The sequence below is a fragment of the Chionomys nivalis genome, chromosome 6 (assembly GCF_950005125.1).
Source record: "Chionomys nivalis chromosome 6, mChiNiv1.1, whole genome shotgun sequence".
NCBI lineage: Eukaryota > Metazoa > Chordata > Mammalia > Rodentia > Cricetidae > Chionomys > Chionomys nivalis.
Window position 1 is genome coordinate 102,669,695 of NC_080091.1, and position 102,736 is coordinate 102,772,430.

Here is a 102,736-nt window from a genome sequence, read left to right on the forward strand (position 1 = left end):
GATCCAAAAAAAAAAAAAAATAGGAACAACCCCCTGTATTTTATGAGATCACCATGATTTAAAGTTATAATTTAACAACAACACTAGTTGCAGAAAGCCTACAAACTCCTAGAAATTGAGCAGTACTTAATTGAACCTCCTCTGAGTTAAGGAAGAAATAAATAAAGAAATTAAAGACTTCCTAGAATTCAGTGAAAATGAAGGCACTACCTACCCAAGCCTATGGAACACTTTGAAAGCAGTGCTAAGAGGAAAGTTCATAACACTGAGTGCCTACATAAAGAAAGCGGAGAAATCTCACACTAGTAACTAAACAGTACACCTGAAAGCTCTAGAACAAAAAAGTAAATCAGACTCACCCTGGAGGAAGAGAAGGCAGGAAATAATCAAATTGAGGACTGAAATCAATAAAATAGAAACAAAGTGTCCTTATGTACAGATAACAGGAACCCACACATAACAGACTCTAAAGACTCCATCAGAAAACTTTTAGATCTAATAAACACCTTCAGTACAGAATTAGGATACAAAATTAACAAACATAAATTGACAGGTTTCTTATAACTGCTGTAGAAATTCCTACTGCCAGTAGCCATTAAGTTACCTGCCCACTTTGGCATAGCCTCTTATACTATTTATGCCAATGTAAAGCAGGCATCTGGCCTTTTTTTTCTGGCTGTGGGATTCGGTTGCTGTTCCCCATTTCAGCAGAGGATTCTAATTTGTGAGTCTACCTCTAAATAAATAACCCTCCATTGTTCTCAGTTCTGAGCCAGTGTGGGATTTCTTTTAAGTGTCCATCTTCATCTGGTGCCCCAAGTGGATTTGGACTCCACACCAACAGGGTGGATGGCCTGAGGGCCTAACTAGTCCACAACCCAGAAAGTCTCCCAACCCTCTCCACTTGGCTTGCTTTTACCTAAGCTGTTTTTGTACAACCCCTGCCACAGCAGTGCTAACTGCATGCAGCAACTTGGAAATTTGCCAAGCACAAGCACACCTGCCCCTGCCTCCACTGCCATGTTCCTTGTTGCGTGGTGTCTCTTGTACACTTCCAGGTTTTTTCCCTGCTCATGAGTTCTGGGCTTCTTGCTTCATATATGGAATTAATTTAATTGCTTTTAATTTGTCGAACAAGGCATATTTCTTAGTATTTAACCAGTACCAAAAGCAGGAAGCTAAAGCAGCTCAAATTATTTGTGATGCCACAGGTTGCATCAATGCTAGTCATGACTCTGTAACCATGACACCTGCTGAACAGTAAACATTATTACACCTAAAACAATTTACAGAATCTCATAACAGGTAATTAATAAAACAATATGGCAGACTACAATAGCATTGAAACTTTTAGTAACTTTTTTGCTAATAATATGGATTGTATTCTGCAAGACTTAAATGGTTATGGTGATACTTCCACTTATTGGATATTGGGACTCAGTTTTGTTCTTCATATTTTTTTCTTAAGAAAAAATGTGGCACTTTTAGAAATGATACAGTCTTTAGAGACTAATAATGAACAGCTAGTTTACAGGATTAATACCATTGAAAATCAAAAGTTACTTGAAAAATTAATACTATTGAAAAGGGAAACATTAATTTGTCAGACAAATTGAATGCATGTCTAAGGGTACTGAGAAATAATCTGAAAGAATTCATACTGTTGAATTTGACAATCAATATTTGTTGAAAAGTTATGGTAGGTTAGCAGACAAAGTATCTTTCCAGGTTGGAAATCTGCATGATATCTAAATAATGTCAAAGAATGAGGTATTATCTTTAAAGGAGAAACTTCAGCCCTTGGAATCACATGTACAGAATGAGAATCAGAGGCTAGGTGCTTCAATGAAATCACTAGAAATATATACAGGCCAGGAGATTCAAGCTTTACAAAAGACAATAGTAAAATGATTTGAAATAATTGGGGAAATTATTAGAGCTGATGAGCAGGGAAAGAAGACACAAGGACAGTACTTAACATCACCAATAGCTGTCAGAGATGACTTTCCCAGAGTTTTAGCTTCCTACCCTATAATCTGCTTTGACAAAACATCAAGTTCTAACAGCCCAAAAGGATCCAAAGAAGGTAGATGGATACCTATATGAATGAATGATCTAAAAGAAATTAAGCAAGCTGTCATAATTTATGACTTGCATACTGCATTTTTTAGGGAGATAAGGGGTTTCTAGCATTAACACAACACCACATGACTGGCTTCTGTTAGTTTCAGCAGGCATGGATTATGGGCACAGTTGATCTTTACATGTTATTTCAAGGAAGAGGCTAAAATTTTAGAACAACAGGGAAAAGTAAAAGGACCTGAGACCTCCCAGGATCAAATTCTTGGTGAGGGCATTTATGCTAACCCACAGGTTCAAGCTCTTTATGATGAACAAATCTTGTCTCTAAGCCACAAAACTGCCTTAAAAGCTTGGGACAGAATTCAAGAACTATGAAAACTAATTAAATCATATACAAGGGTTAAACAGGGTCAGAGAGAACTCTTTAGTGACTTTTTACAAATATTAACTAAGTCTATACAAATAGGAGTAACAGACCCAGATGCTAGACAATTACTTATTGAATCTCTGGCTTTTGAAAATGCCAACTTAGAATGCAAAAAGATACTTGGGGCTTTAATGGCTAGATCTGCACCTATGGATGAATGGATCCTGCATACAATGAACATTGAGACATTTGACTATAATACTAAATCTTGGGTAGGAGAAGCAATTTCCAAAGGAATAAGGAGACATCAAAATTCCATATGTTTTAATTGTCTTAGAATAGGATGTCTGAGAAGGGATTGTAGATAAGGAATTCCTAGGAATAATAGCTCCTCTGGGAATGGCAAGAATAAGAGGACTCAGCCTTCAGGTAGATGCAGAAGGTGTGGCAAAGGCCAATATTGGGCCAATGAATGCAGATTAAAAGAAGACAGACAAGGCAACCCAATACCATCAGGAAACTTCCTGTGGGGCCTCTCGTAGGCCCATAAGCCAAAAATGACCCAGTCATTTCCAGTAACTGTGGACTATATGTCTCAGCAGAAAAATGCAAAAAAAATCCAGAGCCTTCTGTAAAAGACCATACTGTTATAGATGATGGCATAAACATGGAGGATAAATTAAAAATTCCAATAGGAAATACATATTCTGACAGACTTCTGTAAATAATCAAAGAAAGACCAAAGCTAAGAGTGCATATAAATGACATTATAATAATTGTTGGTTTGATAGACACAGGTGCGGATGTGAGTATCATTACTCCAGAATCTTGGCATCCAGATTGACCTATTCAAGAGGCGGATGTTCAATTACTAGGAATTGGAACCATATCTCAAGTTTTAAAAAAAAAAGCACAAAATGGGTTGACTGCATAGGGTCATAAGGCCAGAGAGGGAAGCTGAGACAATATGTTCCTAATATTGCAGTAAATTTATGGGGTCAAGACCTGTTACAGCAATGGAATACCCAGATGAACATTCCTGCAGGAATTTTAAAGCAGAGGGACAATATTATCTTAGAATGGCCCTTTAAAGACATAATCCAAGTAAAAATTTCTAAACTTATGTGAAAAATGTCTCTGAATTAATTATAAAAGGTGTAGTGGGAACGGCAGGCTGTGTTCCGCCTGGCTCCCAGCCGCCTGGCTCGCTTATGCCCCGAAATAACAACACACAAATTGTATTCTTTTAAACACTGCTTGGCCCATTAGCTTTAGCCTCTTATTAGCTAGTTCTTACATATTGATCTAACCCATTTCTAATATTCTGTGTAGCACCATGAGGTGGCTTACCAGGGAAAATCTTAACCTGCGTCTCTGTCGGGTGGGAGAATCATGGCAACTGCCTGACTTGGCTTCTTTCTCCCAGCATTCTGTTCTGTTTACTCCGCCTACCTAATTTTCTGTCCTATCAAAGGCCAAGCAGTTTTCTTTATTAATTAACCAATGAAACAACAGATAGTAAGATGACCCTCCTCTATCATTTCCCCTTTTTCTGTTTAAATAAAAAAGAAGGCTTTCATTTTAACAGTACAATTACATATAGCAAAACAGTTATAAAGCAAGAATTACAGTCACAATATTTATATCTATTTTATCCTTTATCATAACTAAGGAAAACTTTAACTATAACTAACCATTCTTCAACTCCATCAAGACTCCAGAAGGATATAATTTTACATAAGCAAAGAAGAAGTTCAAAGCTCTAGAAATGACAGAGACATCTCGTTGTCTGGGCAGTCACCCACTTGGGTTGGGGCATCCATCTTCAGCTTACAGGCCCATAGTATCCAGCAGACTCTTCCATGAAGCAGGAAATTTCAAAGACAGTTCAGTCATTATCTGCTGTGTCCTGCAGAATGTCTCGCAAATTCTTTTATGAAGCAGGAAACCCAAAAGATCATCTCACCTTTAGGCAAGTTCAGCAGTCCTCTCTCTGAGGGTTCTCTGTGTCCAGTTTATGCATCAGTCCAGGCAAGAGCAGTTTCTTGCCCAAATGGCTAACCAACTCCATAAGGATCCTCTTCGATGCTCATCTTCCTCTCAAAGTAGATTGGTGCTGCCAGGAGCAGACATGTCTCATTGTCATGAAAAGCCCTAAGTTATTAAAACATTAAATGCCATGTTCTGTAGTCTTTGAAAGATATGAAGAATGCCTATCTAATTGAAATATATCTCTATATATCTAGAAAATCTAACTAACATGACTATAAGCTTGACTATTATTTATGATTATCCATCAACAACCTATATACATTACATTTTTAAATGAACTAAACAATTACAATACCTTAATCAATATCAGAAATACATGTACATATAACAAAATTGACCTTAAAATCCATGCCAATGCAAATTATTCATATCTATATCAAATCCCCCTTTAAATGTAAAAGAACATTTATAAACCATATTTGGGAATATGGGCACAGTTTTTTCTCTCCAAATTGCTTCCTGCTGAATGGTGGTGCTGTTATTTAGGTCTTTCATGGTATAACCTGTGTGCCAGGGTCATCTCAGTTGGCAGTTGAGCAAAGCAATTTTTTGAAGGTGTTCACAGTAACCTTTCAGGAGGGTGTGGTCTGTCATACCATATTGGGATAGAAGCAATCCACAGGGTCTCATCTTCTGTGAAAACAAAAGAAGAAACTCCTTTCCAAAGCATCCTATCCTTAGATCGAAATTCTGAAGTCATAATACCCTTATGATATCCATTCTGGTTTAGCTTGGCAGCCCATGTAATGAAATGTCTCTCTGTACTTAGTTCCTTCACAGTCAAAAATTTTAAAGAAAACACAATGTACATAATCCAGATTCTCTGTGAATTTTTCATTTTACGTGGCTTATTTTCCTTTATTTATTTTACTCTGTTGCTTTAAAGACTTTACCCCCTTTTTTAAGGGCATTAATTTATTCTCTATTTTTTTTTCTCTCTCTCAAGCCTATGTACATTCATCCAAAACTGTGATCCATTTAGTGGTCTGAATCTGTTCTATTGTGAATCTGTAATTTCTTTACTATCCAGGAGCACTTCTTAAAATGTTAAGCACTTCTTAAAAACTTTAGCTTCTGCCACATAGGGGTAATAAGTACGGCCTGTCCTGCCCAGTCTAAATCTTAACTGCCCTGTTATTATGATAATTATGATAGTTTCCGCCTGAGGTCAGCACAGTTCAGCATGGCGGAGCAGAGCCGAGCAGCTCTTGCCTCAGCCATTTGGTGCCCATGAGCCGAGCACAGTTCCAGGCACATACCAAGTCCACATTGCCATTGAGCAAGCAAGCATTTTCATCACAAAAACCCCATTCAAAAGCTCTGTCTCCCATAGGAGCCAGACAGAGATCACAACGGCGGTACAACCCAGAAAGCTGGCATTTTAAAACAGCCAGTTTTTTTCCTGCTGCTGAGTCAGGAAATTTTCTTTGCGGCAAGCCACCCACAAACAGCAAAAAGCTGCATTAAACTCTCTCTCCCTTTTTTTAAAAGCCCTCTCAGGTTTTACATGGAGTTCATTACCACGTTGGGTGCCACTCTGTAGTAAGGAGCTGCGGGCCGCTTCCCACCACTCAGCTTGATAACTGTTTTGTTATATGTAATTTTATTATGTTAAAGTTAAAGCCTTTCTTTTTTGTTTAAACAGAAAAGGGGGAAATGATGTGGGAGTCTTCTATTTGTGTTGATTTCATTGGTTAATAAAGAAACTGCCTTGGCCCTTTAATAGGACAGAAAATTAGGTAGGCGGAGTAGACAGAATAGAATGCTGGAAGAAAGAAGCCGAGTAAGGCAGTCGCCATGATTCTCCGACCCCAAACAGATGTAGGCTAGAATCCTTAAGTCAGAGCCTGTAGAGGCCATGAAAGAGTAAAAGACACCTTTGTTGGGGAGGGCAGTAAATGCACATTATATTAAAATAGAGAGGGAACACTGGCAGATAAAGAGTTACTTGGAGGTAAGGGAGGAGGAAAGAGGTGAGAGAGCAGAGGGAAGTTTATCTAAAACTAGATCTGTATGAAAACCCATGTGGAAATCTACAATTTTGTAAGTCAATTAAGCAAAAATAATTTTAAGCTCTATGTGAGTGGATAACCCTGCTCCCAGAGTCATGGGTTCTTAAACAAAAATTATGGCACAGACGTGGGAAACCTTAGGATTCTTTGGTCTAGGAGGCTCAGGTGCCACAGAAGTGTAAGGCAGGTGCTGCAGAGATACTGGGATTCAGAGTGAGGACAGCATAGGGTTAGGGGGTGAAGAGAATTATCTGGAAATCCAGCACATAGTTATCAAATAGAATTCATCACGTAGTTATCAAATCCTCAGATTTGGGGATGTACTCAGTGTCATACGTGGGCCAGGCCTGAAGCCCTGGGTCAGGTCACGAGCTCTACTACATAATAGACGTAAAAATTAAATAGAAGTAGACAGCAAATAACAGAAGTAAGAATGTGGTGACCTCTGGAGAGGATGGCCATCGTGGAGCTTGAGGGAAGCCCTGAGGTCTGTCTTTCCTCTGTGTCTCACTGCTGCTCTCTCCTTTTCCCCTTCTCTCTCACACTTCTGACCTTTCCCATTTTTCTCTTTTTTCTTTCTTTTCTCCTTATTTTTCAAGATAGAGGGCAGAAACAGTTTCACTTTGTAGCCCAGGCTGGCCAGTAACCTCTATGTAGCAAATGTTGTCCTTCAACTTACAAAGCTTGGACCTCAGGCAGAGTGTCTGAGATTATAAGTGTGTGCTCCTACTCCTCATTTTGAAGTACTCTACATGTTCAGAAAAAAAAAATCTGAGTTTTACAAAAACAAGTGTGTCATATTGAAAGTATACCTCAATCTGTCTAGTCAGATATTTTTATACTTTTTGCATGTATGTGCATGTGTGGCTGTATACAGGTGTGCATACCTGTGGAGGTCAATACTAGTATTTTTCTCTCACACTGTTCCTGAGGAATGAACCAGGACTTTGTGATTATCTAGAATGTCTGGTCCTCAAGCCCCAGGGATGCCCTGCCTCCTCCTCCCACACTCAGGCTCTTTTCCTGGTGCTAGGATCCGAACTCAGGTTCTCATGCTTACAGATTTGGGCCACTGCCTAGCCTGTACCTTCTCTGTATGTATTTTGTATTCCAATAAGAGTTATCTTCATAAAAACTTTTACAACTTATATTCTTTGAGAATTTTGAGAACTTCATACATATTATGTATTTTAATCATACCACTGCTGCTTTATTTCAGCATTCCACCGGAAGTCCCCCTCCCAACAACTTTTTTTCCCAACCTCTCTTCCCCTCCCAGCTCCCGCCTTCTCTCCTTCTCTATTCCTCTCCCCCCCCCTCTTCAGTAATGCACAGAGTCCAGTCAGTGCTGCCCATGAACACACGGGAGGAGGATAATCCTCTGAATAGTCAACATACTACGGACCGCATTTCTGAAGAAAAGCGGGTTTTTCTCTCCTGGCAGTGTCTACAATTTATAGCTCCTCGGTTGGAGGGTGGAGGGCATTTGTGGCCCTCCTTAATTCTTGCTAGAATGTTAAAAAGAAAAGACTGACAGAGTATGAAGCTGACTTACTTTTCAACATTAGCTCTCTGGTCTGTGAAGTGTCCTACACTGCACACACCGACTGCAGGTCAACAGTCTGCACTTAGTTCCCCCTCCCATCTCTTGTTCTCCTGACTCAGGCTCTTGGTTATAGGGATTACAGTAGTTAATAGTGAATTATTTCTCAATTGGTCTCTTCAGAAATAAAATGAAGCTATAAATCAATTTATATGAACAACCTGGACATTTAACAAGCCAACCCTTGGCTGTACTGACCCGTTTGTCCCTTTTTGTGTTAACCATATATTCTCCTGGTTATTACCCAGACCGTCAGTCTATTAAGAAAGAGGAAAGACAGACACCTTTGCTTTCCTTTTTATCTCTTCCCGAGGCTGCTTCCCCACAGTCCAACTAATGCTGGACTCATCTAGGGCTCAGTGTGGACCTGAGGCGCCAGGACAACGTTGTACACGAGAATCCCGATTGACCACCAGGTGGCGATAGCTCCACTCTTCTTTTCTGGTGCCGCCCAGGCTCACCTTCCTTCCTTGAAGTTCCTGATTCAAGCTGAGGCTGAGGACAAGCTGAGCAGCAGCCTGAGAGGCTCCTCTTCCCGTGCATCTGACAGCAGTGAGTATGGGCGACAGGAATGGCTTTCTAATAGTATAATTAGCATCATACACCGCACCAATTTACGGTGCACAGTTGTGAGGCTATGGGAATATTCAGAGGTGTGCAAGCATATTCCATAATGTACTCTGCTTATTTAATCCAGAGATGCTTTCCCACAGCTTCTCTGGGTACTTTCAGGGTGTGCACGAGGGGCGGTGAGGATCAGGGTGTGTTATGGGTAGATTCAATGTGTGTGGAGATCACAGGCTAATTTTTGAGAGTCAGTTCTTTTCTTCCAACTTGTTGAGAAGATCTCTCCTGTACTTTGTTCCATGCTGGAAACTCCAGGTTAGCTGGCCCCTCAGCTTCCAGATCTCTGTGTTCAGATCACAAAGGCATGCCACTTTAGTCCCCTTTTCATAGTGTTATTTGTTTGAACTCAGATTGCCTGTCTTGTGTAGCCAACACGCTTACCTGCAGAAACCTCTTGCTGGACCCTGGATAGTTTTCAGAGCCCTTTTCTTGGTATGTAGTTCAGAGAATCAAATCCCGAGCCTTGCATATGTTAGGCAAGTGTTCTGCCGGCCTGTGGAATTTTCAATATATAAGCATTTCATCATACAAATAGGGTAATTCTTCCTTTCTTGTTTGTATCTCTCTTTTTCTTCTCTCATCACATTTCTCTGATGATCCAAGCTCTGTATTAAATAAAACTTAAGGGATGGTCACTCTTGTCTCTATCCTGTATTTAGAGAAATTAATTTAAGTTTTTCCCTATTCAGTATATTGCCGTTGGTAGGATTATCACAGTGCTCTTTCTTGTGTGCAGGTATAAGTTTTCTCTTCCTGGTTTGTAATCAAGAACGAGTTTAGTTTTCAAAGATTTCCTCCATCTATTGAGATTATGATATCATTATTATCCTTGATCATGTTATGTACTGAATTTCTTTTATCAATTTGCATATGCTGAACCATGCTTGCATAAAACACAGTGTTGAGTCTCCGTGTTTTTCTGTACTTTTTCTTGCTGTTGACTTTTTCTACAATTCCATTATGATCTGATAGAATACAAGAAATTACCTATTGATTTGTTAAAAGTTTGTGATGGAGTGTTCAGATTATTAATTTACAATTATCTTTATTCTTCCTAACTTTGACTGGATATCTGCTTTCTCAGGTAGGAGTACACCTTTCCAGTCTGTTTGTTTGAAATGCTGTTTTCCATTCTTTCACTTTCAGTCTTCACATGTGTGACCAGATAGTTGAGTTTCCCGCTGCAATAAACAATTGGTTATTGTTTTCTGCTTTTCACTTCAGCCTGCTTGTTGCATCTTTCACTCCAGAGTTGAGACCATTTATATTTAGAATAGTGTTAAATGTTTGTACTGAATGAGATCCTATAATTTGGCGGGCTTCTCTTCATCTTTCAATTTTTTGTTTGAGTTTCAAATTGTTATATGTTCTTTTCTTTCTCTCTCATCTTAGATGTTTGCTGGCTCACTGCCAGTTTGCTGTGATAAAACATCATGATCACAAGCTACTTGGGGAAGAAAAGGTTTGTCTTACACTTCCACATCACACCCCATCACTGAAAGAAGTCAGGTGGGAACTCAGGCGAGAGCTGAATCAGAGACCTTGAAGAAACATAGCATACTAGTTGCTCAGCCTGCTTTCTTAAATGTCCTAAGGCTCAAGTGGGCTGGGCCTCTCACATCAATCATCAATCAAGTAAATGCCCCACAGACTTGCCAACTCAATGGAGGCAATTCCTCAACTGAGGATTCTTCTTCCCAGATGACTCCAGTGTGTGTCAAGCTGACAAGAGCTAACCAGCACACTTTCTGAGTTACTGCTGTTGACTCCTTAGAACTACAGGAGTTATTTTCTCCTGAGCTCTTGCAATCTTAATTTTCTGTCTTCTCCCTTTGTAATTTTATTTTCCTGTGAGTGTCTTCTTCACTGCTGCCTCTGTGGTCATGCATTGCTTTAGCTGTGTTCATCTTGAAGATCTTTATAAAGGACAAACTTGCATGTAGTCACATTGGCTGTCACTTCTTTTCCTTTACTGCTCAAAACACATAGTTCCATGCTTTGTCCTTCAGCATTTCTGTCAAAAAAATGTGTTGTTCTGATTGGTTTGCCAATCAGGTACTTTGTTATTAACATGGCTCTTAGTAGCTTCCAGCATTCTTTTCTTGTCTGAAGTCTTTGAATTTTATGATGAGTGTGATATGACTATAATAATTCCTGATCATCTATGTAGTGGTCTATATTATCTCTGTACCTGGACATTCTTATCTTTCAATAGATGCAGGGAATTTTAGGATGTTTCTTCAATGAATAGGTTTTCTCTGCCTTTAGTCGCTGTTTCAGCATTCTGTTCTAATAATACCTTCATGTTTGGTCTGTCTGTCCTGTCCTGAAGGACATTATGAGTTTTTCTTTCTTTTTCTTGAATAAAGACAAATGCAATAACTCATTAACCATGTATTTGAAACCCTAGAATTTTGTCTTTCAGCTAATTTATATTGTTGGTGAGGGATGTAAAAATTTATCTGCAAAAAAAAATTATCTGCAAACCTCCCCAAAATTTGCATTTTTAAAATTTCCTTATTTATCATTTATCTCCTATATTGTTTTTGTCTTATTTCTGTCAGTTGTTTATCTTTTGGATGTTCTATACTTTTTAAATTAAATTTTTTAAATTAAAATTTTGAATGATTTTTTTCCCCTTCATTTTATGTAATTAAGTATACTTAGACTAAGTTGCTGACACCATATGATCTTTTGAGGAAGTTGTGTTCCCTTGTTTTCTCAGATTTTTGTGTTTTGTTGTTGTGGTTTGTGCACCTTTGGGAGTGAATATGGTTTCCACACTGATGCGAGGATTTTAACATTGTTTCCTTCTACAGAGAATACTGGTCAGAGTGCAGAATAAACCACAGTAACAATACGGGAGCCAACTTCCCTCAATAATAATAAAGGGAATAATGAAATAATGGACAGGAGTTGGTGGTGTACACCTTTAGTCCCAGCAATTGGGAGGCAGAGGCAGGTGGATCTCTGAGTTCAAGGTCAGTCTGATCTACAGAGTGAGTTCTAATGACAGACAGGCTACCAAGAGAAACTGCGTCTCAAATAAACAACATCATCAACAACAACAATGTACAGAAAGTAAGGGTCAGAAAAAAGAAAAGGAGAATAAGATAGAGAGCAAGGGATTAAAGTCACTATGTACCAGAGCATCATTCACTCTAAAGACCTCCTGCCTTTGTAGATTCTTCTCCACTGTTGGCCACAGAGGTCTCTGTGGGCTGTGGTCCAGGTTGGCACTTCTGTTTGTGGCCTTGTCTAAACAAAGCCATATCTACCAGATGCTTTGGGGGAAGTGGAGGTGGCAAACAGAGCATGGAGTTCTGCAATGGAGAGAAATTTTGAGAGCTGAGTTGTTTGCCTAAGCATTTTCAGATCCTATGCAGCAGCAAACCATCATGCAATAAGGAAGAAGCTGTAGAAATTGAGTAATACTTTCACCCGGGTTATCAGTTCTCAGGCCCTGTCTGCTGCACACAAATTGCACTACAAGTCAGTTTCAGAAACCAAAGAATCTGTCAGGCCCCTGCTCAGAACTCTCGGGCTCAACAGTCATCCAGAGGAGCCATGCCATTCCTGGTTACAGGAGGCAGGACTGCCTGTCCTCATTCCTCCACAGCCTGAGCTAGGAGTGTGTCTCAGTCACTCGCACCTGCACTACTGTCCCTCATGGCTGCCTACCCACCAGGGCATCCCAGGGCACCATGACATGTGCTAGATGATTTTGGATCCTACCACAGCTCAGACTCAGAGAATAGAAACTCCTGGTTCTAGCTCTGTGAGACAAGAGTGTATTGAGCTTGGGCTGCTCCGATCTGAGTTCCTTTGTGTTATACAGGACAGGAGTTTTCAGAGTGTGCCTTGCCCTGAGTGACTCCATTTATACAACAGTGATTTGCTTCATTTCGAAAGTAAATTCTGAGGCAAAATGACTGTTTACCTTCTGTGAGCAAGTGTCCATCACAAACAGTAGGACATATGTTGATAAATAACTCACCAATGCAAACTAATTATTCCTACCTACACACATATCAAGCCAGAAACACCTAGACCCATTGATTTTTGAAGAACTTGTCTAAGAAACAAAGCCTATGTGCTTTTCCTAAACATCAGAGCAATGAGGGCTGCAGACCATACCCATTGGGCCACCATCAGCCCACCTGATGCATGCATCACTAGATACAAGGCAACAAACTCTCAACTCTATCTGTCCCCAGGCCTTCTGCTCACATGACCAGCCCGAAATGAAGTGTCACACTAGAGCTCCCATTTGTTCAGACCCCTTAAACCTGGAGTCAGCTCTGTGCTTCAAAGCAATCTGCCCCATGAACCCTCTCTCTATCTTGAACTGACACTGTGCCTTGAATCATCTGAGTATTTACTGGCCACCCTGTTCCAGGACAGCTCTCTCTGCTGCATGTGTATCAGCTCTGTTTTCCCTTCCACAGCTCTGCCTTAACCCTTTCACCACTGTAAGCCTTTCTGGTGACACTGTGTATTGTGTTCAATGCCGTCTGTGATCTGAGAGACAATATTGGTCATTAGGATGAGAAGGAACCAGTTTACACTTGCCAAAAGTCACAAGCCTCAGAAGAAACAAAAGTACCTGGGAAATGAAAGATTAGAAAGTTGATGCAGCTTATGAATGCCTTGTTCTTCAATAATCTGACATGTGGATGACATACATGTGCCCATCCATGTTTTTCACATGATATCCCCATGCCAGTAATTGATCCAGGGAGTTTATTCCCAGTACTGCCCTGCCATGGAGGAGGAGCCAGTATGAGGTCGAATACCTGTGCTGGATTTAAGTCTCAAAAAAGTGATAGGTTCTTCCTGCCAGCCTGTCATCACCAGGGCAGCCTGTTTTACCTTGGAGTTACTCCCCTGGCCTCACACATGTGGAACATGCACTGACTGGTACTCTCAGGCCCAAATCAGTCTTTCTCTATGTGCTATTGTCTCCTGTCACAGCCGTTCTTGTATAGGAACTTCAGACCCTTTCGTCAAGTCTTGTAGACGCCTTATGCTCTTGTGTAGCTCTCTTTTTTCCCCACCTTGGGGATTCTTTTTTCATATGATTATCCTCATTCACAATGATTTCATTTCAGTATCAATCTTGTTTGTCTAGTTCTCCTTCTTGAGGTATCAGTGTTTAAGTGGTTGCTAAATACATTTATTGAAATATTAATTATGATTGTTTTAAAAATAGACTTTATGTCTTCTGATAAGAAATATGTAATTCCCACCTTTCTGTCTTTAAATATCAATTGTCACATTGTTAATGATTGCTAATCAGTGTCTGGATTAATTGTGAACTTCCCTCTAAGTTCTCACTTTAGGAATCTTTATCCTTGTTACTCCCATCCCTAGAATTCTTAATTGAAATTTGGGATGATATTTTTGAAAGGAGGTATTTAACATTCTTCCAGCAATGTCTGAGTTGAGTACACTGATGTATCAGAGGTTTATGCCCATAGTTTGATTTGTCCTAATTCTCAAAGCCTCAACCTTCTGGATCTCAAGGCATAGGGTTTAGAGCATGTCATTGTTCTGAGGATCCAGGTTTGTCTGGTGACATACTGCTAATACTATTACTAACAAATAACAAGGCTTTTGGTAGATGTGTTTAGCAAGTTTTATTTTCCTACCTTTTCTGGAGTTGGCCCTGTATGGGAGGTTTTACTGTGCTTAAGGCAGGAGGGAAGGCAGTAGGGGGCTGGGTTCGCTTCCATGCTGCTGTTTCTCAACCCTGTCTGCTTTGGTTGTCATCAGAGCTCTTCACATAGCTGCTCCCACCCTGTCTGCTTTAAGGATGCTCCTGGAGGAGGCTTGCCTGAGCAGCTGGTCCCTCACAGGCAGGAGCTCACTACCCAAAATGTCAGCTAATAAAAAAGAAATCTGGCTGTGTTGACAACGGCATTTTAAAATGTTTCATAAACTCAAGGCCTTACTTTAAAGCAGACAATACCTTGTGAAATGGGACATTTGAGTTTAATTTGTATTGTTTTTTAATGGAAGCCTTAAACTGCTTAGCTACTGATTTGGTGTCCCTAATCCCTGTCATTTTGAAATCTAAGTCTTCCTAGATTTGCAACATACCCATTATAGAAATGATGATGTCATCATTATCAGTTCCTCTTCTTGGCTGTTTAAACATACCTAATGACCAAAGGTACTGAAGTTGTAAATATTCAAAAATTTCTCCTGATCGTTATGCAACTTCAACTAATTATGTTAGTTGAAACAAATCTCTCTCTGTGTTTTTCTGTCTCTATGCCCCCCTTCCTCCCTCTCCCCCCACCCACAGAGCAGATGTGGTAATGGTGGTCATGTATTCAGCCTCTGAATATATATCATAATATGTTTTTGAAGTAAGACAAATCTGCCCCATTATCTGCCCCTTCTTTCTTTATGAATTATGAATAGCATTTATACTCTACTCATTAATGCTCATTTGTTTCTTAGGAATTTGGTGTCTAAGAGGAGTCTATATCCTCATGTCTGCTTCTCATTGGGTCCTTAGGTGATCACAGCAATATGAACTAACTGTTCATCAGGGATATACCTATGGCTACACAGTTTAACAATCCTTAAGTGTGCTGGTCTGAGTAATAATGTCTGTGTGGACCATCAACTTACTATTGTTTTTCCTTCTACAGGAAGAAAGAGCCTCTTGAGATATCTTCCAGTAACGACCCTGTTATAATCCCAATGTTAGAAGGAAAGCACAATGACCTTCCAGGCACGGACACCAGTGACCCAAACACACTGACTGGAGAGGCTGTGTTAAGTTTCCATAACATCAGCTATCAAGAAACAGTGCAGCATGGCTTTTCATTTTGTAAAAAAACATGTGTGATAGAAAGACTATCAAATATCAAGTATGTGCATGAATTAAATAGACCAGTATATTTAACTTTTTCAACACACACAGACTTTCTATATTATCTATAAACTGTGTGTTTGTGTTTATGTATGTCTATATATCTATTTATATATATTTATAAGTATGTGTGTGTGTTCACATGTGCAGATATGTGGATGCTATGACACTTCATGGCACAAGGATGTCAGAGGACAACCTTGAGCATTGATTTTCATCTTCTACCATACTGCAGACAAGAGTCCCTCATTGCTCACTCCAGAGTATGCCAGGCCAGCTGCCTGCAGGATTCCTGGGATTCTCCTATCTCTTGTCTCCCATCTTTTCATAGAGCATGGAGCTACAAGTGCCCATCACTGCACCCAACTTTACATAACTTCTAGGGGATTAACTTAGGCCCTCACCCTTGCACAGCAAGCACTTCATTCAGTGAACCATCCCCCCAACCTCACCTTCTCATTCATGATCACAGTGAAATTAATGAGGTGGAGACCAAAAGAAAAGCATGATGAATTAGTGACACAAAACATTGGTTCTTTGAAAATACAAACAAGTTTGATAAACCCATAGGCATATTATAAAAAAAATCACAAGAAATTATTTTAATTCAATAATTTGGGATGAAAATACAGTATCAAAGACACGCTGTTAAATTCAAAGTATGATGAAAGAATATTGAAAATTTAATTCCTAGAAATTCAATATTTAAAAGAATTGTGTACACATCTATACACATATCCCCTCCCTAAACTGAAGTGAGCATTTATAACAGGCTGACTGGGTCAGTTACCAGTGATGAGATGAAAGCAATGAGGAAGTCCCAACAGCAGAAAGTCCGGGTCCTCAAATATTTGCTCAAAATTCATTAAGAGCTAAAAAGAACTAAAAGCAACATTCCACACATTGTTCCATGACATAGAGAAGCCATGCTTCCAACCAACTCTGAGGAGAGAGCACACATCTAAGATTTCCCCACGCAGTCTGCATAGACTCTTCCCCCCCGACCCCAATCATTGCAGCTGTTCTTGGGCACTGGTTGTTTCTGCTCCTCAGCCTACAACTTCCACCATTTTCTTACTAAGAGGGGAATGGGATTGACACATTGTCTGGATATGAAATAACAAATGGGAGCATAGCTATGTTTTCTATAAGAATATAAGACTATGCCTTTTTCAGTCTGGGTATTCACTACTCTGTTTTTGGACACAACTTGTGTTTTTGCTGCACCTATCCATCGATAAATAATATGCTCTATATGATGGATCTCTCCCAAATCTAAATTGAGTGAATGTTAATTTATTTATCATGATGAAGAAAATCATCATTTTTTGTGTGTGTATTAGATTTTCCGTTTTGATTAACTTTATTTTTTGTTTGTTTGTCAGTGGGTTTGTTTATTTTTATTTTTCAATTTGTTTGTTGTCCTTCTGGGGTTGGATTTTGTTTTGTTTTTGAGTGTTAACTTGGCAACACTCTCCTGTCCTCTGAGTGCTTCTTTCTAGTCTTTGGATTTCTACTTGAGATGTATTGATTTTAGTTTGATTCTTTTTTAATAGTAATGGCACTGCTATTTACGTACCGTGAATCATTGGTTTCTTGTGATGAAGTTTAAGAGGCAATAAGCAGGACTATATGAAGATATGGATCATCAAACATTAGCGAGAAGCTGTTATGTACTTGACACATAAAGGCTTTATGTGTAATGGAGTCCTTCTGAGAACCTGCCACTTGCTTCAAGGACACTGAACTTAGATGCACCTGTTTCAATAAAGACAATTCCTTACATAATAAATAAAAGGGGTTTTGTGACTTCTAAGGCAGTTTTCTGATGAGTTTCCACTAGCAATTGACGTCTTTTGTAAATAATAAGCCCCTATTGATATTTTAATTTTATGAGTTTGTATTTATATTCTGTGTACAATTTCACCCAAATTCAACTACATATTCAGTGTAAAATCTAAGCTATTATAACTTCTTTTTAATAGAAAAATTAATAAGTAAGATTTTGTGTTTACAGTGGGATCATGAAACCAGGACTCAATGCAATTATGAGACCTCAAGATGGGAGCAGATCTTTGTGAGTATAATGGGAAGCATACAAAGTCCACAGTATCCAGTTTCTGTGCAGTAAAAATCACTCCTATAGGAGTTATCTGAGTACTGTGTGAGTGTGTACGTGTGAGTCTGGTACCATGTGCTGTGGGTAGTGTGCAGGAGGGTGCATTCTAATTTTATACCAAGAGCAGGAAATCTTACAAGGTCACTTTACTGATGGGAAATGACAGTGATTGACAAGTGGTGTTGGGTCATATTATTATTTAATGTGTCAAGATAGTATTAAAATTAAGAAGATTAAGGAGAAGTTTTGTGGAAACAAGAAATCACCACCAGGCCTAATTCTCAAACTACAGCAGCACATTACCTGTTTGAGTCCCCAAGGTCAGATCACAGGGAGAGGAGGTCAGGTGAATCATGTGCTATATTCATAATTGTGGGATGTATTACAGCACATAATGAACAGAGAGAGAGAGAGAGAGAGAGAGAGAGAGAGGTGTTATTTAATTCTACAAATGTCTTCTGTTGTCCGATTTGCCTTTCCTTAAGCTTTCTCCATGGCTTAGATGTTCTCTGCAAGTATTTGCAGGTACCATCACCAAAATTCCTGTACTCTACTTGGAAGTCAAATGAGAAGGGGATGAAAATCATTTTAAATACATCAGCTTCTGTATTTAAAATTACTAAAACATGAAAGACTATTTTTAAGTAAAACATTAAGTTTGGATTTATTATATGTGACTAGGTTACATATATTAGAGTGATGGGTTTATTGATAACTATCCATAATTAAATTCAAACTTCCTGTTAACCTTAAAGAATGGCACGGTGATGCGCACGGTGACTGTGAGAGAGAACATAGAGTTCTCAGCTGCTCTTCGACTGCCAATGACTATGACAAAAAATGAAAAAAGAAGGCGAATTAACGAGGTCTTGAACTTCTACATCTGGATAAAGTGTCAAATGCCCAGGTAATGTGAAGAAAAGGCTTGAAAGACTCAGAGTCAAAAATGTAAATGAGAGAGAATGAGAGGCAGAGAGACAGGAGGGAGAGAGAGAGGGAGGGAGGGAGAGAGAGAGAGAGAGGAGTTGAGAGAGAGAGACAGAGACAGAGAGAGATAAATCCATGTGTGAATAATATGACATTCTATCAGCGGTTTCCTATAATGTGTGTGGTCAAGGTGGTTGCTTTCTGCATTAATGAGTAAGTAACTGGTTACATGAAGTAAAGTGGAAATTGAACTGGGAAACCTTAATAATGCTTAAGTCTGGTAATAAAGTATAATCGAGCAGGGAAGAGTGTCCCTCACATGGCCATTTCCAAGTGCTCCTCGCATGAGCCTCCTTTTCCCTCATCCTTAAACTCTTGACAGAGAATTTGATAAGTGCTTTATTCTATTTATTGTCTCTTCCCCTAGAGGACTTGTCCCTTGTTGTTCCAGAATGTGTTTCTGCACTGACACAGGACGTGAGATGGAGAACTCTGGCTCTGTATTCACTCTGCATTTATTTCCCTCCAGGGTTGTCCTTGGCCTCTTTAGCTTTTACTTCTCACTTGTGTAGTGGTTGTTATTTTCTGTAGTCTTTCTTTTTGTGTTTTTATCTCATCCTGTCTGTGGTGCCCAGTTTTAACTGTCAGCTTGACACAATCTAAAATTAGAATCATCTAGCAGAGAGTCTCAATGAGGAACTGTAGTCAAGTTGACTTGTGGGCATTTCTGTAGGTGATTGTCTTGATTAAGTTAGGCCATGTGGAAAGACTCAGCCCACTACGGCAGTGCTATTGTTTGGATTTATTGAGTTGAACACTGACAGGCATGCATGCATTCATCCTCTCTGTGCTCCCGACTGGATGTACCTAGCTGCATCAGCTTCCTGCCTTTGTTTCCCTGCAATGTTCTACTGTAGTTTTAAACTGTGTTCTGAAATAAAAAACTTTGTTCTTTGTTTACTTTTTATCTTATCAACTGTACAGAAGCAAGGGTACACTTTGCCCTTGCTCCCTGCTTCCTTATCTTCTGTTAATATTTGTTCTCAGACCCTGTGGAAGGTTTTATAGATACAATCACATGCAAGTTGTGCAAATCAATGGATCAAGGGTCTCTTCCTGCTAAGACTTTTACAGGATGAGGAAAGGTAACAGAAAGTTTTTGAGCTTCATAGCTGACTGTTGTAATAGCTTACTAGTTTTTTACTGACATATTAAAAAGAATATTTATAGTATTTCATCTCTGAATTCCTCATTTTTTATCCATAAAAATAAGGACATTTCTTTATCTTAGCAATTCTATTCTTAACTATAAAAGTGAACAAATTCTTAATATCCTCAGCCCTGTCTGATCTATAATCATTTGTAATTCCCAATTTTTTATTATTTCATTGTTTAAAGAATCTGATCAAGCATTTAATTTATTATATGCATTGAGTTTTCCAACATTAGGGTTGTTTCCCTCTTCTTGTGTCCTCCAAACTGTCCTGCCCCTCACAATGACATCAAGTCACTGAGAAGATTATATATAGATGCCTGCTGAGCAGACATATGGTGATATGGATGAGAATGGGCTCCCCAGAATAGGATTCTCATGAATTAATTCCTGTAGTGTCTCCTCCTTAGAGGCAGTGAGGAATAGGAAGGTATTGGCTATTGATTCCCATGATTCTCTCCATAGTTGTTTATGATGTTTGTGTTATTGAGAATAATAATAGAAAAACTGACATTTACCACACTTTCTTTTTTCCTGAGTGATGGAATTTTGTGTGCTTTGCTCTGTTTATTTACATGGTTTTATGTTTACAATAAGGTCATTTTTTGTTTTATTTTTACCAATAGTTAGTCATTGATCTCAGTTGCTTATTTGTTTTATAAGCAACAACATACAAAGATATTTATTAATTTCTTGAAATTCATGCAATGTAATAGATTGTAAGAATTTTAATATAATTTCTTAATGAGAGCTTTCACAAAGTGGAGTGCACATGTGCATACTTTCATTGTGTGTGTGTGCGCGCACACGTGTGTGTGTGTGTGAGTGTTGCCAGAGACCATTCATTCCTGGCCTCTCTGACCCAAAATAATCAAACAGAAACCATATTATTTTCAATACTGTTTGACCAATAGCTTAAATGTATTTCTAGCTAACTCTTATATTCTAAACTAACTCATCTCCATTAATCTGTGCATCACCATGAGGTCATGGCCTACCATCAGGCTCCTGCAGAAGCTTCTGCCTCCTGCGGTGGCTACATGGCTTCTCCCTGACTCCACCTACTCTTTCTCTACATCTCTGTTCAGATTCCTCCCCTCGACTTTACTCTGTTAAGCCACTGGCTGAAAGCAACTTTATTCAATAAAAGCAACACAAATACAGAAGGGCTTCCCTCACCATTTCCCCTTTCCCATCTAAATAAAAAAGAAACTTTTAACTTTAACATAGCAAGATAACATACAACAAAACAGTTATCAAGCAAGACTTATAGTTATAATATTTATATCTACTTTATCTTTTAACATAACTAAGAAAAACTATAACTATATATTCTTTAACTCCATCAAAGACTCCAGAAGAATATGATATCACCTAAGTTAACAGGAAGTGCAATGTAAGCAACTTACAAAACTCTAGAATTGACAGAGACATCTCACTGCCTGGACAGTCACCCAAAGTTCTTCTGTAACATTGGGCATACAATCTTCAACCTATAGGCCCATAGTATCCAGCAGAATTTTCCATGAAGCAAGAAATACAAAGATCTGTTCTGCCTTGTAATGACAAAGTCTATCAGTTGCTTTCTTCTGTGTCCTGTAGAATGTCTGGCAGATTCTTATGTGAAGCAGGAACCACGAAGGACCATCTCATATTTAGACAAGTTCAGCAATCATTTTTCTGTGAGTACTGAATGTCCAGTTCATACAGCATAACATCAAGCAGTCCAGCCAAGAATAGGTTCTTGCCCCAATGGCTAGCAAACTCTATAAGGAGCCTTTTTGATGCCCATCATCCTCTTGAAGTAGATTGGTGCTGCCAGGAGCAGATGTGTCTCATTGTCATGTAAAGTCCTAAGTTCTTAAAATATTTTAAATGCCATAATCTGTTAGTCTTTGAAAGGTTTGAAGAATACTCCATCTGAAATATATCTCTGTACATCTAGAAAAACTAACTAATATGACTACTGTTGACTATTATAAATGATTTATCTATTAACCTGTACTTCTTAATTACACATTAAATTTTTGATTGAGCTGCACAAACACAATACTTCAATCAAGAGCAAAAATATGTATATATAATAATATTTACCTTAAATTTGTATCAATAGACTAAGATCTATACCAATATAAAGTATTCCTCTCTAAAGCATACCCCCCTTTAAATGTAAACAAACATTTAAAAATAATCATTTAGGGAATTTTGGCATAGTTCTCTCCAAACTGATTCCTGCTTTTTGTTGGACAAAGTAATTTGGGTCATTTACAGAGACAATTGAGGGTGTCTGGGTTCATTAGTCAGAAAGGAATTCACAGATTTTCATCCTCTGTGGAAACAAAAGAAGAACCTCGTGTTCAAAGCAACAAATCCTTAGATCAAATTTTGAAGTCAAGATACCTTTAAAATCTATATGTTGGTTTAGCTTATCAGCCCATACAAAGAAATGTCTCTCTGTACTTAGCTCCTTTACAGTCAAAAAATTCAAAGAAAATATAATAATATACATAATCCATACTGTCTGCTTATATTCCATTTTTATATGGGTTATTTGCTTTTACTCTATTACTTTTTAATATTTACTTTTTTATCTTTACTCCTTTAATCTATCACTGTCTGTACTCTGGCTCTTGAAAGATTTTGTTTCATTTTTTAAAAGCATTTACTTCCTTCTATAACTGTGTACATTCTTTTTCTTCTCTCCCCCAAGCCTATGTAAATTTATTCAACACTGTAATCCACTTAGAGGTACATATCTATCTGAATCTGTCTTTATTGCATATCTGTAATTATTTTCTGACCAGGAGCACTTTTCTTAAATGCCAAGCAGGTATAACTAGGAGCAATTTTGAGGTCCTACCTGTTGGCTCTCCCAGTCCAACATGGCTGAGGCATGTTCACTGCCTCTGAGAGCCATGCACATTTCCCCATTTTTAGGCACACAGCAGGTCTATGTTGCTATTAAACAAGTTGTAACACTCTGCTCACAAATCCCATTTAAATGTTCCATAATCAGACCTCCCGAAAAGAGTCAAAGCTGGTTGTGCTGGCAAATCAGAAAGCCACCATTTTTTTTCTTTTTTTTTTATTCTTTTTTACTTAAAATTTCCAACTGCTCCCCGTTTCCCATTTCCCTCCCCCTCCTCCCACATATTGCCCCCTCCCCCTGCTCCCCTCCCCCTATCCCCACCCCCTAGTCCACTCCCCCTCCCTCTCGATACTGAAGAGCAGTCCAAATTCCCTGCTCTACATGAAGACCAAGGTCCTCCCACTTCTATCTAGGTCCAGGAAGGTGAGCATCCAAACAGGCTACGCTCCCACAAAGCCAGTTCATGTATTAGGATCGAAACCTAGTGCCATTGTCCTTGGCTTCTCATCAGCCTTCACTGTCCGCCTTGTAAGCCACCATTTTTTAAAGTAGTTTCATAGTTTTTACTGCTAAAGCTGAGTCAGGAAACCCCTTATAGGAGCCACATCTCTGCTTTCAGTCAGAAAACACAGCAAGAAGCTGTGTTAAACTCTGGTTTGTGGCCGGGCGGTGGTGGCGCACGCCTTTAATCCCAGCAGTTGGGAGGCAGAGGCAGGCGAATCTCTGTGAGTTTGAGACCAGCCTGGTCTACAAGAGCTAGTTCCAGGACAGGCTCCAAAACCACAGAGAAACCCTATCTCAAAAAACAAAAAAACAAAACAAAACAAACAAACAAAAACTCTGGTTTGTGTGTGTGTGTGTGTGTGTGTATGTGTGTGTGTGTATGTGTGTGTGTGTCTAGAATTTCTTTCCAAGGTTTCTCAGATTTTATATGGGTGTAGTTGACCATGTTGGCATCAAATTGTTTGAATAGCCTCTGGCAACATGTGTGTGTGTGTGTGTGTGTGTGTGTGTGTGTGCATGTGTTTGTGTGTCTGCCTGAATGACATAACACTTACATGAACATCATAAGACACCTTTGTCACAGGTCTGTTCTCACCGCCCACTTTGTTTCTAAGGAGAGTCTATCTTGTTCTTCTGATACCCTACACAGGTGACTGATGCTCCTGATCCACCTCCCATCTTTCTGTGATGGAGGAGTTACTTTCATTTAATAAAGAAACTGCCTTGGCCCATTTGATAGGCCAACCCTTAGGTAGGTGGAGTAAACAGAACGGAATGCTGGGAGAAAGAAGCCGAGTCAGGAGTCGCCATGATTCTCCTACTCCAAACAGACACAGGTTAAGATCTTTCCTGGTAAGCCAGCTTGTGGTGCTACACAGAATATTAGAAATAGGTTAGATCAGTATGTAAGAGCTAGCCAATAAGAAGCTGGAACTAATGGGCCAGGCAGTGTTTAAAAGAATATAGTTTCTGTGTAATTATTTCGGGTAAAGCTAGCCAGGTGCTGGGACGCAGCCCTGCTGCTCATATTACAACAGAGTGGCACCCAACGTAGTAGCTACTAAGCCATAGTCTGTAATCTCTAGGGCTGCAAAGGATCTCCGAAACTAGCAGATCTGGGAGTGGGCAAGGATTCCAAGAGGCAGTTTCTACAGATACAGTTTTTGTAAGGCAGGGCCCCAACATCTGTGTCTCAGCAATGTTCCTCAGGAAAGCCTCTTGCCAAATTCTATACCACTGAGTTAACCTAAAGCTTAAGTGACTTTTCAGATCAAATGTCACAAGAGCCATTTCATATCACAATAACCCTGTCATTTTATAGCATCTCTAGCCAAGACCTCCAGTCAACACTGCTGAGCCATTACATCACAACAGAGAAGTGTCCACCTGTCCTGGCTGGTTTTATGACAAGTTGACACAAGTCAGAGTCATCAGAGAAGAAGGAGCCTCAGTTGTGAAAATGCCTTCATAAGATCCAGTTGTAAGGCATTTTCTTAGTAAGTGATCAATGGGAGATGACCCAGAAACTGTTCATGGGGCTACCCCAGGATAGATATTCCTGGCTTCTATATAAAATCAGGTTGAGAAAGCTATGCTCAGCAAGCCAATAAACAGCAACCCCCTCCATGGCCTCTGTGGTAGCTCCTGCCTCCAGTTTCCTGCCCTGCTTGACTTTCTGTCCTGATTTCCATAGTAACGAACAGTGATGTAGAAGTATAAGCCAAATAAACCCTTTCCTCCCAACTTGCTTTATGGTCATGGTGTTTCTTCAAAGTAATAAAAACTCTAAGACACCATCCATAAATTTTATTTAATGAGCTCATCAAAGATGTTTCCATGGTAACTCATGCATGGTTTGTTTGTTTTTGTTTTGTTTTGAAGTAGCATTTTTTGTATCCCAGGGTAGCTTCAAATGTACTATCTACCTGAGGATGACCTTGAACTCCTGATCTTCTCATTTCTCAAGTAATGACTGTAATTGGAGATATTTGTCCAGCCAGGTCCTGCAACTGTTCAGTCCCAAATTAACACACAGAGGCTTATATTAATTATAAACTGTTTGGCTTATGGTTCAGGTGTATCCCTAGCTAGCTCTTACATCTTAAACGAACACATTTTTGTTATTCAATGTATCGCCACAAGGCTATGGATTTCCATTAATGTTCGGATATCTTTCTCCTTCGACAGCTGCACGTCATATCCTTGACTCCACCTACTTTCTTTATATATCTCTGTTCAGATTTATTGCCTGGCTTTACTCTAGTAAGCCATTGGTCAAAACAGCTTTATTCATCAACCAATTAAAGTAACACATATACAGAAGGACATGGCATATTAAATGACACTATAAGCTTGTACCACCACACCAAGTTCAGCAAGTTCAGTGACTTTTTTAACTTTAGAAACAGAACAGTTTTTATACCATATTTTAGAACCATGCTACTGAAAGAATCTGTAATTTCTCATGAACCAGATTATTGCCCATGATGGATTCATTTGGTGGATATATGCACTGACTGTGAAGATGAAGATATAAAAATGTAAAGAATGTAAGGTTCTCTAGGACAAATTCTCCTTTTCTAGATAAAGAATTTGATTGGTTTCTCTCATGATTGTTATCAGTGAAATAAACTAACATGCAATACTTAAGAACATTACCTTGGTGCTTGGTACCTTTACATTACAATTTAGTTTGTCACTATCTTGTTAAATTGACCGTTGCTTATTTAAAATATAACAAAAACTGAATAGAAAAGTCTTCATTAGAAACTTTACACAAGATGTACTTTTGTATATTTGTAATTTTTATTTCAAAAATTTGACAGTCCCATATATGTACACAATGCATTTCAACCATACTCTCTCATTTCTACCTTTCTTATCTCCCTTTCAACCCCTTCATACAACGCACTGTACAAGTCTCTGTCCCACAGTCCTGTCTTTGTGTTCTCTCTTGTGACCCACAGAGTTTAACCAGGGCTCTCTGTGTTACCTGGGTTTTAGACGATCCACTGGAGCCTAGCTGGCTCTCCTGTGAGGATACACATGTGAAATCAATGACTGTCTATCTATCAGAATCTACCCATATCTATAATTCAGCAGAATGGAGTATGGTCCTCTTGAGTCCCTCCCTGACCCTTACTTTGTGGATGAGGGACCCATTCTAGTGCAGGTAGTTGTAGACATTGTAGACAGATCATGGTTGCAAGGGCTGTGTGTGTCATGCCAATAACATAGCATTCCCAGCCATTCTTCTCATCTTAGGGTTCCTGTAATCTGTATAGTCTTTCATACAGTTCTGAATATTAGAGGAGATGGGTTTTTGTGCCCTGTTTAGGGTTAAACACTCAAGAGTCAGTACCTTGAGCAGTCATGAGTCTATGCACTCACCACAGTTCATTACAAAGGGAGTCTTTCCTGGGTAATGCTGGCTGTAGCCTGTGCCCATAAGTATAGGTAAAAATATTTAGAGGACAATTCACAATCAAATCTCTTTAAACAATTGTAGAAAAGTTATACCAAAGAACCTAAAATGCTAGTTTCTGGTTTTTGGTTGGATTTACAGAACAACAACAGCAAAAAAAAAAAAAAAAAAAAAAAAAAAAAAGAAAGTTTTGCTCCTTTGCTCCTATAGAGAACAGCCTTCAGCAGCTCAGGAACTGAAGGGACTCCAGAGAGTCAGAGGACTAATCACCCCATAGACTTTTCTACCAGAGAAGTAAAATGAATTCTTTGAGGCTAGTGATTGGGACAAAACTTAACTCTTTGTGGACAGCAACCAAGGGAAACACACAACCACCCATATCTCCAACATGTCAGGATCTCAGCGAGGGTGCTGATGAATGGCAGGACAGAGAAACTAAGAGGAAATGCAGAGCGTGCAAGCTACTGAACAGAAGAATGGGTACACAAGGACCAAAATTTACTTCTTCATTTTATTCTTCTTTCTGTTGCTTGTTCTACACTATATTTTTCTTTTCTGTTGTTCTACCCTGATGTTTTTCTTATTTCTCTTTCCTGATGTCTTCCTTCTCTTCTACTTCCTAATGACTTCCTTCTCCTCCACTTCCTGTTGACTTTATTCTCTCTATTTTTCCCTTAAAACTTATACACTCCAGCAGAATATTTCAAACAATATAAAAATCACAATGCGGTTACATTTATTTTTAACTGAATGATTACAACGAATACAAGTAAGAAACAACATGATTCCCATTTTCCTTACATGATTAAACATTCTATATGTTACTGGTGAAAAATAAACTATCCTCAAGCACCCACATACAGTTAAATATTTATCTTTTAGACTTCTCATAGATCAGGAGCCTTTCAGCCATAACTTCTTACCTAGGCAATAGTTTTTATAACTGTCTGAAAAACAGGCTACTAGGTTCACTTTTCATATTTTATGGTCCTGTCCCATTATGATAATTAACCATAACATTCTTTGTTTTCTTGTTACATGAAGTCAATAGTTTACAGCTTTCTTTCAGCTATGGTACACACTGAAAACTGAGAATACATTTTCCAATATCAATAAAAAATTTGAGCAGACTCCTGGGACTCAATTGTTTTCCTTAATTATTAACCTAAGCAATAGTCTATATGGTTCCTAAGAGAAACTCCTAAGTTCTAGTTTTATGACAATTCCTTGTTCCTATTTTCTATCTTCTCCAGTCCCTGCTGTATCAGGGCTTTGGACAATACTATTTCCTATGTTTACCTATATTAATTTTTGCACTAAACTAACCTCTATCATAATCACTTACTACATTTAATAAAAACCCATATTCATCAAAATTCAATTTGAACTACCACTATTATTGTAAAATCATTACTTCAGTTACAAAATACAGCTTATGAGGAAATCATCTTCATTATAATCTATAGGTATAACTGCCTTGTAATTCCTGGTATTTCCATGAGATAATCACAAAACATTAAAGACAGGGGAATCCCTTCACGCCCATTCACACCATGGCAAATACCAGAGAAAAATGACAGTGGCAAAAATGTAAAGGCACAGTAGAAGCAAGAGATATTCTGGAGCCAAAGCCCTTAGGGCCTTGCCTATCCATGATCCACCCATCAGTGCCTGAATTCTGGTGGGCCAAACTCCTAAAATTCAAGAGCTACCTACTGCTCCTCAAACATGTTCACCCATCAGTAAAGTTTTAATTTTTTAAGGCCAGATTAATTCAATGAAAGTGCAATACCGTTTTAAAAAATGTCTCATTTTCATAAAAGCTAATAACTCCACATAGTTACTTGAGAAGAGGATAATTGTTATACAACCTAAGGCCACGTGATTCTTCCAGAAGCCCCATGATGAGAGGTCAATGCCCTGGATTGTCAAGTATTCTTCACCAGTGCATCTGTAATTCAACACACACAAAAATAATCTCAAAGCTTATTCAGTACATTCACTGCTCCTTCCTTTTAAAAACTCAGTTTCTACACATCATTAAAAGCTTCATCTTTATATTTAGTTGATAGTAGTACAGATGTACTGACAATTTTGTAATATATTATGTCAATCTGAACTACTTGAATGAGGTTCCATTGTTAATTTCAAAAACCACCTGAAGAAGCACAGCTATCACATCTATTTAAAAGCATAGAGGAAGTAGGCTTAGTAAATGTGGATGAATTCAGAGAGTTACAATAAGATGCAACTTTGTAGTCTTAACTGTATCATTCATTTCTAATTCTACAATGCTGCTCTCTTCAAAGGACAAAGGCACAGATGAAGAACTTGTTTCTCCCAAAGCAGAAAACCTCAGCTTAAAATTACACCAATGGACACTCTAAGAGACCAAAGCTTTGTGTAATTCTGCTGACTCAGCCCACAGTCAGGCAAAAGAACACAATGTCAATTTCTAGACCAAGGACCAGAGGAGAAGTAGGGTTTCTGAGAGGAGTCAGTCAACTGCTGTCAGCTCCTGTACTAAGAGAGCAGTGATAACCATGGATGCTCAGCTATGGAACATCCCCCAGGAGCCCATAACTACATACAGAGCCTGGGTAGCACAGCAGGAAGAAGGGACCCAGAAACGGGTTAAAAAAGCACATGCTGGTAAAAGTTCTATAGACACTACGATACTGCCTGTGTGCCCCTATAACTGTATGTTTCAATCTCTGTGTGTCTCCATCCCTGTGTTTCTCCACCTCTGTGTGTCTCCATCCCTACATCCCTACATCCTTGTGTTTCTTCACCTTTGTGTGTTTCCAATCCTGTGTGTTTTCATCCCTGTGTTTCTATTCCTGAGTCTCTCCATCCCTGTGTATCTCTACCTCTATATGTTTTCATCTCTGTGTGTCTCCATCCCTGTTTATCTCTGTGTCTCCATTCCTGTGTGTCTCCATTCCCTTGTATCTCATAGCATTTAATATTTCCCAAATCCACTGAAAGGACAGATTTCTCCTTCCTCTTGTGAAGACAATCCTTTTATGGATGTGAGGTCTGTGCATGGCTCTCCTTGTTTTCACTTTACCCGTCCAAGTCCTCCTGACCAAAAACTGGTAAGGAATTTCTATTAGAAAGATACCAGACCACACAGGAGAAAGGAGATGTGGGAAAAAGATATCCTCCACACTTGTTTTCTTATCAGTAATTCAAATAAAAGTTCATTATTATTTTGAACATCTGTGAAATATTTAACATATCACCATATTCCTCTCTCATTTTATATCAATATCAAATTAATGAGAATTGTAGAAAGCAAAGGTATTTTCAAGGTATTAGACAAAAATGATATTTCTTACAACAGAGTGAAATGTATATTTTTTCATTGCAGGACAAGCCTTATGATAGGACATTTTGGACATACACACATACAGTCATACACAGTATCTCTCTCACACACACAGACACAGAGAGACAGAGAGAGGAGAGAGAGAGAGGGAGGTTCACCACCCTTTGGTTTCTTAAGGTCTTCCAGAGTGTTGGGCAGAGGAAATTCCCTGAAATCCGGCAGACAAACTTCACTCACTTTTATCTTTGTCTTACTGATATTCTTGGGCTCTGCTCACAGATGCCATAGTCTACACATGTGGAAACTGTATGCCATTTAAACTATCAGAGCAGCCATGTCAAACTCAAAGGTTCTGAAACAACTCAAATCCACAATCAAGACACCAAAGCCATTTTTAAAAGGTCCTAAAGAACCCTTTTCTGAAAATTATCTACACCATAAACAGTAGGATGGAAATACAGCCACCTGTGCATTGGTTACCATGACTCACTCTGGGAACAGGCAGAGGACAGAGAGTTAATCCTGAAAGCAGGGTTTCCCCTCTAAGTCTAGGAGCATTCTATGTCCCGACTGTGGCACTAAACTCAAGCTTACGTTACAGAGTTCTGACATCTACTGATTTCTGTTGTTTTGTGTTCTGGACAGAAGTTTTGTCCCAGGAGATCATTGTGCAGCAAAGCCTGTAACAAACAGGAACAGGGAAAGGCAAATAGTTTAATATTTTTATAAAGAATAAGCACAGCTATAACTTCCACTTCAATATTGACTGTAATCTTTAAATATATTTATCTTTGGCAGAAATATTTTTAAACAAAAATATTCTCACCAAGATCAGTCTGTCCAGTAAAACATTCCCCTTCTCCCACTTGAAAGTTTAGAAGTGAAATGATGGGATTTCCCAACTACTAAGAGGTCGACTCTCTAACTAGACTACTATAGTCTCCTCCTTCTCTCCAAGTCTACTACCCTGTAAACACTATATTTAAAATAATACTACTGATTTATAGTAACAATTATATCTTTCTTGTTTTCATCAAAACCAGTTTTGATTATTGGAATAAGAAAGTGTATTAAGACACTTTCCTCCAGAAAAAGCTTAGCAAAACCAGTATAGCTCTGGGTATCACATGGTTTTTGTTTCTTTTATTTTCCTGATATAAACTATATATCTTAGTCCCTGATCCCTTACTTATTTCCTTATTGTGCAGGATCACAACTGTTTGTTTTTCATCATATCATCTACCTTCCCCTTTACCCTGGGATTCTTCTCACCCTTTATTTCCTTCAAATAACATGTGATGGGGAAAATCTCAGATGATGCATTGACCTTCTGCTAAAACCAAAAGGAAAGTTCTCATCTTTTGCTCCTGGAAGGAAATTCCTGGGCAGTGGCTAACTAGAGATTACAGCTGAGGAAAGAACTTGGTTTGGAATCATTTCAGTGGCTACAGTTGGAGAACCCAAATACAGTGACAGGACAACTTACTGTAAATCCATAATGCGGAATGCTCAAGTACTGAAGCCATGAGAGGATCTGTATGAAGTTCATGTAATATAGTGACAGACCTGACACAAACTACGAAGAACAAAACCACAAATTAGCACCAGTACGGGAACTAAGGTTTCTAGACAAGATACTTCTTCTTCAAGACCCCTTCGGCCTTTAATCCCAGCACTTGGGAGGCAGAGGCAGGCGGATCTCTGTGAGTTCGAGACCAGCCTGGTCTACAAGAGCTACTTCCAGGACAGGCTCCAAAACCACAGAGAAACCCTGTCTTGAAAGAGAGGAAAAAAAAAAAAGACCCCTTCGACCTTCTGATTGTTACTGCTCAGACCAGTTCTTTAAGACATTCTTTCAGTTAACTCTAACAGAATTTCTCCCTCTTTGCAAAGCTAAGACTCCTTGCGTGTTTTAAAGGATAACTAGTCACCCCACTCTGCAGGAGCCAAACTTACAGATATTACATAATCTTTAAAATGGCACGCAATCTATGAACATTCTTAAACTTTAAATACACCCATCATACATATTTAGAAATCCCCTTTAGATTCTTTATAATGCCCAGTTTATGCAGATACTATGAATGATGAACTGGGATGAACAAGGGATGGCTATGAAGTTCACATAAGACTTGCCCTATGCAGTCTTGGATACAGTAGAATATGCAAACAGTGCTGTGTGGGCATGCATTCAGACTGCACCTGAACAAATGGTTATATAGAAAACACACCGGTTGGGCTCATAACTAGTTCTAAGGTCACATGTAGCAACTTTATACAATAACCAGTTGTCTTAGGTCCTTTCCTAAGGCTGTAATAAAAAAGCATGACAAGCATAAAAAAGTCAGGAGCTTTTCCAAGTACAACTTACAAATATAATAGGAATGAAATGAGAGAAAGAGTCTCATTCACAAAACCTCAAAAAAGTGGAAGGAGAGGAATCTTGGAATAAATCTAACCAAATAAAATACTTGTACAATAAGAAGGTTAAGACACTGAAAAAAAGAAAGAGGAAAAAATATAAGAGAGACAGACCACCCATAATTATATTTCCTAGGATAAAAATTATGAAACTATCCATCCTACCAAAACCAATTAATAGATTCAATGTAATACCCATCAAGATTTTAATACAACTCACAGAATTAGAAAAATATTGAAATTCACATGTAAATAAAAAAAAAAGCAAGTTAGGGAAACAATCCTTAATATCAACAATAAAACTGTCAGAGGAATCAGCACCCATTGGAGAGAGAATCCATCCCCCTGTTGTTTGAGGAAAAATTCATCCTTTCTGTTTTTAGAGGCTTTCAGTGGGCCTGTCTGCATATCTGGGAACAAGAACAACAGACTCTAGCAAACTCGAACACCCCATGTGTCCTCTCATAAAGAGGACAATATGCCATTTGCTTGGGGAGGACGAGGGCCCCACTCAAAGGGAAAGGATCCTTGAGCCTGGGCATGTCCTGCCGCACAGGTGTAGCTGTCACTCCTTGGGCACTTGCGCTGTACAGATTACCCAAGTATTCGGTCTCTACGTCAATTTTACAAGCACATTTAGCAAAGGTAAAAAGAGAATAAACTCTACCAACTCGATGCCCTCTAGGTTATGAGGGATTGTTAGGTTCCTTTTGAGAATTATTTTTAATGACTGTCTGGATGATCCAAAGGGGACAACTTGGGACACATGTACTTGTCCAGGAGAGAAAGTTTTCTGTTTTTTTCTTTGTTTGGTTTTGTTTTATTTTGTTTTTTTTTTTTAGGTAAGGTTAAGACTAGGCTCTAAACAAAACAAACTGTAATTAAAGCTGTTTTACTTACATTAAAAGGTTTTTATTATCATGTTCATAATAATAAGCAAGACTTCTAAATGTTATTGATTTTAAATGTTTTCTTTGTACTAAGACTGTCCATATCCTCTGGACAATGATGTCAGCAGTCTTTCACTTAGATGTACTGTGTCCCACCTCCTTAACCTTCTCAACTGTGCTCTTGGTTAACAACACAGGAAAGGGGCCTCCCAGGTCTGTTTTAACATCTTTCTGTTTTGATTTTCAGATTTTTATCAGTATTTGGTTCCCAAGCAGGAAACCATGAACTGGAAATTTTAGCAGAGGCTTCTGGGTGAAAACTTTGCAACCTAAGAGAAAGCAAAGTGGAGGAGTGACCTGCAACACAGTTGATGTGAAAATGAGTTCATTTCCTGGTGGGAAGGCCTGTGGACTCTCTAAGACAGGAGATATGTAACGTTCATGTGCAGAGAGTCTTGCAGTCCTTCTGAGATTGACTTTAATCTTAAACAAATGTGTATAGTTCTGAGTTACTCTAAGATAGTCTTCATCACACCAGCATCGGCATGGGGAAGGGAGAAGGCTCTACCGATCTCAGGAGCTGGTACACTCCTACCACTGTATATTAAAGTTCTCTTTTAGTTTGCTTATTATTTCTTTGGTATTTGTGGAATTTCCTCTGGGTTCCTAACCCAACAAAGGTCAGTCTACTTCATAGAATTTAGGGAGACTTCCAGGAGACAGTTTAATATTGTAATATCTGATGTATTCCTTTTGAAATTTCCCCTTAAGTCACCCGGAAAAACTTACTCTGTTGTGCACCCATATCCTCCCCCTTAAATATATAATCACACATAAGAAGGGAAAAGGGGAGGGGTCACACAGGATTTTCCATCTTATGCATATGGACACATTCTGTCATCTTTAACCCTCTACCCAACACACTGGAGTCACTGTAGAACTGCATTTCATTTTTAAATCTTCTGTAACAATGCTCAGGCAGTTCTGGGCTCCAAGGTGACTCGGGTTCCCTTCTGATGACCAGAACCAACAATGGACAGAGCTCATGGAAATGGTTCCTGAGGCTTGCTGTTTCCGCTTTGTTTTGGGGTCCATGCTCTGGGATGGCAACAGAACCAATCTCTATAGATCGTCTTATCCACAAGAGCCATGTTTGTCTACTGTCACATGCCCTGTGAGTTCGGGACCCCAACAATGACACAGATGAAAACACTATCATTGTACCCAAAGAAGAGTGCCCCAAAATGGTAGAGGATTTTAGGTCTAAGAACCAGAATGCCAAGGCTTCCTTTAAAGAAACTAATCTACAGTCCAGGCAAGCATGCTTGACAGACTACTCTGAGTCTAATCCTTAACATGATGGGGCATGATTTTCCATCAGTTTCTCTTTATCTCTTATATGTAGTGACTTCCATCTTGACTGGGTGCTATCACTATGGGCAGTGAACTAGAAATGATGAAATATAGGATAGGAATTTCAGGAGGCTCGTGGTGAAGTTGCAAGTATGCTCAAGGACAATGATGATTCCACCTGGGTTTTTTTCTGCGTTTCATTTTCCTGGGATAAAGAAATACATGGGGAACAGCAAACAGACTATTAACCAACCATTCATTTTCTGACTGTCATTAAGGCCCGCTATATGAGATGGAAATACTGTCTGATGCTGTGTCTAGTGGGGTCATAGTGCCAAGGGGAGAATCTACTGTTAATCTTCTAAATGAATATGGTTTTACACCAACTTCTAAAGAGTTGTTGTGACACCCACAGATTAGTACTTCTCAAACCTTCATCAGAGAAGCTTCCTTTTTCAGGAGATAGTGATTAATTTAAGCCAGACCCACCACGGCCAATATACAGAGAATAGAGATGTCAGAGGATGCAGCCCTGAATGGGACATCTGGATATCACACCCTCCTCCCAAGGATCAAGGATCATGATGATAGAGAGACTAGAGAGACTGTAAGAGCCAGAGGCAGTGGACAACTACAACAAGACAGTGTTTTCCTGTCACAACAGGACAGTGACACATATGAATGCAGAGCAGTTGTGACAACATGGGCATCACCTGTACAAAATCAAGACAGACAAAATCCCGGCACAGAGGAGAGGAGGCCATGAACTCCTTCCCTTATCTGAGGAGCTATTGGGAGTGATGACTGATGGGAGGGGGAGAGCCAGTTTTCTTTAAGGATGTGGCCCCTGAGAGCCTGCCCATGCACCAGTAGATGGACATTTTCACAGGCACGTATGGGGACAGCTAAGTATATCCAGTGGTTTACCAAATCTAAACTAAGAATGAGAAGGGGAGGGGAGAATGGCAAGAGTGACAGGAAATGTAGCAGTTACTTCCCTGCTACTGAGACACAGCACCACAATCAAGGCAGCTTGTAGAAGAGAGAGATCCATGGCCTTGGTTTTCCAGAGTGATAAGAGGCCATTTGGCAGGGGGGCATGGCAGCAGGCAAGAGGCAGTAGGCAGCAGGCCGCAGGCAGCAGTCAGCAGGCAAGGAGTTCAAAGAGGAAGCTGAATGCTCACATCTTCACGTGACTGTATAAAGCAGAGAGGAAAGAGGAAGGGGGACAGGACTATAAACACCCAAACACCCTCCCTTGTCCTGCAACAGACTTTCCCCACCAAGTCTCTCCCTCCCAATGGTCCCACAGACTCTCCAATGACACCACCATGTGTAATCCATATTCATAAAAGACTAAGATTGGGTAGCCAGTTTACAGAAATTTGATTAGTAGTATGCTAATACTGGAGAGTGATGAGGAGTCTGGAATCTTCCACTATTCCTAACACTTTTCAGAACGCAATGAGCCTTGAGATAGACTCCTACTGCTGAACAATTACATTGATCATTCTTGTAGAATATTATTTTAAGATGTGTTACACATGTTTATGCTGTGGAATATTTGTTAATGATGCAAAGAAGTAACACGTTCGTTTATATTGCATTTGATTAACTTTGTCAAGTTGAAATACTTTGCTGTCTACACACCTAATTGGTCTAATAAAAAGCTGAAGGGCCAATAATGTGGCAGGATAAGATAGGCAGGGCTGGCAGGAAGAGAGAATAACTGGGAGGAGAAATCTGAGAGGATGGAGGAACAAGAAAAGAAGAGGAGGATGCTAGGGGCCAGACCCAGCTACACAGTCACCGATTCACACCGCCACTCATGGGGTAAGGTGAGAGTAAGATACACAGAAGTAAGAAAAGGTAGGGAAACCCACAGAAACAGCTAACCTGAGCTAGTGGGAGCTCACCGATCCCTAACTGGCAGCTGGGGAACCTGCATAGAACCAAAGTAGGTTCTCAGAATGTGGGTAACAGTTATGTGGCTTGGGCAGTCTGTGGGACCATTGTCAGTGGGACCATGATTTGGACCTAGTGCTTGAACTGACCTTTTGAAGCACATTCTTTTTGGAGTAATACCTTCCTCATCATATATATAGGAGGACAACCTGGTCCTGCCTCTAAGTGATGTACCAGTCTTTGTTGACTCCCCGTGGGAAGGCTTACCCTCTCTAAGGAGTGGATGAGGGGTGGAGTTGGGGGAAGGTAAGAGGAGCTGAAGGAGGGAAGGGAGTGGAAACTGAAATTGGTATGTAAAATAAATTTTTAATAAAAATAAATAAAAAGAGAAAAGGAAAAAGCCCAGAGGCAAAAGGTAGATTTGATAATTTAAGTAAAGAAAAAAATGGCTAGAGATAAGCGATGCTAAAACTAGGCTTTTATAAGTAATAATAAGATTCAATGTGATTTATTTGGAAGCTGGGTGGTGGGTGCCCAAAAGAGCAAAGAGTAAAGAGTAAATTCAACCACGAACTATGCTTTCCCATTAGAGACTACTGAACAAACCAAATCACCTCTGCTATGGTTAAAAGAGCAGGCAAGTCTCTCACACTGGCATTAAGGGAAGGCAGCAATCTGTCTTGTTGTTGGGGAGTCAGCCAATCACACCAGTTTTTTGAAGTTCTATTTTACTACATTTTTGTAATATGATTCTAAGAAATTTCTGGTAAAATCTCATAAGAAACAGCATGCCAACTATGTTGGGGAGGCTGCTTGTTTGTCCCGGCTGCCCAGAACCGAAATAATCACACAAAAACTGTATTAATTAAATCACTGCTTGGCCTATTAGCTCTAACTTCTTATCAGCTAGCTTTTACATTTTAATTTAACCCATCTCTATTAATCTGTCTATTTCTACATGAGGTTACCAGCAAAGTTTCAACAATTCTGTCTTGGCTCCATGGCTTCTCCCTTTATAGGACCGACAGTAGAGCAGTAACCATAAAGCCTAGGAGGAAAGGCAGTTGCTTCTCTCCTATAGACCATAATAAGCTTTAGAATTAGGCCTCTGTCCTAAGTCCTGATGAGTCAAGCAGGTTACATGTGCAAGAAAGAACATAAGGAAATTCTTCCTCTCAGAAAATCACAATACAAAAAAAAAAAAAAAAAGAAAAAAAAAGAAAATCACAATACACACTCACCAGCATGGACACACAGTAGATGGTCGCAGAGAATGTTGTTGGTACACCTGCTGCAATCTGCCCTGCCCCTGTAGACAGCATTAGGGAACTGGTGGAACAAGTCAACATCATGATGGTAAATATCATACTGAAAAAACCCTTCACATTTGTGTTTGCTCCTTTGAAAGAAAAAAAGTATGGTCAGTTCATCTATCTATGTCAAGAAAATTATACATATTTCAAACAATGCTTTAATAATCAACGAGACTGGTAACAGTTTCATGTGCACCCAACTTCTCTGTGTCTCTAACTGTGACCTGATCATGTGGATGCTGGGAACAAAATTTGAGGACTTTGGAGGAGCATCACAAGCTCTTAACCAATGAGCCTCTCTCCAGCCTCATCATATCACTTTAATTTTATTCTTGTCACAAAATATCTTTACATATAACACATGCTCTCCTCTATATAAGATTATGAGCAATGTATGCTATTCTGACATGGAAAACTACAGATTACACAAGTGGCCCAAATTTTATTGCATTTTTTCACTGGAAAATCAGCAACAGGACATGTTCATGTCCATTTTACTCTGTGTTTATTATAATTGCATTAGTAATAAAATTGGGACCAGGACTGTGTCGGTTGGTTTTTTGAAAATTTAACACAACCTAGGGTTCTTTGGGAAGACGGAACCTCACTAAGAAAATGCTTCCATTAGACTGGCCTGTAGGCAAGCCTGTGGGGACATTTTCTTGATGAATGATTTATGTGGGAGGTCTTAGACAACTGTGGATGATGCCATCCCTGGGCAGTGGTCCTGGGTTCTATAAGAAGGCAACCTGGGGAAGCCATTAGGAGCCAGTAAGCAGCACTCCTCCATGGACTCTACTTCACTCCCTGCCCCCAGGTTTCTGCCCTGACTTCCCGCCCTGACTTCCCTTCTTTTTTTGGTGTGTGGGGGGGTTCGAGACAGGGTTTCTCTGTGTCTTTCGAGCCTGTCCTGGAACTGGCTCTTGTAGACCAGGCTGGTCTCGAAGTCACAGAGATTCACCTGCCTCTGCCCCCTAAGTGCTGGGATTAAAGGCATGTGCCACCATCCTGACTTCCCTTCTTAAAGGACATTGAACTGTAAGATGAAATAAACCCTTTCCTCCACAAGTTGATTCTTGTCATGATGTGTGTCACAGCACTAAAAACATAACTAAGTCAAGGATTAAACAATCGTGCAGTGGTTTTAATATCTGGAAGACAGGGGCTTGCCTTCAACTTTAGTTATCCCTAGGAAATCACTATGTAACTGCTCTGGAGGTAGGGGATGGTTTCCACAAGCTGATTTGTAATCTTTATGGAGCTAATGCTGAGTCACACACAATCATGTGTTTTATAATAGTCACAAGGACACAAGTTAGACTTTGGGGAACTGAGTTCCATGCCTAATTATTTACAAAGTTAATGTTTATTACTATCATGATGTGCAAAATGAATATATAGGTATGGTTGCGATGGTGTGCATGTGCCATGGTGTGCATGTGTGTGCTGAATCGAGTATGAGCATATAGCAGGCTGGAGTGGCCAAGTTAGCGCAAAATAGTGACATTTAGAAAAAGGTGCAGTTGGCACCAAAAGAATTAAGAGCTAAGCCAAAAGCGTGACAGCTATGCCAAAAGTGTAACAGTTAGAAAGGGGCACGAAATTCAAAAACAGAAATGTTGCAAAGCCCATAAAGAATACTCCCAGCCAAAGTGGCACTGAAGAGGAGCAAGGGAGAAGGAGATCTGACTTATTTACAAGAAGACGTTTGGAGTTAGAGATGGGGTAAGGTGACGTAAAGTGCCTGATGCCCTCGTGATCCCCATTAGGGGCTATGGGAGCCTCAGCTTATGCAGATATGACTGCTGATGTGATTGGATAATTTCCCTTCCAGTTCTTCTGGGATTTGTGGGGTTTTGCTTTATAAGTTACTTGTTGTAAGATAATAAATGAGTTCCTGCTTGACTCGATTCCTGGTTGCATCTGATTTTCTCCCAGACCCAAGGGGCTGGGTGGCAAGCGGCGCACTTCCACTCCTCAGCCAGAGCCAGTCAATGTGGTTGGCTTAATTCTTCAGCAGGGTCTGTAGAGACACCCTGTATATGTGCCGTGGTGTGCATGTGCCATGGTGTGCATGTGCCGTGGTGTGCATGTGGAGTTGAAGGACATCTTTCTGGAGCGTTTTTCTCTTCCACTGTGAATGTTGAGGATAAAATTCAGGTTGTCTGATTTGCAAGAATAGCACATTTCCCATAAATATCCCACAACCTGAATAACTGGTTCTGAATAATAAATCTCTGATAAAAAATGTCTAATCATTATCAGTGCTTATTTTTGAAAGTCTATGTGTGTGAAAGAGTATATGTGCATATATGTACATGTGTGAATGAGTGTGCATGTCTGTGTGTCTTTATGAGTGTGTGTGGGGGGAGTGAAAGTGTAAATTCTGAACAATCTAGGGTGAAGCCTATCTATGATGCACAAATGAATTTGTGCACATATTTAAAATAAGATTTTACATTACATATTGTCAACAAACCTTAGCGTAAGACATTTTATACATTTAAGTGCTTTTTCACATATACATATGGTGGGGGGTCCTTCTCTCTATGTGTTGCTTTTATTAGTTAATGAATAAAGAAATGTCTTGGACTGTGATAGGGCAAAAGAACAGAGCTAGGTGGAGAAAACTAAAATGAATGCTGGGAGAAAAGAGTCAGAGTCAGAGAGACAACATGGAGCTGCCTGTGGAGACAGACATGCCAAAAATTTGCTGGTAGGCCACGAACTTGTGGTGATATACAGAGTAATAGAAATGAGTTAAATTAACATGTAAGAGAGAGCCAATAATAAGCTAGAGCTAATGGGCCAAACAGTGATTTAATTAACACAGTTTCTGTGTGATTATTTTGGGGTTAAATGGCCGGGAATCAACAAGTAGCACCCTTGTCCAACATACATATGTGTGAGATATTATCCACTTTTCTATATTGTATTTACATATACAGACACATACAAAAAATAGGAAAAATAGACAGCTATGGTAGAGATATGGTGTAGGGATATAGCCCCACCCATTGGGGGCATGTTCGCCTCGGGCTAATGTTTACTGATAAATCTGCCGGGCGTGATCCCAGCAGCCCCTTTTGCTCTGCTTTTCCTGTTCTCCGTGGGAACCTGTGGTCCTGTAAGTCTATTTCCTTATTAAAGCTGTATATATTTTTATAATCTTTCTGCATTCATTTACGCCGCCACATTTGGCGCCCAACGTGGGGCTATTTTGCCCCCACCCTGGCACAGGTGGGTTGCAAGCTCCATCTTTCCCAGCCTTTGCGAGCAAGTTAGTTACCGGAGCTCAGGAAGTGTGATTGGGCGAGCATAGCCTGCTAGCTTTTACAGCGTGCTCCCTGCTTGCTTTCCCTTCCCCCACTCCAGGCCACGATACAGTTGCAGAGCAGCGACCCCCACAGAGCAGTTAATAGCTCCCTGCCCATCTTCCTCTTGTCTTCCAAAGCCTCACTGCCTGATTTAATGGAAGCACCTGCAGTTTTGAAGCAAAAGCCGCCAACCCCTTCCCTTATCAGGCAGTACAATAATTTTTGTTTTGAGTTAATTGTTTCAGACCAGCTCTGGTTTAGACCACGTGGACTCAGGTGCATTTCTTTCACCACCACTGGCAGGAAGACGTCATTACAGGTACATAATTTTCTTTTATAAATAAGAAAAATATCTAAAAACATTACCATTCAAGACTTTAACAGCCTTTTCAATTGTACCATGTGGGAGATTTTACAAGAAGTGTCTGTCAGCCCACAGATATGGATCTTTCTGGGATTCGCATTTTTGACAACACTCTGGTCGGACCTACTCAAAACGCTCTGAGACTAGTTACAATTTTCTTAGGTCAAAGGTTAATTTGGGAATTTTACCATCATTTGCTTTCACAGGACCCCCTAAGAAGAACGTCACCCCCATGTCAGCTAAAACAATCTTAGAGGACGACATCCCCTCTCCCAACAGAGTTTGCCCTCAGGGTTAGGGACATCTTTTAGTGGTTGGTTTAGGGTTGAGGGGATGGGGTGATATTTTTATGGACTTAGGGGTATAAAAAAAAAAGAGGAAGAAGAAGGGGGATTAACTGGTTTTATGGGATGATTGGTATTTGTGAATTACTGTTTATAAAAGAATTGTATTGGTACTGTTTCTTGTATATTGATATATTGAATATTGAATGTGAGTGTTCCTACCTCTATGTTTGTATGAGTATGCTTATAACTTTGTCTATATTGTATTGATACATCTACCATATTACAATGTACATTTCTACCTCTGATACTATGACATTGTTTACAGTTGAAGATCATTGTCTTCATATATTGCACAGTTGTTTATTCTTTTAGTTTTCAAGTTAGATAGGTATTGAGAATTATATGTTTGTCATATTTATTTTTAAGTTAATCATGTCTTTTAGTTACACAGAGATTATATTTAGTATAGATAGTACGATCTTCAGCCTCTTCAAAGAGCTGTAGAAAATGGCCTTTAATCTAACCTAAAATTTCTGTGCCAATGAGACACAATTATTCCTGGCAACGCCACTCTACTCCCGAGAGAACATTGAGCACCAAAGACACTCCACTGGGAGCTGTCTTCTTGGCAAAACTGGCCTTTGGGTTAAGAAAAGCCCATACCTCAACTTCTGACAAAGATACAGAATATCCCTAAGTGGATGAAACAGGATTGTCTTATCTTGCCAAGACAGGGTAGGATAGTTCTAAGAATGGTATGTCAGTTATGTTAGGCCTTAGCCAAAGTTAGTTGACTCAACATTGCAAACGAGACTTTGGGTGATTACCCAGGTAGTCAGTTGTCTCTGTCAATTGTTGCACATTTTGGATATCTCTCGTTTGTTAAGTAATATTTATTCCCTTCTCAGATCTTTGACGGAGTTGAAGATTATATAATTGTAGTTACTCTCTATGTTATTTAGACTCCTTGAGATAGAATGTTTAGCAAAAGTTTTGTTCTCGATATTGTTTGTTATATTTATTATTTGTTATTATTGTATATAGTTGTATTTGGTTTAGTTCTATCATATTTAGACAAAAGGGGGAGATGTAGGGATATAGCCCCACCCATTGGGGGCGTGTTCGCCTCGGGCTAATGTTTACTGATAAATCTGCCGGGCGTGATCCCAGCAGCCCCTTTTGCTTTGCTTTTCCTGTTCTCCGTGGGAACCTGTGGTCCTGTAAGTCTATTTCCTTATTAAAGCTGTATATATTTTTATAATCTTTCTGCATTTATTTATGCCGCCACAATATGGCTTACTGATTAAGAGCATGTGCTATTACTGCAAGGCCCTGGATTCCAATCCTAGCACCTGCATGACAGTTCCCATTCTGTAACTCCAGTTGCAGGGGATCTGATGTTCTTCTCTGGCTTCTCTAGGCATTGAATCAACTTAGTACACACACACTCATCTCTCTCTCTCTCTCTCTCTCTCTCTCACACACACACACACACACACACACACACACAGAGAGAGAGAGAGAGAGAGACAGAGAGAGAGAGAGAGAGACAGAGAGAGAAAGAGATGGCAAACAAACATATGAAGAAAAATAAATTTTTAAAAATATTTTTGCAGAGATATCTAATAATTGACCTTGCTCCATTGTCACTGTCTCAAATGTGTGTGCTATTTCCACACTCATTATAGTGCACAGAATCTCTAGTAAAACACAGTTTCAGAAATGGCTTTTATACTATTTTGTGAACAAGTCTTGAAGAATTTCTTCATGCTGAACTCTTGCTTTGATGGCATACAGTGGAGATGTGCTGTTCTACTTATGATTTTTTACTTTAGACTCACCACAGTTGTACAAAACAAAACATGCTCCCCCAACAGTAAAGACACATTCTCTTGCTTTGTCACTTACCTACTATGATGAATACTATAACAGTAAATATAATACTTGGCAATAACCTCCTGGGTACCAGCTCACCGAGCAATTTCCCAAGGAAATATGATGACACTCTGTAGTATCCACTGGTATACTCATGTCTACAGAGACAAAGATCACATTATACATCCTTAGATTAGTCCAGAAGGCACAGTGGAGATGCTGGTTACACTGATTTTGCTACCACAGGGAGACTAACAGGACAGTGTCCGCTATACTCCATGCTGACTCTCACACATGTCCCCATCTTAGGGACCAGCCACTGTAGGTCAACAGCTTTATGACATTCTCACTATGATTCTCCCCACCAGAGAACTCTCCCCTCTTTTGTCCACTCTGGGCACACAACAGCCCCTCCATGGAAAAAGCTCAATGTGCCCACTCCTTCCAGAGTCTCTTCCCTCTGAAGCTGGTCCCTGGCTCCCTGAAGAGGAGCTCATACCTCACCTCAGACTGTGGTCATGGAGACTTCTCTGAAACCAGTTCTTATGAAGAAGGTGACACTATCACTCTGAGGTCACAGTGCATCTTCAGGACACTACATCCTTCTCTTCTTCTACCTTCACTTTAGGAGAGATGTATTCCTCCAATAATCTATCTTTACAACCATGAATCTCTACCAGATGCCAAATCTAACGCTCTCCCTCTCCCTGCCTTGCCCTCCAAATCCCAAGCTCTTACCCTCTCAGTGTCTTCAGTGCATCTCTGGTTTTTGTTTGTTTTGTTTTGTTTTTGATACAGAATCACCAGTCCAGGCTGGCTTAAGTTCCATACATACCCAAGACTGGGCAACTTCCTGCCTCTAACCTGCTCGCCAAATTCTGGGATTACCGAAACACAGCCCTGCTCAGGGTTTGTGGTACTGTGAATCTAACAAGGGTTTCACACACACAGAGCCAGCACTCTACCAACTAACCGAAGCCCTCAGCTCCTCTCTGAAGACTTCTCTCCTTGGCATGTACTTGGCCATGTTTGAGAGCAGGGAATCCTAAGCACAGGCCACCAGGAAAATATTTTTCCATGTTTGAAAAACACAGGAGATAAACAGTTCTTTTATACTCGACTGCTGTCTTGCTCTTTCCAGCCTTGCATCAAGAGGACCCTGATCCTTCTGCAGCTGTCCCTCTGCAGCTCCAATGTGATACTGAACCCACTATACCTAAGCTCTATGAAACCCCTGACATCTTTCTTTGGGAGGGGGTGGGTGAATTTCCTGTCATGTTTAGCTCCCTATACTGTGTTGTCTGCAGCACTGGGATCTAGTAGTCTGACCACAATTTTGAGACTTTCTCTGAGCAGCAGAAACCTCTGCTCTTGATTTTCCATCCATTTTTCAATTAATATTACATGATACCACATAATAAAAACAAAATTTCATAGTTTATTTTCAACTATAATTAAGAAAAAGGGGAATTGCTGGTAATTCATGACATAACATTTTAGGCCCAACTATGAACGTAAATAGTTTGACCAACCACCCCTGATGCCTGCTTCTGGAGCAGAGGTAACTCACGGAAAATAATCTCTGTCAATCATGAGAATCTCTCCTGCAGTCACACTTATAATACACTGGAAGACTGTAAGCACGAAGAGCAGGCCGGCTCTGCCAGGAGAAAATGGAGGCAAAAGCAACAGTAAATACAACATTACCATGGGTTCTTTCCAATACACCTTGTTCTGTAGGATATATAACATTACACAGATTCATTCTTTGAAAAAGAAAATAGTACTGGAGAGATGGCTCAGCAGTAAAGAGTTCCTGTTGCTTTTGCAAAGAACCTGGATTGGTTGGCAGCACTTACTTGGTGGTTCACAGTCATCTGTCACGAGTTCAAGGGGATTCCGTGCCAGCTAGTTTTATGTCAATGTGACCTAAGCCTGGGTTATCTAAAAGGAGGGAACCTCAATTGAGAAAATGCCTCCAGAAGATCCAGTCATTTTCTTAATTACTGATGGATCGGGGAGGGCCCAAACCATTGTGGAGGCTACATCCTTGAGCTGGTGGTCTTAGGTTGTAAAAGAAAGCAGGTTAAGCAAGCTATGGGGAGCAAGTCAGGAGGCAGGGCCCATCATGGCCTCTGCAGATTCCTGCCTACTTTGAGTTTCTCCTGTCCTGACTTCCTTCAATTTGGAAATACAAGTTCAACAAATCCTTTCCTCCCCAACTTGCCTTTTGGTCATTTGTTTCTTGAGAACAATAATAACCAAAACTACGACAGGAATCAGTGCATATTTCTGATAGCCACAGGGCTCAGGGCACACTAATTTTACATAGACATACATGTAGGCAAACACTCATACACTTAAAAATACAATAAGTATTTAGAACTGTTCTGGTTTAAGAGGACAGGAAATGAGTCCCATGAATTATTTTCGTCTCTGTCTCCACAGCAGTGTCTGTTCATCAAAGTAGGTCCTCTAAAATAGAAGAATTTAATAATGACCTTTAATGTAATCATCCTAGAGTATATAATTTAGGAATTAATTGGTTATAGATAAAATCCTGAGAGTGGAACCCCATAATGCCATTTGTGTCCTCATCATGGGAAAAGACAGCATTGCAGGGTCTGCCACAAGACCACTGAGAGAAGGTGGCCAGACAGAAAGACCCTGGGAGAGAATCCTCCCCTCAGGCTCTTGCACTGCAGTGCGGAGACACATTTGATTTTAAATCCACTGATTCTGTGGTAGTTACTTGGCAGCCCAATCTATCATTAATTTAACTAACAAAATTTTAAGCATCATTCCCAGTGTATAAAGAGAGAAACAAAAAGATGAATAAAGCTCCAAGGAATTTTCATTTTTATTTGAACACTTTGATTTTACAGAAGAGTAAGAATGAAAACATGAAGCAGTGGGGAATCCCCACTCCACAGCTACCTACAGGCATACAGACATTGACTGTAGAACCATCTTTAGAGCCCCGACAATTACCCCTAAAACAGGCCAACCAACTTCCTGCATGGTTTCCAAAGAGCTCAAAAAAGGAATTCAATCATGATTATTTGTGAAGAAATAATTGGTGTTCATGCGGTAGAGGATGGTAAACAGGAGGAGGGGGAATAAAAGGCCCTCTGTAGTTACCTGTTTCCTGGACACACACATCAGGTTCCTCTAAGACAGATGGCATGACTGGGCCTAACAGCCTGCTACACCTTTTCAACTAAAGTCAGAGGTCAGTGACTCTTTATCTAGGTACGCAGGGGTGGTTAGATATCATATCAGATGAGGGTGAACATTATTAGAGACAAGTTTCCTCCTACATCAAAGAAAAATTCCACTTAACAATCTAGGAAAGGCCACATTTCAAAAGAAAAGAAAAGGAGAGAAAAAGACAAGCTAAGAATGGGTAAGACTGTGAGAAGAGCAGGAAGCAAGATCTCCAAACTCCTGGAATTTGGGAGACAGAGGCATGAGGACTGCCGCAGACTGGGGCCAGGCTGGGCTACATGACAAATTCTAGGCCTGTGAGGTCACAATTGTGACCCTGTCTTTAATGACCAAACAAGAGCAAAGGACCTGAGCACCATATGACCAACCATAGCCCAGAGGACCTGTGCACCATATGACCAACCACAGCCTAGAGGACCTGAGCACCACGTGATCAACCACAGCCCAGAGGAGCTGTGCACCATATGAACAACCACAGCCCAGCGGACCTGGGATTCTCCTCCTCTCCTAATGAGCCAGTCTGTCTTCCAAGGCTCCACTCTACTAAATGCACAACTCTCTCTCTCCACTCTTCCATTCCCACACACACATTCCCTGGTGCTCAGCGCATTCTCCATCTCTGTCTCCACTAAACTGTCCTCAATTCCCATCTTGCTTGCTTTCATATGTTATTATCAAAAATACCAAGAGTTTAGGAAGGGAACTGTGTAGCCCTGACTATACTTAACCGTATATGCCACATCTACTTTCTACCTGACATTTTGAATATTATAATTATAGATTGACAATCTATAGCAATACATTTAAGGTATAAAACTAATACGATTCAAGAAAAATATTGTGAAATAATTATATCAAGCTAAATAGGGTGATGTCCATCACTACAATTATACATCATTTTACAGTAACACATTAGAAATGTATTCTAAGAAACTTTGAAATGTATACTAATATCTGCTAGATTGAATTTGCTGTGCAATTTATCTCAAAGAAATAAATTCTACTTATGCTGTTTAACAGATTTTTATACTCTTAGCACATCTGTTTCTCCTCATTTCTTCACTGCCCTGACAACGTGTACTTTGCTGCCAGGAGGTCAGTTTCTTTACAATCTGCATGTCAGTGAAACATATTTGCCTTTCTGGGATTGGACTATTTTTACTTTGCATGATATTCCTCAAATTTTCAATTATTTCTATGTTGCTACAAATTCCCATTTTGAACAGAAGCAGCATTCTGGGTCACATATTCTTTACCGTTTATGTATTAACAGACACTTAGACCCCTTAATTTTGTTATTGTGTATAGTGCTCCAATGAACAACAGTCTTCACATGAATTTTGAGTAAATGATTTTAAACATGCATGTAAGTGTGCGCAGAATAATTGTCTTTATCCAATTATTTCTATTAATGCCTTCTCCTTAATGACCGCCACCTCAGCCCCATAATGCTGTGGAGCCAAAGGAGTTCATATGACACAAAATTCGAACCCAGTTCCTAGTTATACAGTTGGATAAAATATGAAGGCTATGGTGGTTCCAAACATGAGAAGTTTCTCTGCCTCTTGAACACTGGTGATAAAAAAATATTGATATTGAATCTGAAAATAATCTAATAGCGTTATTAAATGATATTGATGAGGTGTTTTTGAGCTGTTCTACTTGGGTTTGTGCTGCTGCAATCATCAACAGCAACCTGTGGAGAATGGTATTGATCTGGCATGCACATCGCAGGTCACAGTCCATCCCCCTAGGAAAGTCAGACATGAATTCAAGGCAGGATCTTGGAAGCTAGGATGGAAATTGGGACCCCATAGGATTTCTCTTTACTGGTTTGCTCCTCATGACTTTCTCAGACTGCTTGCTTATAAAACTGAGAAACACCTGCCCAGAAGTGGCACTGTTCCCAGTGGACTGGCCCCTCCCACATCCAGTATTAATCAAGAAATTGTCCCACAGACTTGCTTACAAGTCAACCTGATTGATATATTTCTTAATCAAGATTCGTTCTTCCCACATGACTCAGGCTAGACCAAGTTGGCAATAAACTAACTGGCACACAAACCAAAAGAATCAATCACTAATCAGGATGACTAAGATAAACCACACACAAAGGCCATTGTCACAGAGTCCAGATCTTATACAATACTGGAAGAGGGGAATAGAAAAATAAAAATTAAGAGCATTTCACAATTTCTAGAAAGAATTTGAAGGAACAGTTAATAAAGTTCTCCTTTATGCCTGCATTTTCCAGGAATATTTCCGCATCAAGTTTTACAGAGTTCATATCTGAATGCTTCCTGTGACAGTGTCTACACTGCCTATCTTGTTGTCTGTGCTGTTCTGGGTTAAGATGTGCCATCTACACAGGCACAAACCAGATACTAACAGGTCTGGAAAGCATTCAGATCTTGTTCTTCAGGGAAGGTGAAGAGGACAGACTGGAAACAGCTGTAGCAATCATCTCACTGCAGACTAACTTCTAGTTCATATAGAAGACAATTCCTAGAACTGATTTTTATGTTTATTCTTTTCTTGAAAATCAATCAGTGTTTTCCACACATCAAAACATTTTGTGAGGCTACAAAGTTGGCCCAGTCAGCAAAGTGTCTGCCATGCAACCATGAGGACCTGAGTTCAAATGCCTAGGACACATGGAAAAGTTTAAAGGACAGCACTTCTCATCTGTAACCCCAGGCATGAAGGATACAGAGGGGGACACTTGGGAAATTTCCTGAGAAAATTGGGAGTGTGGATGTGGGAGGAGAAGGGACATCAGAAAGGGAAGAGGAGGGAATAAGGGTGAGAACTAGACAGTACAAGATGAGGGAGATGGGGAAGAACAGTGACGGAGATACTTCATAATGCATCCAAGGAATGGTGATTTATTTTTTCTTAGATAGCTTATTGTAAACAAGAAAGAACATAAGTTTGGGTGATCATGTGCACATATTGGAGCCCTTGTGTTGTACTGGTGAGGATATAAAATAGTACAGTGGAGTTGGAGACAGGACAGCAGCTTCTCAAACAACACAATGGGCTATGATTTGACAGTTCTAGCTTTCTACCTAAGAGCAAACCTCCAGGACTCAAAGAGATGTTCTCGCATACTCACAGCTTGGCTCCATACACTAAAACAGGCAAAATGTGATGTGTGGTGTGTGGAGTTTCACACCATCCACACAACTAACATGAAACCACTCCACACAGTAAAACAGGCAAAATGTGATCTGTGGTGTGTGGAGTTTCATACTATCTACACACACACACACACACACACACACACACACATGTATGAAAAAGTGAGTTCTTCACTCAGCCTTCAAACACACTCTATCACATGGAAAATGTTTACTCTGTTCTTGTCATGAATTCAAATTTTTCATGGATTTATATAGGTTTGAACAAAGTGACAGCATTTTCTCATTTGCTTACCTGGTGTGGACTTCAGAACAGTCATTTCTTTGGACATGTAAAGTGATACACATATACACAGTCAGTATGAATATGATAAATACCTTTCAAAAAGAAAACAGGGAAAAAATTCAAATAGGAATGGAAAGCATTTTTCACATGATCCATTATTTTGGAATACATACTTTACTAATCAGATCTCTACAGTGATATAAACACTATATTATAGCCAGAGCCCCTGGAAGAACATACAACACGCATGTCAATAGACTGCTCATATGTCAGACTGACAATGAATGTTTCTGCAATCTGAGGCTCGAACAGTGCAGACTCTGGAAAAGCTAAGACTTTTCCGATTGCTCAACCAGGAACAGCCAGTGAAGGACTCAGTTCAGGAACCAAAACCTGGATGACACAGGGTGGGAGAGATTACAGGCACCTGGGGAGCTTTGGGAACAAACCCAAGTGACAGAAAGTGTCCACCTAAACTGGGGTCTCAGCTCTGCTGCCAGTGAACACGTGCAGCTCTTTACTTCAAGTGGCTCAAGGGAATTCAGGCTTTCTTTACTCTTATATCTAGAAACAAGTGCACCCAGGCCAGGGGAACAGCTCAGTGACAGAGCCCTCACAATGTACCATAATGCTAATATCCTCAAGTGTAAACCAAATAACAAAATTAAAAATGACTCACTGTAGTGGGAGCTGTGGGCTGTGTTCCTGCCACCCCAGCTCCTGGTAGCCTGACTAACTTATGCCCCAAAATAACAACACACAAACTGTATTCTTTTAAACACTGCTTGGCCCAATATATCTAGCCTCTTCTCAGCTAACTCTTGCACCTGGACTAGCCCATTTCTAATAATGTATGTATCACCCCAAGGTGCGCTTACTGGGAAGATTCTAGGCTACGTCCATCCTGGGTCGGAGCTTCATGGTGTCTGCCCTGGTGAGCAGCTGTATGGCATCTGAGCTCACTTTCTCTTCCTCTCAGCATTCTGTTCTGTTTACTCCACCCACCTATGTTCTAACCTATGAAGGCCAAGCAGTTTCTTTATTTTTAAACCAATGACCTTCCTCCATCAACTCACAACACAGTTCCTAGCAGTGGGATTTTGTATGCTAAGAAGGGGTGAGCTGGTCCTCACCTGTGTCACCTTGTGGACACCACGTTGGGTGCCAATTGTAGTGATGAGGCAAGTAGGCCTGCTTTTAGTCCCTCCCGGCTCCCACTCGACTAGCTTTAAACTTGAAATAACAACACATAAATTGTATTCATTTAAACACTGCCTGGCCCAATAGTTCTAGCCTCTTATTGGCTATTTCTCACATCTTGATTAACCCATTTATATTAATCTATGTTTACCATGATGTCGTGGCTTACAGAGAAGATTCTAACCTATGTCCATCTTAGGCCGGAGCTTCATGGCGTCTACCTGACTCTTCTCTCTTTCTCCCAGCTTTCTGTTCTGTTTACTCCACCTACCTAAGGACTGGCCTATCAAAAGGCCAAGGCAGCTTCTTTATTTAACCAGTGAAAGTAACATATAGACAGAAGGCCCTCCCACATCAAGAGATGTCTGTGCTGTGTGGGAACTAGCACTCTAGCTGTCGCCAAAGTATTCATACAGTGTCCTCTGGGTCACCCCAATCTCCCATTGCCCATCACCTTTGTCACTGCTGCTCCGTGAACCATAGTCAGAGCAGCTGGGGCTCAAGTCTCACCTACGCCGCCAGCTCCTCCAGATTCCCATCTACCTTCATTTACCAAATCTGTGCTAACCATCACAAGGAGCCTGTACTGCTTTGGTTTTGGATTAAAATGACTTTAAAAAGGTGCTTCCATTAGCAAAGGAGTAAGGCTACATGATACTGTAACTTATTTGAAATATTCTAACTAATATTCCTTGGATACTGTTTTAAAAGTAAAATACTATGATCTAAGGGAAAGCATCCTACCATGTAACTTGAAGTCAGAAGTGAAAATATCAGAACTTGAAGATAATGCTCAGTAGTTAGAGCACTTGCTGTTCTTGTAGAGGACCTGGGATTTAGTTCCCAGCACCCAAATGGCCCCTAAGCATTTTATGTAACTCCAGTTTTAGAGGATCTGATGTTGTCTTTTGGCCTCCATGGACATGCACAATATGAGAATTTATACATACAGGCAAAACATCCATACATAAAAAATAAATAACAAGTATTAAAATTAGTCCTCAGTTCCTAGTACACACACAAACAGAGACACACAGACACACATGCACACACTTCTTACCCCATTACATTGCCTCACTGTTGAATAAGGAGTAACACAATTTGATGAATGTAACTTACTGTTTTCCATTCATATAGAATCTTTTTTTTTTCAAAAAGTCCTCAAAGAAAATGAAAGACCAGTATAAATCAAATGGTCAGAATAGTCACATACACAGGGAAGGAAGAAATATTGAAATATAAAAGGGGCATCACACATGTTAAGAAGTACGTGGTGTTTCATTACAGCCAACAGCATATAACCTTTCAATATTCGAGAGAAACTAAATGCCTGAAATGAAATATATGCACTAGGAGCAGAAATGACTGTAAGTTCTGGTTGGATGCGGACAAGGATGTAGGTTCACAGTAGAGTGTTTGCTCACTAATGGCTAAGGCCCAGGGTCAAACACTAACAGCAGACTCATCATCATCATGAAACAAAAATAACTGAACAAGTGATGGCCCAATGATCTGGAAGAACCACACTTCTGTGTGACATTTATGTTAAATGACAGAAAACCTTAAAGCATGGTGATCTGATGATCCTTGTTACAGAGTCAGTTTAAAGAAAAGTAGAACTTCACCTCCTCCCAGTTCCATTGGCTGACAGGGAAGAGCATTGTTCAGTTACTGTGTGTGTGTGGGCTGCACTCTTGGAGTAGCTACTGCTTTCACACACTGGACTCCTGATGAGGGAACAGCACTCTGCAGCAGGCTCATCTCAGGCAGTGGATGCTCAGGCTCCCTCAGAGCTGTTCTATGGCCCTGTCTCCTCACCACATGATTTCAACCACAGATCAAGCGTCCTTTCCCTCTCCAGTCATCTCCACCCCTTCTCTACTTAAACCTTCTCCAAGTTCATTCTCTCATCTGACAGGCTACAGTTTTATATATTTATTCAATTACCATCCATCCCCTCACAAGGAAAATTACATCAGGAAAAAGGCCTTTTCCTCCTTGTCTCATTCCTAAATTTTGAACTTGTAGGATGTGCTGCTGAAACAAAGCAGACAGGTCTGAGCAGCTCCCAGGTGTGCTTAACCCCTTGCACTCCCTGAATAAAAACCTGCTTTGGTTAGTTATTACAGTTACTCTAAATAAAAACAACCACTTAAAAAGTTTTTCATAAGTAAAAAGTTAAACATCTTTTACTTGCTTTACTAAACATTTCTCTATGCCAGGCAGAGTGGAGATGACAGACACATTCTAGGGAGCAGAAGATGAGTGTGGCCCTGCAGTAGACTGACTCAGAAACAAATTGATCCCACATGAGTTTTTCACAATACAATTAAAATAACTCATCAGATTACCTTAATTATAGTCATCCTTGGAAAGTCTGTGAAGTTTTTAAATGAACGACAGATAATCCACCAGAGTTGATGCCAGAAAGGGGTGACCCACGTGATCTCCTTCAAGGCTGAACTCCTCCCTGCATTCTGTTCCCTCAAGAGTGAATCCAGTTCAGTTCTCATTTCACTGTATATGGAGGACTGGGCATACATATTGGCTAATTCTTCTGTGACTTGGTGCTGTCTCTCAGAAAGCTCTTTATGTTCATCAGCTTTGGGATAAAAATGGATAAAGGTAAGAAACAGACAATAATTTAACTGATTTTACTGAGACAGTACACATGAACAACACATAAATTATGTATCAGTTTTTCTTTGCGACACTATCATGTACCCTAGACTGACCTCAAAGCAGCTATGAAGCCAAGGGTGATCTTTAACTTCTCCAGGTTCTCCTGTCTCTGCCTCAAGTGCTGATTGCAGACATGCACCTTCACACCCAGTTATGTGCTGGAACTAAACTCACGGCTTTGAGCATGCTAGGCAAGCATTCTAGCTGAGCTACATCTTCAGCCCACCAAACTTTGAGCATAATAAAATCACTCCACTGTAATTCCTTTCAGATTAGAAAAATGTCCATAACTGACCTGAGTACTCCCATTACCCCATGGACACAGCAAGCCAAATGATTTTTTCCCATCCCTCAGTATTAACAAATTCCTCCTTCCCTTATGGATATATACTACTTAATACAATTGTCTGGTCCCTGATTTCTGCCTTATGTGAATGTGGTGTGGGAGGTTAGCCTGTCTATGTGTTGCTTTCATTGGTTAATGAATAAACTGCCATGACCTGTTGATAGGGCAGAACTTTGGTAGGCAGGGAAGATGGAACTGAATTCTGGGAGGAAGAAGGCAGAGTCAGAGAGATGCCGTGGATCAATGGCCAGAGGTAGATGCAGAGGTAGATGTGTTGAAACTTTGCTGGAGGGCACGGCCTCTTGGTGATATACATATTAATAGAAATGGGTAATATAAGATGTAAGAATTAGCCAATAAGAAACTAGAGCTAAAGGGCCAAGCAGTGATTTAATTATTACAGTTACTGTGTGGTTATTTTGTTTCTAAGCTAGCCTGATGGCCCAGAAGAACAAGAGGTCCCTCCTTGCAACATGAATGTATATGCAAATGTATAAACTGCCAAGTATCATGTTTTTAAAATAAACAAAATCAGGCATGGTGACAGAGTTTTGTAATATCTACATTTGGGAGGTGAGGTAGAAAGAGCATACATTGAAGGCCAGGCTCGTTACATAAGCAAACCATTCTAAAACAATAACAAGAATAGCATGGCAAACAATGGTTACATTTACTTCTAAGCAGAAATTTCCCTTGTGACAATATCATATAAATGTTCTTTTGTAAACTTAGTTGAAAAAACCCAGCAATAAGAGACAGCAAAGCCTGTTAGTTAATTTTAGACACTGAATTTACATAAGACCTATTTCTAATGAGACATGTTGTTGGGTGCCAGAGGCCATGATGCCAGAGGCCGTATCAGAGGAGTAGCAGGTGTTAATTGAGGTTCCAAAAGTTGGCCCACCAGGAGAAAATCCTTTAATCATCTCAGTTAGGCAAGGACTTCTGAGATCATAGATTCCTGGATGTCTTTTGCTTCTGCTTTCCCTTTGCCTGCTTGCTGTCTTGCTGTTGATGTCTTTCCTGGATATCTGGCATGGTTGAATTGGGTGTGGGGAAATCCCCCACTGCCTGTAAGGCAATGTTTTTCTCTTTGGAAACATCATGTTCTTCTGGGCAATTTTATCTTTGAATTATTACGAAGATGATTTCCTCCCTAAGCTGTACTTTCTAACTGGTAATAATATATAGAACTTTGATAAAATAAAAGTATATATAAAAAATACTTTTCATCCAAGATCTTTGAGTTCCACCTTAGAAACAGCTTTAGATAACAGCTCCAATTAAACATTAAAGAACAATTGAATTCTTTAGGAGCCAGACTGGCCCTAATTCTCTTCATGTTTAACATATACTGTTTAGTTGGTAGCGTAGCCCCCCAGCACCCTGGCATCCATCCCAGCCAACCTGGCCTGGGAGTTGCTTTGGTCTGGACTCCAAATCCCAGCATGCCAGGTCCTGAACCCTCCCTGGGGATGGTCAGGACTACTCCCACGGGGTATTTAAGTGTGCTCCCAGAGGAGGAACACACGGTTTTTGTGTATGTATGGGCTTCCTGTTGTCCTGTTTCCCTGGCATGCACTCGACCACCCGAGAGCATGATTCTTAATAAATAAAAACAATGGGCATTTTGATTTGGTTTGATTTGACCTAATTGGATTTCTTGCATTGGTGGAGCTGCCTCTTTCTTATTATTTTTACTTATCAGATACAGACACAGGTCTTGGTGTCCATGTAGCCATCCCTGCCCTAAATTCTCCTAAACAAGAAACTAGTAATAGGTGAATATACACCCTGAGTATCTAAGTACGGCTGACTGATTGTCTTTATGTACAAAGCTTCCTTTTGGGATTCCTTTAGCATTCCTTGTGAGACTGACTTTACAGATATACAGTAGAATTACTGATTCTGTGTAGGCACAGTATATGCCATGTCAACCAGTGAGGGAGTTGTCTGTGAAGAGATGATTGCTCCCTGCTTAGGCTCTGTTGATCTGCAATACGTTACTTAGACATAAATATAAATGGGATATTGGGATGACTTTACTTTTAATCCTGTAAGGGAGATGAAAAACATGTCACCTGTATGCATAAGAAATTAGAAAAATCAATGTATGTGACTGGCGCCCAGACATGGGACACTGAATCTACAGAAAGCCTGAGAAAGCTTGGGAAAGAATAGAGTACAGCATGACTTCTTGTTAGCAGCAATTTCTCAGTTCTGCTCTGCTTGCCAGAGGCAAGTAAGCACTCTCATCTAAGAGAGGCTTCCTGACTCAGCTTTAGCCGCAAAACCCTGCAGCTCTCTTAAGAGGTCCTGCCACGAAACACTTAAATGGTGTTGATGAAAGCTGAATGCATGCTTTTCGGTTTTCAGCTGTAGCAGGAAAAAAGCTGCGCCATTTAAAAATGCCTGCTTTGTGGGCCATCCTTCCAGGGCAAACACTGACTCTTTGAGGCAGGAGGTCAGCTACAGAGAGAACATTTGAGTGTTGCAGCTTGTTTGCTGGCAAGGACCTTGAAACGCAACAGAGTTGTGGTGATAAACATGGCTACAGCCAGTACCTCAGCCATGAGACTGGAAAGCTAAGGAATGGGCTGGATCCAGCCATCAAAGCCACAGCTTTAAACCTACCCATATTGCTCAGTAATTTAAAGGCTCGTGTGATCACAAAAAGAGAGATATTCAGTAAAAGAAAGATTCAAAGTTGAAGAAAACGTTTAAATGATTTACAGTATGTTAAATATATGCAGGCTAAAAGTTAAAGTTCTTAAGAGTAAAAAAAAAAGGAAGGAAGAAAGTAGTTGGGTGTGGTAGTACACATCTTTAATCCCAACACTTAGGAGACAGAGGGAGATTGACCTCTGTGACTTCAAGGTATGGTAGCACATGCCTTTAATCCCAAGGCCTGGGAGGCAGAGACAGATGGATCTCTGTGAGTTCAAGGAAAGCCTGGTCTACAGAGTTATACCAGGACAACGATATACAGAGAATATAAAATAAAAGTAAAAATAAACAAAATAGAGGTTAAAATAAACTGCACAAAGATGGAAAATACTATGAGAATCTTGATACTATATGCTATTATGCTCTGTTTGAATTGCTTGAATGCTGAGGAAGGAGCAACAGCTGCTAAAAGATATTTGTTTATAAATGCTGCTGAACTAATCCAACATAGATATTTTAAAAATACCTTGACTTTAAAATTTGGATCTAAGGATATGATACTTTGGAAAAGAGATTCTTCTTTTGTTTTCACAGACAATGAGATCCTGTGTATTGCTTCTATCCCAATATGGTATGATGAACCACGCCCTCCTGAAAGGTTGCTGTGAACACCCTCAAAAAATTACTTCACTCAACTGCAGACTGAGAGGAACCTAGCAGACAGGTTATACCATGAAAGACTTGATTAACAGTGCCCCCATTCAGCAGGAAGCAGTTTGAAGAGAAAAAATTGCACCCATGTTACCAAATATTGTTTATAAATGTTCTTTTACATTTAAAGGGGGATATGATATAGGTATGAATAATTTGCATTGATATGGATTTTGCTTTAGTGATTTAAATTTAAGGTCAATTTTGTTATATGTATATGTATTTCTGATATTGATTAAGGTATTGTGATTGTGTAGCTCATGTAAAAATGTTATGTATATAAGTTGTTAATGAATAGTTATCTATAATAGTCAAGTTTGTAGTCATGTTAGATTTTCTAGATGTACATAGATATATTTTAGATAGACATTCTTTATATCTTTCAAAGACTATGGAATATGCTATTTAATGTTTTAGTAATTTAGGTTTTTTTATGGCAATGAGACATGTCTGCTCCTGGCAGCACCAATCTACTTCAAGAGGACGATGGGCATCGAAGAGACTCCTTCTTGCCATTTGGGCAAGAAACTGCTCTTGCCTGGACTGTTGCATAAATTGGACACAAAGAACCCGCAGAGAGAGGACTGCTGAACTTGCCTAAAGGTGAGATGATCTTTCGGGGTTCCTGATTCATAAAGGAGTCTGCGAGACATTCTGCAGGACACAGCAGATAGTGACTGAACTGCCTTCGAAATTTCCTGCTTCATGGAAATGTCTGCTGGAAACTATGGGCCTGTAGGCCAAAGATGGATTCCCCAACAGTACAGAGGAACTTTGGGTGACTGTCCAGGCAGCGAGATGTCTCTGTGATTTCTAGAGTTTTGTAAGTTGCTTACATCTCATTTACTTAGGTAATAATATATCCTTCTGGAGTCTTTGATGGAGTTGAAGAATAGATAGATAGTTATAGCTGTTTTCCTTAGTTATGATAAAGATAAAAAAAGATGTAAATATTGTAATTTTTACTTGATAATTGTTTTGTTATATGTAATTTTGCTATATTAAAGTTAAAGCCTTCCTTTTTTTGTTCAAACAGAAAAAGGGGAAATGATGGAGGAAGGTCATTGGTTAAAAAATAAAGAAACTGCTTGGCCCTCATAGGTTAGAACATAGGTGGGTGGAGTAAACAGAACAGAATGCTGGGAGGAAGAGGAAGTGAGTTCAGACTCGATAGCTCTCCTCTCTGGAGCAGATGCTATGAAGCTCCGACTCAGGATGGACATAGGCTAGAATCTTCCCGGTAAGCGCACTTTGGGGTGCTACAGAGGTTATTAGAAATGGGCTAAATTAATACATGAGAATTAGCCAAGAAAAGGCTAGATATAATGGGCCAGGCAGTGTTTAAAAGAATACAGTTTGTGTGTTGTTATTTCGGGGCATAAGCTAGCTGGCAGCTGGGAGCCGGGTAGAAGGAATGCAGCCCGCAGCTCCCAGGCCAGCCCACAGCTCCTTCTACATGTGACAGAGATTAGGATAAAAGATGTTTCTTGGAAGTACTTTGACCTTGAAGAGTCCATGTGAAGGATAATGATTGTTTGACTGAGGGGGCCTTGTGGGCATCTCATAACCTTGGTCACAGGACACCTCATGCACAGCTGGGGCGCTTGGATTATTTCTGTGTTGCACACAATGCTTAATGAAAGTCTAGAGTCTGAAGGCACGTGATACTCACTTCAAAAAGACATGTAGATTAGTTTGGGGACCTTGGAATGAGGAAATACTTTATGTAACAATTGATAAACACACTTTTGTACAGCTGTGACCACACAGCCAGATCCATCCCAGTCAGTCCATCAGAAGAGACTGATGAATAAAGAAGGATATGATCAACAGAATGTGAGTGTCTTTCTTCCTAACCCCTTAGATAGAAAAGGTCTTATCTTCACCAGCCCCGTGGCTTCCCTCTGAACCCCGACCTACCTAGAAGCTGATCCCTGAGGCAATAATGTATTTTAATTAAATCAATTAGTTAAAAATCTGTGACTCTAGAAGACTCACGTACATTCATGGCCGTCTTCCTCAGTGTCTAATAGAGCAGAGAAATGATGTCCATTAATGATGTTCAGGAAGAAGTCTGCAGGGTTGTTGTGGGAAACGTAATTGTAACCTACAGAGAAGGTGGACCATGAATACAAGTGTCAGGACTCTCTTTCAGAGAGTGGGAAAGTTGGGGGGCAGAATCTAAGAACTTCTTCCTCTTCTTACCCCTCCAATCCACTAGCTTATCCTTTCCTATTATATATACACTCATAGTATTTCAGCAATCTCTGTTTCACAGACCATTGTATACATGTGTATGCTTATATTGGTGCTATACATACATATACACTTACACAGACAGAGTAGACATAGCCTAGACATAGACCAAGACAACTAGACAAACACGTAGACTAGACATATAGACTAGACAAAGATCTGGTCATAGAGGTAGATTAGACATGGGGATAGAATAGACAGAGACTAGACATAGATATATGAACTCTTCCAGTGAAAGGATCACTTGAATTTGGCCTAAATTTTTATTGAACTCCATAGACTCACAAATGCTCAAACATTTTTAAAGGGCAGCAAATATTTAAACCTATATTTGTAGTCAAAGACAATAATTCATAACAATATCCACATTTCTCTAACATTAATTTGATGGCATGACCCATTAAAAGTATGTAATCATCCAACCAGACTGAAAAAAAAAAAAACAGGCAGACATAAACATGAGTCCACAGAAACCAGACTTGAGCCACTACAGCTCTCAATCATTGCCTAAACCTGAAATGCAAAGTTACTGCAGAGTTAAGAAACCTCTTCACAGCAGTGAAGGGAAACCTGAAAATCATCATCTGCTGCATGAGCAAGAACACAATGATGCTGGGCCTTTCCAAAGCTGTTCAAGTAATGGATAACTGGGCCTGATGCCAGCATGTTAATTAAGAGGGTCACCATGACTAGGAAGCAGAACAAGAGGCTCAGTAACATTCCTGAAACACAAGCATGATACAGGACAGGAGAAAGAAAGAGACCTGCATAGCAAGCCTGTGCTGCACAAGTAGCAGAACACTGTTACCAAATTAACCAAAGGTATTTAAAATGGAAAAACCCACACACAGTAATCTGAATGAAGGCCAAGCAGCATTCCTGAGAACCCATGTTCTCTGCCCAGATCCCATGAATGAAGGAGATCTGTTGTAGTAGGAGCGGCAGGGCTGTGTCCCCGGCACCCAGCCGCCCACATGGCTAGCTTATGCCCCGAAATAATTACATGGAAACTGTATTCTTTTAATCACTGCCTGGCCCATTAGTTCCAGTCTCTTATTGGCTAGCTCTTACATATTGATCTAACCCATTTCTAATATTCTGTGTAGCCCCACGAGCTGGCTTACCAGGAAAGATCTTAACCTGCGTCTGTCTGGAGTGGGAGAATCATGGCGACTCCTTACTCGGCTTCTTTCTCCCAACATTCTGTCTGTTTACTCCACCCACCTAAGGGCTGGCCTATAAATGGGCCAAGGCAGTTTCTTTATTAAATGAAAGTAACTCCTCCATCAGAGATCTCACAGCAAAAGCCAGCCATACCTACAGATTTGAAATACTCCAAAGCCTCCTGTGCAGGCCCGTGAAACATGACTTTTCCTGAGGCCACTAAGGTGAGACTGTCAAACAGTCTGAAGATGGAGTACTGGGGCCGATAAATGGAGAAGATGATTGTCCGTCCCCTCATAGACATCCTAAGTTCAAAGAGAGGAAAAGTCATAAGTCACTGAACGGGAACCTTGAGATTCTTGACAAAATATTTGTACTCTCTGTTCCCATTTCAGCTTGAATTCTTCTTAAAAGCAACTCGTCTCACTTGTGTTATGCACCTGATAGAGAAACCAAGCTCCAAGCTTTTATTTAAATGATTAGTACTCCTTGAAGTGTGGAACATCAGAAGTTCAAGGTTCACTCGAGTGTTACTGGAAATGTTGATCCCTGCACAGTCTTCTAGACACCAAATCGGAATATCTGGGAGTCAGTGCAGGGAATCCATATCATGAGCAGGCAGCCCAGGTGATTGACAGGTTCACCCAAGCTTGAGAAGCAATGACAGAGCAAACATTACAGCTGTGACTGTAAGCACAATTCCCGTCAATCGTTCACACTTTCTGTCTCTTCAGGAACTGGTTTTCACTGCTCTGATGATGTCACTCATATTCCTAACCACTTTCTCTCCCACTAAACACTTCAGCAATAACCTCATTTCAACGTCCACAATATCACCATGAGGCAATTCTAGTACAGTTTCCTCTTTTGTGTTGATAAGGTCTTGTATGATTTAAATCCATTTAGCCAATGACTTTTGGGGAAGCATGGCCTAGGGTACGGTCCTATCTGCATAAATGATCTTTTAAGAACTGCTGTCTCTCTCTCCCTCTCCCCCCACCCCTGCCCTCTATCAGAGCAAGCAGCAACTGGTTTACAATCCCCTTTGGCAGAATGGCAGGGGACAGCAACTCGATCTAATTTGTTTTGTATTAGTGAGTTTTATCCCTATTTTACATTAATAAATTCTTTAGATTCTTCAACATAAGTCTTAAAAGATCAAGCAACAATCCAAGAGGTTAGTTAGTGAGGGACAAAGCTGGGATTAGATTGTTGGTTTAATTCCATAATAGGAAAAAATGAACTGAACTACCATTTCAGAAAGTCATATCTTACGTTAAGAGAAGCAATAATCCTAAACAGTACTTAAAACTTCCTTGAAAATATGTTTATAAAATCTGGGAATGGTGGCATATCTGTCCTGGACTGACCAGCTCAGCTACCACCCAGGCACATGTCCAGGGCTTTGAGTTTGCTTAACCCAACATGTACCCCATCTGTGACCTTCTGTAAGACATGTAAGGGGTGCTGAGAGTGAAGTGTGGATATGCAGGGACTGACTGGGAGTTGCACGGTATTGGGATGCATGATGTGAAATCCCAAAGAATCAATAAAGAATTATGTTTTGTTTTGAAGCTGGGTAAAACTGTAATATCCCAGAACTTGGGAGGATCAAGAGTTCAAGGCCCTCCTCGGTTACATGAGACTATATTTCATTAACACATACAGAAAGAACAAAAAAAGGGAGTAAGGGAGGAAGGAAGGGAAGAACAGATTAAGGAAGGAAGGTAGGAAGAAAGGAAGCAAGGAAGGGAGGAGGATAGGGAGAGAAGAAGGGAGGGAAAGAAAAAGAGAGTGAGCGATCAAGGCGTGGTAGTGCTCACCTTGAATTCCAGCAGGACAACATTGGTAGACAGGAAATAAGAGCACAATAAAGGCCTAATAGCCAATTGTTTTCCAGACAGACTATTCATAAATCACAAAAGAAAAAGCTAAAAATTTCATATTATATAACCAGGAACCACAAGCATGTTTAGATGTTCAAGATTCAAGCAAGGCAAGCAATATGACACTTGATTCCAAGTCTCAAGACTTGATTTCCATCCCCAGAACTCAGAGGGTGAAAGGTTAAAACCAAGTCCCTTGAGTTTTCTGATGTCCTCTAAAAACATGCTACACACACCCCACACACACACACATAAACACACACTAGATAGATGATAGATAGATAGATAGAGATAGATAGATATAGATAGATAAAATGAAAAAAAATTAAAATATTCTACCACAAGGTACTCTTTGTGGGATGTTGAGACCAAGGAGAGCACAACATATCAGGGCCTGAGTCTGCTCCCAGAACTCTGGAATAACCACAATTGGGATGACTCCATAAAATGCACTAAGACTAGCAATGGCATAAGACACAGGGACAGAGAGAAGCTTTCCATATGGGAACATGAGCAAGAAGCTGATCTTAGAGTATCCAGGAGAGGACAGACAGGGAAGAGGCTGACACATGAGGTATCTGAAGATAGAAGGTGGCAAGGTGCCAGTTGTTTACTTCATCACTGGGAAGGCACAATGGTAAAATGATTTTGGATATTAGAGGGATAGGACGGGGTGTGAAGAAACCATGATGTCAGAACAAAGCAAAGAACAAGGGGAAGGAAGGAAAGAGAAAGAGCACAGTAAAGTTCAACAGTCAGTAGCCTAGGTTATGTGAATGGGATAGTCCTTGAATGGTTCTTAGGGTTATTCAGTCAGTTTGAAATTCTACTAATTTCTAAAATGTATAAAACCAAACACTTACAGACTTTCTTTAAATATTGCAACCACAGACTTATTCCGTGAGAGAAGAAAATGTCATTTCTTTTACTCATACTTCCCCAGGTTTAGGACCCAAACCTTAGCAACCATTCCTCACATCACATCCAAGGCTAGCACAAGAGATAATGCTCTTTATTCTGTATTCTAAGCTACCTAGGATCCACCAATCTTAGCAAGGGAACCACAAGATCTCAGCCTCCTGCTGACATTTTACGTCCTCATAGTACAGATGTATAACCTCCTCAATGATGCATTGCTCTGCTCTAAACTCAGAAGCTTCCCACATGCCCTACCATGGAAAACCTTAGACTTCACAGTGGCCCAGAGTGTCTAGGCAAACCAATCAATCCCCTCCGTTCAGTTGTAAAGGTGGAAAGCTGAATTGGTGTGCTTCCAAGGACTCGTTTGTGGAATACTTCATATCTAAGAACTTAGAATGTGACTGTAATTGGAGATAGAGTCTTTAAAAAGGTAATTAAATTTAAATGAGAATACGAGTGTGCCCTAGTGTAAAGGTGTCCCTTTAAGATCAGGGCACAGACACATAGAGAGGAGACATCATGCACAATCCAGTGACCCAGGCCTCAGCAGACACAGCCTATAGATACCTTAATATCTTGCATCAGGGATCCAGAACTGTAAGAAAGTAACTTCTATCAAGTCACCCATCCTGCGGTGTCTTTAGCTGTGCACTAGTAATCTTCCTTCTCCTCGGACCACCAGGTTCTGGTCCACCCTGTCTCTCTAATGTTCCAGACACACCAAACATGCTCTGCCTTGGAACAAATAAGTTTTCCCTCCATACAACACTTTGTTATGATCTCACGCACCCATTTCCCGCTCTCTTGACCAATGCTTGAGTGCTATGGGGACAGGCTATTTAAAGCAGTCTCCACCTGTACCACCATCTTCCCTATGCTCCTGTCTCATTGTTCTTCATGTGTATTCCTTGTTACTTCAAGTTTCCTTCCAATAAACAAGGAAGAAATTTTGCAGCTTATCTCTGAATCTCCTACACCAAAAATACACACACGAAATCAGCTATTAAGATACTGTAGGAAATCTTACAGCTTGTGGTTACCCACCTACTGGGGCCTGGCCTCTTATACTATAAATGCTGATGCAGAGCCTGAATCTTCCCTCCTTTTCTTTCTTCCCTGGCTGCTCTTTCAGATTGCTGGATTCCTGGATTCGATCTCTGTTCTGCTTTCAAGCAGAGAATTCTAATTTGTGAGTTTTCCCCTAAATAAATAACCATCTATTTCTCAATTCTGAGCTGATGTGGGATTTCTTTTAAGCATCTGTTCCACATTAATTTAATAAAACTTAATGTTCCTTCAGCACTTACCTTCTCAGGACCGAGATGACATCAGTAGTAGTGCTCAAGTCTAAGTCAGTGGTGGGATCATCCAAGAACAAAATGGGATGCTCGGTGACCAGCTCCATTGCTATACTGGTCCTTTTCCTGAGCTCTTTAGATCTAGGCTAAAGCAACAATGACCACCATTATCAACAAGAACACCAACAGTCATTGTCATTTGGTGAAAGAGCCTGTTCAAGCAATAAAAAGTTTTGTTATATCAATATGATGAGGAACAAAAATATGTGCACCTGGGAGAAGAAGGTATCTCTTTTCCAAGTGAAAAGAAAGAGGCTCAGAACAGACTTGACATAAAACCTGTGCTAATGACAGTTACTGTTTGTTCTTTATCAAGTCACATATTCTAGGTAATGAGTTATCACACTCAAACCTGGCATGGTGAATTCTCTGTCTGAGCAATCAGGAGGACAGGACAGGAGAAGATGAAGTATCTCTAGAAATTTAATACACATTTAACACCCTTCCAACACACATTCACAGACACACATACCCATGCATAGACACACACACACAGATACACACACACATACAAATGCATAGACACACACAGACACAGAGATATACACACATACATTTATAGACAGACACACAGAGATACAGATATACTCACTGCTTTTTTTCAAAACTTTCACATTTCCATATTAGGGTCTTTTCAACTCTCTTAAGACTTCATAAATTGACATTATTCAACTGTACAGCATTACAGAATTAAGGAGTCATCCTTCTAGACAATTTAAAGAGGTCGTATAGTCTACAGGTAAAACTGGCACAGTCTTTGTGCCAGCCACTGTCATGTGTAAGGTGAGAGGGAATAGCAAGGATTATAGGGACACAAAACTAGGGAATAATTCTTTCCAAACATTATAACCAAAACCATGATGAGGCTCCACCCACAACATACAACAAAGGATGGTTGAGGAATGTGGATAAGTGTAGTTAGGACAAAGCTGAGGATATAAAGAAATCATTAATTTTCATAGTTACAAATAGAGTTTATAGGTTAGAGTAATGTTTTCTTTATATTTAATAAATAAAGATTGCCTGAAGATCAGAGAGTAAATGAGCCTCACTGACCAGCCTTACAGAACAGGCAGTGGTCACACACACCTTTAATCCCAGCAGCCACACGAGTTTGCCACAGAAACTGGACAGTAGTAGTGCACAACTTTAATCCCAGCCCTAGAGAGAACTATATGAGATGGGAGGAGACAGCCCTCACACACAGTCTCATTCTGAGATTCCTGGAGGCAGGCTCGTCATTTCAGACTGAGGTAGAGGAAAGAGCCAACTCCTGGCTGTTTTGCTTTTCTGACCTTCAGGTTGAACCCTAATTTCTGTCTCTAGGTTTTTATCACTTGTGCTACAATAGGTAAGCAGATGTCCTTATATTTATGGATGAAGAGTAAATAAGTATTCAGTAGTAAGGAGCTACTAAAATGCTGCACTGAGAAACAGCTTTAGAGAGTATGCGTGGTGACCCCACAAGTATTATACAGCAAAATACAGCTGACAGACCTCTATACAAATTCACAAAAAATATAATATTGTGAAGAACCCATTTTGCAGAGCTTTGGGAACTCCTGTCTTTTGGACAAGTCACTGTAATTCTGTAGAAACCTTGTGGGATCATAACACTTCTCCCAACACTGTAAACCTGACTCTTCCTATAGGGCAACAGGATACCACCCCCCACACCATGAAGCCTGATGTAAAAGCATTCACTGAGTCAAACCTTTGTTCTCATAGCCAAAATCTACATAAAGCTAAGGCCCCACAAGTTTCTTTATTGACAGCACTCACTGAAAAGAAAGGAGCCCAAAACAGGAAGAGATATATCTGCTCTAACAGTAGACTCAGGAAGTTGTAAATTACTGGTCCTTTCTTCTAACCTAACAAGTTATTAATATTCTGTATTTACCATTCACCTTGGTTTCAATTAATATAAGATCATAGCCCAAGAAAACAACTGTTTTTACCTTTACCCCTAGAGATAAAGGAAAAAGACTTGAGTGCATAAATCAACCTCAGAGAAATCAATCCTCACTTGGAAACTGGCAAGTACCCTGCTGGAGTCAAAAGCAAAACCTCCAAAGTACCCCTTTTAGCTCAACTAGCTAGACACTAATTTTAATCAAGTCCATGAGTTACTATAGCTACCAAGGCTGTGCTCCCAGCCACCAGGGAAGAAAGCAAAAATACCCAGAGAACACAACCACTGTTGCACTTTTCTGCAATTAATCATTAACTTCTAGTTATAATTAAGAAATATAGGGGTTTGGAGAGATGTCTCAGAGGTTAAGAGCACTGATTGTACTTCCAGAAGCCCTGAGTTCAATTCCCAGAAACCACATGGTGGCTCACAACCATCTACAAAGAGATCTTGTGCCCTCTTCTGGCATGCAGGCATAAGAAAAAATGTAGTTGGTGCACAAAAACTTCTTAGAATTCTGTAGTGATTTCAAAGTCCCATTCTTAATTGATAGCCTCCCAATATTTGCCAGGGAGCTTCAGAGGCATGTCCCCTCTAAGACATAAGGTGCCTCTTTGTCAGATTCACCAATTTTTTGTGACTCTGTGAAAATCCATGCTTGATACTATTGTTGCCACCTATGAAATTGCTAACTTGTTTGTATGCCTATAAAAATTGAAAGCTTTGTATCAAATGGCTCTTCTTCTTCTTCTTCTTTTCTTCTTCTTCTTCTTCTTCTTCTTCTTCTTCTTCTTCTTCTTCTTCTTCTTCCTCTTCCTCTTCCTCTTCCTCTTCCTCTTCCTCTTTTTCTTCCCTACCTTCCCCAAGGAATAAAGAAATATACAGGGGGAACACATTTGAGTCCATCAGTTTGTACTACCCATCAGATCATTTCCCCAGTCAGTTTTCACCTGCCATAGGGAATCTTTCCTGGACCCTGTGGGGTTGTGGAGGATGGTGCCTAAGGCTCTCTGATAGTATGCTATTCTAAACACTGGGATTACAGGAGGCTGACATTAGCAAGTATACTATTGTGCTGCCCATATAACAGTTAATCTTTTACAGTAACCACATATTGCCTCTACGTTTCTTAGAACAAAATCTTATGAAAGGCTGAAGAGAAGTCTTGGCATGGAAATGCACTTGCCACACACCTGAAGCCTGCGTTCAGTCCCTGGAACTCACATATAAAGCTACATGCAGTGACAGGCATCTGTAATGGGAGATGCACCAGGAGCATCAGAAATGCCTGTAGGGCATCAGCATACAAGACAGATCCTGACTTACAAACAAGGTGGGAGGAGAGAACAGACCTGTGACAAAGGTGTCCTATGACCTCCCTGTGTGTGCTATGGCATTTGGGTGCCCACAAACACAGACACACACACACAAACACACACACATGCACACACGTACATGTGTTCACATTACATACACCTTTTCCTGAAAGCTATCATTAAGAAATAATATTACAGGGACCCGGACCCCGGCCCGTGCAGACGTGGCGGACAGAGGCAGCCAATGTGGGATAGTCCAGGCATGAAACAGGGAAGCCCACACTGAGAGCAGATCACCCCACTACAATTAAATCAAGTAGCTTTTTGGGGGGCCTAACCTGCAGAGTGGGAGGCCTTTTATTGGTGAGGTCCATGGGCAAACGGGGAGCCTGGTCCTGTCCCTGAAGACCCTCCTGAGTGGGGAGAGTGTCTAGGCCTGCGGCAGGACACAGGAAATGGAGCGGGGGCATTCTCCCACCCCCTTCCCCCCCTCCATTAGCCTGCGAGGGCTGATACCCTCTGCTGGGGCTGCTCCTCCTCTGCTGCGAACTCTCTCTTCCTGGCACATCCCAGCTTGAGCCCGGGGGCCTCCTTCACTCCCCCTCCCTTCCGCGGGGCCACAGGATCACCCAGTATAGCCTGTTTGGGCACTGGGTCAGGAGCTCGGGGCAGAGGGCAGTGGGAGTTTCTCTGTTCTGGTGGCTGGCCTACAGAGGGGTAGGCCTTTTGTTGGCGAGGTCCCTGGTGAACGGGGAGCCTGGTCCTGGTCCTGAAGATCCTTCTGAGTGGTGAGAGAGATCTTGGCCCACAGCAGGAGCCAGGAAATGAAGCGAGGACACTTTGTAAGCGGGGCTCTTGGCCAGCATGGAAACCTGTTCCTGACTTAAAAGACCCATTAGATAGCATTGATAGGAGGAGATGGGCAGGCGCCAAGGCAACAATTCACCCAACAATCTGAAAAACATCATGAAAACACCAGAATCCAATGATCTTACAACAGAAGGACTTGAACATCCTAACACAGAAGAAGTGGAAAAAATTGACTTTATGAAAGCAATAGAGTCCCTTAAACAACATGTAAAAAAACGCCCTTATAGAAGTGGATGAGAAGTATAACAAAAAGTTTGATGAAATGAGTAAATATGTAAATGATACCCTGGGAAACCAAGAAAAAACGATCAAACAGGTTATAGAAACAGTTCAAGAATTGAAAACTGAAATCGAAGCAAGGAAGAAAACACAAACTGTGGACCAGCTGGATATGGAAAATCTAGGTCAACGAGCAGAGACTACAGAAACAAGCATAATCAATAGAATACAAGAGATAGAAGAAAGAATCTCAGATTCTGAAGACAACATAGAGAAAATAAACGCACTGATCAAAGACAACAGCAAAGCCAACAAATTCTCATCACAAAACATTCAGGAAATATGGGACACAATAAAAAGACCAAACCTAAGAATAATAGGGATAGAAGAAGAAGAGTCACAGCTTGAAGGCCCAGAAAATATTTTTAACAAAATTATGGAAGAAAACTTTCCCAACATAAAGAAAGATATTCCTTTGAATATTCAAGAAGCATACAGAACACCAAACAGACTGGATCAAAACAAAACATCCCCTCGCCATTTATAATCAAAAGACAAAATATACAGATTAAAGAAAGAATATTAAGAGATGCAAAGGAAAAAGGGCAAGTAACTTATAAAGGTAAACCGATCAGACTTATACCTGACTTCTCTATGGAAACCATGAAAGCCAGAAGGTCCTGGATAGAGGTACTGCAGAAACTAAGAGACCATGGATGCAAACCCAAACTATTATACCCAGCCAAGCTATCGTTCACTATCAATGGAGAAAACAAGACATTCCAGGATAAGAAAAAATTTAAACAGACAGAAACATAATAGAGAATTAAGAGAATTGTTGGAGGTAATGAAGCAAATGGACTTAACCAACATCTATAGAACACTCCACCCAAATAGGAAAGAATATACCTTCTTCTCTGCAGCTCATGGAACCTTCTCAAAAATTGACCACATACTCGGAAACAAAGGAAACCTCCACAGATGCAAAAAAATATCAATGTCTACCTGTGTCTTATCAGATCACCACGGATTAAAGTTAGAAGGCAACAACAATGCTACCCCCAGGAAGCCGACAAACTCATGGAAACTGAACAGTCTACTACTGAACCACACCTGGGTCAAGGAAGAAATTAAGAAAGAAATTAAAGTCTTCCTTGAATTTAATGAAAATAAAGAGACAACATACTCAAACCTATGGGACACAATGAAAGCAGTGCTCAGAGGAAAGTTCATAGCACTAAGTGCCCACTTAAAGAAAACATACATTGGGGACTTAACAGCACACCTGAACGCTCTAGAAAAAAAAGCAGATGCACCCAGGAGGAGTAGAAGACTGGAAATAATCAAACTGAGGGCGGAAATCAACAAAATAGAAACACAGAAAACAGGCCAAAGAATCAATGAAACAAAAAGTTGGTTCTTGGAGAAAATAAAAAAGATCGACAAACCCCTATCCAAACTATTTAAATGACAAAGAGAGAACATGCAAATAAATAAGATCAGAAATAAAAAGGGAGGCATAACCACAGACACAGAGGAAATTCAGAGAATCAGTAGATCTTATTACAAAACGCTTTATGCCACAAAACTGGAAAATGTAAAAGAAATGGACATTTTTTTGGATAAGTACCATATACCAAAGCTAAACCAAGACCAGGTGAATGATCTAAATAGACCTGTTAGTCGTGAAGAATTAGAAACGGTTATCAAAAATCTCCCTTCCAAAAAAACCCCAGGACCAGATGGTTTCAATGCAGAATTATACCAGAACTTCCAAGAAGAGCTAATACCTATACTTCTTAATGTATTTCACAATATAGAAACAGAAGAGTCATTGCCAAATTCCTTTTATGAAGCTACAGTTACCCTGATATTAAAACCACACAAAGACCCACACAAGAAAGAGAATTACAGGCATATCTCACTCATGAACATCAATGCAAAAATTCTTGATAAAATACTGGCAAACCGAATCCAAGAACACATCAGAAAATTATCCATTATGATCAAGTAGGCTTCATCCCAGGCATGCAGGGCTAGTTCAACATATTCAAATCTATCAATGTAATCCACCATATAAATAAACTGAAAAAAAAACCATATGATCATTTCATTAGATGCTGAAAAGGCATTCGACAAAATTCAACACCCCTTTATGATGAAGGTTTTGGAGAGATTAGGGATAAAAGGATCATACCTAAATATAATAAAAGATATTTACAGCAAGCCGACAGCTAACATTAAATTAAACGGAGAAAAACTCAAAGCCATCCCACTAAAATCAGGAACACAACAAGGATGTTCACTTTCTCCATACCTCTTCAATATAGTGCTTGAAGGTCTGGCAATAGCGATAAGATAACATAAGGGGATCAAGGAGATTCGTTTTGGAAAGGAAGAAGTTAAGCTTTCGTTATTTGCAGATGATATGATAGTATACATAACCCCCAAAACTCTACCAAAGAACTCCTACAGCTGATAAACACCTTTGGTAATGTGGCAGGATACAAGACCAACTCCAAAAAATCAGTTGCCGTCCTATACACTAAGGGTAAGGAAACAGAGAGGGAAATCAGAGAAACATCACCTTTCACGATAGCCACAAATAGCATAAAATATCTTGGGGTAACTCTGACCAAGGAAGTGAAAGATCTATTCAACAAGAACTTTAAGTCTTTGAAGAAAGAAATCGATGAAGACACCAGAAAATGGAAGGATCTCCCTTGCTCTTGGATTGGGAGGATCAACATAGTAAAAATGGCAATTCTACCAAAAGCAATCTATAGATTCAACCCAATCCCCATCAAAATCCCATCAAAATTCTTCACAGATCTGGAAAAGACAATAATCAACTTTATATGGAAAAACAAAAAACCCAGGATAGCCAAAACAATCTTATACAATAAAGGATTGTCTGGAGGTATTACCATCCCTGACTTCAAACTCTATTACAGAGCTACAGTATTGAAAACAGCTTGGTATTGGCATAGAAACAGAGAAGTCGACCAATGGAATCGAATAGAAGACCCTGGCTTTAACCCACAAACCTATGAACACCTGATCTTTGATAAAGGAGCTAAAAGTATACAATGGAAAAAAGGGAACATCTTCAACAAATGGTGCTGGCAAAACTGGATGTCAATCTGTAGAAGAATGAAAATAGATCCATATCTATCACCATGCACAAAACTCAAGTCCAAATGGATTAAAGACCTCAATATCATTCCGAACACACTGAACCTGATAGAAGAGAAAGTGGGAAGTACTCTACAACACATGGGCCCAACACAGGAGACCACTTCCTACGTATAACCCCAGCAGGACAGACATTAAGGGCACCATTGAATAAATGGGACCTCCTGAGACTGAGAAGCTGCTGTAAAGCAAAGGACACTGTCACTAAGACAAAAAGGCAACCCACTGACTGGGAGAAGATCTTCACCAACCCCGCAACAGACCAAGGTCTGATCTCCAAAATATATAAAGAACTCAAGAAACTAGACTTTAAAATGCTAATTAACACAATTAAAAAATGGGGCACTGAACTGAACAGAGAATTCTCAACAGAAGAAATTCAAATGGCCAAAAGACACTTAAGGTCATGCTCAACCTCCTTAGTGATAAGGGAAATGCAAATTAAAACAACTTTAAGATACCATCTTACACCTGTCAGAATGGCTAAAATAAAAAACACCAATGATAGCCTTTGCTGGAGAGGTTGTGGAGTAAGGGGCACACTCATTCATTGCTGGTGGAAACGCAAACTTGTGCGACCACTTTGGAAATCAGTGTGGCGATTTCTCAGGAAATTTGGGATCAACCTACCCCAAGATCCAGTAATACCACTCTTGGGAATATACCCAAGAGATGCCCTATCATATGACAAAAGTATCTGTTCAACTATGTTCATAGCAGCATTGTTTGTAGTAGCCAGAACCTGGAAACAACCTAGATGCCCTTCAATGGAAGAATGGATGAAGAAAGTGTGGAATATATACATATTAGAGTACTACTCAGCGGTAAAAAACAACGACATTGTGAATTTTGCATGCAAATGGATGGAAATAGAAAACACTATCCTGAGTGTGGTATCCCAGACCCAAAAAGAGGAACATGGGATGTACTCACTCATATTTGGTTTCTAGCCATAAATAAAGGACATTGAGCCTATAATTTGTGATCCTAGAGAAGCTAAATAAGAAGGTGAACCCTAAGAAAAACATATAGGCATCCTCCAGAATATTTACCTTCATCAGGCGATGAAAGGAGACAAAGACAGAGACCCACATTGGAGCACAGGACTGAAATCTCAAGGTCAAAATCAGGAGCAGAAGGAGAGAGAGCACGAGCAAGGAACTCAGGACCACAAGGGGTGCACCCACACACTGAGACAATGGGGATTTTCTATCGGGAACTCACCAAGGCCAGCTGGCCTGGGTCTGAATAAGCATGGGATAAAACCGGACTAGCTGAACATAGTGGACAATGAGGACTACTGAGAACTCAAGAACAATGGAAATGGGTTTTTGATTCTACTGCACTTACTGGCTTTGTGGGAGCCTAGGTAGTTTGGATGCTCGCCTTACTAGACCTGGATGGAGGTGGGTTGTCCTTGGACTTCCCACAGGGCAGGGAACCCTGATTGCTCTTAGGGCTGATGAGGGATGGGGACTTGATTGGGGGAGGGGGAGGGAAATGAGAGGCGGCAGAAATCTTTAATAAATAAATAAATAATATTACAAATCTTGAAATCTATCACACTGCATGACTTTTGAGAAGTTAATAAATGTCTTTTTCTGTTGTCCTCTATAAAAACAAGTAAGCAACTGAGAGCAATGACTAATTATTGGTAAAAATTAAGCAAAAAACTACCTTATTATAAATACAAAACCATGTAAATAAACAGAGGAAAGCACACAAAACTCCATCACTAAGGGAAAAAGAAAGTGTGGTAAACTGCAATTTTTCTCTTATTATTCTCAACTAGATGAACATCTCATAAATGTCTTTGGAGAAGGATTGTGGGAATCAGCATCCAGCACCTCCCTATACCTCACTGCTTCTAAGGAGGAAATACCACAGGAGTTAATCCATGAGAATCCTATTCTGGGGAGTTTATTTTCATCCATATATACAAATGTCTGCTCAGCAAACATCTCTATACAATTTTTCAATGAGTTGATGTCATTGTGAGAGGCAGGATGATTTGGAAGGGATAAGTAGAGGGAAGGAACCATGATATTATAAACTCTAAGCATATAATAAATACAGTACCTAATCAGGTTCTATAAACAATGTAATAACAAAGAACAATAACAAAGAACACTTGGGGAATGTGAATGGTTACAACCTGACAGGGCTGGGGATATCAGGATTTATTTCATTTTGATAGTCAAAAATGGAATTGTTAAGATAAGCAAACATCCATATATTTCATGGATTAAAAAATTAAGCATTCAGGGATGAAATACTATAAAATATTCTTTTTAAATATGTCAGTAGAAAGCTAGTTAGATATTACAACCTTCAGCTGTGAAGCTCACAACTTGCCTATACTTTCCCTGATCCTGTACAAATCTCAACAGGAAGAGTCACTTGGCCCCTTTATTGCTACACTTGCCCAAGGTTGTATCTATAAAACTTTATGCAGGGTCTTAGAATATGTATGACATAGTATAAAAAAGCAGGGAATGAGGGCAGAAGCACATCCTAGTTGTATGGGCAGTTGCTCAGATTAAAGGTAAAAAGGGAGCACAGGGTTTTATTTCAGTACAAAGTTGAAAAGTACAGTTGACCATTGTAGGGAAGGCAAGACATGAAGCTGCTGCAGCTGGTCACACCCAGTCAAGAGCACAGAAAGGATGATGCCTACATGCCTTTCAGTGCTCAACTCACTTTTTCTATTCTCACAACACTCAGGACCCAAACCCCCAAAATGGAGCTGGCTAAGTGAACTGGGTCTTTCTACATCGCTTAACTTAATCAAGACAATTACCCATAGAAATGCTCACAAGTCAACTTGTCTATATTCCTCATTGAGGCTCTCTTCTAGATGATCCATGTGATACTAAACTGTGTCAAGCTGACACTTAAAACTAGCAACCACGAGTAAGGATGAGAAAAAAACACACACAAAAAAAGGACTACAGAAAATAGCATGCGCTACACAAGTAAGAAGTAAGTGCGAAAGAGACCAAGGACAACCCTGGAAGGAAATAAATGCAGAGTGAGCACAGAGCCAGAGTTCTCCATCTCACATCCTGTGTCAGTGCAGAAACACATTCTGAAACAAGGGACAATTCCTCCAGGGAAAGTGACAATAAATTGAAGAAAGCACTTGTCCAATTCTCTAAAGAGTCAAGAGTTTAAGGCTGAGAGAAGAGGAGGCTTATGTGAGGAGCACTCTTCTGTGCTGAATCACACTCCATTCCCAGGTTTAGCCACTGTTATGAAGACTTCCCAGCTTAATTTTCTTTTACATCTTGTAACCAGTCCCTTGATTAAAACAGAAAGCAGCCAGTGTGACTACATACATCATATGGAACTGCTGACAGAGGGTCATGTAATTCAGACATGTATCTCTCTCTCTCTCTGTCAGCTGAGACTTTCAAGACTTTTCTTCACATTACCTTAACATTTGACTCTTTATCCAGATGCAGAAGTTCAAGGACCTCATTAATTCTCCTTCTTTTTTCATCTCTTGTCATAGTCATTGGCAGTCAAGAGCTGCTGAGAACTCTACATTGTCTCTCACAGTCACCGTGTGCATCACCACGTCATTCTTAAAATTAAAGAGAATTTCAATTAAATATAGTGATCAGTGAAACAATCATTTTAACAAATGCAACCTAATCCTCATATAAAATATATACAATGTAATACTTTCCTAAAAAATAAGCTTTAAATTTTACTAATTGCAAGTACAGAACCTGATGCAATCATTTTCACTCTTCCCATTTATCATCCAAATAGAGCACAGGGATTTTGGCGATGGCTACCTGCAATTATTTGCAGAAAACTAAGTAGTGAAGAAGGATGAAGGAAGGACAAACTTGGACAACTGTAGTACTCTGTAGAATTAAATCACACCTTCAATTACTAATACTGTGCTGCAGATGTCATATTTCAATCTCTTCATATCTTCCTATTTTATAATGTTACCCTCAGGCTAATGAGTCATTGTGAAAAGCCAGTGTAGAGAAAGTACGGCCTTTAAATGTGTCATATAATGAACTGGAAAAACACAGGTCTATTAGCTGAGCATCTAACCACACAGAATGAGGGGAAACCTAAAATTACAAACCCAACAGCACTTACTTGTGGCACATAACCAGAAATACATGTGAAATTAGCAGGTCGAGGGTTTCCATTTATCAAAATATCTCCTGATAATCCCCGTGGATCTTTCCTTGCAGCTAAGACATTTAATAACCTAAAAAGATTACATACGTTGTGTGGTTTACTTCCTTCCTTCAGTAACAGCTATCAGCTTTCAGATACTCAGAATAAAAATTTTGCATATCAAAAGGCTGAGATATCAAACACACACACACACATGCACACACACACTCACTTCTTTCTGTTCAGAATGTGCTCTAATACAGCCCAAAATTATGAATGTAAGAAATGATCTGTATGACCGCCTCTCCCTATTATCTGACCTTGAGGACTCAAACAGGTAATGTGCTGCTGTATTTTGAGAATTAGGCCTGGTGGTGAATTCTTGTCTTCATGAAACTTCTCTTTCATCATTCTAATCTTAATACTATCTCTCCCACAAGAAATAATAATATGACCCAACACCGTATGCTAATCACTGTCATTTATTAGCAGTAAAGTGTGATGTGGGAAAGTCATCTGTCTATCTGTTGCTTTCATTGGTTAACTAATAAAGAAACTGCTTTGCCTTTGATAGGCCAGTCCTTAGGTGGGTTGAGTAGACAGAACAGAATGCTGGGAGAAAGAAGCCGAGTCAGGCAGTCACCATGAATCTCCCACCCGACACAGATGCAGGTTAAGCTCTTTCCTGGTAAACCACATCTTGTGGTGTTACACAGATTATTAAATATGGGTTAAAGCAAGATGTGAGAATTAGCCAATAAGAGGCTACAGATAACGGGCCAGGCAATGTTTAAAAGAATACAATTTGTGTGTTGTTATTTCAGGTATAAAGCTAGCCAGTGGCCAGGAGCTGGGTGGTGGGAAGCGGCCAGCCGCTCTTACTACAAAAGTGACCTAGTAAGACTTCCTGCTCCTGGTGTAAAATTAGAATGCACCCTCCTGCACACTACCCACAGCACATGGGACCAGACTCACGCATACACACTCACAGTTAACTCACACAATACTGAAATAACGCATCTTTACAGCACAGAAACTGGATACAAAGTGGATCACAATTAATAAAAACTCAGAAACAGATATTGGCGTTCAACCTGAAGAACAGAAAAGCAAATCAACCAATCACTGACTTTTACATGGATCTGTTGTGCGAACTCCTTCAGGGAATAGCCTTTAAGATACCAGCCCACTTTGGGTGTGGTCTCTTGCATTATAAGTGCTGACAAAAAGTAAGTGCGGTCCCCATTTTTTTCTGCTGGATTTGGTTCCAGTCCCCAGCGCAGGAAAAGGAGTGCAGATTGCTACCCTAACTGGGAGTTTATCCCCGAAAAAATAAACCTTTGTTATACTCCATTCTGGGCTATTGTAGAACTCTTAGATATTACTACACAACCTCACTCCTCAAATGGTGATCCTGCCTCCAGGAATCTCAGAATGTGACTGTGTGTGAGAGCTGTCTCCTCCTGTTTTATAATCCTCTCTTGGGCTGGGATTAAAGGCTTGCACCACTACTGCTCAGTTTCTATGGCAGACTAGTGTGGCTACTGGGATTAAAGGTGTGTGTCACTGTGGCTACTGAGATTAAAGGTGTGTGTCATTGCTGCCTAGTCTGTAAGGCTGGCCAGTATGACTGCTTTACTTTCTGATCTTCAGGCAAGCTTTATTTATTAAAATACAAGTGAAATATCACTACCACAAAGGGCTTTTGTATGCTTTCCATTATACTCACAAAGATCTACTCCCATCTTCTGGTCCCGTAATTGCATTGAGGCCAGGTTTCATGATTCCACTGTAAACACAAAATTGTACTGGCTGATTTTTTGTAAAAAAAAAATTATATTAGTTTAGGGTCTATGCTGAACATGATATTGTAGTTGGATAAAACTGTTCACAGAAAATAAGTGCAAACTCATAAAATTAAAACATTATTAGGAGCCTATTACTTATGAAAGATGTCAGTTGCTAGCGAAAACGCGTCAAAAATGTCTCAGATATCACAAAACCTCTCTGTTTATTATTTAAGGACTTGTCTTCTGTGATATGTGGTTCATTTAAGATAAGTGCTCTTTGAAGAAAGTAGCAGTTTCTCATGAAGACTCCATTACACACACGGCCTTTATGTGTCAAGTATATAACAGCTTCTCACTACTGTTTTATGATTAATATCTTCATATAACCCTGCTCGCTGCCTCATAGACATTGTCACAAGAAACCAGTGATTCATGGAACATTAGTAGCAGTGTAATTACTGCTAAAATGGAATCAAACCAAAATCAGTGTATCTTAAGTAGAAATACAAATATTAGAAAGACACCCTCAGAGGACAGGAGAGCGTTGCAAAATTTAACACTGAAAACAACAAAAAACAAAACTCCACCTTAATCAAAATAGAAAAACTGAATAACCAAAAAATGATGATTTTCTTCTCTTATAAAGAGATTAGAATATGCTCAGTTAAAATTGGGAGACATCCCTCAAGTAGAGGACATTATTTATTGATGTATAGGTACAGCACAAACACAAATTATGTCCAAATAATTTGATTGATTAATTTAGAGAAGTGAATATTCAAATTGAAAGGGGCATAGTTTTTTATTCTTATAGAAAACTTAGCTACAACAGGCAGGAGAATCTCAGGACACTTGCATTCTGCTAACCAGGCATAACAAGCAGTGAACAATGAGCGACTCTGTGTGTAACACAGTAGAAGGTGAAGACCAATACTCAAGGTTTTCCTCTGACAGCCTTGTGCTATGGGTGTGCCATAGCATCCACACATCTGCACATATGAACATACACGCATATACACTTAAACACAAACATAAACATATATATATTTGCATACACACATACACTTGTATAGTCACATAAACATATACATATATACACACACAAACATAGTCAGTTTATAAATGATAGAGAAAGTTTGTGTTTGTTGAAAAGTTGCTCAATGTTGTGGTCTCTACTTCATCCACATACCTGATATTTGATAGTTTTTCTCTCACACTTGTTTTTTTAGAAAACAGAAAGCAACTTTGCACTGTTTCCTGATAGCTGATGTTATGAAAACTTAACACAGCCTCTTCAGCCAATGAGTTCAGGTCACTGGTGTCCATTCTAGAAAGGTCACTAGGATTTATTTCTAATATTGGAACTGTAACAGGGTCATTATTGGATGACATCTTCAGAGGTTCTTCCTTCCTGTAGAAGGAAGAGCAAGACTAAGTTCAACATTATTACACAGAGCAGCACACTTAAGGACTGTTTAGACTTTGTAGTCAAAGGCAGATTGCTTCCTGATGAACAGTACATATGGCTGTGATTACCTATGGACCCAATGAAAATTCTGCATAACTAAGTATATAGACTCCATGTAGATACCAAATTCCCAAGAAACAAATGAGCCCTAACAAGTAGAGCATAAATATTATTCATAATTCATGAGCGAAAAGGCAATTTATGAGGGGACAGATTTCTTTTACTTCAAAAGCATATTATGATTAATATAAGTTCAGATGTAAAATACATAACCACTATCACCTCATGTCCTGTGTGTACATGTGCTTGTGTATGTGCATATGTGTGTGTGTTGTGTATAGGTATATGTTGCATTATGGGGTATGACACAATAAAAATTTGGACTTCCATGGCTATCGTGAGAAATTTGTGACTGTTTCCAGCTTCAGACTGTCATTAAGAATCTTCACACAGCCAACAAGACGAACCACTGACAATGACATCATCATTAATGTAATGGACATGCTTACATTCTAGGAAGATTCAGATATTAAAATGACAGGGACAGGGACACCAAATCAATAGCTAAGCAGTATAATAATTCTAAGGAAAAACAATATAAATGAAATTTATATGTCATTTTTCACAATTTACTAATGTTTGCTTTAAAGTATGACCTTTAGTGAACTGAGCACTTGAACAGTTTAAAATACCATCTTTAATGCAGCCAGATTTCCTTACTAAGAGCTGACATCTTGGATGGTGAGCTCCTGCCTGTCAGGGTCCAGCTGCTCAGGCAAGCCTCCTCCAGGAACATCCTTAAAGCAGACAGGTTGAGAGCAGCTGTGTGAAGAGCTCTGATGACATCCAAAGCAGCCAGGGTTGAGGGACAGCAGCACTGAAGCAAAACTAGTTGCTTCCTGTCCTCCCAAGTACATGTCCCAAACCAGAGAAGACAAGAAAGCAAAACCTGCTAAACACATCTGTCAGAAGCTCTGTTATTATTGAGGAAAAGTACTAGCAGTCTGTCACTAAGCAAACTTGGAGTTTTAGAACAATGGCTTCCTCAAAACACTGTGCCTTGGATCCAGAAGGCTTAGGCTTTGGGATTTCAGACAAAGCAAACTATGTGTCTAAGGCTCTGCCAAATCAGTGTGCTCTACTCAGACACTGGTGGAAAAATGAAGGTTAAACCCCTCCTGTTAAAAACAAAATTATCCAAAATTCCAGTTACAGAATTCTAGTCATTTCAGTAAACATGGTTAAATATTACTAAAGTGAGAACATAGGAGGATGTTCACAAGTAATCCTTGAACATTACTAATATGACAACTGATTGCTACATTCAAAGATAGAAGGAATGGAATTACAGATTTCTTATCACAAGACAGATACAAAATCTATTTTTACAGCACTCATAATTAAGATATAAGAAATGTATTTAGCAACCACTTAAACATTGATTGATTAAGAAGGAGATTAGAAAGTTCTGGGGATGGAGAGATGGCTCGATGGTTGAAATTACTTGTTTCAGGATGACCCCAGTTAAACTATAGTGGAGAGACAGCACCGGAACTGGTCTTGTCCTGTAGTCAGATTGATGACTATCTTAAATATCACCATAGAACCTTCATCCAGCAACTGATGAGAAGAGAGTTCGAAACCTGCATAGGATCACTGGGCTGAGCTCCCAATGTCCAGAGGAAGAGTGGGAGAAGTGAGAATATTAACAAAGAGGTCAAAACCATGATGGGGACACCCACTGAAACAGTTTACCTCAGCTAATGGGAACTCACCAACTCCAGCTGGACAGGGAAGGAACCAGAAGAAAACCAAACTGGACCCTCTGAATGTGAGTGACAGTTGTGTGTCTGGGGCACACTGGGAGGCCACTAGCATTGGTACCAGAATTTATCCCTATTGATTGTATGGGATTTTTGGAACCCATTCTCTGAATGGATACCTTGCTCAGCCTAAATATAGTAGGGTGGGCCTTGGTCCTTACTCAAAGCAGTATGCCTTACCTCTCTTAGGAGTGGATGGGGGATGTGATGGTGGCAAATGTGAAGGGAATGGGAGGAAGGGAGAAAGTGGGACCTGGGGTTGGAATGTATAATCAAAATGATAGTTTATTTTCTTTTTTTTTGTCTTTGATAATTTATTTATTTTTTTAATAATTAATTTATTTAATTATTAAAGATTTCTGCCTCTTCCCCGCCACCACCTCCCATTCCCTCCCCCTCCCCCAATCAAGTCTTCCTTCCTCCTCAGCCCAAAGAGCAAGCAGGTTACTCTGCCCTGTGGGAGGTCCAAGGACCACCCACCTCCATCCAGGTCTATTAAGGTGAGCATCCAAACTACCTGGGCTCCCACAAAGCCATTATGTGCAATAGGATCAAGAACCCATTGCCATTGTTCTTCAGTTCTCAGTAGTCCTCATTGTCCATTATGTTCAGCAAGACCGGTTTTGTCCCATGCTTTTTCAGACCCCGGCCAGCTGGCCTTGGTGAGTTCCCGATAGAACATCCCCATTGCCTCAGTGTGTGGGTGCACCCCTCGCGGTCCTGAATTCCTTGCTTGTGCTCACTCTCCTTCTGCTTCTCCTTTGGATCGTGAGACTTCAGTCCAGTGCTCCAAGTTTTCTTTTTTAAAAATTAGGATAAAAAAGGAGAATCAAATAAGCACGTGACTGATAATGATTTTGAAATGAACTCCATTCTGAATGAGAATTATCATGTGAAAATAGAAGCTCTAAATTGAAAATAAAGATAGCAACATGGGAGCATAAGGCATCTGTAGGACTTTACGAAAGAGTAGGAAGTTTTTATACAAGAACACCTGTCATGGGAGAAAATGCAGAAGACACAGCATATCGACACAGGCTTGGGCCTGAGAGCACAGGTCAGTGCATGTTTAACACGTGTGAGGCCAGGGCAGCAACTCCACGGTGAAACAGGCTGCCCTGGTGACAACAGGCTGGAACCTATCCCTTTCCAGAACCTTAAATCCAGCATGGGTATTTGTACATGGACGTTTCCTATCCTAAAGGCCTGGTCCCAAATAACAGACTCAGAAGTGAATAGTGTGGGAGGTCCTTCTGTCTATGTGTTGCTCTTATTGGTTAATGAATAAAGAACTGTCTTAAGCCTCATAGAACAGAATTAAGTGGGGGAAAGCTAGACTGAATGCTGGGACAAAGAAGGGCCGAGTGAGAGAGAAGCCTTGGAGCTACCAGAGACAGATGTGCTGAAACTTTCCTGGTATTCAATGACCTTGTGGTGACGCACAGATGAATGAAAATGGGTTAAATTAAGATGTAAGAGTTAGCCAATAAGAAGCTAGAGCTAATGGACCAAGCAGTGATTTAATTGAGATAGTATCTGTGTGGTCATTTCAGTTGTGGGTGACTGGGGCAAACAAGTGGCCTCCTCACAACAGGTGAATGTGAATTACAAATGCTCAGTTGATCACTCAAACTTATTACTAGCTACCTCTTTCACGTAAATTAACCCATATTTCTATTTATGTTTTGCCATGTGGCTTATGACTTGTTACCTCATTTTTTACACATTCTGTTTGCTTAGCAACTGACTGTCTTCTCTCCTGACTCTTCCCTCCTTCTTCCCATCATTTTCAGTTTGACTTTCTGGCATAACTTCCTTACCAACTACTAACCTGTCAGATTTTTATTAACCAATGAGAATAACACAATCATAGAATAGAAATGGATTGTTCCATTGAAAATATTTGACCTGACATTGCTCCTGCATGGCAGAGTAGTACTGGGGATAAACTCATTGAATCAAACACTGTCATGGAGATGGCATGTAAAAAAATACATGGATACATGTATGTCATCCACATGTCAGGTTATTGAAGAACAATACATTTATAAACTGAATCTACTTTCTTGCCTATAATTTCCCAGAACTTCTGTTTCTTCTGAGGCTTATGGCTTTTGGCAAGTGTAAACTGGTTCCTTCTGATCCTAAACATCAATATTGTATATCAGATCTCAGACTGCAATGAGCACAATGATACAGAGTCACCCATAAAGACTTACAGTGGTGCAAGGGTTAAAGCAGAGCTGTGGAAGGGAAAACAGAGCTGATACACATGCAGCAGGGAGAGCTGTTCTGGAAGAGGGTGGCCAGTAAATACTCAATTGGTTCAAGGCACAGAGTCAGGACAAGATAGAGAGAGGGTTAATGGGACAGATTATTTCAAAGCACAAAGCTGAATCCAGGCATAAGGGGTATGAACAAATGGGAGCTCAAGTGGGACACTTCAATTAGGGCTGATCATGTGAGCAGACATCCTGGGACAGAGTTGAGTGCTTGTTGCCTTGTATCTGGTGATGCACACATCAAATGGCCTAATGATGACTCAGTGGCTATGATCAAAGTGAGGGCGTTGCAGTACTCATGACTCTGGTGTTTTGGACAAGCACACAAGCTTCATTTCTCAGACAAGGTCTTCAAACATCCATGGGTTTAGATCTTCCTGACCTGTTAGGTTTATAAGTAGTATAAACAGAAGTTTCTGTCCCACCAAGTCCTGCAGTCATTCAGTCCCAAAGAAACATATATAGGCTTATATTAGTTATAAAATATTTGGCCTGTTAGCTCAGGCTTATTATTAACTAGCTCTTTCAACCTAAATTAACTCATAAATCTTATCTATGTTTAAACACATAGCTTGGTACCTTTTCTCAGTGTGGCATTCACATCTTGCTTCCTTTTTCTTTGGCTGGTGACTACTCTCTCTTCCCTCTTTCCAGAATTCTATTCTGGTCACCCTGCCTTTGCTTCCTCCCCAGCTACTGGACAACACAAGTGACAAATCTTTACAGTGTACAAGAGCAGTGTCACACAACCAGGTATGAATAATTTTGTTTGTATTATTTGTATTAATGAGTTATTTATCAACCTATGATTTATGTCTGTGCTGGATACTTGCACACATAAGGTACAGAATCATTTTTCCTCAGCATTTGCTTTCAAAATGAAGCAAACCTCTGCTGTATAAATGGAGTCACTCAGGGCAAGGCACACACTGAAAATCCCTGTCCTATGTAACACAAAGGAACACAGATGGGCACAGTCTGAGCTCTACACATACCATCTCTCACAGAGCTAGAACCAGGAGCTTTTATTCTCAGAGTTTGAGCTGTGATGGGATCCAAAATCAGCTAGCACATGTCATGGTGCCCTGGGATGCCCTGGTGGGTAGGCAGCCATGAGGGACAATAGTGCAGGAGGGAGTGACTGAGACACACTCCTAGCTCAGGCTGTGGAGGCATGAGGACAGGCAGCCCTGCCTCCTGTAACCAGGATGACATGGCTCCTCTGGAGTTCTGAGCAGGTGCCTGGCAGATTCTTTGGTTTCTGAAACTGACTCATGGTGCAATTTGTGTGCAGCAGACAGGGGCTGAGAACTTTGAACCTGAGTAAAAGGATTACTGAATTTCCACAGCTTCTTCCCTATTGCATGGTGCTTTGCTCCTGCATAGAATCTGAAAATGCTTAGGCAAACAGCTCAGCTCCCAGGACTTCTCTCCATTGCAGAACTCTATGCTATGTTTGCCATCTCCACTTCTCCAAAGCATCCAGGATACACTTCTGCATTTAGACAAAGCCACACACAGAAGTGCCTACCTGGACCACAGCCCACAAAGACCCCTGGAGCTAGCTGTGGAAAAGACTATACAAAGACAGGTGGAGGTCTTTTGTGTGAATGGTATTTTGTTTCTACATTGATTTTAAGGTCTTGCTCTTTTCTCTTTCCTAACCTTACTTCCTATACATTTTAGTTTTTGTTGTTTATTTGAGACAGAGTTTCTCTCTGTAGCACTGGATGTCCTTGAACTCACTCTAGTGACCATGATGGCCTCAAACTCAGAGATCCACCTGCCTCTGCCTCCCAAATGCTGGAACTAAAGGCGTGTGACACCACTACCTGTCCATTATTTTATTATTCCCATTAAGATTAATGTGACTAGTTGACTCTGGTGTTGTTACTGTGGTTTATTCTGCACTCTTACCAGTGATCTGTGTAGAAAGAAGCTTACTGTAAATCCTCATATCAGTGTGCAAACCATCGTATTTAATTGGATAGAGTGCTGAAGAAATTATTCAGGAGGTTTAGTTACAAAGTATTGCAACTTCAAAAAGATAGACAGCTGAGGGAAATAAGTGAACCAATATAGGATATGGGCAATAAACAGAGAATTTTTAATAATGTAAATTTTGGAAAATTTTTCGAATAAACTTTTAAAACTTTAGGGAAAACCACCACCAACAGACTAAATTAACTGAAAGATAAAATTACCAGGACTTCAAATACAAGGATTAATGAGTTATTGCATTCCTTTTTATTTGAGAGGAATAAAGAAAAATTTACGATAATCCTAGAATATGACAGGAAGACCAAACAGAAATATTTTTATTTAAATAGAATGCTGAAATACTGACTAAAAGCATATAAAACCTTTTCATTCAAGCAATATCCTAAAATTCCCTATATCTACTGAGTGATAAGGACATCCGGGTACAGAGGTAATTTAGACTACTACATAGATCAGACCAGAAAATAATCTTGTCATATCACACTGTTGGTAAAATTCAGAGAGTACAGAACAGAAGAGAGTACGGGAATTGATCAAAGAGATGAGCCAAGTTATTAACATGGACCTGATTGGAAAAACCAATCAGAACACAGCACGTTCCTTGTCAGAGGCTAAAGGCAAGAGTGTGGAACTATGTATTTTGAGTCCTCAAAGAAAAGAATGGACAACCATACAAGAAAATTCGTTCTTTATAAAGACCTTGAAGATGAACACAGCTAAAGCAATGCATGACCACCGAAGCAACAGTGAAAAAATACTGACAAGAAAATAAAAACACAAAGGAAGAAGACAGAAAGCTATGATTGCTACAGGAGAAAATAACTCCTGTAGTTCTGAGGAGTCAACAGCAGTAACTCAGGAAGTGTGTGGTTAGCTTTTGTCAGCTTGACAAATGCTGGAGTCATCTGTGAAGAAGAATCCACAGTTGAAGAATTGCCTGCAGCAGATTGGCAAGTCTGTGGTGCATTTTCTTGATTGATGATTGATGTGGGAGGGCCCAGTCCATTTTGGGGTCTTAGGATACTTAAGTAAGCAGGCTGAGCAAGCCATGAGAAGCAACTAGTGAGCCATGTTTCTCCATGGTCGCTGATTCAGTTCTTGCCTAAGTTCCTGCCTTGGCTTCTTTCAATGGTGGGTTGTGATCTGGAGGTGTAAGCCAATAAACCTCTTCCTCCCCAAGTAGCTTTTGATCATGATGTTTTATCAAAACAATCGAAAGCAAAGTGCCAGTGAGCCAGCAAACATCTAAGATGAGAGAAAGAAAATATCACATAGCTATTGAAGCCAAATCTGAAAATCAGGTCAAGAGAAGCCCACCAAATTATAGTGTTTCATTCAGTACAAAAGTTTTTTTTTTCCTTTGGGACAGGGTTTCTTCTCTCTGTAGCTGTAGAAACTGTCCTGGAACTCACTCTGTAGACCAGGCTGGCCTCAAACTCACAGTGATCCACCTGTCTCTGCCTCCCAAGTGCTGGGATTAAAGGTGTGCACCACAAAAGCCCAGCCAATACAAACATGTTAACATTAACCCACAAATAAATGGTCTCAATTCTGGAGCAAAAGATGCAACTGGCAGGCTGAACTGAAAAACAGAAAACAATAACCACTTGTTTATTGCAGTGGGAAACTCAGCTAGCTCGCAACCCATATGAAGACTGACAAGGAAAGGATGGAAATGGCATTTTAAGCAAACAGTCTCCACAAACTGTATTTCTACCTGACAAACAGATATCTAGCCAATATTAGGAAGAATAAAGATCACTACATAATAACAATTGGAACACTCCATAACAAACTTTTAACAAATCCAAATGGTAATTTCTTATATCCTATCAGATCATAATTGAATTGTAGAAAAAGTCAACAGCAAGAGAAAGCGCAGAAACACATGGTGAAAGAACACTGTGTTTTTGCAAGCATGGTCCAGCATATGCAAATTAATAAAAGAAATTCAACACATAACTTGATCAAGGATAAGTATGATATCATAATCTCAATAGACAGAGAAAGTCTTTGTAAAACTAAACTTATTCTTGATCACAGTCCAGAACAAACCAGGAAGAGAAAGCTCATTCCTGCACACAATAAAGAACACTGTGATAATCCTAGCAAACAAATATACTGACTAGGGAATAATTTAAATCAGTTCCTCTAAATACAGGATAGAGCCAGGAGCAACCATCCCTCAACTATTGTTTAGTGCAGAGCTTGGATCCTCAGAAAAATAAGATGAGACAAGAGAAAGAGAGATACAATCAGGAAAGGAAGAATTCAAATAGCCTCATTTGTGTATAAAATGCTTTTATATTTAAAATCCCACCAGGCTGGCAGAGCACTTGTCTAGCATGTGCAAGGTTCTGGATTTGATCCTCTGAACCACATACCAAGAAAAGGGCTCTGAGAACTACCCAGGGTCCAGCAAGGGGTCTCTGCAGGTAAATGTACTGGCTGCACAGGATTGGCCATCTGAGTTCAATCCAAGAACGCCATGGAAAGGGGACTACAGTGGCATGCCTTTGTGATCCCAACACAGAGATCTCCTGGAAGCTGAAGGGCCAGCTACCCTGGAGTTCCCAGCATGGAACAAAGTACAGGAGAGATCTCCTCAACAAGTTGAGAGAAAAGAACTGATTTTCAAAATTATCCCATGATCTCCACACACATTGAACAGTGCCCTAGCCCCACCCCACAGCCCCTACACACACACACACACACACACACACACACATACACACACTGAAAATATCTAGAGAACTTGTGGGAAAGCATCTCTGGATTAAACAAGCAGAGTACATTATGGAAATATGCTTATACACCTCTGAATATTCCCATAGCCACACAATTGTGCACTGTAAGTCCATGAGGTGTGTGATGCTAATTATAATATAAGAAAGCCATTCCTGTCGCCCACACTCACTGCTGTCCAATGCAGGGGAAGAGGAGCCTCTCAGGCAGCTGCTCAGCTTGTCCTCAGCCTCTGCCTGAATCAGGAACTTCAGGAAAGTTGAGCATGGGCGGAGCTAGAAGAGAAGAGTGGCCTTAGAGCCACCTTGTGGTCCATCTGTATTATCCTGTACTAGGTTGTCCTGGAACCTCAGGTCAGGCACCAAAAAGAGATCTGGTCAGTCTGCCCTGAGCCCTAGCTCAGACAAACATCAGCTGAATTTTGTAGAGCCAGTCCTCAAGAAGAGAAAAGAGGAAAGCAAAGCAATGGACGTCTGTCTGTCTGTCTGTCTGTCTGTTTTCTTTCTTTTTTAATAGATTGGCATTGTAGGTCATAAACAGAAGGAGAATATGCTTAACACAGAAAGGGACACACAAGGGGGTCAGGAAAGCCAAGGGTATGGCTTGTTAAATACACAGGTTGTCAATATAAATTGATTTATAGCTTCACTTTATATCTAAAAAAACCAATTGAGAAATAATTCACCGTTCATGATTGTAATCCCTGTGACCGAGAGACTGAGGCAGGATGATTTGGGGTTTGTGCACCTGGGCTAAATATTGAACTCTGTCATTAAAGAACAAGAAGGGGCAGGGAGGGGGACTAAGGGCAGACTGTTAGCCTGCAGTCAGATGGTGCAGTGTGCAGTGGAGGACACTGCACAGACCAGAAAGTTAATGTTGAAAAGTATTAATTTCATACTCTAATAGTCTTTTTTTTTTAACATTCTAGACTGAATGGGAAGTGTCACACAAGCCCTCTCCCTTTCAGTTGAGGAGCTGCAGACAGGTGATGACTGGCAGGAGAGGGAGAGTCAGTTTTCTTCAGGAGTGTGTCCTTGGTATGTCGACTATCCAGAGAAATGTTCTAATCATATGTGTTCGTGGACAGCACTGAATGGATTCAGTGGGTTATTTAGGAAGGGGAGGGAGGGAGGTAAGGAAGGAGGGAAGGACAGAGTGGAAAGAAGTTGTTTTGTGGGGGCTTTGTGGGGAATTCTGTTGTTAAGTACCAGTGGAGGGTGAATGAGGCTTAATATGATTAAAATATATCATATGTATGAAATTCTCAAAATTCTCAAAAATAATAATTGTACAAGTTTTTGATGACATTAACTTTTATCAGACTATGAGCTACATACAGAGTAAGTACACACTGAGTAGTGGCCTGTGTCTGTAAGCATGAGGACCTGAGTTCAGATCCCCATACCAGGTATGAGAGGCAGAGGCAGGGAATCCCTGGGGCTTGAGGACCAGACATTCTAGGTCATCAGAAAGCCCTGATTTATTCCTCAGGCTCAGTGTGTAAGTGAGGACAACACTAGTGTTGACCTCCACAGGTATGCACACCCATGCACAGCCACACATGCACATACATGCAAAATTATAGAAAATAAGACCAGACAGCTTGATGGACATTTACAATGTGACACATCTGTATTTGTGAAACTCATTTTTTTCTGAACATTTACAGTACTGCAGAAGGAGGAATAGGAGCACAGACCTATAATCTCAGGTCTCGGTCTGAGGCCCAAGGTTGCTGGACAGCCTGGGCTACAAAGTGAAACTGTCTCTGCCCTCTACCTTGAAAAAAAAAAGAGCAGAAAGTAAAGAGAAGAGAGGGGAAGAATGGAAAAAGGACAGAGGTGGGGAGAGAAGGGGAAGGGGAGAGCTGCAGTGAGACAGAGGAAAGACAGAACCACAGGACTTCCCTCAAGCTCCACCATGGCCATCCTCTCCAGAGGTCACCACATTCTTACTTCTGTCATTTGCTGTCTACTTCTATTTAGTTTTTACGTCTATCATGTAGTAGAGCTGGTGACCTAACCCAGGGCTTCAGGCCTGGCCCACGTATGACACTGACTACATCCCCAAGTCTGAGGATTTGATAACTGTGTCATCAGCTCTCTAGTTGATTCTCTTCACCCTCTAATCCTATCCTGGTCTTCCTCTAAACTCGAGTGAATCTGTAACAACTGCCTTACACTTCTGTGGCATCTGGAGTTTCCTGGACCAACAACTCACAAGGAGGTGTCCCACATCTGTGTCAGAATCTTATTGAAGAACCCAGACTCTGGGAGCAGCGTTATCCAAGCACACAGAGAACTGCTCTTCAAACTCATTTTTTACATTATTTTGGTGAATTTTTTACAAAATTGTAGATTTTCACATGGCTTTTTCACACAGATCTAGTTTTAGATGAACTTCCCTCCAACCCTCACCTCCTTCCTCCTCCCTTACCCACAAGTAACCCTTTCTCTGCCAGCGTCCCTCTCTATTTTCATGTACCACACATTTTACTGCCTTCATAGCCTGGCCCTTCCTGACGTCTACAGGCATCCACGTTAAACTTGGAAATCTAAAGATTTCAGAGAAAGACTGACATTTGAGGGTGAAATTTGTTTTCCCAGGCCTGGATTATCTCACTCAACATAGCATTATCTAGTTCCATCCATTTTCCTACAAATTTCATTTTCTTTACAACTGAATAAAATACTGTCACCTGTATGTACTGAAGTGACTAAGGCAAAGCCATCTCTCCCTCACTCCATTTTGGTCTGCTCAGACAGTTTTCAGCCCTCTACCCCACAACAGTGATGTCTGCCTTGGAAGCACATTTGGGATTCCCATGACGACCATGAAACAAAATAATTAGTGATATATGAAGTTAAACTAAAATCACTGAAGAAGATGGAAGTCAAAATTCATTGTCATGTTGTTTCTGAAACAAATATGTTCTGTCAAAAGATATGATGCAGGGTTACTCTGCTCCTCATCCAACATCAATGAAACTGCAGGTTTTTCCTTGAACATGCTGTACCTCTGAATTTCTGCACCAGGACCCTCGATGCCTGAGCCCACACTTAGTCAGCGGCCAAAACTAAGGGACTTTATGAGCTTCATTGTCTACATTAGTGTGGTGTCCATATCTACAATACATGGATTTATTATAGTGCCACATTTCCATTATGTTCCTCAGCAGCGCCACCTAACACTGGCATCCAGGCTGTTTCCCTTTCCTCCACTGTGACAGAGCAGCACAGATGGGCAAGTATCCCTGTAACAGCAGACAGAGTCCTGTAGATACATGTGTGGGAGAAAATCCTCTCCAGATACACTATTGACAGGGGAATAAAATCAGATTACAGAGGAGTTATCTATGATTTTAAAATCTCTCTCATCTATAGTAAGACAGACGAGTAATATAAAAATTTATAGTAGTTAGGATGACAAGATGTAGTTAAATGTGTCTAAAAGTTGTAGGCTTGAGTTAAAAAATTAGAATCCTGAGCTTGTGGCTTAAAAAAACAAGCAGTTGTTGTTAAAAGTTTATCAGAATATTATTAATGTTAAAATTTGAACTTTTGAAATCTTGCTATCTTTGTTATTACTCAAGCCTTTTAATCTCCAGACCTTTATAACGTGCTTTTACATATCATAATAACTTGCATTTTACATACTCAGGGTACATTTCTCTTTCCAAAATTATTTTTACATCCCCATACTTAGAAAATCTTTACATATAAGCTTCATATAAACTTTAATGATTTACTCAAACCCAAACTTCTGCATTTCCTATCTCAAACTACTCCTTTAGACCCAAAATAGAACTTACTGAAACCTCAGGGCATAGTTTTTATCTTTTCAGCATAACTTTTGACCTATCTTAAAATTTTTGAACCCTGTGTTATTTATTTTTCTTAACCTGCATGTTTTCCTCAAGCATCATTCTCTCATATGGAAACGGAAGTTCTTAACCAAAAATTAAATATATAAGGGGACGCTTAATCATAAATACACTATATAAGAAGATTGGTAATTATGAATCCTTTATAATGTATCATGAGACAATTTAGGCACTGTAGACAGACCAAAATGCTTGCTTTATGGGTGAAGAAAAGAGGAAAAAGTATATTTGAACTGTTATGAAGATAACGGGGAACATGGAGAATATGCAAGGTTAGATATTTTTAAAATTCAGTTTAAAATGACAGTTACATTGTGGCTATGATTATATCTATACCTGTAAGGTGGATGGCGTTTAATAAGACAGACAGCTGAAGAAATGGCCCTTGTGTTAGGATGAGAGACTTTTAGAGTTCAATGAAAACTGTAGGATTTAACTTAAAGAGCAGCAGCAATGAGCTTTTTCTGGGCTGGCTGGCTGGGAGGGTCTGAGAAGTGCAGGCTGCTGAGTCCATAGACAGTACAGAGTAGGGGGATGGGCAAAACAGAGCAGTGTGAGAGAGGCAGAGAATAGAGACTGCAGGAGAGCAGAATTCATGAAGCAGCGTTTCTGTAGTTCACTGATGTCTCCAAGTGAACTGAGAAGCCCTGTAGAATTTTTACAAACTGATGGAGAGAACTTCCTCTCTCCTGGATTTGTCTGGGATGGGCTAACAGGAAGTTTTCTACATGACCACGTATTTTTTGTAAACAAACCAGGAGCTCAGGTAGCCTCATCCACATAGAGAGAAAGAGAAGGAGAGGCAGATATTTAGTGCATCCGTTGGAGATACAACCCGGAGAAATACTTTATGAGATGTAGGGAAAGTGTCCTTTGAGTTTATAAATCAGCTTGAGGGGTTTGAAAGCTGTAGGCACAGGTGCTGAAACTTTACTGCTAGGCCACAGTCTCATGGTGATGCACAGATTAATGCAGATGAGTTAAATTAAGATATAAGATTTAGGCAATAAGATGCTAGAGCTAATTGGCCAAGCAGTGATTTAATTAATACAGTTTCGGTGTAGTTATTTCAGGGCTAAGCTAGCTGGGAGGCCAGGACAAACAAGTGGGCCTTCATCCTACAAGTTGTCATCAGTGTTTTTGATCTTGGCCATTCTTGCAGGTGTAAGATGGAATCTCGGAGTTATTTTGATTTGTATTTCTCTGCTGACTAAGGACGTTGAGCATTCCCTTAAGTGTCATTCAGCTGTTTTAGTTTAGTTTAGTGTAGTTTTTTCTACTGAGAGTTTTCTGATTAGGTTTGTACTCCATTTTTTGTGGGATTATTTGTTCCTTTGATACCAAGTTTCTTGAGTTCTTTGTACATTTTGGAGATAAGTCTTCTGTCTGATGTGGGGTTCCTGAAGATCCTTTCCCCATTCAGTAGGGTGGCATTTTGTCTTGTTGACCATGTCCTTTACTTTACAGAAGCATCTCAGTTTCTAGAGGTCCCATTTATTAATTGTTTCTCTCAGTGTCTGTGCTACTCGTGTTGTATTCAGGAAGAGGTCTCCTGTGCCAGCGTGTTCAAGTGTACTTCCCACTTTCTCTACTATGAGGTTCAGTGTGGTTGGTTTTATGCTGAGGACATTGATCCATTTGAACTTAAGTTCTGTGCATGGCAATAGACATTGATCTATCTGCATTCTTCAATATGTTGACAGTCAGGTATGCCAGGACCACTTGTTGGACATTATTTCTTTCTTCCATTTCATATTTTTAGCTTCTTTGTCAAAAATCAGGTGTTTGTATGTGTGTGGATTGATATCTGGGCCTTGGAATCAATTCCATTGATTCTCCTGTCTGTTTTTGTGCCAATACTAGCTGTTTTCAGTACTGTAGCTCTGTAGTAAAGTTTGAAGTCAGGGATTATGATGCCTCCAGAAATTCCTTTATTTTACAGGATTGTTTTGAGTATCCTGAGTTTTTTGATTTTTCATATGAAGTTGAATATTGTTCTTTCAAGGTCTGTAAAGAATTTTACTGAGATTTTGATGGGCAATGAATTGAATCTGTATATTGCTTTTGGTGAGATTGCCTTTTTTTTACTATGTTACTTCTACCTACACAAAAGCATGGGGGATCTTTCCATTTTTGGTGTCTTCTTCAATTTCTTTCTTCAAAGATTTAAAGTTCATGTCATACAAGTTATCCCCTTGGTTGGTTAGAGTTACTCCAAGATATTTTATATTATTTGTAGCTATTGTGAAGGATGATTGTTTCTCTAATTTCTTTATCAGCCTATTTATCATTTGTATAATGAAGGGCTACTGATTTTTTGGAGTTAATCTTGTATCATGTTACATTATTGAAGGTGTTTATGAGTTGTAGAAGTTCCTTGATAGAAATTTGGGGGTCATTCATGTAAACTATCATATAATCAGCAAATAGTGAGAGTTTGAGTTCGTCTTTTCTGATTTGTATCCCCTCGATATCCTTTTGTTGTCTTATTGCTTTAGCTAGAACTTCAAATGCTATATATTGAATAGATATGGAGAGAGTGGACAACTTTGTGTTGTTTCTGATTTCAATGGAACTAGTTGGAGTTTCTCTCCATTTAGTAGGTGTTAGCTGTTGGTTTTCTATATATTTCCTTTATTAAATTTAGGTATGTTCCTTATATTACTGCTCTCTTCAAGTGGTATTTATTTTGTTAAAGGCTTTTTCCATCATCTAATGAGATGATCATGTGCTTTTTTCTTTCAGTTTCTGTATATGGTGGATTACATTGAATCATCCCTGCATCTCTGGGATGAAGTCTACTTGGTCATGGTAGATAATTTTTCTAATATGTTCTTGGCTTGGATTGCTAGTATTTTTATTGAATATTTTACATCAATGTTCATGAGTGAGATTGGTCTGCAATTCTATTTCTAAGTAATGCCTATCTGTGGTTTGGGTATCAGTGTAATTGTAGCCTCATAAAAAGAATTTGGCAGGTGGAACAGTTTCCTGCCATTTCACTAAGGCTACCAACCCAGAGCAGTGAGTCCCTGACTAGAGGGCAGGCCTCAAGGTCCCCGCCAGGGAAAGCGGGCCCCCGCTGCTGGAGCTGCGGTCTTTGCTGTGATCTGCTGGACCTGCTCTGCCTGCGCCCTACTTCCCTTAGTCCCTGGCTCATTGGGGCATCCAGGAGTTCCTGTGTAGATGCCGAGAAGTTTCATCGGGACGGGTGAGTGTGTGCTATCCTGGGGCAGACTGTCCTGGTAGAGAGCACAAACGCCCCTCCCCCAGCTCCTGCTGTAGGGCTTTCTCTCCTACACACCCGCCCCCACCCCCACCCCCAAGCCTGCCTTGTCTGCAAGGTCCTTAGCTGTGGAACAGTTTCCTGCCATTTCACTAAGGCTACCAACCCAGAGCAGTGAGTCCCTGACTAGAGGACAGGCCTCAAGGTCCCCGCCAGGGAAAGCGGGCCCCCGCTGCTGGGGCTGCGGTCTCTGCTGTGATCTGCTGGACCTGCTCTGCCTGCGCCCTACTTCCCTTAGTCCCTGGCTCATTGGGACATCCAGGAGTTCCTGTGTGGGTGCCGAGAAGTTTCATCGGGACGGGTGAGTGTGTGCTATCCTGGGGCGGACTGTCCCGGTAGAGAGCACAAACGCCCCTCCCCCAGCTCCTGCTGTAGGGCTTTCTCTCCTACACACCTGCCCCCACCCCCACCCCCAAGCCTGCCTTGTCTGCAAGGTCCTTAGCTGTGGAACAGTTTCCTGACATTTCACTAAGGCTACCAACCCAGAGCAGTGAGTCCCTGACTAGAGGGCAGGCCTCAAGGTCCCCGCCAGGGAAAGCGGGCCCCCGCTGCTGGAGCTGCGGTCTCTGCTGTGATCTGCTGGACCTGCTCTGCCTGCGCCCTACTTCCCTTTGTCCCTGGCTCATTGGGGCATCCAGGAGTTCCTGTGTAGGTGCCGAGAAGTTTCATCGGGACGGGTGAGTGTGTACTATCCTGGGGCGGACGGTCCCGGTAGAGAGCACAAACGCCCCTACACTAAGGCTATCCAACCAGAGCAGTGAGTGCCTGCCTAACGGGCAGGCCTCAGCAACCCCCGAAGGGAGCGCAGGCACCTCCAGCTTGTACTGCAGTGTCGCCTGTGTTCTACTGGACCCCGCCCGACCCCTTGCATTCGGCCTTCTTTACGCGGGTCATTGGAATACCACGCATCCATGTTTTGGTGTTGAGGAGTTCATCTGGAAGGGAATGGTTCCTGCCCCTACACTGAGGAGATACACCTAGAGAGTTAGTCACAGCAAAGACTGGTCCAAGACATCAGGCCTCTCCTGGCTCCATTTGAAGGAAAAGATGGGCAGGCGCCAATGCAAGAATTCCCCCAACAACTTGAAAGGCAACGTGACATCACCAGGATCTAGGAATCCCGAAATGAGAAGTCTACACCCTAATCCAGAAGAATTAGAAGAATTCGACTCAAAAGTGAATTTTATGAAAATAATAGAGGACCTTAAACAGGAGGTGAAAAACTGCCACAACCAATTAGAGATTACAAACAAAAAGGTAGAGGAAATGAATAAATATCTCAAAGATACCCAAGAAAACCAAGAGAAACAAGAAAAAGTAATCAAACAGGTAAGGGAAACGGTTCAAGACTTGAAGAATGAAGTGGAAGTAATAAAGAAAACACAAACCGAGGGAAGGATGGAGATGGAAAATTTGAATAAACGAACAGGAACTACAGAGACAAGTACCACCAACAGATTACAAGAGATAGAAGAAAGAATCTCAGACACTGAAGATACCATAGAGAAAATAAACGCTCTCATCAAAGAAAACAGCATAACCAACAAATTCTCATCACAAAACATTCAGGAAATCCAGGACACAATAAAAAGACCAAACCTAAGAATAATAGGGATAGAAGAAGGAGAAGAAGTACAGCTCAATGGTCCAGAAAATATATTTAATAAAATTATAGAAGAAAACTTTCCCAACCTTAAGAAAGATATTCCTTTGAAGGTCCAAGAAGCATACAGAACACCAAATCGACTGGATCAAAAAAAAACATCTCCTCATCATATAATAATCAAAACACAAAACATACAGAATAAAGAAAGAATATTAAGAGCCGCAAAGGAAAAAGGTCAAGTTACCTATAAAGGTAAACCTATCAGACTTACACCTGATTTCTCTATGGAAACCATGAAAGCCAGAAGGTACTGGATAGATATACTGCAGAAACTACGAGACCATGGATGCAAGCCCAGACTACTCTACCCAGCCAAGCTTTCATTCACTATAAATGGAGAAAACAAAGTTTTCCAGGATAAAAACAAATTTAAACAATACGTAGCCACAATTCCAGCCCTTCAGAAAGTAATTGAAGGAAAATCACAAACCAAGGAGTCCAACAATGCCCACAATAACTCAGACATCTAATGACCCTTCACCAGCACAACTTGAAGAAGGGAAACACACAAACTCTACTACCAAAGGAAAGAAAGAAAGAAAGGAAATATGACCGGAATTAACAACCACTGGTCATTAATATCACTTAATATCAATGGACTCAACTCACCTATAAAGAGGCACAGGCTAAGAGATTGGATACGAAAACAGGATCCAACATTCTGCTGCTTACAAGAAACACACCTCAACCACAAAGACAGACATCTACTCAGAGTAAAGGGCTGGGAAAAGGTTTATCAAGCAAACGGACCTAAGAAACAAGCAGGTGTGGCCATACTAATTTCTAAGAAAGTTGACTTCAAACTAAAATCAATCAAAAGAGATGGAGATGGACATTTTTTACTCATAACAGGAACAATTCATCAGGATGAAATCTCAATCCTGAATATATATGCCCCTAATATAAAAGCACCCACTTATGTAAAAGAAACGTTACTAAAACTCAAGGCAGTCATCAAACCACACACACTAATAGTAGGAGATTTCAACACTCCTCTCTCACCAATGGACAGGTCAATCAGACAGAAACCTAACAGAGAAATAAGAGGATTAAGGGAGGTAATGAATCAAATGGACTTAACAGACATCTATAGAACATTCCACCCAAATAGGAAAGAATATACCTTCTTCTCTGCAGCTCATGGAACCTTCTCGAAAATAGACCACATACTCGGTAACAAAGCAAACTTACACAGTTACAAAAAAATATCGGTAACCACCTGTGTCTTATCAGATCACCATGGATTAAAGTTAGAATTCAACAACAATGCTATCCCCAGAAAGCCTATGAACTCATGGAAACTGGACAGTCAACTACTGAACCACACCTGGATCAAGGAAGAAATAAAGAAAGAAATTAAAGTCTTTCTTGAATTCAATGAAAACGAAGACTCAACATACTCAAACCTATGGGACACTATGAAAGCAGTGCTAAGAGGAAAGTTCATAGCATTAAGTGCCCACTTAAAGAAAACGGAGAAAGCACACATTGGAGACTTAATAGCCCACCTGAAAGTTTTAGAAAAAAAAGAAGCAGACTCACCTAGGAGAAGTAGAAGACTGGAAATAATCAAATTGAGGGCTGAAATCAACAAAATAGAAACACAGAAAACAATCCAAAAAATCAATGAAACAAAAAGCTGGTTCATGGAGAAAATCAATAAGATTGATAAACCCCTATCCAAACTAATCAAACGGCGGAGAGAGAATATGCAAATTAACAAAATCAGAAACGAAAAGGGAGACATAACCACAGACTCAGAGGAAATTCAGAGAATCATTAGATCTTACTACAAAAACCTGTATGCCACAAAATTGGAAAATGTTATAGAAATGGACACTTTTTTAGATAAGTACCATATACCAAAGTTAAACCAGGACCAGGTGAACAATCTAAATAGACCTGTTAGTCGCGAAGAATTAGAAGTTGTTATAAAAAACCTCCCCACCAAAAAAAGCCCAGGTCCAGACGGCTTCAATGCAGAATTCTACCAGAACTTCAAAGAAGACCTAATACCTATACTCCTTAATGTATTTCACAATATTGAAACAGAGAAGTCATTGCCAAATTCCTTTTATGAAGCTGAAGTTACTCTGATACCAAAACCACACAAAGACACAACCAAGAAAGAGAACTACAGGCCAATCTCACTCATGAACATCGACGCAAAAATACTCAATAAAATACTGGCAAACCGAATCCAAGAACACATTAGAAAAATTATCCATTATGATCAAGTAGGCTTCATCCCAGAGATGCAGGGCTGGTTCAACATACAAAAATCTATCAATGTAATCCATCATATAAATAAACTGAAAGTAAAAAACCATATGATCATTTCATTAGATGCTGAAAAAGCATTTGACAAAATTCAACATCCCTTTATGATAAAGGTCTTAGAGAGATTAGGAATACAAGGGTCGTTCCTAAGTATAATAAAAGCTATTTATAGCAAGCCATCAGCTAACATCAAATTAAATGGAGAGAAACTCAAAGCTATTCCACTAAAATCAGGAACACGACAAGGTTGTCCACTCTCTCCATACCTCTTTAATATAGTGCTTGAAATTCTAGCAATAGCAATAAGACAACATAAGGGGATCAAAGGGATTCAAATAGGAAAGGAAGAAGTTAAACTTTCATTATTTGCAGACGATATGATAGTGTACATAAGCGACCCCAAAAACTCCAGCAAAGAACTCCTTCAGCTGATAAACACCTTTAGTAGCGTTGCAGGATACAAGATCAATTCCAAAAAATCAGTTGCCCTCCTATACACAAAGGATAAGGAAGCAGAGATGGAAATCAGAGAAGCATCACCCTTCACGATAGCCACAAATAGCATAAAATATCTTGGGGTAACCCTAACCAAGGAAGTAAAGGATCTATTTGACAAGAACTTTAAGTCAATGAAGAAAGAAATTGAGGAGGATACCAGAAAATGGAAGGATCTCCCTTGCTCTTGGATAGGGAGGATCAACATAGTAAAAATGGCAATTCTACCAAGGGCAATTTATAGATTCAATGCAATCCCCATTAAAATCCCATCAAAATTCTTCACAGATCTTGAGAGGACAATAATCAACTTTATATGGAGAAACAAAAAACCCAGGATAGCCAAAACAATCTTATATAATAAAGGATCGTCTGGAGGCATTACCATCCCTGACCCCAAACTCTATTACAGAGCCTCAGTATTGAAAACAGCTTGGTATTGGCATAAAAACAGAGAAGTCGATCAATGGAACCGAGTAGAAGACCCTGATTTTAACCCACAAACTTATGAACACCTAATTTTTGATAAAGGAGCTAAAAGTATTCAATGGAAAAAAGAGAGCATCTTCAACAAATGGTGCTGGCAGAACTGGTTGTCAACGTGTAGAAGAATGAAAATAGATCCATATCTATCACCATGCACAAAACTCAAGTCCAAATGGATTAAAGACCTCAATATTAGTCTGAACACACTGAACCTGATAGAAGAAAAAGTGGGAAGTACTCTACAACATATGGGTACAGGAGATCACTTCCTACGTTTATCCCCAGCAGCACAGACATTAAGGACAACATTGAATAAATGGGACCTCCTGAAACTGAGTAGCTTCTGTAAAGCAAAGGACACTGTCACTAAGACAAAAAGGCAACCCACTGACTGGGAGAAGATCTTCACCAACCCTGCAACAGACAAAGGTCTGATCACCAAAATATATAAAGAACTCAAGAAACTAAACTTTAAAATGCTAATGAACCCAATAAAAAATGGGGCACTGATCTGAACAGAGAATTCTCAACAGAAGAAATTCAAATGGCCAAAAGACACTTAAGGTCATGCTCAACCTCCTTAGCGATAAGGGAAATGCAAATTAAAACAACTTTGAGATACCATCTTACACCTGTCAGAATGGCTAAAATCAAAAACACCAATGATAGCCTTTGCTGGCGAGTTTGTGGAGAAAGAGGCACACTCATTCATTGCTGGTGGGAATGCAAACTTGAGCAACCACTTTGGAAATCAGTGTGGCGATTTCTCAGGAAATGTGGGATCAACCTACCCCAAGATCCAGTAATACCACTATTGGGAATATACCCAAGAGATGCCCCATCAAATGACAAAAGTATCTGTTCAACTATGTTCATAGCAGCATTGTTTGTAATAGCCAAAACCTGGAAACAACCTAGATGCCCTTCAATGGAGGAATGGATGAAGTAAATGTGGAATATATACATATTAGAGTACTACTCAGCAGTAAAAAACAATGACTTCTCGAATTTTGCGTGCAAATGGATGGAAATAGAAAACACTATCCTGAGTGAGGTATCCCAGACCCAAAAAGAGGAACATGGAATGTACTCACTCATAATCGGTTTCTAGCCATAAATAAAAGACATTAAGCATATAATTTGTGATCCTATAGAAGTTAAATAAGAAAGTGAACCCAAAGAAAATCATATAGTCATCCGCATGGAGAGGGGGAAGTAGACAAGATTGCAGGGCAAAAACTGGGAACTTGCGGGTGAGGTGGCATGGGGCAAAGGGGAAATGGG

General features: G+C 40.1%; 1 pseudogene; it reads right to left on the reverse strand.

Annotated features, from left to right (window-relative positions):
• Positions 1-8,472: 8,472 nt before the first annotated feature.
• LOC130876403 (ATP-binding cassette sub-family G member 3-like) lies at positions 8,473-80,426 on the reverse strand (annotated as a pseudogene).
• Between the last annotated feature and the right edge of the window lie 22,310 nt (positions 80,427-102,736).